We start from the raw sequence: 117,723 nt of genomic DNA on the forward strand, positions 1-117,723 counted from the left end.
TTTTGAAGAAGTCTAATTTATCAGTTTTATTATGATCTATCTATAGATCTATACATACAGACATTTCCTGATTTACAATGGTTCAACCTAACAATTTTTGACTTTACTATGGTATGAAAACCATATACATGCAGCAGAAATCATGCCAAGTACCCATAAAACCATCCTGCTTTTCACTTTCAGTACAGTATTCCATAAATTATGTGAGATATTCACCACTTTATTATAAAATAAGCTTCATGTTAGATGATGTTGCTCAACTGTAGGCTAATGTATGTGTTCTGAGCATGTGTAAAGTAGGCTAGGCTAAGCTATGATGTTTTATAGGTTGTGTATTAGATGCATTTTTAACCGGATATTTTTAGCCTACAATGGGTTTTTTGGGATGTAACCCCATCATAAGTCAAGGAGCATCTGCATATAATTTTTTGTGTGTGCGTATATTTTTAAAGTCTAGCTGACAGGATTTGGTAATGAATTAGATTTCAGGTAGAGAAGAATTAAGAATGATTCCAGTGGTTTTGGTCAAGCAAATGTCTAAGATGGGGGAAGCCTACAAAAGCAGGAAGTTGGGGATGGGGGATCAGGAGCTCTGTTCTGGGTGCACGGAGTTTCAGCTTGTCTGTTAGAAATCCACGCAGAGATGCTGAGAGGCAGGTGGCATCTGGAGTTCGGAGTCATTGGATAGATTAGGTGGCTGAGTGAGGTTGCAGAAGACCAACAGGGGTGAGAGGGTGGATTGAAAGGAGGAGAGAATCGAGGCCTGCCCAGGGCCTCTGCACTTAGAAGTTAGACAACGAGGTAAACCCAGCAGGAAGATGAGAAGGAGTGGCCAGTGAGGTGCAGTTAATCTTCCTGAACGTCAGTTTCCTTGTAATAACTAGGCAGCAGTCATTAATAGTATTTCCCTCATAGCATGATGGTGAGGTTCCTGGAATGTGTGCTAAAAGTGCTTAGAGCAGTGCCTTGCTCATAGGAGCTGCTCAGCGCATGTTAGCTAAAAATGAGAATCTTCTCTCTAAACCTTCTAAAGAATTGTCAAACCTTGCCTGCTGGCCGTAGCTATCAGGAGAGAAAATCTACAGAGAAACTTGGAGCCCACCTCAGCCAGGTGGCCTGGGCACTGTAGGATGCCAGCTGCTCAAGGGGAGGACTGGGCACTGCACTGAGTCTGCTGCCCAGAGCCTGGCACCATTGGGCTGGCTGAGGCACATTGCCAAGCCAGCAGGTTTGTGCAACAGACTTGGCTCCCAAAAGGGAGGCCCAGAAGGCCCAGACACCCCCGGGAATAGGGCCTGGCTGAAGACTGTGATTAAGGAGGTGAGAGTTTCAAGTCTGGTAATTTTGCTATTAAACAGAAATGTGACTTCATTTACATTCCTGAGCCTTGAAGCCTGGACTTAAAGATTAATCCCCAGTGGGTGAGGCTGGGTACCAGAACTGGCTACATAATTTGCAGAGCCCACTGAAAATGGAAATGTGGATCTCTTGGTCATGTGTCATGAGGGATGTCAAGGCAGTTATAGCAGAGCATTAAACCAAGTGTGGGGCCCTTAGCACCAGGGCCCTCTGTGATTACACAGGTCGTAGGCCCATGCAGCTGACCCTGTCTTGCCCTGCCTGATTTCCATCCACAACGATGAAGGAGGAGAGAGTCTGGAAGGTTGAAGAGGGAGGCACTAGACACTCGTGGGTAGAGAGACCGCTGTGGCTACAGTGTGGAGAATGGGTCACTGTGAGCAGGAGTGGTTGCAGCTGTTGGAGCTTTATGCTGAGATGGGATGAGGTCTGCCCAGATGGGTGGGGAGGGGACAGGAGAGGAGTGGGACCCTCTCTCTGGGGAGGTTGCCTGCAGCTTCCTGTTTCTCCCTGTTTCCTGCTCATTGGGCCTTTTCTGCCTTCTCCTCAGGAATTCTCCTGGGACTGCCATTCTGGGATGTGCATATTCTTTTATTCTACTCCCTTTTGTAGAGAGGGAAGCTTCCCCACTGGTGTGGGGCTGAGAGCAGATTCTCCCCCATTGACAGAAACGAAGACACCACAACCCCTCCCTCACGGCACCATTGCTATCCCTTCAGGAACTGTGGCTTGAGATGTCCTGTTGAGTCACTTCACACCAGCCTCTCACTGGCAACCTTTGAATGTCTATGACATTCAAAGACAGAAAAAGTAGGCCAGGCGCGGTGGCTCACGCCTCTAATCCCAGCCCTTTGGGAGGTCCAGGTGGGCAGATCACCTGAGATCAGGAGTTCGAGACCAGCCTGGCCAACATGGTGAAAACCTGTCTCTACTAAAAATACAAAAAAAATTAGGCAGGCATGGTGGTGGGTGGCTGTAATCCCAGCTACTTGGGAGGCTGAGGCAAGAGAATCACTTGAATCCAGGAGGCGTAGGTTGCAGTGAGCTGAGATCATGCCACTGCACTCCAGCCTTGGCAACACAGTGAAACACCATCTCAAAAATAAATTAATAAAAGGGAGGTTCTCTAAAAAAATTCTTTATAAGTTGCGTTATTCAATTCTGTCTTTGTGAAAATTAAATCAAACTTAAAAAGTTATATTGTACTTCTTCTGTCTGGTTTGTTTTTTGTTTTTTTGTTTGTTTGTTTGTTTGTTTTGTTTTGAGACGGAGTTTTGTTCTTGTTGCCAAGGCTGGAATGCAATGGCATTGTCTCAGCTCACTGCAACCTCCACCTCCTGGGTTCAAGCAATTCTCCTCCCTCAGCCTCCCAAATAGCTGGGATTACCGGAGTACACCACCAAGCCCAGCTAATTTGTGTATTTTTAGTAGAGTCCAGGTTTCACCATGTTGGCCAGGCTGGTTTCAAACTCCTGACCTCAAGTGATCTGCCCACCTGGGCCTCCCAAAGTGCTGGGATTACAGGCGTGGGCCACCACATCAACTTTTTTTTTTTTTTTTTAAGAAATGCTAGAAGTGTGGAATTTTATGTGAAATCTCCCAATTTTCAGAAGTTGGCTTACATTTTTAAAACAGTTTATAGGACAAACAAAACAAGTTTGCAGACTGGAATTGGCTGCAGGCCACCAAGTTGCAGGTTCTGACAGCTCCACTGTCACTGGGAGGCATCTGGAGCTGATTCCAAGCTGCTACCCCCAGCATCAGGAAGCATCAACTGCATGTTCACCCTCCAGCTTTTGGCTGCCACACGCCGTGTGCTCTAGTTACATGCTCTGACCCACCATAGATGACGGTGGCTCTCCCCAAGGCCCAGAGTCCATGATGGGAGCGTGACATGGTGTCAGTGAGCTTCAGCAGAAAGGGGTCTCCCTCAACAGTGCAGCGAAAAGCAACAAGAGTTGGGGTGGGGACGTGGGGAACAACATGCTCACATGCAGGGCTCTGAGCTCTGTCCGCTCTGCCTAATTGTTCTTCTCTTGGTCATTGGACAGCCCCAGCCCCTGCAGTTCCTGCTCTCCTCAACAGGGCTGCCCAGGTGAGAACCGGACCCTGTCTGCTAGAACACTTTACCTTCCCAGATGCAGGATTAAATACCCTGGCATCACACAGTGAGGATGTTATTTTCAAGTGTCTTTCAACCCTTCTGATGACCTCGAGAAGAAAGGCCAGGCCAGGTGTGGTGGCTCAAGCCTGTAATCTCAGCACTTTGGGACACTGAGTTTGCAGGATCGCTTGAGCCCAGGAGTTTGAGACCAGCCTGCGCAACATAGTGTGACCCTGTATCTAAAATAAATAAATGAATAAATAATTTTTTTAAAAGAGAAAGGCTCAGGTTGGTGCCAGTAACTCCTCTCTACCGGTGTTGATTGCATTTTTTTTTTTTTTTTTGAGACGGAGTCTTGCATTGTTGCCCTGGCTGGAATGCAGTGACTCACTGCAACCTCTGCCTCCTGTGTTTAAGCGATTCTCCTACCTCAGCCTCCCAAGTAGATAGGATTACAGGTGCCTGCCACCATGTCTGGCTAATTTTTGTATTTTTAGTAGAGACGGGGTTTCACTATGTTAGCCAGGCTGGTCTTGAACTCCCGACCTCATGATCCACCTGCCTCAGCCTCCCAAAGTGCTGGGATTACAGGTGTGAACCACCGCATCTGGCCGCATTTTTTTTTAAGAGATGCGGGTCTCTTTTTGTCACCCAGACTGGACTGCAGTGGCTATTCACAGACACAATCATAGCATGCTACTGTGTGGAACTCCTGAGCTCAAGCAATCCTCCTGCCTCAGCCTCCCAAGCAGCTGGGACTACAAGTGCACACCACCACCCCTGGGTCTGATCTCACTTTTAACACAAAGAGGGCAGGCTTCAGACTCAGAACTTTGGGTTGACCACATTATCCCATCTGGAATATAATAGCAGTTGAGAGGGAAGCAGGCTCAATTCAATCAGGCTGAGCACCTGCATTCTTTTAATTATGTACATTGCAGGGACAGAGCAGGTGTGTGGATTCTGGAGCAAAACAATGGGAGACTGTAAGTGAGTATTTTAGCTTTTTCTTCCTGATACCTTTATATACACCTGCAGAGGTACCACAGCAACCTAGCAGTGATTGCCTTCCTCCCCCCACCTTTTTATATGGTAAAGTATACAGAATATAAAAGTTATCATTTAAACCATTTGGAAATGTACAAATTACTAGCATTAAGTACATTCACACTGTTATGCAACCGTCACCACCATCCATCTCCAGAACCTTTTCATCTCCAAATGAAACTCCCATTAAACACTAACTCCCCTTTCACCAGTCCCCTGAGTCCATGGGGGACACCAAGTCAGCCCTCAGCCCCGCTACAGGTTCCTGCACCTCCTGGAACCTCCGTCTCCTTGTTGATAAGGGAAGTGGGATCTTGCTACTTGGCAGGCTTGTGGTGATGACCAAATCAATGAAGCGTGTGAAGCACTTAGCACATCAAGTTAATGTTCAAAGCCTGATGGCTGCCCTCATCCGGCCAGGATCTGCACCTCCCTTCCAGGATCACTAAGTCCATTCCCAGAAGGGAAGGCTGTGCATTGATTGCAGTGACCCGGTGATGCCTTCTTGCCAGCCCACATGAGCTCTGTCTGGCAAAGCATCACATTCAATGCTCGCAGCATGTGGACGGCCTGTGACAACACTCTAGTTTCCAGTGTGAATGTAGATTTCCACCTCCCGCCCACATCCCACCTTTAAAATTGTTGGTTGTTATTTCAGTCAGTTTCTAGGCTGGGAGGCAGAGCCTCATTGAAGAAGTAGACACACCCTTCTCAGTCACCTTCTCATCACCAAGTAGGAACTGAGCATCTACTATCTTTCTCCCTTGAGCAAATGGCTGGACAATACCCCTCAGGAATAGAGCTCATCAGAGGGAGGGTGCGGGAGGCCTGGGTTCTGAATCTTACCCATCTCTCCTTTGTTGGGGTATTGAGCAAGCCTTTAGTGTGGAAGGAAACAGGTCCCGAGGTGTGGATGAAGTGGCCTGGGATTTTCCATATTTCTGTAACAGCACAACGGTCACTGCAGCCAGGTCATTTATGATGGCTGCTGGGAAGACACTGAGAAGCAGCTGCTACCTGTGGAAAGAACTGTAGGATTTTAGTTGATGAGAACCACTGAGGGATATGGCTGCCAAAATAATAAAATAATCTTAGGTCACATCACTAGTGGTAGAGTGTGTAGAAACAAGGGAGGTGAAAGCCCACACTGCAGTGTGTTGGTCAGATTCCTTGGGGGACAGGGTCTAGGTCTGGGCACATGCCAGGAGGCCTGGCCAAAGGGAGAGATGGTCACTGACTGCCTACTACGTGGCAGGATCATGCTAGGTGCTTTACATGTGTTCTCTTATTTCACATCAGGGAAGTCGTGAGAAAATATCACCCCCACGTACAGAAGGGAAAACTGGGGGTTACTGCAGTGAAGTAGCCTGCACAGGATCATCCTGCCTGGAAGTGAAGGAGCTTGGAATTACGGCCAGGCCTGGCTGACTCCCAAAGTGTGTGCCCTTGGTGGACACTGGGGCTCCCCTAGAAGCTGGCGTTCCACTCTTTCATACCATGTTACATTCTTCTCTGGGGATCCCCAGATACAAAAGAGAATGGACTCAGTGTTCCTTCCTGTCAGCAGAGCAGCCCCCACCCCTCATTCCCTGCCACCACTCTGGAATCGGCCCTGGGTGAGAGTCAGTTGATAGGACTAGGAGCTGAGCTGTGCCATTCTGGGCTTCCCACCCCCCCAGGCACAGAAAACAGTGATCAAAATGAAACCACTTGGCAGAACCCTCCTCACTCCCTAGGGACAGAGTGCAGTCACCCAGGCCCATGTTCCCTGCAAAGACGTTGAGGTCCGTGAAAGTAGGTCCATCCCATGATGGGGCATCTGAGAAGAGAGGTGGGGTGATGCCATGGTGAGCAGCACAGACTCCATTGCGGGACTGCCTGGGCTGAGTCCTGGCTCTGGCACTTTGCCGCTGTGAGACTGTGGGCAAGTTGCTTCACCTCTCTGTGCCTTTGTTTCTTCCCAGGTAGAATGGGGATTATTATTTGTACCTGCTTTATAAAACTGACATAAAGTTAAATGTAAGACACCTAGAATGCTGTCCAGCACATAACCAACTATACTAACAACTTTAACAAAAAATCTTGGCCAGGCACGGTGGCTCACACCTGTAATCCCAGCATTTTGGGAGGCCGAGGCGGGCGGATCACCTGAGGTCAGAAGTTCGAGATCAACGTGGCCAATATGGTGAAACCTTGTCTGTACTAAAAATACAAAAAATTAGCCGGGCGTGGTGGTGGGTGCCTGTAATCCCAGCTACTCAGGAGGCTGAGGCAGGAGAATCACTTGAACCCTGGAAGTTGATCTTGCAGTGAGCTGAGATGGCGCCATTGCACTCCAGCCTGGGCGACAGAGCGAGACTCTGTCTCAAAAAAAAAAAAAAAAAATCTCTATGCACTTCCTCCTTGAAGCCATGTAGCCCAGCTGTATATCCATCTTACCCTTTGGAATATGAGCTGCTTAAGGCTGGGACTGCGTCCAATTCTCTCTGTACCCCAGTGCCCAGAGGAGTCCAGCACTTACTTATTGTCTGTGGCAGGCACTGAATTTTCCAAATATTTCTGGTCCCAGGTGTTCTTTCAACCTCTTGCTGCCTCCTGTCTAGAGGTGAGGTCTCTTTCCCCTCCCCTTGAGCCTGGGTGGTGCTCATGTGATTGCCTCAACAAATAGAATGTGGTGGAAATGGCACTGGATGACTTCTGAGGTGAGGTTATAAAAGGGATGTAAGTTCCACCTGGCTCTCGTTGGGAATGCTCACCCTTGGACTCCAGCCACCATATTGTGGGGAAGCCCAAGCCATGTGGAAAAGCCACTTGCGGGTGTTCTAGTCAATGGCCTCAGCTAAGATCTTAGCCAAGAGCCAATATTAAGTGGTAGACCTGTGAGTTAAGAAGCCTTCAGATATTCCAGCCCCAGCCTCCGGGCCACCTGACCGCATGCCAAGTGGAGCAGGGGCTGCTGGGTATGGGGGAGCCAAAAAACTTGGGAGCCAGGCTGCTATTATCGCCCTTAGCCTGGTTCCACTGCTTCACACATGCATGGCCCTGGGCATGTCTCTGATTCTTAGATGTGTCCATTATTCAACCCAGCAAGGGCTGTTGGGAGCTTGATCAGAGGTGCCAGGCAGAGAGCGATCTGGTATCTGGTAAACACTGGTTTCTTTCCTGGGGAGGGTTTACAGTGAATGAAGGGAGCTTTGTTCTCTGAATGCACAGTGTGAAGGATGAAAGAAGAGCACCAGGGTGGGCCAGCGACAAGAATAACATGGGCTGGGGCCAGAGGCTGCAACCAGGCCAGGTGCGACCTCCATGAGGCAAACATCGCTACCTGCCAGCTCATCATTTGTCCTTCCCAGCTGGTCTAGGAGCTGAACCCAGAGGCAGGTTCATCGAGGAGCTAATACAGCTTGAGCTTCAGGGCCCTTCTCTGCGTGGGCAATGTGTTCACATGCTCACAGACTTCTCTATTATTTGCAAAAGTTAAAATGTTTTCAATGGACTGATGCTACCGTCTTCTTCCACTCCAACTTCCCCTCCAGCACACTTCCTCTTCAGTCAAGCGGTGGTGGAGAGGCCATGTACATTTTGGGGATCTTGCTAAGGAGTTGAGTTGGGCAACATTTATTGTAGGTTTAGCAGGACACGTCTATGTGGTTCACAGCCACTTCCATGAATGATTCAGTTATTCCCAGCTGTTAGGAACGGCTTCTAGAACACTTCTCTGCCAAGTGCGCCAACCCACCTGGATCCAGATGCAAAGATGCAGGGCCGGAGGGTCCAAGGAGCACCATGAAGGAACGTGTCCTGTGGTGCCTGGCACCCAAAGTACGTGGGCAATGGAGAATAAACAGATCAATGGAAAGACAGAATGGTCATTCTATTTTCTTTATAGAAAATATGTTAAACCCTGGCCAGGCACGGTGGCTCATGCCTGTAATCCCAGCACTTTGGGAGGCTGAGGTGGACAGATCACTTGAGGCCAGGAGTTCAATACCACACTGGCCAACATGGTGAAAACCTGTCTCTATTAAAAATACAAAAATTAGGGCCAGGCGCGGTGGCTCACTCCTGTAATCCCAGCACTTTGGGAGGCTGAGGGGAGCAGATCACCTGAGGTCAGGAGTTTGAGACCAGCCTGGTCAACATGGTGAAACCCCATCTCTACTAAAAATACAAAAGTTAGCGGGCCATGATGGTAGGCACATGTAGTCCCAGCTACTTGGGAGGCTGAGGCAGGAGAATTGCTTGCACCCAGGAGGCAGATGTTGCAGTGAGCCAAGATCTGGTCTGGGTGACAGGACAGAGCAAGACTCCATCTCAAAATAAATAAATTAATTAATAAAATTAAAATAAAAAAATTAGCTAGGCATGGTGGTGTGTGCCTGTAACCCCAGCTATTTGGGAGGCTGAGGCAGGTGAATTGCTTGAATCTGGGAAGCAGATGTTGCAATGAGCCGAGATCATGCCACTGCACGCCCACTGCCTGGGTGACAAAGTGAGACTCTGTCAAAAAAAAAAAAAAAAAGTTAAATCTTCATCATTTGAAGGAGCAATCAAAGAGTATGCTGAAGAAGTAGGACAGTTTTAAAATAGTAGGCAATTTTTTTTTTTTTTTTTTTTTTTTTTGAGATGGAGTTTTGCTCTTGTTGCCCAGGCTGGAGTGCAATGATGCAATCTCGGCTCACTGCAACTTCCGCCTCCCAGGTTCAAGTGATTCTCCTGCCTCAGCCTCCCAAGTAGCTGGGATTACAGGTGCCTGCCACCACGCCCAGCTAATTTTTGTATTTTTAGTAGAGATAGGGTTTCATCATGTTGGCCAGGCTGGTCTCAAACTCCTGACCTCAGGTGATCCACCCGCCTTGGCCTCCCAAAGTGCTGAGATCACAGGCGTGAGCCAGCACGCCCGGCCACCTTTCTGGATTTTAAGATGTTTGAGGTGTTTGTCAAATTTTTAAAAATCTGTAATCTGTTTTGATTTCTTTGTTTCTTCTAAATAAATATTTACTTCAGTACCTGGCTTTGTATTCACAAATTTGTACATTTTCTTGTTTCCTTTTTCTTTTCTTTTTTTTTTTTTTTGAGACAGTGTCTTGCTCTGTCGCCCAGGCTGGAGTGCAGTGGCACGATCTCGGCTCACTGCAAGCTCTGCCTCCCAGGTTCATGACATTCTCCTGCCTCAGCCTCCCAAGTAGCTGGGACTACAGGTGCCCGCCACCATGCCCAGCTAATTTTTTGTATTTTTTTAGTAGAGATGGGGTTTCACGGTGTTGGCCAGGATGGTCTCGATCTCCTGACCTCATGATCCGCCCACCTCGGCCTCCCAAAGTGCTGGGATAACAGGTGTGAGCCACTGCGCCAGGCCAATTTTGTACATTTTCTTAAAGAGAAATTGCAAAGGCTTCCGGACCCACGAAACCTGGATATGCCCCTAACAGAACCCCAATTTTGTTTAGGGTGACAATATCCCTAATAAGACTGCTTTTCAGTTTCCCTTGCAGTTATGAGTAGCCACGTGAATAAGATCTGGAAATGAGGTGAAGTTGAATTGCATGGGACCTCCAGGAAGGCTTCTTAGAGGGAGCCAGCTAACTTGCCTGAGAGGAGGAGTGCCCTTTGCCCCTCCCCCTTGTTCTCCTTCATGTTGCCTGGAATACGGATGTGATGGCTGAGGCTCCAGCAGCCATTTTAGTTCATGGAGTAACAAACTAAGGGTGACTCAGGAGAAAATATAAGGAGCTGAGTCCCCAGGAAGAGTGGGGCTGCCACCCCAGGCCTGAATGGCTGACCACCAGCCTTTTTCATATGAGAGAAAAACAAACCCTTCTATCTTGTTCAAGCCTCTGCATTTGGGGATTTTCTGTTCAATGCTCCCAAAAGTAATCCTCAACTGTACAATGATCCCTTGAGAAAGTCACTTCCCCTCTCTGTGCCTCAGAATCGCCATCTAAAAACTGAAATGAGGCTGAATGACTACACTGGTGCTTCTAATATTTCAGCCAACCACATGCCACATTTCTGAATGTTCCTGTGTCCATGTGCCATCAACACTAACTATTTAATTAACATTCTTCTTTAAATTGATCTGTACTTCAAATTTTTTATTAATACCTTTTACTAACCCCAGATTGCTGTTCTAACATTTCTGCAAAGATATGTCTTCAAATCTTGATTTTAAAAAATAACATTTATTTTTCAAAGAGGCATGGGATTTGTTCTCTTTTTGTTTTTTGTGTTTTTTTTTTGAAACAGGGTCTTGCTCGCTGCCCAAGCTACACGATCTCAGCTCACTGCAGTCTCGACTTTCCACGTTCAAGCAATCCTCCTACCTCAGGCTCTGGATTCGCTGGGACTGTAGGCATGCACTACCATGCCCAGCTTATTTTTTATTTTTTATAGAGACACGGTTTCACCATGTTACCCAGGCTGTTCTTGAACTCCTGGGCTCAAATGATCCTCTTGCCTCCTAAAGTGCTGGGATTGCAGGTGTGAGTCACAGCACCCAGTGGGATTTGTTTTTTTATGGTCATTTCAGTAAGCAACATGTTGACATGAGCAATTTGGATGACTTTCTCTGAATTACGTTACTGTTTTATACACACGGTATTTTTGGAAGTTGGACACTGGGGAAAGTCCTGGTGGATTTATAATTTGTGTAACTCCACAGGAAGTTTCACAGGGCTCTTATTTCACTATGAGTCCATTCTAATGTTGACCCTATCACAGGCCTTATTTTATATAAATGATGCTTCCCTCAGAAGATTGGGACTCACTGTTCTGGTTCACCCACTCCAGTCAAAACTTGAGGGTCTGAAGTTTAGGCTGTACCTCTGGAATTTGTCTTTGTTCACGAAGACAAAAAATGCTTAAATCACTTTGATCTGAGTAGCTCCATGGGGTCTGATTAACTCCACATGGGTGCCAACTGGACTGTCCCACACTCACTCCCACTCCCATCACAGTGTTTTATTTTTTATTTTTGTATTTTTTGTAGAGACGGGGTTTTGCCATGTTGCCCAGGCTGGCCTTAAACTCCTGAGCTCAACTGATCCCCCCACCTCGGCTTCCCAAAGTGCTGGGATTATAGGCATGAGTCACTGTGCCTGGCCCCATCACAGTGTTGTATATTGGGTATTTCAGAACCTCTTGCCCACAGAGAAATGGGCAGATGGGACCACACTATAAGAACTGATTGTATGTGCTCAGAAATGGGATCATGGGCAGGGTGCGGTGGCTCACACCTGTAATCCCAGCACTCTGGGAGCCCAAGGTGGGTGGATCGCCTGAGGACAGGAGTTCAAGACCAGCCTAACCAACATGGTGAAACCTTGCCTCTATTAAAAACACAAAAATTAGCCGGGTGCAGTGGCAGGCACCTGCAATCCCAGCTACTTGGGAGGCTGAGGCAGGAGAATTGCTTGAACCTGGGAGGCAGAGGTTGCAGTGAGCTGAGACTGGGCCATTGCACTCCAGCCTGGGCAACAAGAGTGAAACTCTGTCTTAAAAAAAAAAATGAAATGGGATTATGGTGCACACATGGTTGCCAAAGAGACTAGGTGTCTGCCAGGGAGTGGTTTCACATCAGATGACCTGCTGTCTCTGTGAAGTTAATATTGTACCATGGCCTTATCCAGGCCTGCTGCAGTTCTTTACTGTGGGTAATAGGAAGATGTGAAACAGCACTTTTCATAACACAAATGGCCAGTTACTTGGCCTGTCTGTCCTACTGCCACTGCCCAGGCTCAGGGCTGAGTGTGAGTCTCAGCTGGGTGTCTGCACTGCCTCCCAGACAGCCTTCTGCGGTTTGTCTTACCTCCTCCAATTCCTCCTCCTCTTTACCACCTGAGTATTTTTATAACACAAAAAACCTGCTTTCTTATTCCTCCGCTTACAGCCCTTCAGTGACGCTTCGCACTGCTCAGGAGAAAGTCTGAGCTCCTTTGCTGGAACACGAGGGCCTCCAGATCAGTCGCCTGCCCGCTTCTCCAGACCAGGCCCCTGCTGCTTCTCCAGCACCCGGTGTCTAAGCTCCTTGGCCTGCAACACGAGGCCTCCAGACTGGGACCCTGCTGCTTCTCCAGCACCTGATGTCTAAGTGCCTCTTTCTTGATGTCTGCTCTTCAGTCACAAGGAGCTGCTCATCTCTCCCTGAGGACACACGTGCACAAACACACACACACACCACACACATGCACACACAAGTGCGCACACACAGAGGAGCGTGCTCTTCTCCTTCTCCCTGCGGTCCCTGGAATGCACCATCTGTCCTAAACCAAAGGCCCACTCCCTCTCTGAAGTCCACCCTGGCCTCACCAATCACAGGTCCGATATGCAAAAACACAGAAATAACTTATAGAGTGCTCACTCTGCGCGGGGCACAGACTTAAGTGCCTCACAAGCATTAGCTCTTTTAATCCTCACAACAACCTTATGAAATAGGTTCTGTGATGAGCTCCATTTTATAGATGAGGAAACTGAGGCTTGGAGATTTAAAGTAACTTGCCTGGTTTCACTCAGCTGCCATCCCCCGTTTCTCCCCTCAGAACATTGACTACATTTCCTTCATAGCGTGTTAGTGCATTTAATAATTTTCATAACCACCAACTCTAATGACGTATGGTGGGAAAGGTCAATGCCCTCTTGGTCTGTGGTCCCCACAGCCAAGCTCAGGGCCTGGCACCGAGAAGGTGCTCAGTAAATGCTGTGACTAAAGCACTGGTCTGTGTTTCTTCAAGGAAGCTCTTTTTCTTGCATTAAAATCCTCTTGGCTCAGAAGTGGACTCATGGGAAGGGCTATGAGGCTTGGGCCGCAGGGTCCTTCCCTTGTGTGGGGCCCCTCTAGCAATGCACACAGATGCTCATCTAGTTTTGTAAAGTAAAATATTATTTTTTGGCCAGGCACGGTGGCTCACGCCTGTAATCAAGCCTTTGGCAGGCCAAAGTGAGAGGATCGTTTGAGCCCAGGAGTTCGAGACCAGCCTGGACAACATGAGGAAACCCTGTCTCTACAAAAAATATAAAAATTAGTCGGGCGTGGTGGTTCGCACCTGTAGTACCAGCTATTCGGGAGGCTGAGGTGGGAGTCCTGGAGGTGGAGGTTGCAGTAAGCAGAGATCATGCCACTGCTCTCCAGCCTGGGTGACAGAGCGAGACTCTGTTTCAAAAACAAAAACAAAAACACAAAAAAGAAAAGAAATTATTTTTCTTGAAGATGCCCCCTATATTTGTAATCTTTAGGGCCCACAAAACCAACATCTGTGTGAGAAGTTGTTGAAAATGCAGATTTCAGCTGGACATGGTGGCTAACACTTATAATCCCAGCACTTTGAGAGGCCAAGGCAGGAGGATCACTTGATCCCAGGAGTTTAAGACCAGCCTGAGCAACACAGCAAGACTCTGTCTCTACAAAAAAGTAAAAAATTAGCCGGGCGTGATGCATGTCACTGGTCCAAGCTACTTGGGAGGCCGAGGTGGGAGGATCTCTTGAGCCTGGGAGGTCGAGGCTGCAGTGAGCCGTGACTGAGCCACTGCACTCCAGCCTGGGCAACAGACCGAGACCCTGTCTCAAAAAAAGAAAAAGAGAATGCACGTTTCTAACCCTACTCCCAAGCACCCAAATCTTGGAAGATTCTTGTCTTACCAAAGTCTGAGCACCACTATGCTAAATGTTTCTTCCCTACCCCAGTGATTTTTCTATTTGCTTTAGGGCTCAAAAGAGAGTCACTGCAGTGGTGGAGTCAGCTATTAACCTCTCTCTTTTCCTGAAAACCAGCTGATGCCTGTAAGAGGGGTTTCCTGAGCTCTCTGAATAACTTCAATTTGTTCTTTTTGGGCCAAGCCCTGTGCTGCCTGGTCCTGCTGATGAGAGTTCGGCTAGAGGGAGGGGTGTGGAGGGGCCTGGGCTGGGGGACCAACTGGGGGGCAGCCTGCAGCCCTGAACCCTAATCCTCATCACTGTCCCTTCTCTGCCTCATAAAGGTGTTCTTGCTCTTTTTTTTTTTTTTGTCTCTTTTGTAATTTTAATTGAAGCAATCCTATTTTTTTTAACTCTCTCTTATAAGCACCAAATTTTAATATCTAAGTCAATTTTTGGGGAAAGAAACACCATCAAGATCTTCCCTCCAGCGAAACAACGATGTTCACTCCTCCAAATATCCAAATTGAAGATCTACCAAAACAAAAACAAAAACAAAAGCCCACAGAGAAATAAAAGTGAACAAAAATCACATTCTAATGTTCTTGCTCTTTCTCCTTTCTAGCCAAGCCTCCTCCCTCCACATACGTGTTCTCATCCAGATCAGTTTCGATTCCCGCTAGTAGAAAGCAGGCTCAGGCAGAGCCACTGCGCAGGAAGAGCCGGCCTGAGTGCAGGCGGGGCTCCGGGAGTCACCCCCAGACGCCGGCTGCCCTTCATTGTCCTCCCCATGACGCCGGTGCCAGAGCCCACGTGAGCCTTTGCCAAGGAGAGATTCAGAGACGTGAGCAGAAGAGCTGGAAGAGGGACTTCTTCAATAAGGCAGCAGGAGGGTTTGGCTGATGGAAGATGTTTCCCGGAAACCTGTTCACGCTCCACCCTGAAAGCCCCAGGGCCGTGAGAGTCAGCCAGGCCGCCGAGGCCGTCCCCTCCAGGCTGCAGGATGATCCGAGAACTTGTTCTCCTCAGCACTGTGTAGGTTTCAGCTTATGAGTTCTGTCCATGTTTTGTGAGATTTATAGCTAAGTATTTAATTTTTCGAGTGATTATAAACAACATAGCAGTTTTAATTTTAGTGTCTACTTGTTTTTTATTACTATATAGAAATACAATCGGTTTTCATATATTTATGTTGCATCCTGTGCGCTTCTAAACTCACTAGTTTTGGAAGCTGTTTTTTGTTTTTAGATTCCTTAAAATTTTATATAGGGGCAATCATGTCATTTAAAATAGGAACAGTTTGATAATAATCAACCTGTATGCATTTTATTGTAAGAAAATCCCTAAATGCTGGGATTACAGGTGGTGAGCCACCGTACCCAACCAGAAACTTTTCTTTTGGTGATTTCAGATGAACTTGACTTTTACTGTAATTATACCTAAAGTGTTTGTAAACAATTGTTTAGAACTTCTATTTATCATAGACTTTTGAGTTTATTCTTTGGATCACATAGTAAGACTTTTTTTGTCTTTAAAGTTATAAATCTCTGTATGCACTTTGCTTTTCTTAATTAAACATAATCCAAAGTAAGCTGTGACTTATTTATTTATTTGAGACAGGGTCTCGCTTTGTCACCCAGGCTGTGGCTGGATCTTGGCTCACTGCAGCCTCAACCTCCCAGGCTCAAGCAATCTTCCCACCCACCTAGGCCTCCTGAGTAGCTGGGACTACAGGCATGCACCACCGGGCCTAGCTAATTTTTGTATTTTTTGTAGAGACATGGTTTCTCCATTTTGCCCAGGCTGGTCTCAAACTCCTGGACTCAATCAGTCCTCCTGCATCGGCCTCTCACAGTGTTGGGATTATAGGCGTGACTTTGCCACCATCCCCGATTTATTTTTTTCAACAGGCAGAGTTTAACTGTCTTGGAAGCCTCCTGCCTCAGCCTCCCAAAGTGCTTGGAATACAGGTGGAAGCCACTGCACCCATCCAGCTATGGTTCTTTGGTAGTGTACAAGATTGTACGCTACCAATGTATCTGATTTTCAATTTTGCTTGAGATGTGATGCAAGTGATGTCAGCCTGCTGATAAGTTAATGTTGTCAGGATGAATCTTCTACAGAAATAATTGCTTTTTCCCCAGTATTTAGTACTGAAAGATATGAATGGTAATATGTTTCTGGCTTAATATAAATTAAGCATGTTTTCTAGTTGTGCATGAATGCTGGCTGGCAACTTAGTAAGTTTTGACAGTTGTTTAAATATGTAATGTTAAGCTTAGGTTTTAAAAAAGTAAAACTTATAAAGGAAAATAAAAAGAATCTCAGGATCCCCAAACTCCTTATGCCAAAGAGAAAGTTAAGCCTGGAGGTTGTGCCACACAACACTGCCATGCTTTTGCCAAGTGCAAAGCTGCTACTTCACAACCTTTTGTGAAAGCATGAAGCATTAGCCAGACCTCCACAGGATGCAAAAGGCCTCAGGCGGCTCCAGATGTTTGCCGCACAAATCAGTCACACTTAAATATTTTGCTGCCTCAAAAACTTTCAAGATGTATATCCGCCCATAAAATGAGGGCATGTTGATTGTAACTTTAGGTCTGCAGTCTAAATCTAGCTCCTAAAACCAACGTTGTTCCTTTCTACACAGATAATGTTGATTCCAAGCTTATCTTTCCAGGTGCAGAACAAAGCGAAGATGAGATTAATCATTCTTCCACCTACCCGGAGACACCTGCACAATTAATTCTTCCTTTACTCCCTTTCTTCCTTCAGAAGTTCACCTTATCTTATGTAAAATGCAGATCTCCTGGGCACTAACTAAAGTCTCACAAGAATATAACTATTCCCTGTCTCACTACCTACCTGCCCCTCATCCTACATGCCTTCCCCACAACCCCTTTTGTTTTTGAGATAGAGTTTTGCTCTTGTTGGCCAGGCTGGAGTGCAATGGCATGATCTTGCCTTACTGCAACTTCCGCCTCCCGGGTTCAAGTGATTCTCCTGCCTCAGCCTCCCAAGTAGCTGGGATTATAGGCATGCACCACCACACCCGTCTAATTTTGTATTTTTAGTAGAGATGCGGTTTCTTCATGTTGGTCAGGCTGGTCTCCAACTCCAGACCTCAGGTGATCTGCCTGCCTCAGCCTCCCAAAATGCTGGGATTACAGGCTTGAGCCACCGCTCCTGGCCATGCCTTCCCCTTTTTAAAGATATGTATAAATACTAAATCTCTTTAAAACCTCTTCAGAGAATCCATGCCACAGACTCTTTCTGTGCCTTGTGTATTTCCTGGGCACTTCCTCAAGCTTGGACTCAATAAACTTTGGCTGATGGAGACTTACCTCAGCCTGTCATTTTTTTTGTTTAACAAACTGATAAACTGCTGTTTATTATTTACTTTAAAAAAAATATGAATGTGTTTGGCACATTCAAAAAAATTTAAGGACTGTTTTTGAAAGGCACTGTTGAAAAAATGAAAAGATAGTCACAGGCTGAGAGAAAATATTTGAAAATCAGATTTCTGATAAAATGCTTGCCTCTGTCAAGTCTTGTTAAATACCAACAAAAAAAAGAAAAAAAGAAAAGTACTCTCATCCAAAATACGTAAATTACTCTCAAAACTAAATAATGAGAAAACCATCTCAGTTTATAAATGGGAAACATGTTGAAACAGACAATGCAAAAAAAGAAGAGACCCAGGCATAAATAACCAACTGAATAGATGTTCAACATCATCACTCTTTAAGGAAATACAAATTAAAACCATTAATGAGACACCACTACACAGCTATTAGAATGTCTAAAATGAAAACATTTCACTCAGGCTTGAGAGGCTGATAATGAGGTTCTGCCTAAGTCCTGTCACCCAGAGTTATCCGATATACCTTAGGAATGCACCCTGAGACTGGGTAATTTACAAAGAAAAGAGATTTATTTTGGTTCACAGTTCTAGAGGCTGGGAAGTCCAAGATTGGGCAGCTCATCTGGTCAGCTTCTGGTGAGGGCCTTTGACCTGTGTCCTAACATAGCAGAGAAGCAGAAGGGCAAGCAAGCATGTGCCAGAGAGAGAGAACAAAATAGGCTGACCTGCTTTATAACAACCTGCTCTCAGGAGAGCTAATCCATTCTCTTGATAACTCACCCAGAGGAAGTCATTCATCCATCCTGATAACCCAGTCACCTCTTAAAGACCCTGCCTCCAAACACCATCATGTTGGCAAATAAATTTCAACATGAGTTTTGGTTGGCACAAACCACATTCAAATCATAGCACCTGTCAAGCAGAGAGACCAGCCTGTCCTGAACACCCTGAAGGAAGTGCCTAGGGTAAGGCCCTGTGGGGGACAGGGAACAGAATAAACCTGGCAGTGGTAGATTCTCAGTCTGGTTCATAGAGACCATCATACTTACATTTAAAAAAAACTTTTTTTTTTTGAGACGAAGTCTCGCTCTTGTTGCCCAGGCTGGAGTGCAATGGCATGATCTCGGCTCACTGCAACCTCTGCCTCCTGGGTTCAAACAATTCTCTTGCCTCAGCCTCCTGAGTAGCTGGGATTACACGTACCTACTACCACGCCCGGCTAATTTTTGTTCTTTTAGTAGAGACTGGGTTTCACCATGTTGGCCAGGCTGGTCTCGAACTCCTGACCTCAGGTGATCCTCCCACCTCCGCCTCCCAAAGTGCTGGAATTACAGGCATGAGCCACCGTGCCCGGCCACATTTTTAAAAATTTTAATTGCAGGCAGGTGCAGTGGTTCATGCCTGTAAATCCCAGCATTTTGGGATGCCAAGGTGGGCAGATTCACTTGAGCTCAGGAGTTTGAGATGAACTTGGGCAAGAGGGCGAAACCCTGTCTCCACCAAAAGTACCAAACATTAGCCGAACATGGTGGCATAAGCCTGTGGTGGGAGGATGGTTTGAGCCCGAGGGTGGTGAGAAGGTGTGGGGGTGGCACAGAGGTTGCAGTGAGCTGAGATCACACCACTACACTCCAGCCTGGGTGACAGAGTTAGACCCCATCTAAAAAAAAAATTTAATTGTGGTAAAACACATAATATAAAATGTACCATATTAACCAGTTTTAGGTATACAGTTCAGTGGTATTAAGAACATTCATGCTGTTACACAATTATCACTTCCATCCATCCGCAAAACTCTTTTCATCTTGTAAAACCAGAACTCTATGCCTATTAAATTGATAAGTCTTCATTCCCCCCTCTTACCAGCCCCTAACCACCATTCTACTTTCTTTTGTTGATTCTGGCCACTCTAGGTATCTCAGACAAGTGAAATCATACAGTGCTTTTTCTTTTTTTTTTTTTTTTTTTGAGACAGAGTCTCACTTTGTTGCCTAGGCTGGAGTGCAGTGGTGTAACCTCAGCTCACTGCAACCTCCGCCTCCCAGGTTCAAGCGGTTCTCCTGCCTCAGCCTCCCGAGTAGCTGGGACTATAGGCACTCATCACCACGCCCGGCAACTTTTTGTATTTTTAATAGAGACAGGGTTTCACCATGTTGGCCAGGCTGGTCTTGAACTCCTGACCTCAGGTGATTTTCCCACCTTGGCCTCCCAAAGTGCTGGGATTACAGGTGTGAGCCACCGCACCCAGCCCACAGTGCTTGTTCTTTTATGACTGTTTTATTTCACTTAACGTTCTCAAGGACCATCCATGTTGTGGCATGTGCCAGAATTTCCTTCCTTTTTAGGGCTGAATTGTATGTCTGGCCTACATTTTGTTGACCACTCATCCGTTGATGGACACATGTCGCTTTCACCTCTTGGCTTTTGTGAATGATGCTGCTACAAACATGGGTGTTCGCATGTCTCTTTGAGTTCCTGCTTTTGGTTATTTGGGGGATATACCCAGAAGTGGAATTGCTGGATCATATAGTAATTCTATGATGATGTTTTTGAGGAACAGCCACGCTGTTTTCACAGGGTTCCAGTTTACTCACATTCTAGCCAACAGTTGTTATTTTCTGGATTTTTTTTTAATCATGGGCATCCTAATGAGTGTGAGGTGGCAGACTCCCTCAGTCTATAGGGCAGAGAACAGAGAGCCTCTGAGAAGGGTCTGCGACTTTGAATACTAGAGCTCTGAGCAGGAACATTCCCGAGGGCTGCTTCTAGTCTCCTGAAGACCAGAGCTAACCACTGGGAATGGATTGTGGTGACTGAAGGGTGCTGAAGTTAGAACTCTCAGTGGCCTGGCACTGTGCCTCAAAGTGCCTCCCTACTGTGTTGATTAGTCTAAAAACATGTCAGCCTTTGGGTATGACTGGGGTCCCTCCAGACAGAGTGTGGAGCAGAGGGCCCTCCTTTATGGGCTGGACTCACCAGTGAAGCTGCTTACCTGTAACTCACCTCCAAGGCTCAAGGTGATGCTAAGGTGCTAAATTGCTGGAACTCTTAGCTGTGCCTGTGTCTCCTTGGGCTCTGGGAGATTTTTTCTTTTAGCAGTGTTTTATGGAGATATTGTCTAGGTAGAGTAAAATGTACAGATCCTGGTTTTCTGTTTGAGTTTTGTTTTGTTTTGTTTTGAGACAGGGTCTTGCTCTGTCACTCAACTTGCAGTGCAGCGGCGCAATCATAGCTCATTGTGGCCTCAGACTCCCAGGCTCAAGCAATCCTCCTGCCTCAGCCTCCCTGTAGCTGGGACTACAGGCATGCACCACCATGCCTCACTAATTTTTTTGATTTTTAGTACACAGAAGGTCTTGCTATACTGCCCAGGCTGGTCTAAAACTCCCGGACTCAAGCAATCCTCCTGCCTCAGTCTCCCAAAGTGCTGAATTACAGGTGTCAGATGCTGCACCCAGCCTCAGCCTGTTGTTAATGGATGTAAACACCTGTGGGACCACCACCCAGAACCAGATCCAGAACATTTCCAGCCTCTCGAAGACTCCTTCGTGCCCCTCCCAGTCAGTGACTCCCAAGGGTAACGCCATTCTGGCCTGTTGTTCAACTTGACTCGAATGGAATTCTCACAGCATGTGTCTGGATCTGGCTTCTTCTGCTCCGTTGCAAGGCTCATTGACGTTTCCTGTGGCCTAGCTCCTTTTTATTGCTGAGGGCCACTCTGTAGTGTGAAAACCACAATTCATTTCTCCGTTCTCCTGTTGGTGACCATTTGCATTGTTACCAGCCTGGGGCTAGGACGAGTAAAGCTTTTAAAAACAGACAAATATGTTTTCCTTTCTCTTGGGTAATTTTTTAGAAGTAGAAAAGCCAGAACATAGAAGTAGATATTTGACTGTATTACAACTCACCAAGCAGTTTTTCTTTCTTTTTATTTTTTTTTTATTTTTTGAGACAGAGTCTTGCTCTATTACCTAGGCTGGAGTGCAGTGGCGTGATGAGGGTTCACTGCAGCCTTGGCCTCCTGGGCTCAAGTAAGCCTCCCACCTCAGCCTCCCACATAGCTGGGATCACAGGTGTGCACCACCACACCTGGCTAATTTGCCTTTTAAATTATATGTAGAGACAGGGTCTTCCTGTCTTAGCCAGGCTGGTCTCAACCTCTTGGACTCAAGTGATCCTCCCACTTCAGCCTCCCAAAGGGCTGGGATTACAGGCATGAGCCACCACGCCCTGCCCATTTTTCTAAGTTGGATTATTTTACACTCAAGTCTGCTATGAATGATAGTTCCAGTTGTTCCATATCCCAATCAATTGGTGATTGCCTACAAATGATGTGACGTAATGAAAATGTTCCTGGTGTTCGAGAGGATTGCAAAGAATTTCCCTTCCTTTCTCTCCTTTCTGCCTCCCCTGTACTATCTACTCCTTAACTTGGTCAAATTCTACTTGACCCAGAACATAATGGGATAGAGAGTGCAGACGACACACACAGCCTCAGTCTATGGGAGCATCGCAAAGGAATTCGTCTGCAAATTCTAGCGCATCTAGGCAGAGCACAGGAAGGAAGAGAGGTGCAGACTCACGTATGGCCCTGGGGCACCTGCCATCCCCTCGAGCCTGTATGGTCCTTACCCACCCATCCCCAGCTTGAGTTCTGGGCCTTCTCACCAGCACATAGTTGGGACCTGGTCAACTTCAGGTAAGTTTAGTTCATGGCTCCCTCTCCCCTCTGCAGCCTATCCTGTTGTTCTCTGTTTCAGCCAATTATTTCCCCTAACTAGGTGCTGAAGCCAATTAAAGGCAGTTCATGCCATATGTTCCTTCCCACCCCCATGTCACTTGAAATGTTCTATTAATGTCCAAGACTTCTCTCCCCATCCTAAAGCTCAGAAAATAAGGCTAGAGAAGAGAAGGAGAAGAGAAGAAAGAGAGATTCACTGAGAGGGAGGATCAGAAACTCCTGGGCACCCCATACTCTAGAATAAAAATCTTCATTATGGTGTTTTTCATGCAAAATATTCTCTTCTACATAATCATGTTTTTACATGAACAGTAGAAATTTAAAGAGGAGAAATACTTTTTGACGAGTCTGAGAATCTTCATATAGCTCAGGCTGCCACGAATTAGCTGTGTGACCTGGGGCATGTCCCTTAGACTCTGAGCCTCAGCTTCTCTATATGTAAAATGGGTTGAAGCCACCCTTCCCCACAAGCACCCTGTGCACAGGCAATGCCCAGCCCCATTATTTTCCAGAACCCACGGCCAAGCATGCTTGGGACACACAGCCACATACTTCTGGGCAGTGTCATCTGGCAACTCACTGTCATGTCAGTGTGGTCAAGCACTGTAGACCTCTATGAACCAAATATGCTTCAGGCTCGGGTTGAGCACAGGAAAGGGAGGAGGGAAAGGTCACTGGGGCTGGGAGTGCCTATTTCCCTCTATGAGTGTCACCCCAGTTCACCCAGCACCCTACCTTTCTCTCTCTGGACCCACTTCCTCTTGCTGCCGGCTCCTCCCCATTGAATAACAACCAAGTTGCTTTGGTTTCTATTTCTTTGTTAAGTCATTCCTTCCGCAAAGGACTGCCTGGCAGGTGTGAGAGGCTGCGGTGGCCCCAGAGGTGGTGGAGAGATGGCCTTCAGCGGTTCCCAGGCTCCCTATCTGAGTCCAGTGAGTTCTGGGACCGTGGGCACAAGGCTGCCTCAGCCAGGGGACACAGTTCTGGGGCTCTGAGGAAGCAACTCCTGGGTGGCAGGAGATAGGGGTGGGGGCATCCCAAAGAGAACACAAACAGGGCAGAAATGTCAGTAAGGGTCATCCTGGCACACCTGTGCCATGCTGAGCTCACTCATGCCTGGAGGGATGCTCCTCCCACAAGTCATGGGTTTGACAGTGTTGGCTGAGCTGTCCTGTCCTGTCCTGTGCACTCAGGGGAAGAGGTGTAGAGTGGGATGGTTTGTGTAAAGAGGAAGCAAGCACGCTTCTGGGACAGTAAGGATGCTACCCGACATGGTAATTAAGGGTGCGTACTGTGGAGATGGCCTCCCTGGGTCCAGCTGTTTACTGGCTGGTGGTCTCTGGGCCTCAGTTTCCATATCTGTGAAGTGGGAATAATACTTGAGCCCCCCCACTCCCAGGGTTGGGACATGGATTAAGGAAGTAGTGTATCTAGTGTATTTGAACAGTGCCTGACACACTGTAGGTGCTTTGGGAGTGTTTCATGTTATTGGGAGTTTGGGTGCAGCAGGGAAGGCCTCCCAAGGAGGTGTCTGTGCTCTGAAGGGTGAGGCAGAGTTAACCAGGCATAGGCATGTCAGGGCATCTGCAGAGGGACAGTCTCAGAGGTGACAGGGGGCAGGGACAGTCCCTGCAGTGTGGGGTCAGAGGGCTGCAGGTGCCTTGCTGAAACTCTGTGAGGTTTATGAGTCCCCTTCATTCACGGAAAATCCAAGGCTCAGGGAGGCGAAGGGCCAGTTGCCAAATGTCCCCAGATGGGAGTATCAGCCCCAGTAGCCCAGGAGCCCTCAGGGGTGACTGTGTCCTGGGCTGGGTCCTGTCACAGGATCTCACCCCGCCTTGGCAAAGAGCTTCCCGAGAGGCTGGAGAGGGTGGGCTGATGGGCCCTTCCTGAGTGGGGAGGCAGAATGGGGAGGGTGGGCAGAGGCAGGGTGCTGAGGGCAGGGAAGCTGCCAGGGCCCATCTCAGCAGAGGCCAGGGTCGGGCTTGGGTGCCCTCTGGTGATACTGAGCCCAGAATGAGGCTGCCTATGTTCTGGTCTGCAGAGCTCAGCCCTGCTTTCTAGACTCCAGAGAGGAAGAATGGAGAAAGGAGGCCTGTTTCCTCCTGGCTGTCACCAATGACCCCTCAGCCACCCTATGGAGGTCCCCAAGGTAGAACCTGCATGGAGGGAGTGGGGGAAGCTGGAACGGGCTGCCGGTGTTGGGTGAGCCTTAGGGTAAGCATGTGCCACCTTGAGCATGTCACCCCCTTTCTGGTTTTCTGTCAGAGAGGGGATCCCAGAGCTTCTTCCAGGTTCTGACATATTATTATTCTGGTAACTGGTTTTTACTTTCTAATCTTTGGATTCAGAAGGAAAATCCTCCTATGGACATCAGAGAGTTTGAGAGAGTTAAAGCATGGCCTTGGAGCCCAGACAAGAAAGACGATCAGTGCAGCCCCCATGGGTGTCCAGAGCTCCCCTCTACTCCACGGGGGCTCCCCTGGGTTGGGACACTTGAGCCTCACTCGGTGACCCATCTGGCTGTCAGGGCCACGCTTTCTCCACATGCAGACAGTGGGGCAAGATCACGCGGTTCGCTGTCCTGCTGAGGAGGGCTGAGTGCCATGAGGGCCTGGCTTGGAATCCTCACTCCCACTTCTTGTCCGGCCTCATGTAGCCCAGCCTCTTTGGAGGGCCGGGGGGAAGCTGGAACCACCTGCTGTGTGGCCCAGGAAGCACTGGGAGAGCCAGGAATAAGGACGTTCTCAGCTTCCTCATGAGAGGAAGCCTGTGTGATGGTTAGAAGCGTGGGTGCTGGGGTTCAAATCCCAGCTCTGTTGCTGACCAGCTGTGTAGCTTTGGGCAAGTGACTGAACTGTTCTGTGCCTCAGTTTTCTCATCTGTAAAAGTGGCCGGGGTTGCTGTGAGGATATATGTTCCTGGTCATGCCCAGAGCCCTCACGGACACACATGGATCCAAATGCCACAGCAGCCTTAGCTGGCCAACTGAAAACAACACATTTGTGCTTACAGTGTTGGAGGTCAGAAGGCTAAAATCAAAGTGTCATGGAAGGTGGCCAGCAGGACCGTGGAACCTCTGAGGCAGCAGGGCACTTTGGCTAAGAGCCACGTACTAGCTCCGGCTGGCAGGCAGTCTCAGCCAGCCAGGCTGAGCTCCCTACTATTGGGGCCAGGCCTGGGTGTCCTCTGGTGATGCTGAGTCCAGAATGAGGCTGCCCACATTCTGGTCCACAGGGCTCAGCTCTGCTTTCTAGACTTCCAGGTAGGAAGAAGAGGGAAAGTCCCCGGTCTCTGGGCACAACCAGGAACAGAGAACAAGTTCTGACTCAGCAGAGGGATTGATTCATTCCATGCAAAGACCTGCACTGTCAAGGCCGACACGGGCCAGAGGCTCAGCACATGGCATCGCACCCAGTCCTCTCAGAACACTGCCAGCCAGGGGCTCAGCACATGGCATTCCACTCAGTCCTCTCCAGAATGCTGCCAGCCAGGGGCTCAGCACACAGCATTGCACCCAGTCCTCTAAAGAACACTGTCGGGTGGTGTTACTGTCCTGCCGTTCAGAGGAGGGAAGTGGGGCACAGGCAGGTCAAGTGACTTGGCCAATGTTAGAATTGCTAGTGTACAGAGCTGGGAGGCGAGCCCAGGCCCATGGGACCACAAATCCAACACAAAAATCCATCCTCCTGCACCCTACGGAGCAAAAGTAGGTCCAGTTGTTTTCCTGGGTTTCCGGGACACACAGATCTGAATACCACAGCAGCCTTGGCTGGCCAATCTTAAAACAACAAATTTGCTCTCTTCATGACTGTGGAGGTCAGTTGTTAAAATCAACGTGTCAGCAAGGTTGTTTCCTTCTGGAGGCTCCAGGGGAGAATCTGTTTCTTTTGCTTTTCCAGCTTCTAGAGGCTGCCTGCCTGCCTTGGCTTATGACCCCTCCTGCCATCTTTAAAACCAGCAGCTTTGTCTGGGTGCAGTGGCTCATGCCTGTAATCCCAGCACTTTGGGAAGCTGAGGCAGGAGGATCTCTTTAGCCCAGGAGTTGGAGACCAGCCTGGGCAACAAAGTGAGACTGTGTCTCTCCAAAGAATAGATAAAAATTAGCCAGGCATGGTGGTGCATGCCTGTAGTCCCAGCTACCTGGGAGGCTGAGGTGGGAGGATCTCGTGAGCCTGGGGAAGTGGAGGCTGCAGTGAGCTGAGATCATGCCACTGCACTCCAGCCTGGGTAACAGAATGAGATCCTGTCTCAAAAAAAAAAAAAAACACAAAACAAACAAACAAACAAAAAACCCCAAAACCAGCTTCTTGCTTCTGTTGTCACATCTCCTACCTCTGACTTTGATCCTCCTGCTCCCTTTTATAGGACCTTTGTGATTACATTGGGACCACCTGTATAATCCAAGACAATCTCCCCATGCCAAAATTATTAATTTAATCACATCTGCAAAGTCCCTTCTACAACATATTCACAGTTTCCGGGGACTCGAATGTGGATGTTTTTCGGGGGTCACCCACTGATAACCAGTGTTATAAGTTTCTTGTAAATCCTTCCAGAGATATTTTATCCATAAATAAATAAATGCAAGCCCATAGCCTTCCCCTACCCACTTTTTATGCAAATGGCATTATTCCATATCGGTGCTCAGAGTTGTCCTCATTTTCTTTTTCTTTTCCGTCTTCTTTTTCTTTTCTTTTGAAAGCAACACAGAACCTATTCTATTATATGGAAATACCCTAATTTATTTCACCTTTTCCCTGCTGGAAGACTTTTAGGCTCTTTCCAATGCTTTGCTTTATAATCCTTTGTGTTATAATGCTGCAGTGAATAACCTTGTTTGTAGGATGATATTCAATTTAAAATATCACTTTTCAGGACAGGCATAGTGGTTCATGCCTGAAATCCCGGCCCTTTGGGAGGCCAAGACAGAAGGATCACTTGAGCCCAGGTGTTCAAGACCAGCCCTGGCAACATAGCGAGACCTGGTCTTTTCAAAAAAATTTGCAAATTAGTGGGGCATGGCTTGGTGGCATGCACTTATTTGGTCTCAGCTGCTCGGGAGGCTGAGGTGGGAGGATTACTTGAGCACAGGAGGTGGAGGCTGCAGTGAATCATGATCACACGCCTCACTACACTCCAGCCTGGGCAACAGAGTGAGAACCCGTCTCAAAATAAATTACAATAAAATAAAATAATCTTGTTTTTCAGAATTTGGGGGTGCCATTTAAGACATTTTGAAACCTCACAGAACTTTTTTGGGGAACTTGTTGCCTTGGAAATTAGCCTGCCCTGTCCTGCCCCCGTGACCTGTACTTGCGCTTTCTCCCCCCTGGCTTCCTTAGCTAAGCCTTGTGTGTACTTGCGAGCCCACGTCCATCGCTCTCTGCCTTCAATTCTAGATGCTGTGGTGTGAATATGCTCGAGTGGAGGCTGCATGCTTCCCAGGAGGGTGTGTATTTTCAGTGTTGTCTCTCATGATAGAATGAAAGGCTCTGGAGGGAATCACAGGCTTCCACAAACAGGCAAGGGGAAAAATCTTCCACAGATGTATTTCAGGGACAGCAGGCTTCCCAATCCCAGGCCATGCTGGCCCATAACTGCATCAGGCTGACTCTCCTTCCCCCACACTGCTGGTGTAGACAGGGACAAGAAAGAGAAGTCAGAGACAGAGAAGCTGTGATTTGCTTGAGGTCACTGAAGTATTTAATGGCAGAGTTCAGACCTGACCTGAGGGGCAACAAAAGACACCCACTCAAATCCATGGGGAGCAGAGCCTATCTGAATCAGATCTCAGACTGCCTGGGGCTTTCACGGTGCCGGGTGTGTACACTGAGCTAGGATGGGTTTCCCAGGGTGCTGTGTGGTCACACAACTCAACGATACAGACCAGAAAGCAGTGACCAGTAGGCTGAATTTGGCCAGTGGGTGTTTTCTGTTTGGCCTGCACAGTGTTTATTTTAACTTGTTATTATAGGAAATTCAAACATGCAGAGAGAATTGTACCATCAACAACACACACCCATCACTCTGCTCCAACAATGATCAACTCAGGCCTATCTTGCTTCATCCTATATCCTCCCTAGTTTGCTTCTCTTCCCACCTTCAGATATGTGGAAGCAAGTCCAGAGATTTCATTCCATTGTAAATATTTCATTGCGTATCTCTGTAATATGGGAATTTGGGGAGTTTCGTTTGAGACAGGGTCTCGCTTTGTTGCCCAGCCTGGAGTGCAGTGGTGCAATCGTGGCTCACTACAGCCTCGACCTCCCAGGCTCAAGTGATCCTCCCACCTCAGCCTCCCAAGTAACTGGGGTTAAAGGTGTGCACCACCACATCTGGCCAATTTTTTTATTTTTTGTAGAGATGGGGGTCCCACTATGTTGCCCAGGCTGGCCTAAAACTCCTGGGCTCAAGTGATTGTTTTACCTCGGCCTCCCAAAATGCTGGGATTATAGATGTAAGCCACTGTGCCCAGTCAGGAACTTTTACATAATCCTTTTTGACAAAAGATTTCCCCCAAGAAATTAGAAAGTTTTACCAAAAAAAAAAAAAAAATTCAGGTTTCTGTCTCATCTTAAAAATTTGGAAGCTCTGCCAATACTGGGCCCAGATGATAATCACTGGTTAGTGCTCAGTAGATGTTGACTCTTCAGATGCGGGGTGTGACGTCTACTTTGCCACAGTCCCCACCACTCCCTACCTGGCCATCTGACTCATACACATCACCTGCCGGCTTCTTTAGGCATTTAATTTGTGTAGGAAATTGACCTAAAGGAGATATTAGAGAAGACATTAAAACCTTGAAGAATGTGAAAATCAGCCATGAGACAGAACTGTGCTTTAGTGCAGGTTATAGAACCACACCAGATATGAGGCATTTTGGAATAAACTTTGAAAACTGGAAGTACCAGTTTGTGAATTTTGCTCAGAGACCAAGATGGCGGGTGGGTGACAGTAGTGAAGCATCTCCTATGTGCCAGTCTCTTCTACCACAGGCTTTTTCTCACAAAATCATCAATCATACGCAGTAGGAGAAACACCTTCCTATTTTACAGAAGAGGAAACTGAGGCAAAGAGAGGTGAAATAGGCTTCCCAAGGCCACTCAGGTCAGGAGCAGCAGAGTTAGGATTCACACCTGGAGTCGGCCTGACTCCAAAATGATGCATGCCTCACCATGGCCCCTAGCTCCTTTAAAGAGGCCCGGAAGAGAGAATTTGACAAAGTGGTTGCCCATGGGGCCTGGGATGGGTGGGGAAACTACGCTAGGGCTCGGGGCTGCAGAGGGCATCTGGGAAGAGGCTCTGCTGAAGGTGGTCAGGAGGGCAAAGGTCACGGTGGCCATTGTTATATGGTGGTGGTGGGGAGAGGGGCATGCCTTCTTCTTGACCCTCTCTGGTGACCCTCTCGGTGGAACCTGCAGACCCTTGATGGGTCCCTTTGTTCCCTTGGGCCTCCTGAGTCCCCAGCCAGGGCCCTGGGCACTTTGCTGGGAGCTTGGCATGGGGTCCAGCAGCCCCCATTGCTACCTAGTTCCTTACCAGCCCAGGGCGTCTGCCTGCTACTTCCCTGCCTGGAAGGAAGGCCTTCCATCTCCGCCTGGAGCTTTCCTGATGCAGCTTCCACTGCCTCTCAGACTCTTACACAAGCTCAGCTCCCTGTTGCGTCCTGTCGGGGCCAGGCTTCTCCTTATCACAAGCTTAGACTGTCTGAGTAACTAATTGGATTTGTGTCTGCCTCCACACAGGACCCTAAGACCCGTGGGGCTGCGACTCCGTCTGTCCTGGTCACAGCTGCACCCTAGCCCCTCGCATGGTGCTGTCACACCCAGGCTGGCCACTGACTAGCCCTGGAGGGGAGCAAACGGGAGGCTGGCCACCGGACTGACGGCCCCACATCTTTTCCCTGCAGGCCGTCCCCTTTTCTGGGACTATCCAAGGGGGTCTCCAGGACGGATTTCAGATCACTGTCAATGGGGCCGTTCTCAGCTCCAGTGGAACCAGGTGTGTGTGCATATGGATGGAAACGTTTCACTCCAACCTCGTCCCTTAGTAAAGCCACTGTGCCTGTGAGCCTGAGTTACTTCAAACAACAACATCCAAGCTCACGTGCCTGGCTCAGGGGAGACCCAATGCGTCCCTAACCCATTCCACAGGACAGCACTCCACAGGCACAACCTGCGCCCAGGGATGCCATTAACCTGGACTCCAGGATGAATGGGGCCCTAGGAGCTGATGGTCTAAGGAGGGAGTGGGATGGTCAGAGTTGGACGATTATGTTCTGGGTTGAACCTTGCACACTGTGACTAGGAGTTTCAAAAATCAAACTTCCTCTATTTCCCTAACTGCTCTCATCCACTCTGAAGCTCTCCTTCTGCTGACATGAAAATATTGAAAATTGACATCCAAAGTAATTTGGTCTCTTTTGGTTTCAAGGCCTTTTCTGGAAACTACTAAGTCAATTCAAAATACTAACATTGTATCAGGGCTGTTTCGCACCCCCTCCTCCCTCCCAAGGTGGGCTGTCTGGGAACAGAGAGGAGCTCACGTGGCTTGTCAGTGGCAGGGAGGGCCCCCGACCCTCACGCAGGCCTGGCTGACCCCTGCCGAGGCACCCTGACTGGTGGCACAGAGGTGAGCAGCTCTCTCCTGGTTTAGTGAGGGACTACGGGTGGCTGCCTGCTGAAGTCTGCGGGGCCCACAGAAGAGCCTCTGGACTCACGGCTCTCTCTCGGAAGCCTCTCTGCCTCAGTCCCAGCGAACCTCTCTCAAGACCTTCTGGGCCTCGTAGATCCCAGCTCAACCTCAGCTCGGCCACCTAGATTCTTGATGACCTCCTCCGCCATTGCCATCCTGCTGTGGAACTTCTCTGAGAGCCTGCAGTGCCCCCAGGAGATGCCAAGGGCAGGGAGGCCCTGATCCCCCTGAACCCTCCAACCAGGGGAATCAGGACCATGCCTCTCATCTTCCACCCCTTCCTCTCTCCCTCTCCCTCCGCTTCCCCCACCTCCCAGCACCAGGAGGGCTTCCCACTCCCATCCTGTTGCATAGAGACAGATCCTACCTCAGAGGGCCCTCTCCTCTCAGGAGCTTTCTGTCTCTCCCTTCCTTGGGGCAGGAATTTCCAAAGGACCACAGGAATGAAGCTGAAGGACTCCAAAGGAAAAAATACATGCAGTGATATTTCAAATGCAATCTTCTCCGTTTATTCATTTAACTAATTTATTTTTTTCTTTAGAGACAGGGACTTTTTTCTTTCACCCAGGCTGGAGTGCAGTGGTACTATCATAGCTCACTGCAGCCTCGACTTCCTGGGCTCAAGGGATCCTCCCATCTTATCCCCCAGAGCAGCTGGGACTATACACATGCATCATGATGTCTAGCTAATTAAATATATATATATATATATATATTTTTTTTTTTTAAGTAGAGATGAGATCTCACTCTGTTGCTCAGGCTGGTCTTCAACTCCTGGGCTCAAGTGATCCACCCACCTTGGTGTCCCAAAATGCTGTTATTACAGGCGTGAGGCACTGTGCCCGGCCCCGATTTCACATGCTCTTTACATTTGTTCTCTTTTTTCCCACTTAATCAGGCATGTGCTGGCCTCCAACAAGTGTCCACTGGCACAGAAGGCTCTCTCTTCTAGGTGTGCTTAACAACTTCCATCTTTGGTACCGACTGGTAATCACTTTCCAAGACCTTTGCTTCTTGTTTGCTAATGCCAGCACTTTCCCTTAGCCATTTTCTACTTATTTTTAGAAAATCATGCTGTAAAGGCAAAATGCAATAATTGCACAAAAACACATTAGATCCAAATTAGAGAAACAAAAAGGATGCCAACCAAGCAGTCTCTGCCACGCAGGTTGTATGCAAGATCCCAGACAAACACAGGGCAGAGGCGCCGAGGCCCTCCTGTGTCTGTCACTGGCAATAATCCATGCCACAGAAGACTATTTGCTTTCCCTGGACCTAGGTTTGCTGTGGACTTTCAGACCGGCTTCAGTGGAAATGACATTGCCTTCCACTTCAACCCTCGGTTTGAAGACGGAGGGTATGTGGTGTGCAACACGAGGCAGAAAGGAAGATGGGGGCCCGAGGAGAGGAAGATGCACATGCCCTTCCAGACGGGGATGCCCTTTGACCTCTGCTTCCTGGTGCAGAGCTCAGATTTCAAGGTGAGCAGGAATCCCCTCCCCACCTTTCGCCCACAGGACTCCCAGCCCTATCAGGTGAATGTGAATGGCCTTTTAAGTAATCACTTTAATTGACATTCAGCCAGAGTGACACCACCATACAGATAACATGACCATTTCCTTGTAAGGGTGTTACCCATGGCTGTATGGTCTCCTTACGCACCTTCACCTGAATCTACAGGTGTGCCTCCTGCTTCTTTTACTCTGAAAATAAGAACTAGAGGAGTCATCACGTTGCTGTTAGGTGTTGTGTGTCTTTGAATTTCAAGCTCATTCCATTCCTCTGCTATCACCATACCTCCTCTCCAGGTCCCTGGTAACATTTATTTTTCAGCGACATTGTTTCAGCCTTTATCCAGAGTCTATTACGGTTATAGTTCTGTAAGCACATTGCAAATTACCTTTGCAAGCACAGTAGGTATCTGGGCTTGAGAAGCCGGTGGGTAAGTCAGTCTGAGTATGCTTATCTGAGATAAGAACGTTCCCATCCACTCAGTATGCAACCCGAGGTCACCTCTCCTCTGCTCCCCGTGAGCATTTTATGCATATTTAAATAATACCCCTGCAGTCATAAAAAGGAATGAGATCATGTCCTTTGCAGGAACATGGATGGAACTGGAAGCTGTTGCAGGAGTAGAAAACCAAACACCGCATGTTCTCACTTATAAGTAGGAGCTGAACGATGAGAACACATGGACACAAGGGGGGGGGACACAACACACACTGGGGCCTGGTCAGGGAGGGAGAGCATCAGGAAGATCAGCTAATGGATGCTGGGCTTGATACCAAGGTGAAGGGTTGGTCTGTGCAGCAAAACACCGTGGCCCACGTTTACCTAGTTAACAAACCTGCACATCCTATACTCATACCCTGGAACTTAAAATAAAAGTTGAAGGGGCTGGGCATGGCAGCTCACCCCTATAATCCAAGCACTTTGGGAGGCTGAGGAGGACGGATCGCTTGAGGTCAGGAGTTCAAGACCTGCCTGACCAACATGGCGAAATCCTGTCTCTACTAAAATTACAAAAATTAGCTGGGTGTGGTGGTGGGTGCCTGTAATCCCAGCTACTCTGGAGGCTGAGGCAGGAGAATCGCTTGAACCACTGCACTCCAGCCTGGGTGACAGAGTGACACTCTATCTCAAAAAAAAAAAAAAAAAAAGTTGAAGGAAAAATAAATAATAAATAAATGAAACCCCAGGAAATTCAGTTTGGTTCCTGAGCCGGGCTCTTTCTGGAACAATATGGCCTCCTAACCAGGGCGGAAATCGAGGAGTGAGAAGAAAGGGGCAGGAAACAACCAGAAGAACGGAAAGCCCGACTGGAGCCCAGTAGAGACTCGGGTTGATGCACTTCGGGCCCCACACACGTCCCTGTAACTGGCCCCACACTGAAGACCAGACTCAGGTCTTCATTTTCTAGAAGGAGGGACCAGGAGCTCAGGGGTGGTCCCCATCCCAGCCTGGGGTGCCTCCCCCGGAACACGTGCTCTCCTCTGGCAGGTGATGGTGAACGGGAGCCTCTTCTTGCAGTACTTCCATCGCGTGCCCTTCCACCGTGTGGACACCATCTCCATCAATGGCTCTGTGCAGCTGTCCTACATCAGCTTCCAGGTCAGACTGTCCACCTGGCACCGGTCCCAGGGGCTGGGATGCAGGGCTCCGTGTAGCTGTGCCTAGGCCCTGCTGGGTGGATCCAAGCCAATCTCCTACCCAGGTCACTCTGGAGATAACCTGCTTCCCTGTCCCAGTACCTGCCCGCCCCTTCTCCTCTGTCACTCTGCCCCTCCTCTGTGTCACTGTCTCTGTCCGGAACACCTGCCTTGGTCTCCCAGACTCCTCAGCTGCCCCTTTCTCTTCATCCCTCAATTTCCATCCTGGTAAGGAGGGCATATTGTTCTAGAAAGAGCCCAGGCTCAAGAACCAAACTGAATCCAGTTCAAATTCCCAGCTCTGCCATTCATCATCTGTGGGATCTTAGACAAGCAACTTCGCCTCTCTCAGCCTTGGTTTCCTCATCTGTAGAATGAGCATGGTCACTTCCTGCCCCCCATGGGTGGCTGTGTGGTTCAGTGAGGAGACAGATATCAGAGGTCACACAATGGTGCCCCTGGGCCCACACCAGGGTCTGTTTGACCTCTGTGTTTTAAAAACTTTGAATGCGTTGCCAACATCTAAAAGGTCAGGAGACCCAGGTATGGTGGTGGAGGTCTACAGTCCTGGCTACTCAAGAGGCTGGGGCGGGAGAATCGCTTGAGCCCAGGAATTAGAGTTCTGCCTGGGCAACATAGCAAGACCCTATCTCTAAAATCTTTCTGTTTGAATAATCAAATAAAATAAATAAAACTAAAGAAGGTCAGGAGATACCAATACCACGTGAAAAATGGGAAGATTAGGGTATGCTGGGCCCACATTCCCACAGGGCACGGGCAGCTGGATGGGAGCTGCTGTTACCCTTTTGGCATTCGAGGGAGCTCCCTGAGATGAGCGAAGCGCACAGTAGGCCCTCAGCAAATCTGGGCTCCTCACCCTTTGGTCCTCATCTCTCATTCCCTCCTTCCCTGACTCTCTCCCCTGCGGGTGGAAGGGGAGGGAAGAGCTGGAAGGAGACTGTCCCCCTGTGCTGCTCACCGAAGCCTGGCCCTTCCCGCTCCCGCCTCTGTATGGCCATAACCCCCTTGCTGCATCCCCCTGCCTGCCTGGTCTCTGCCTCCTGCCCCTGCATCTGCCTTTCGGCTTCTCCTTGGCTCTATTAATGCTTCTCCTCACTGGCCGGTGCCTTTTGTTTTAACAGAACCCCCGCGCAGTCCCCGTTCAGCCTGCCTTCTCCACGGTGCCATTCTCCCAGCCTGTCTGTTTCCCACCCAGGCCCAGGGGGCGCAGACAAAAAGTGAGTTCAACGCAGAGGCCCTGGGTGGCTGAGCAGACAGCAGGAAGGACTGAGGGTTTGAGAGGCTGGCCCCAGCCAGCAGGCCACCAGGGCCTACAGGCCACATCTTGCCAGCTCAAGAGTTCCCTGTCTCTATCTGCTGGGCACCCAGAGCTGGGGACCTGGGAGTTGCCCTGGATTCTTCACTCCCCCTTCTTTATGTCTCTCCAAGGCACCAACATATCTCCCTCCCAAAGCCACCGATGTGGCCCAGGCCTCTGGGATTCCTCACCATGACTACAGGGGTCCAGTTCCCCATCCCCCACACCCAACCACTGCCACAGTGACCTTCTTATAAGCAAATCTGATCACACCCTCTCCCTGCTTAAAAATCGTAAAAGTCCCCAGCCCTTCAAATAAAGCCCAAATTCCCCAGCAGCGCATATGAATTCCTCCCCAGTCTGGCCCCAGTCCACCTCCCTGCCTCACCCCCAACCCACGAAGCTCACGCAGCCTCCACAGCTCACTCAAGGCCCTCTCAGGCCATTATGCTTTTGCATATGCTGTCCCTGGTCCCGGAAGCACCCTCTGCCAGCCTGCCCCCAGCACACGCCTAATTGCCCTTCCATGCTCCTCTGGGAGTCCTCCCTGCCCAGAATATTGTTGGATGCTCCCCCCATGCCCCCACGGAGTCTGTACATATCTGTGCCATGCCAGTTCACAGCACTCCATTGTAACTGTTTGCATGTCTGTCCCTGTCACTCCACCCCCGTCTCCCTATGCCCATGAGGTCCCAGAGGGCTGGGACTGTGGCTTGTTCATTTGCGTCGTGCCTGGCACTCACTAGGGACTTGATGAATGAATGAATGTGGAATGTGGTTCGCACAGCCAGGGAGAATGGGATACAAGCCAGGGCAAGAACAGTCTACTGGGTGGGGCAGGATCCACGACAAGGAGGTGAGCAGCCCTTCCTCTGGCCACTCAAGCAGTGGGGACTGGGAGGAGGGGCGCTTTGTCTACATAGCCTTTTTATGGCCCATCATGGTACAGACAGCGCACCTGCCTCCTGCCACGCTGACTTCAGGACTGGTGGAGCCCCAGGGAACATTTGCAGGGCAGCCAAACTTTGGCCCTGGCCCTGGCGCTGGCCCTGTCCCTGAGGATGACAGAAAGTGTGCTGGATACAGTCAGACAGAACTGGCTGCCATTTTGGATTTGATCCCTTCCACCTGGGCGAGCTTGGGCAAGTTGCTTAATCTTTCTGAGCCTCATTGCCTCACCAGGGACACAGGAGCTGAGGCTGCTTCCCTCTTTGGAAAGCACTGAAGCCCAGGACTCGGCCCACAGTAGGCCTTCAACAAATACCACTTCTCACCCTACGGGTGAAATATGGCACTGGAAGTAATGCTTTTGGCTGTGGGAGCTACAGAAAGCAATGAGGTCTCTATCAAACCCAGCCTCCTCTCTCTCGAGAGGAACCAGTGGGGATACCCTACCCCTCAACCCCAAAGCCCTGTGCACCTGAGGGTAAAAATCTGGGTGCCACAGGCTCAGGAAGGCTTGCTTGGGAGCAAGAGGGAGGTGGGTGTGTCTGGGGAGGCATTTCTGAGCACAAGAGCCTCCCCGGAGTTCTGCCATTGTCTCTCCCCATTCTTTGGTGCCCGCGATAACCACCGTTCTGACTCTCCTCACCAATCCAGCCTCCCAGCGTGCGGCCTGCCAACTCGGCTCCCATTGTAAGTCTCTTGCTTTCTTTTTGGATCCTCTTGATTTTGGCTCTTCTTCTGGGCTCATGGAGGATTCAGGGTCAGGAATTGGGCCTCTCCCATCGGGAGTGGGGAGGGCAGAGGCCAGGCCCTTGATCGTCTACCCGGCCTGGTGAGGTTGGTGGGTAAATGTGGTTGGCTGGCTGTGATGGAACAACCTGAGTTGCCACTCCATGGTCAGCCACGGAAGACCATACCCCACATTCACTTCTCTCACCTGCAAAGGGAGGCTAGGCTGAGAGACGTTTCCCCGAGAGGAAAGATGGGCCAGAGCCACCAGTGTCCCCATCTGTCTTCTCCAGGGTTCTAACCTTTGCCCCTCCCTCATCCCCTGGACCCGCCCTCCGTGGGGTCTGTGGGGCCACTGGGCTGGTTATGCCCCCTGGAGGGTGCCTGCCGTGTGGCACCCTCTGGTGGGAACTGGGAACCCAGGAGAGCCTGGGTGAGACCTGGTTTCTTTCTTCCAGACCCAGACAGTCATCTACAAGGTGCAGAGTGCCTCTGGACAGATGTTCTCTGTAAGTCTTCAAGTTCTGGTCAGTTCACAGGTGCACAGTGCCCTTTTTCCCCAAGAACTAAACTCCCTAGAGCCCTAGAGTTGGGAAGAAAGCGGTTTAGCAAGGAGGGTGGGGACATCTGGGGCTGAGTCCTTGGCTCAGGTGACATGTGGTTAAAACTATCCTTGGGACAGCAGAGATTCTGGAAGAAGCAGGATTTATCCAGTGGTAGAAGAGGCAGGTTCCCTAGAGACCGGGAGGGAAACTGGTCCTTCTGTCACCAAGTGGGGAGTGCAGGCTCCAGCACCCGGATGTGAGGTTCCTGGCCCTGCCTCCTGGGTCCCCGGGATGTCACTACTGATCACAGGCTTAAGCTCTTCTCCTGCTGGTGCAAATCAGGTCGGGAGCTCAGCATTAGTGGGGCTGCCTGCGGAGGGGCTGAGGGGCAGGTGACCATGGTGGGGTCCGGGAACACGGCAGGAAGTTCCTGGAAGGCTAACGTGAAAAGGGAGGTGGACGGGAGAGTCCAAGGGCCAAAGGCTCATGAGGTCAGCCTCACAGTGGAGCCCCCTCTAGAATGCGTGGGTGCGTGTGGGGGAGTGCTGGCGCACACATGCGCTCTCCCACTGAATTTCCTGGTTTCTTTTCAGCAGACTCCCGCCATCCCACCTATGATGTACCCCCACCCTGCCTATGTAAGTGGTTTCTCAGGGAGGGCAGAGGTTCTGTTTGTGGTGGGCAGGCTGGGGGTGAAGGGCCACTGCGGGGGGATCCGCTGGCCTTGAAAAATTAAAAGCGAAGAGCTTTCAAAATGGTAAGCTGAAGGGCTTCAAAGCGTCCCAGCGAATTAGAAGACTGTGGAGAGGAGCTTTCAACCTTAAAACTGTCGTGTCAACGTGAGCACATTGCATGGCCCTCCCTTTTCACCCCACGAGTCTTTCTGTGTTTGGCCAAATTTCCTTTCATGACACTAATCTAAGCCCATTAATTTGAGGAGCACTGGAAAGTTTTCCTTTGGCTTTTATGGAACCAAGTAAAGATATCGTGGGCTTCTTCTCAGCTGGCAGCCTAAATTCATGGGAACTGGTACAATCTTCCCCTTCCGGGTGGCAGCTGCCCTGGCTGCCTCTGGCTGACCTGTCCCCTCCTTCTGACAGCTGATGCCTTTCATCACCACCATTCCAGGAGGGTTGTACCCATCCAAGTCCATCATCCTGTCAGGCACTGTCCTGCCCAGTGCTCAGAGGTAAGCCAAGGGCTCCAGTGACCTCCGGGAAGAGAGAGCCCTTCAAGGTCATTCCAACCATTCCCCTGGCTTTTGGCAGGCTGGGGATGATGGGGAGGAAATGGGGCTCAGAACTCAGTGGACAAAGGTCCAAGTAGGCTGCCCACCCCAGGTTCCACATCAACCTGTGCTCTGGGAGCCACATCGCCTTCCACATGAACCCCCGTTTTGATGAGAACGCTGTGGTCCGTAACACCCAGATCAACAACTCTTGGGGGTCTGAGGAGCGAAGTCTGCCCCGAAAAATGCCCTTCGTCCGAGGCCAGAGCTTCTCGGTAAGGCGCCGCAGTCTGGAGCTTGAAGAGGCTCCTATGGGTACACAGGGGGAGGGGGTAAAGGAGGTCTGGGGTACCTTGAACAGGATGGGAGCTGATGCCTCTGGGATGAGGGCCCAGAAGAAGAGAAGGTGGCCAAAAAATTATCATCATTATTATTAATAATTCTTACCATCCCGCATGAAGGAAGTGTTGGGATCTGCTTTTTCAGATGAGGAAAGAAACTCACGAGTGCAGGTTACTTGCTTGCGGTCACACAGTCAGTAAGTGTCAAATCAGACCCAAGAAGGAGGTGTTATTCATTTCTTCACTTACTCATTCAACGATTTCACTGTCGCCCGCTTTGTGCAGGAAGCACTCCACATTCTGGGAGCGCAGTTATGAAGCAGACAGATAGGGTCCTGCCTCCAGAGAGTTTACAATTTAGGTGGGGGAAGGAACAAGGAAACTAAAGCATGAACAGATTGTTGCAGATAAAGACAGTGCCACGCAGAAAGCAAAACAGAGCGATGAGATAGAGCGAGCCTGGGAGGGGCAGCTAGGGCCAACGTGCAGAGGCACGGGTGTGGCCTCTCCAGGAATAGCAGGCAGGCGTGCTCCGCCCTGACTACACATTCAAATCACCCAGAGAGCTCACAAAGAAAATATAGGTGCTGGGACCCCAGCCCAGGCCAATGAGGTGGTCAGCCTGGGCATTTGTATTTTTAAAATATGCCTTAAGTGATTACAGTCTGCAATCAGAGTTGAAAATGACTGATGTAGGGCTTTGAAGCCATGGAGCCAGGGAGCAACATTCTTCGATTTGTGGACAGCTGTGTGACCTCGGGCAAGTGACTTAGCTACTCTGTGCTTCAGTTTCCTCATCTACAAAATGGAGCTAATAATCATATGAATCTCCTAGAGTTGTAAGAATGGAATGAGACAGTCTCTGTAGCATGCTTAGGACAGTGCCTGGCACATGGCATGTGTGACAGGACTGTTAGCTATTGTGAAGGGAAGGAGGTTTTAACATGTGTACCCTGACTGCCTGATGGAGAAGGCATTGGGGTGGAACAGACAAGTTAGGAGGCTGATGCTGCAGGAGCCCAGGTCTGGAGCAATTCTGTGTGCTGGGTCCGAGGGATACAGACGGCACAGGCCAGCGCTCCTGTCCCTGATGGGGCGGGAACAGTATTCTGGGCCAGAGAACAGTACGGGGAAGGAGCACGCACAGCCTGTTAAGTGAAGAGCCGGTCGCTCGGTGGGGATAGAGTGCTGGTGAGGGGCTTATTAACAACTGAGGAGGGAGGGAGGGAGAGAGGAGGCTGCAGTGAGGGTGGAGGACTTCCCAAGTGTAGTGCAAACGGCATGATCTCTGCACAGGTGTGGATCTTGTGTGAAGCTCACTGCCTCAAGGTGGCCGTGGATGGTCAGCACGTGTTTGAATACTACCATCGCCTGAGGAACCTGCCCACCATCAACAAACTGGAAGTGGGTGGCGACGTCCAGCTGACCCACGTGCAGACATAGGCGGCTCCCTGGCCCTGGAGCCAGGGGTTGGGGTGTGGGGCAGTCTGGGTCTTATCATCATCCCCACTTCCCAGGCCCAGCCTTTCCACCCGTGCCTAGGATCTGGGCTTTAATGCAGAGGCCATGTCCTTGTCTGGTCCTGCTTCTGGCTACAGCCACCCTGGAACCGAGAAGGCAGCTGACCGGGATTGCCTTCCTCAGCCGCAGCAGCACCTGGGGCTCCAGCTGCTGGAATCCTACCATCCCAGAAGGCGGGCAGTCAGGGAGAGGGGAGAAGCGGGCAGTGAAGATGACGCCCCGTGCTCAGTCCCCTCCCATCTCCCACGCAGCTCCACCCCAGTCTCAAGCCACCAGCTATCTGCTCCTGGTGGGAGATGGCCTCCTCAGCCCCTCCTCTCTGACCTTTAACCTCACTCTCATCTTGCACCCTGCACCAACCCTTCACCCCTCCTGGAAAGCAGGCCTGATGGCTTCCCACTGGCCTCCACCAACTGACCAGAGTGTTCTCTTCAGGGTACTGGCTCCTTTCCCAGTGTCCTTAAAATAAAGAAATGAAAATGCTTGTTGGCTCATTCATGTGGGTTGACCGTGGCTTCTTTAATTCATTTGGAGACATTTTGGAATCTGCGGAATCGGGTGGAGGGGCTGCTGAGAGGAGTGGGACGGGAGAGCATGGACTCCCTTTGGGCAGGGGGTCCTGACCTCACACCTCCTAATTAAAAAAGGATTAATGGCCGGGTATGCTGGCTCACGCCTGTAATCCCAGCACTTTGGGAGGCTGAGGCAGGCGGATTACCTGAGGTTGGGAGCTCGTGACTCGCCTGACCAACATGAAGAAACCCCATATCTACTAAAAATACAAATTTAGCCAGGCATGGTGGTGCATGCCTGTAATCCCATCTACCTGGGAGGCTGAGGCAGGAGAATCCCTTGAACCTGGGAGGTGGAGGTTGCGGTGAGCTGAGATTGTGCCATTGCACTCCAGCCTGGGCAACAAGAGTGAAACTCCATCTCAAAAAAAAACAAAAAACAAAAAACAAAAAACAAAAAAAAATGAAAAATGAGCTGGGCATGGTGGTGGCGGCAGTGGGTACCTGTAGTCCCAGTTACTTGGGAGGCTGAGACACAAGAATCACTTTAACCCGGGAGGCAGAGGTTGCAGTGAGCCGAGACTGCCCCACTGCACTCCAGCCTGGGTGACAGAGCAAGGCTCTGTCAAAAAAAAAAACAAAAACAAAAAACAAAAAAGGAAGCCAATGCCTGGGCTCCTCTGGTGGCCACAGGGTCCAGAATTATCAGGTCTCAGGGATGACTTCACCAGGGCAGTGTGGAAGGGAAATGTGGGGTTGAAGCCCCCACACAGAGCTCCCACTGGGGCATGTCTGGGGGAGCTATGAGAAGAGAGCCACTGTCCCACGAGGGTGTTGGAGAAAGCAGGCTGGGGCTCTAGCCTTTTGGGCAGGAGTCTCGGACACAGGAAAGGTGGTAATGGGGGACCCCAGGAAACAGCCCCATGCCTCCGAGATGGGACGGGCTGGGGCAGAGCCTGTGAGGGCCACAGCAGGGCCAGAGCTGGCTCCTCGGACCTGGCATCCTAGTGAGAGGAGGTGGCTTGGGGAAGGGGTGTCAGGAGAAGCCGACCCAAAGCACCGTCTGGGTGTGTGTTCCATTGTGGGTCTCCCTGGCAATAGGGGTTAGGGCTTGCACGGGAAAAGTGGATCAGCATCCATGTGTGGGGTTCTGCCAGCCACTGAGCCACCGCCAGACAGCCCAGCTCCACGTCAACGTGATGCCAACACATCCTGCTTGGCCCAGCAAGAATCCAGTTCCTCAAGCCCCCGTGTAGTCCTCGGAGCGGCGGCACCAGCAGCGACTGAGAGCTTGTTGGAAACGCAGCATCCTGCACCCCACCCAACCTGCGAGATGAGAGTCTCTGTTTTCACAGGACCCCAGACGAGGCCCACACATTAAAGCTGGGAAGCCCTGGTCCGGAGTGGACTCCTGGCCATGTTGCTGAGATGCATGGCTGTCGCGCAGGGCACGTCTGGAGCCTGAAGTTGGCACTGCACCTTCTCCTGCCACCTGAGACGCTGCTGCTAGAAGGAGGAGGGGAGAGGGAGGGTCCTGGGCCTGACCTAGGAGGCACGGGCCAAACCCCAGCTGGGAGCCATGTGTTGCCAGGACCCCAGAGGCCGCCACTGAACTCCTTCCTTGGTTCTGACCAGGAGAAGGATATGGGCCGAGTCTCTTAAGAAGCCTTCCCTGGCTATCTCCAAACCCAGGAGGGTCTTCAGTCCCTTGGGTGAGAATGCTGGGGCCCACACTGGCCTTGACATGCTGCATTCCCAGAGGCCACATCTGTGCTGGCCAAATTCGCACGAGACAGGTGGCCCCAGAGCAAAACCTTTCTAAGACAGTGTCCAACAAGAAGCTCAAGACGTTCCCTGAAGCTCTGGCCTCATACGAGAATCCCACTCTCGCCAGACCCCGTGTCAGATCCTTTGTGTGGGAGGCAGGCCTGCGCCACCTGCCCTACCACAGGTCTTTGGACCAGCATGAAGCTCCATCTGCTGCTGTCACACCTGGCAGCCATTTCAGAGGAGCCATGACCTGCCTGGGGTGTCCCTCTGTGGGGGATCTGTCCAGGCTGTGACACCCACCAGCTCCCCACTCTGTATAACTGAGGGCCACATTCCCTAAGAAACATCCCCCACCCCACCCCACACACATACAGTGTGATTAAAGTAAAATTCAATTCATGTAAATGTCTCCATCAAGGAATCATACAGAGAAGACCCAAGTGGCCGTTGGGAACAGAATAGGGTGCTCGTTTTTTAAACAGAGGCATAAATAATTTGCCGAAGGCAGTTAAATACACAGCACCTCCTGGTGGTCACTTGAAGTGGTGCACTCAGCAGCGGGTTCCATCTTTCACCCACTTGCCAGGCCTGGCATTGAAGATTTCATCTCCAAGGGACCAGGGAGGCCCCAGCTTGAGAGAGGAGGCTCCGATCAATCCAGGGTGCTACTTGGTAGGCAGTCAAGTAAAGGGCTTGATGGGGAACGAGGTGAGAAATAAGACCTGAGGCTGGGGGATATCACTTTCCTCCAACTCCCCAGGCCCTGTGACCTCGGATAATGCAGAGCTGGCTGCATCGTTAAGTTCTGTGCTGGCAGCTTTAACCCCTCCTGTGGGCCCTCCGAGCGCTGACATCTCCAGGCTGCTGGGCTGCACCGCCGCCCCCTCCTTCTTCGCCTCGTAGGGAAATACAGCACCAAAGATATCGTCATGAAAGTGCTTCTGGCTCTTTTAGGTAAAAACAGAGACCAACGTGTCAAGTCCAGGCTGGAATGAGCCCCTGGGGTTGCCCAACTTCCCTATGACATGGAGCTTCATGAGCCATCTGTCTTCCCAACTGTTATACTTAGATTGCGCTTGAATCTGGTTTAGACCCTAACCCTGTTCAGCACCTGCTCTGGAGCAGGCCCTCTAACCATTTCCAAAGCTTTACTTGGCATTCCCATTTCCTGTCCTGTGCTCATCCCCCACCCAAGACGCTCCAGGAAGTGTGAGCTCTGACATAAACACATTTGGGAAATGCTACTTCCTTTCTTTCCTCCCAGCCTTGAAGGGTCCCGATGCACAGCAGCACGTTGAAGGCTCCCAGAAGTCTTGTAGTAAAGCAATGTGCTTGCCTTGGCTTAACTAAGCATGTCCCAGGCTATTTGACCTTGTAACGTTTTGGATGCCAAACATCTACTGACTCATTTAACACATTTGGGGAAATGCCTGTTATCTCCTCACTGTTCTTCAAACACTCCAGCTTAACTCCCACCCCCGGGCCTTTGTATCTGCTGCCCTCTCCACAACAGCCCAGAGTGTTTCCCTCAGTATCCACGGGGCTCCTCCTCACCATCTCAGGTTTATTCTCAGACGCCGCCTTCCAGCTCCGCTTTCGCTGGCCACCCTATTTAAAATTACACTCCCCAGCGTTCCCTGGGCTGTTTCCTGCTGTTTTTCTCCGAAGCACTACACCTCTTCCTTGTTTGGGTTTGTCAGCCCCAGTGGAATGTAAATAATTTTTGCCTGATTCATTTACTGTTCTGTCCCTAGCACACAGTAGGTGCTCAATAAATATTCAGTTGAATGTATGAATGTGTCTTAGGGAGAGTATGGAAGTGACAATCACAGGCTTTGGAATCAGAGAGAGGCAGACTGAACTCTAGGCTCTCACTGCTGTAGACCCCATAGCCCCCTTCCCTCTGTAAAACGGGGTGCTTCCCTCATAAAGTCCTCGGCAGGACTGAAAGAAAAGTCACATGAGAATCCTTGGCAAGCACTTGGCCCAGTGTAAGCCCTTGATAAATATCACTATTACCTTCATCAATAAAATGCAAGCCCTTCCTGCTGGGGGGGTGAGGGTGAGCAGACGCCAGCCTCTCACAGGAGGTTCACAGGAGGTTCACAGGAGGCTGATGGGGGCAGCCTCACTCTCCCCTGTGTTCACAGCCTTGCTTTGGCCACACAGATACTTTCTGAAAGGGGGGTTTGGGGAGAGACCATGTAGACTTTCTTGCTCCCATTCCACAGATGGAAAAATGGGACACATTCACCCGACTTCTCAAAGCTGCCAACCAGTCCAGGATGTGCAGTGGGGCCTTCTGACAGCCCACCCAGCTCAGATCTCAGCCACTGCTAAGATTCCCTTGGGGTCCAGAACTTTTCTGGGCCTGACTCCCCTGGGTCTACCTGCCACCCCTGGTCCTGGCTCCAATGGCCTGTGCCCTTGGCCAGGACCCTCAGCCCATACACCCACTATTATACCTGGAGCTGAAAGAAATAGTCCTCGACCTGCTCCTCATTCAGGTTCAGCTTGGCAGCCACCAGCTGCTTCAGGGTGTGGGCCACATCCCAGGCCACGCACATAGCCCTGCAAACATAGAGGTGGCCCGGCTCCTTGTGGAGCACACAGAGCACCTTGCTGGCCAGCTGCTGCTGCAGGATGTCCTGAACATAGACCTAAAACCAGAGGAAACGGTGGGTCCAGTTCCTGGAGACAAGGTGGGCCACTAGAGACAAGGATTGCAGGCAGGCCTGCTGGCCTCAGGGAGGTGGGGAGAGGGCACTAAGGGCTGTGGAGTGAGTCCCCTCCCAGCCAGGACCTTACACGGGTCCAGACTCAGGATGAGGAGGAGCACAGATGCTCTGGGGGCTGGGCTGGGAGTAGAGAGATAAATGCTGGACACAGTCCTACCCTCAAGGGGCTCCCAGACTGTCTCTGAATTTGCCATGCTTCAACGAGGCATCAATGAAGGCAGTCCCCCTGCCCAGGGCTCTGCCTACACCCCTGAAAAGGTACCCTCTCAATGCAGACTGTCCATTGGGTCTCTGCAGGGTATGGATCCCGGGCTCCCCAGTTAGAAGGTCCAGGAGTCAGTCGGGAACTCTCTGCTCCTGCTCCACACAGGATGCCCAGTGGCCCCAGCACTGGGCACAGAGCACTGGGCCCGAGAGGTGCCCTGATGCGACAAATGTGTGAGAGCTGAGAGTCTATTCTGACACCTCAGGCTCAGAGGGCAACGCGGCCCTGGGGGCAGCTGAGCCCGTCTGAGGGCCACGGTGGAAGCATCGGCTGCCCTCCAGCCTTGCTGGGTTTGAGCGTAGCCAGCCTGGACCACCTCTCCCCCGGGAGTCACCTGTCCCAGGGGGCCTGCTAATGACCTTCAGCAGGCTGGGCTCTGGGCTCAACCTGCGTGTCACCTAGGTTAGTCCTGAACCTCTCCGGGCTTGTCACTTCTCTTGGAAGAGAGGGCGTAATGCTCTTCACAGCGCCACTCTGATGGTTGTGAATTACCTGCATTTTAGAGCTCAGGAGCTGCAGGCTCAGGGAGGCGAGGGGCCTGTGGGGACCCAGGGCTCACACTGGAGCCTGTGTGTGTAATGCTTCACCTGCTTTGAGGCTGCATTTACCTTGGGCTTGCCAGGCAGGCAGGAATAGGCTGTGGGCGCCGCAGGCAGCACCCCTTCTGGGCCATCTCCAGCATCTCCTCCTGCTAGATGGGGTCCTCATTTGGGCTGTGGCACTCGAACACCGGGGTCATGGGGCCTCCCCGCACTCCTGCAGGAGTCCCGGGCTGTTGTTACCACGTTGGCCAGCAGGGCGCTAGGGCTCAAAGCCGAACTGGAATTCTCACTTCACTCCCACAAGTATCCTGCTAGTTAATAGCATTATCCCCACTTTACAGGTGAGGAAACTGAGGCCCAGGGCATTCCAATCACTCATCCATAGTCACACAACTGAAAGTGCAGATGCAGGATTCCCTCAGCCCATCGGAGGTCAAAAGCAGGGACTTTCCCGTTACCTCCACTCCAGGGAGAGAGAGCCCCAGTTCCAATGCCGGAGACGGGAAGGCGGCCGTTCTCACCCACAGAGGCCCACACAGGGAGGCAAATTTGGGAGGTCTTCCCTCCAGAGAGGTCCAGGAATGGTTTGTGGGGCTACGGTTCTGCTCCTGGGCAGGCACTGGCCCCTGGTACCCTCCCACCTGGGAAGCCTTCAGCCATACCCTTGTGCTGGGAGTCAGGGAGCCACTGCTGCCAGAAACTGAGGGAGAGGGTGATGCCTGTGCCAGGCCCGACGAGGATGCAAGGATGGCAGGGGTCCTCGGGGAGCTAGCTGGAAGCCGTTGGCACTGAAGAGGACAGGAGAAGAGGGGGCCAGTCCTCAGACACCCTGGGCCCACGCACACACAGGATGGCTGGGGAGCTGGGCCTGTGGGGGACGGTTGTAGGGGGTGGAGAGGACAAGCGGCTCCTATTTGATTTCCCACGTCCTGCAGGCTGCTTCACTTCTGTCCAGCCACCAGCACCTCCCCCAGGTCCTTCTGAAAAAGGGCCAAGCTCACTGGACTCTGGGCCCTTCCAGCACTGCTGTCATCGCTGTCTCTGCTAGAGACAGCCATACCAGTGTGACCCCAGTGCCTTCTTTGTGGGCCAAGGGGCCCCGAGCGGCACCTAAACCCCAGATCCCTCCCTTTCCTCCCGGAACCCCCAGGGGTTGGTGGTCCCCCAGGGGACAGAGTGGAAGGGGTGTTTACTTCCGCACAAAGCAGGACACTGGGTCTTGGGGCTTCAGTTGTTGAGCCATGTGCTGCAGAGGCCCTGGTGCAGGGGACCCTGGCCTTCTGCAACGATACCACAAAGTGACCAACGTCCCCCCACTGCCCATGTGCAAACTGTACCAGCTGCTCCACCCACACCACGGCCTCCTTGGACGCCCCCACTCAGGCACTCTCAGGACTCAATGAGCAGCTGTTTGTCCTCCTGGTTCTGAGATCCACCCGCTGTGAGCCCAGAGCTGAGGAAGGTTGAAAGGGACTTAGAGAGGCTGAAAGTTGCTCCATCTTCCAATGCAGAAAGTGAGTCCCGGAGAGGAACAGTGACTTGGACAAGGTCACTCTGGTCATGGTGAAATCAGGACAGCTCAGCTTCCCTGACTCCTACTCCAGTGCTCCTTCCAAAGAGTTTCTCCAGGAACACTCCCAGCTCACTACTGAGCTCCACTGACAGCAACATGAAGTGACCCCTCAGGGTGGCTACTGCTGTGGGTGCTCATGAGCATGGCCCTTGCTGGTTGCAACCCTGGGTGGTAGATGAGCTCTGCACATTTCAGCCTGCTCTGACACCTCGCTTTCCTCCTCAGTGGCCCCTCCTGGGCTTGTAGAAACCCAGGAGGTTTCTCTGGGTTGCATTTCTTTTACAATGGCCCAGCACTTGAAGGAGGCCTCCAACCAATTGCAGAGGTCCCCCTGGTTTTCCTCGGGATTAAATTTTGCTCTCACAGGACATGTCTGCCTCTCCTCTCCTGGTCTGGGTGGGTGTTCTCTAGCAGGACAAACAGAGCCTCTGGCCAGTTTTTAGAAACGGTGTTTTTGCTTCCTAGAGGACAGAGGGCTCGGAAGTATAGGCAGCTCCCAGCTTTGCCAAATCAGGCAACACTCAGTTACAGAGGGCAGGGCAGGGGGCAGAGGCCAGTGGTGGAGCCAAGACCACCTGAAAGATGTTGGCCTCCCATTCTATGGCAGCGTCACCCCCTCTTCACTGCCCTCAGTGACCCTGACCTTTCCTTCTTGGCTTCTGCACAATGAGAATCATCTAATTATTTCTACACTCATCTCTCCACTGCTGCCTCTAGATGCTCCCTGAGGGCAGGGCTGATGTCTGTTGTATTTCCACACCTGCCCCAGTGCTGAGCACGGACAGATGTGAAATAAACCGTCACTGAGTGAGCTCAGTGAGTGAGTGAACAACCAATGCAGAATCTCCCCTGCGTTCAGGCTGCACAATCAGGAAGACTAAGGACCACTGGGCTCTCACCAGGGTTGGGTGCTCTCCACGTCTGATCTCATTAAATTGTCCCAAGAGTAGTGGGATAGTGGAGTGGTGGAGGACTTGGACTCAGCAGTTAGACCACCCAGGTCCAAATCTCAGCTCTCCACTTACTAACAGTGTGACTTTCTGTGCCACCTGTAAAATGCACACAGTACCTACCCTACATGGTAACTGATCATATACATACAGAAGGCTTGGTTTAGTGCCTGGTTCGTAGAGATCTCTCCCACATGCCTCCTATTACCGTTAACAACTCTGGGCTGTGGGTGTTCCCTCCCTCCTTGAACTGATGAGGGAGCTGAAGCTGAGTTGATGAACAGATGTCCAATAAGGGGCGGAGCGCGGCTGCTCCACAGCCTCTGCCCCAGGCTCACCTCGGGTGTGGTACATGAGCACAGCCACAGTCAGGTGGATCTCCGTGGGCGTGTGATCCTGGGAGGAGCTGATGGAGTAAAACCTGGGCTTCAGAATGGGGAGAAGGGAGAGCAGGAAGCCAGCAGACACCTGCAGGGACAGGAACTCCTCCAGCACCTCCAGGAACGTGGGGCTGTTGGTGAACTTCCACTTGCTGTGTTCTGAGGACTGAAAGCCAAGGGTGATGTGAGCGACTCAGGGCGCCTGCCCCGCTTTGGGGAAAAGGCTGTCACAACTCAGTATTCATTCATTCCTTCACTCACCCAACAAACAAGTCCATGTGCCAGGCATTGTCCAGGGTGCTGAGACTACCAAGCTTGAGAAGAAATAGTTCCTGTCCTGGAGGAACTCAGTCCAGTACATTTATCTAACTTATGTGACCTCCACTGTCAGCAGCTCATGGGCAGGGGTCAAATCTTTGTTGAATGGCACTTTCCCCAGCTGTCGTATCCTAGGCAGTTTGGGTGGTAGGTGGGCAAATCATTAAAAACAAATCAAAATCTCTAGTGAGAAAATCTTTTTCATTGTCTTTCAATCTTCCCTAATCCTTTGAGGGGTCTGTTGCTAGGCTAGGCTTACTCTCAAACCCTTGTAAATCTGTCCCTCCTGCCTGAAAACGCTCTTCCTCAGCCCTTGCTTTTATCAAACAGAGCAAAAGCAGCTCTCAAGCTCAGAAGTTTTACCACTCTAGAATTTAATGATATAGTTTTGTTTTATTGCATTTATTTTTGTGATTACTTTCCATTAATGGCAAGTGACATTATTTTTCTATTTAGAGTGATTTAAAATTTTTCTTAAAACACAGGTAATCAAATTTTAAAAACTGAGTTGATTTCTATGAAAATATTAAGTAATGGTGTAGGTTCTACACAGATATGACACTATGGAACAGATGGTTCCTGGAATTTGGGAAATGTTGATGGGCGGCGTTCCCTAACCTGGCTCTGCTTAGAACGTTAATGGGTGGCGTTCCCTAACCTGGCACTGCTTTGATAGGGGAGACACCTCTGAACGCACTAGTGTTTGTTGTGCCATTTAGATCTACTGGGTTCTGATAACTCATGGGTCTTTTTTTTTTCTTTTTAAATAAATAATTACCTTTTCTTGATCACTATTGTACAAAATTTGGAAATACAGAAGGACATGTAGAATAAAAGAAAATATAGAAAAATATACAGAATAGAATGAAAAATCACTCATCATCTCGCCACTCAGAAATAACCACTCCTAATATATTGGTAAATGTTTTTCTCTCTGTGCACCAACATAGCTGTTATTATAGTACATATATTTTATTTTCATAGCCTGTTTTATTTCCTTAACCTCATAGTATAAGCATGTTCCATATCATTCAAAATTCTTTATAAACATGGTTCTAAATGGCTGTAAGGTATTTAATGTAGAGAAGCCTCATAATGGATTTAATCATTCCCTAGCTGTTGGACATTTAACTATTCTCCAAATGTTGGGTTGTTTCTGGTTCTGCCTATTATCATGTTGTGATGAATATATTTTTGTTTGTGTGTTTGTTTAATAGACAGGTCTCACTCTGTTGCCCAGCTGAAATGCAGTCATGTGATCATAGCCCACTGTAGCCTCAAATTCCTGGGCTCAAGCAATCTTCTTCCCTCATCCTCCCAAAGCACTGGAATTACAGGTGTGAGCCACGGCACCTGGCCTGAATATTTTTATGCACAGCTCTTTGTCTTTATTTTAGATTGTTTCCTTACAGTAATTTCAGAAGTGGCATTCCCAAATGGGAAGATTTTGTAAGGCTTTTGGGATACATATTGCTGGACTTTTTTTTAGAAGGATGAAACATGAAGGTATTCAGATCCCCTGGACCTACATGATGAGACATACCCTAATTTGTGTGTGGGGTGGTGTTGTCACTAAAAAGAGCTCAGATTCTGCTACATTGGGCAAGTTACCCAACTTCACCAACTCCTGTTGGTGCAGGTCTAAGTAGTCACTTCCCAGAAATCCAAGAGTGACTGTTCTTCATAGCTAGGCTCATGAGTGCTCATATTTTAGCTTTAAAATTACAGATGTGGGCTGGGCATGGTGGCTCACGACTGTAATCCCTGCACTTTGGGAGGCCGAGGTGGGTGGATCACTTGAGGTAAGGAATTCAAGACCAGCCTGGCCAACATGGTAAAAACCCATCTCTACTAAGAAAACATAAAAGTTAACTGGGCATGGTGATGCGTGCCTGCAGTCTCAGCTACTTGGGAGGCTGAGTCAGGAGAATCACTTGAACCTGGGAGGCAGTGCTTTCAGTGAGCCGAGATCGTGCCACTGCACTCCAGCCTGGGCGACAGAGCGAGGCTCCAAAGTACAGATGTCATTAACTTCAGTTTGTGTTATTTCCCTTTCACGAGAAGGGCTCAACAAAAATATTTGGGAAAATTACTCGTCTCAACAGCCTAAAATGCTTTTTTTGTAGCAGAAGTAGGAAAGGTTTGACCAAACATACCTGACATTAGGAAGAAATGCAACGGGGGCTCACGCTTCCTGGTGTCCACGATGCATGTGCCAGGAGCCGAGCAGAGGGCCTGGTGTTGAGCATTTCTAATCTTCCCAAGCAGCTTTCCCCACCATGGATTACACAAAACATTGATTCTGCAGGATGCTAACAGGTATTCCTTGCAAAAAGGATTCTGTTGTTTAGAAAAACTGAGTTAATGAAAGTGGAACCCATTCTTTTGTTATTTGAGAATTCCCAAGATGAAGATATGTTATTGAGCATTTGCCAAACTCAAAAAAATCATTTGCCAAAACCCTTTTCCATCTCATGGGATTGATGTTCCAAAGACCAAACTTTGAGAATCACTGCTGACAACAAGCTTACAATATAATATTTCTCTTTGTATCTCACAAATAGGAAAGCTGAGGTCAGGTAAATTGACCAAGATAGCAAAGCCTAGTGATTCAAGGACTCAGTGTTGGAACCCAGAGCCACCTGACTTCAAACTCATGTTCTGTTCCACTCTCTCCCTGAGAGCGGCTCAGACTGTAGGGTGTCCCTGATCCAAGTGAGTGCCTGAAGTTAGAGGGCGAATATGAAATCAATATCAGAGCTTGAATGGAGAATCCCAAACTGACTGTGTTGATCCTGGAGACTGGACCACACTAGAAACTGATGCAGGGTGAATAAGCCAAGGAAATGAGCAGCCTGGAAGCTGAGCATGAGGAAGGCAGTTGGGATAAATTTCGGGGACTGCATGGACAGCTGTGTCATGGCATCAGCTGGCTTATGGAGGAACAGGATTCATCTCTTGTACCTGGGGTAAGGTGGAGAGAGGAGGAGGAATAATATTCTATTTGAGGGCTGCCCAAGACTCTCCTCTTATTGCCTCGCAGCTCTTGATTACGTTAATTCTCCATGCTTCCCACTATGAAATCATCAAGTATTCTTTTGTCTCCTGTTGTCCCCAAAGCCTCAGCCTGGGCTGTTTGCTTCTAGGGCTCTGCTTTTCCACAGCTTTAAAACCTCTCCGTGTGCATTATTCTGGCTTCAGAGGTGTGGAAGAAATGGATTCTGATAACACAATAGCATAATATCTAAAGCACTGCTGGTCCATGCACTAGACGAAGATTCATGTCCCAGGCGCTGGTCTAGGCACCACAGATACATTAGTGAGCCAGCCGGACACAAATTCCCGGCCTCATGGCATAGCCCTTCACCGAGGGAGAGACGGTAAGCCAGATATAGAAGTCAAATTCTAGACAGTGATCCGCAATAAGGAGAAAAGGGGGAGGGGCCTGGCATTTCAGATTGGGTGTCCAGAGGGCCTTACTGAGAAGGGGCTTTTTAATTTCCATCACAGCCTTTTGAGCAGAGAAGGGATTTAACATTTGTTGCACTTCTGGCAGCTGACAGGCATTGCACACTTATATATCCCATATTTTCTTTTCCTCTATAACTTAACAGATGAAGAAAGTGAGGCTCCGAGTAGGCAAGTCATTTTTCCTCATTAGAAACTGGTTCTGACACCAGAAAGCCCACGCTCTCTCTGCAATCTCACATTCTCTTCTTGAAATAACCGGGCCAGCCACTATGTTACCCCACTTTATAGGAAAAGAAACAGAGGCCAGAAAACCCTGGGGGCCTGCAGAGCTGGGACTGGAGTTCATGTCACCTAACACCCAGTCCAGTTTTCTTTCTGCTTTAGTAGACTGGGAGCAATGAGTATAGGATCGGTTTTTTGTTTTTTGTTTTTTTGCCTTTGGTTGTCTTTTGTTGTTGTTGTTGTTGAGATGGAGTCTCGCTCTGTCACCCAGACTGGAGTGCAGTGGTGCGATCTCGGCTCACTGCACCGCCACTTCCTGGGTTCAAGCGACTCTCCCACCTCAGTGTCCCGAGTAACTGGGACTACAGGTGCCCGCCACCACATCCAGCTAATTTTTTGTCTTTTTAGTAGAGACGGGGTTTCACTGTGTTAGCCAGGATGGTCTCGATCTCCTGACCTCGTGATCTGCTTGCCTCAGCCTCCCAAAGTGCTGGGATTACAGGCATGAGCCACCGCGCCTGGCCTGTTCTTTCTTTTTTACCGGCATACAGAAAGAAACAAAAGACTCAGGGCTTGTCAAAACTTCTATGCCTGTGAAATGATAGAAGTTGACTTAACAAGAAGCAGCAGTGACCAAATGACTCCGCACCCGATTTGCACCGCACAGGTCTCTTGAACAGCTGCGAGGAGACTAAAGCCTTCTAAACACTTCCGGTGGAAGGATGGGCCACAGGCCAGCAGCATGGGCAGGACCTGGGAGTGTGTTAGATGTGCAGAATCTCAGGCCCCATCCCAGACCTACTGGATCAGAATCTGCATGCTAACCAGGTGATCGTATACATGTTAAAGTGTAAGAAGCCCTGCTCTGACTGCCCCATCCCGTGGTGCAATGAGGCTGGGTGTCCCCACAGAGCAATCAGCAAGCCTAGGTATAGTTATGGGAAGACTCATGCCAGGTAGGACTGCGGAGCTGGGGTGACATGGGCAGAGGCCTCTGCAGAAGCTTAGCTCTGGTTCCCCTAGCAGTGGCAGCTCATTTTAGAGGGACCGAAGGGGAGGGTATGGGATGGTGGTGTTTCTGTTTCATTTACTGTCCCATTGAGACTAGGACTGATGGAAGAGATATTCTCTACGACCTGCTGAAACCTGAGAAGGAATCTGCAGGAATAACCAGAGCCTTTAGAGCTTACTAATTCTGATATTTGGAGCCCTTTGCAAGGTTTAATTCAATGTATTATTTACTGATGACCTACTGTGTGCCAGACATTGCACTAGGTACTGGGAATACAAAGGGAATAAAATGTCCTAGTGTTGTATTGGGACAGGAGGGTCACATTCTTGCACGTGTCTGTGTTTGGGGATGAGATGAGTGAGGGGCGGGCCTGCAGGGATAGAGCAATTGCATACTCGGTGTCACCTGGGTCCCGAGGGGTAGGATGAAGGACAGGTTAAGGAAGGCTTCCTGGAGGAGGTGGCTCCTAAGCTGTCAAGTAGGCTAAGAAATGCTCTATGCATGGGCTACCCCCTTCCATACACTCGCCACACACACTCACTCACATGCACTCACACACAGACTCCCACCGACACTCACACATCCGCATCCACACACACACTCACAGGCATGTATACCTACTCCATCCACACACACACTCACATGCACTCACAATCTCCCACCCACACTCACAATGCACATCCACACACACACTCACAGCATGTATACCTACTCCATCCACACACACTCACATGCACTCACAATCTCCCACCCATACTCACACATCCGCATCCACACGCACACTCACAGCATGTATACTACTCCATCCACACACACACACATAGGCACATTCACATACACCCACATATGTGCACATGCACACACCACATATTGTAGTATTTTTCTGGGGAAACAGAGAAACAGTCACTCTTTTGAAGAACCTCAGAAACTGCACAAGAAGAGCTCTTGATTTATCATCAAAATTCAGATAAAGTTGAAGGTCTAACTTCCAAGAAGATCTAGACTGTTTTCCAGATCGTTATAAATGCATCTTCAGACATGAAAGAGCACCTCACGGTTGCATTCAGATACCTCCTGGGATGTGATTTAGTCTTGATGATTATCATTACATGTCAGTGAATACAGTTTGATGGAAACTTTTAGGGAAACAAAAATTTTCAGAAACTGTCCCCAGATTTACTGTAGTAGTAGTCAACTGTGAGGATGCATTTTTTGACCAGGCAACTATTGTTGAGGGTCTTATACCTGACTTGGAGAGGTGTGTTTGTGCCTTTTAGGTAAGATGAGGAATAGAGGGCCCTCAGACTTAAGAGCTACATGTGATATTTGAGATAAATTGATCCTGAACATTTTTCCCAAGTCAGAGTTCTCATTATTTGTCTCCTTGATACCAATAGAGTAAAATGTAAAATGGCTCACCACATGGTCAAAGCCCCTCCCTTCCAACTGGCCACATCCTGGCTTTCCCGGGCTCTTTCTACTAAACCCAAGCTCTGTGTTCCAAAAAATCATCCTGTCCTCAAATCTCTGTACCTCGTTCTCTGCCGAAGCCATGCCCAAGCAGTTCCCTTTGCCTGGTATGTTTCCCTCTCCCATTTACCTGCAACACTGCCCGTCAATGTCTTCAATGTGAGGTTCCAGCCCCACCTTCTAGAAGCTTCCAGAAGCCAGTATTGGGCTATGGCATTAAACAGCCTGTGTTCAAACTCCAGCTCTGTCATTGACAGGGTGACTCAGAGTATGTGGGTCCTTTTGAGCCCATGTTTTCTAATCTTTAAAAAAGAGGGAGGGGAAAATATTTACTTCACACTTTTATTTAGTTTGTCAAAGATTAAATGAGACAATGTGAGTGAAACTGACCAGCATATAGGAGATAGTCAAGAAATATTTCAGTGGATAATAGCATTTCTCTCCTGAAGAAGTTGGATTAACCCTCTCTTCTACAGTCCGGAACGATCTGTACCTTATACAGCTGCCTTGAATCTGAGGTTTCTGGGTTTGTGAGGTGGGCTCATCTTGGTCTCTTGCCTGGTGACTTTAGCATAATCCTTGCTCAAAAAATTAAATTAAATGAAATAGACTCTTTGGGTTTCGCTTTCTTTTTTTCTGCCACATTCCTTCTAACAGCCACTGAGCCTGAAGACAGCAAAGCTGCCCAGACTTTTCTCCTAGGCTCCAGCCCCTCCTGTCTGACTGCTCAAAAGAATCTCAGCAAGCAGGTCTCACAGGCACCTCAAATCCAGGCTGTGTAAACCTGAACTGCCTGTGTCCACACTCCTATATCCTAGAACCATGGCTCTCAAATGTGGGTGTTTTTGCCTTCCAGGTGACATCTGGCAGGGTCTGGGGATGTTTTTCTTTGTCACAACTAGGACAGAGGGTACTTCCTGGTGTCTTGTAGGCAGAGGTCAGTGGTGCTGCTGAACATCCCACACTGCATAGGACAGTCTCCGTAACAAGGACTGATCCTGCCCCAAGTGTCACTAGTGCCAGTTTGAGAAATCCTGCTCTAGAGGGAGCCTTTACCTGGTAGGTCAGGCCATTGCACCGCTCTGCTCACAATCCCCCGGGACTGGTGTTGTGGAAGACAATTTTTCCACGGACTGGGGGGATGGGGGGAATGGTTTCAGGATAAAACTGTTCCACCTCAAATCATCAGGCATTAGATTCTCATAAGGAGCGCACAACCTAGATTGCTAGCACGCGCAGTTCACAATAGGGTTCGTTCTCCTGTGAGAATGGCATGCCGCTGCTGATCTAACAGGAGGCAGAGTTCAGGCAGTAATGGGAGCAAGGGGGAGTGACTCTAAATACAGCTCACCGCTCACCTCCTGCTGTGCAGCCCGGTTCCTAACAGGCCATGGACGGTACTGGTCTGTAGCCCAGGAGTTGGGGAATCCTGCTCTACAGAGTTTCCAACTTCAGAGATGAAGCATCCCCTCTTTAAGTCAGGAAGAAATTATTCAAGTAGGAGAATTAAAACAGGATCACAGAGAGGGAGGCTGAAGAATTTGACTTTCTGTGTTTACTTGTATGAGGAAAAACAGCACATAGAGGCATCCACAGTATTTAATTTGTTTGGATAATAGTTACAGATAAACAGGTACACCCCATATACAATTACCAATGCTTTTTATACAGTTCATATTTCAGTACATCAACATTATTTTATTCACACTCTATTTATGTACATTAACATCTTTCTAAAGTCAGTGCATTAACAAGTTTTATACAGTAATTTACAAGGTGAATGTAGTTAATAGTTAATTTAATAAATGTTCCGCTAGTTCATGAATTAAAAAAATTAATTACAACCAGTATAACAAACATAGATCAAACAACATTAGTAGATTGTGCTACCTGCTTAAGTAAAACATCTGTAAAGAAACTATTTAAAATCTTCCACTTTTTAATGGGACATGTCCAGGTATAAAAGGACAGATTTTATATACTGAAAATCTTGAAACTATAAAGTATGCATTTTGTCCGACTTTATTACATTGACAATTTAGGCCACTCCTACCTACTTGCAATTAAATTTTTTCTGAAAAGGATTTCAATTTAGGTAGCCATTTAAGATAACCTTTCCAAATGCTCTGAGAACTAGATATTCATAGTTACTGGCCTCAGATATCAGAACACAAATGCTTAGTTACACTGGTAATTACTACGTATGAGGAAGAAAGGGTAGTGGAATCTGACAATTAATGAGAATCAACTTGCAGGGTCTAAATGAATAAACAAAGACCAAAAATAAGGTGAAACATTTCCTTCAAGTATATATTAAAAAACTACACGAAAAAAATTCTACCTGAAATAAATAATATTTATACTTTTGTTCCAGTCTTGAATAATTAGAGGAAAAAATGAAATAAACAAAGAGACATAACTTTCAATGACTACTGTAAAATTAAAAAAGGCAAATATCAAAATAAAAAAATTAGTGAACATGCAAACAAAGCAAAACTAAAGTTGACTTCCTAAAACCACCAATTTCATTAAATATACTTATGAACTCCTAATGACTGGGATGTGTTTTGTTGGTAATTTATAGCTCTTAGAGCCATCAAATACACACAAGCAAGTTCATTTGCATGTGTTCTCTTTTTCAAAGTGCAAAATAAACACGGAAAAGAACAACCACTAATTGTGAAACATGATCTAGCTCCGATGCCGCTTACCTTCCCAGAAGCTCTTGTTGCAACATGTGCACGTGAAGATGGTGCAAATATTGGCAACTGCTCCCCTTCCCTCAGCATGGGCGGGGCCGGGGGTGCAGAATACATTTCTGAGGATACTTGAAGTATCCTAAATGTAAGATGCCTCCACTGGGAGGGCCATGGTAGCTGGATTTCCCAGGATGTTTTTCTTTCTACTGGGTCTCCCTCTGGGTGGAAGGCACATAGCTCTTAAGAGAGCCTCCCTTTCAGACTGACCACTCTATGCCCCTGCCACCAATGACTGGTTGTGTCTCAAACATAAACACAACGGCAAAGACAAAAAGCAAGAAAGACAAAGAAAGGGTATGGAAACTTTAAAAAATAAATTGAAAAATCCTCGCCCATGCCGTAAGAATCATTTGCACACCTTCATGATCTGGCTTTCTCCATCTTGTCAATATAATGGAATAAACTTCAGGAAGAAGGAGGTAGCATATCATGTCATCCCTAGACAACATTACAATTTTTTGTTTTTTACTTTGACTCCAAGGAAATCTTTAATATTTGTTATGATTATTGGTAAACTCTATACTCACTACATATTTGTTCATATCTGGACAAGCACAATTGAATTCTTATTTGGTCCCAGGTGACTGGTGCCAAATCTTTTGTTTACAGGCTAATGGTGGGATCTGCCTGAAAGTTCTCTATCGGACAACTTGTATGAGACTTCAAAATAAAATTATTACTACTCTTAAAGTTAACTATTTTAATTAGAATTTGTATTCTAACAGGATAAAATAACTACATTTAGCTTGCCTTTCAGTGACGCTTTTGCCAAGTATCACCTACAAGGAGTCATCTCCCTCACCACCAAGCTGTCTAGCAGCCAGAGTGGTAGCTTTATTATAACATACAGTACTTTTTGTAATCAGACTCAAAGTCTTCATCCATACTGCTTGTGTCTGCCATCTTTTTGCCATCAATCTTTGGCAGAAATTGTGCATAGTCTATCCCCTGCTGCTCATAGAAAAGAATGTAGGCAGAGTCGGTGTCAATTTCATCAGGGTGACATTCCTGAAAGGGCAAGAAAAACCTTTAACAAAAAGCCATCGCTATTATGGCTCTAAATCCTTGCCAGGAAAGGGAAGACCAACCCTCTGTAATTACTAAACCTGATTGCTTCCAATAAGCTCACTAGTTTGGCTGTCTCACATCTGCCCCTTTAAAATGAGCCCCATTATTTCCAATGTTTGCTTTGGGGAAAATATTTTGACCATAGATAAGTCAGAACAGAATGACCTAAAACCCCATCAAATTCTATTTATTTATTTTGTATTTATTTATTTATTTTTTTGAGATGGAGTCTCACTCTGTCACCAGGCTGGTGTGTACTGGTGTGATCTCAGCTCACTGCAACCTCTGCCTCCTGGGTTCAAGTGATTCTCCTGCCTCAGCCTCCCGAGTAGCTGGGACTACAGGCATGTGCCACCACGCCTGGCTAATTTTTTGTATTTTTAGTAGAGACGGGGTTTCACCATATTAGCCAGGATGGTCTCGATCTCCTGACTTCATCATCTGCCCACCTTGGCCTCCCAAAGTGCTGGGATTACAGGCGTGAGCCACGGCGCTTGGCCCAACCCCATCGAATTCTAACAGTCTAGAGGATAGGAGCTTTTTGCATTAACTAACTCCTTTTTTTTTTTTTTTTTGAGACAGATCTTGCTCTGTTGCCCAGGCTGGAGTGCAGTGGTGCAGTCTTGGCTCACTGCAACCTCCACCTCCCAGGTTCAAGCCATTCTGCCTTAGCCTCCCGAGTAGCTGGGATTACAGGCATGCGCCAACATGCCCAACTAATTTTTGTATTTTTAGTAGAGATGGGGTTTCACCATCTTGGCCAGTCTGGTCTCGAACTCCTGACATCAAGTGATCCACCTCCTAAGCCTGCCTCAGCCTCCCAAAGTGCTGGGATTACAGGCATGAGCCACTGCGCCCGGTCAACTAAATCTTTATTTTTCCTCACTACTCATGTTTTCATTCCCTACTCTGCATATCACTTTTGTTCCTTTAATACTGACAGCATCTATATATTGATTCTAGCAGAAATATCTACTTCCTATTCAAGAGATAGTCCATTATTTCAACAAATGTTCCCCAGTTCTGTTGATATTCTGTTTCTAACTTTCATTCAAAGATTGATAATGTTTACCTCACAGATGCTGTCATTGTAGCAGTACCACTTGCAGTTTGGATTTTTGGCATAAGTGACGTAATGGCCCCCACTCAGAATTCCTGAATGGCACTGTAAGAGATAAGAGAGTGGAGGTATGTTAGTAGTTAACTGTACTATGGCCAGGATATAGCACTAGGATCTGAGCAGAAGAACACTGGTCATGTAAATGATCAGTAGGTGAGAAAATATTTTAGAACCCTCTAACTTTCTCTAAAACCAAAATAAGCAAAAAGCAAACTACAAAAGTCATAAGCTCCAAGTCTTGTGTGGATAAACAATCATTTTATAATGTAATTACTATTATTATTATTATTATTTTGAGACAGGGGCTTGCTCTATCACCCAGGCTGGGGTGCAGTTGAGTGATCACAACTCTCTAAAGACTTGACCTCCTGGGCTCAGGTGATCCTCCTGCCTCAGCCTTCCAAGTAGCTGGGACCACAGACACATGCCACCATACCTTGCTCCATTTTAAAATTATTTGTAGAGATGGGGCCCAGGCTGGTCTCAAACTCCTGGGCTCAAGGGATCCTCCTGCCTCAGCCTCTAAAGTGCTGGGATTACAGGTGTGAGCCACCACACCTGGGCAGGCCCAGATTTCTATGTTAACTTTGTCTGTCACTAAGCTCAATGCTAGGAAATAAGCAGGACCTGAAAAATACTTGTTCATGAATACATGAAGACAAGTGAACAAAACACAGACCACTCTCTGAAAACCATACAATAAACCACATACTGAAATTGCATATAGATTATAAATAGGCTTAATATGAGTGTCTTCTCTTTGGTCATCAGTGCTGTCTTCTTCACTGTGGTTTCCAAGCTGACCATTGCTGTAGCCATTACCACAGCCATTGCCACATGCTTCATACTCATAAAGGAACCCATTGGCCAAAGCTACCTCATGGTTCTGAGGAGTGACCAGCTCTGGTTGACTGTCCCCCCGCATATGCCCTCAGCTCAAGGTGTCAGCCAGCTCACAGGTCTGCCCAGCCCCATTCTCTTGGCTGGCATCCAAGTTCTTCTTACTACTTGACAGTTTATTTTTGCTGCCAATCTGGGGCAGCTGGAGCCTCCCTTTGCTCCTCCCTAAAGTCTGTGGGCTGCTATTAGGGCTGCTGTTTTTGCTGGAGGGACAGCTGGTTCCACTTTTTCTTGATGAAGAAGGAGAATCTGTGAACAGGACAGAAGATTCACAAATCCAAATGCCACAGAGTAAGCCAGCCCCAAATGCTAACTCTGAGGTTAGCTTCGCAACTGTACACACAAAGGTAAAGACAGGGGAGTCGTGACTGGCTACCCTTTAGTTCCTATTATGTAGCCAGTAAGTTACATTTTTGTCTTCTTCAATGCTGAGTCCCTATAAGCAACAATGTCCTGAAAATGTAAAGTACATTATAGGGACTCAGAAAACAGCAGAAAGATGATTTATGTCAGATTCAGTTGAAAAAAATCTAACTATTAGAATAAGGAGTTTTCCAAATACATATTCCTCTCCTTTGTAAAATTAGACAAAAAATGTGACCACCATTTACTGAGAACTTCCTGTTGTTAGGCATGGTACTGGGAATTTCTTGCTGTCCATTGTTACCTCTATGACTCACAAAAATCCTGTAAGGCTTTAAACTTTTTGGTTATAGCCTCTTACCCCTACCCTCTTTTATACCTTTAAAAATTACTGAGAACCTTTAGAACTTTTATGTGAATTTTATCTATCAATATTTCCTGCATTAGAAACTAAAACTGAGGCATGAAAAAGTACAATACATTAGCACAGACTTCACTGTCAAAGTGACGGTATTATTCCATGTCATGTTGTCTCTTACACCATTGTACATCTGTGAGAGAATAAAAGTGAAAAGGCACATGTTGTCTTAGTATTTTTATGAAAATAGTTTTGGGCCAGGCACAGTGGGTCACACCTGTAATCCCAGCACTTTAGGAGGCTGAAGCAGGAGGTTCACTTGGGCGCAGGAGTTCGAGCCCAGCCTGGGAAACATGGCAAAGCACCATCTCTACAAAAAATACAAAAATTAGCCAGGTGCAGTGGTGCATGCCTGTAGTCCCAGCTACTCAGGAGGCTGAGGTAGGAGGATTGATTGACCCCAGGAGGTCGAGGCTGCAGTGAGCTGTGATCTGTGTTGCACCACTGCACTCAAGCCTGGATGACAGAATGAGACCCTGTCTCAAAAAATAAAAAATAAAATAAATAAATAAATAAAGAGCTTTGATCTTCTAGACCCCCTGAAAGATGGGGAACCTCAGAACTTTCACTATAAGGGGACAAGACAGCAGCTACCATTCCTGTTTACCATACATCAGGCACTGTGTGAAGTGCTTTACTTTCCATGTGTCAAACTCTCAACTCTGTAAACCTGGCATTATCTCCATTTTACAGATGAGAAAATAGATTCAGGGGGGCTGAATCTCTTGTTAAAACTTACATAGCTCAAATACAGATAGGTCTGATTCCAGATAGGTTCCTTCCACCCAACCAACCTGATGTTCCAGAACAGAAGACAGAGAAACATATGTAGCCTACAGGAGTCCCAAGAAAGCAACTGCATAAGGCCCCCAGGCCTCACCTTTTGGGCTGCTGCTGATGTTAGCGCTGAGTGAGGATGGGCTTTTGCTCAGGAGCATGTCCTCTTCCCCAGCCAAACTCTGCGCATCCACTTTCTTCACCTCTCTTGCCAGAATCCTGGGCTTGGAGAGCTCATCCCCCTGGGGTGTGAGTGGTTTATGCTGGCAGAGACCTGGGTCTTGTGGTACCAAAAAAGCACTTGGATCAAAACTTTCCCGAGGAAATTTGACAATTTTCTGTGATTTTATCCACTGATCGTTTACAAATTGAAATCGCTTAAGGTGAATAATCTGGAGAAGTAAAGGTAGAAAACATCGCATTAAAGCGTTCTGAAGATACAAAATTTACATGGAAAAAACAAGTCAAATACATGTGAATGTTTGGGAATATATAACAGAACATTTACTCTTCATTATTTTTTAAAGACTTCAAAAATATGGTTTCATAAAGGCCTCTACAGAGGCCCCAGTGCACTGGTGTGCTTGTGCACACACACTAAACTCAGCAGTGTGGCACAGCCACATGACTGCGCAGTGGGTATTGCCTCCAGGCTCAGTTGCTCTTCTAGAGTCCACAAAGGGCTAGCCTAAGCTTCCACTCTCCACAGAGCCAGAAGTTCACCCTCTCCTGAAGTTCAAATTCAACACGTTGTACCCCTTGTGGCAGTTCTCACATCGCACTGAGCAATTACTGGGCTACATGACTGCTCTGCTTGTTTTATTTGATGATTATATGAAAATATACACTTGTTAAAATTCATCAAACTGGATATTAAAAATCTATGCTTTTAATTGTATGTTAATTATACCTCAGTTTTTTAAAAAGGTCTCCCCCTCGGCCAGGCATGGTGGCTCACAACTGTAATCCCCACACTTTGGAAGGCCGAGGCGGGCGGATCATGAGGTCAGGAAATTGAGACCATCCTGGCTAACAGAGTGAATCCTTGTCTCTACTAAAAAAAAAAAAAAAAACCCACAAAAAATTAGCCAGGCATGGTGGTAGGTGCCTGTAGTCCCAGCTACTCTGGAGGCTAAGGCAGGAGAATGGTGTGAACCCGGGAGGTGGGGCTTGCAGTGAACTGAGATCTCACCACTGCACTCCAGCCTGGGCGACAGAGCGAGACTCCATCTCAAAAAAAAAAAAAAGTCTCCCCCTTCTCCCCAGCCACCTTGTCCCCAAGCCTGCCCCTTCCTTCTAGTTCCTATCTGTGGAGCTAGCTGACAACCAGTGTTATTAATTTCTTGTGCATCATTCCCTGGGAAGCTGTTCTGGTCTAAGAAAAACCTACGTTCAGCTTCACAGAGTAGTGTGACAGAGACATGAATAGAACAAGAAAATACGGCTGGGCAGGGTGGCTCATGCCTGTAATTCCAGCACTTTGGGAGGCCAAGGTGGACAGATCACCTGAGGTCAGGAATTCGAGACCAGCCTGGCCAACATGGTGAAACCCCATCTCTACTAAAAGTACAAAAATTAGCCGGGTGGTAGTGGTGCGCGCCTGTAATCTCAGCTACTCAGGAGACTGAGGCAAGAGAATCACTTGAGCCTGAGAGGTGAAGGTTGCGGTAAGCTGAGATTACAACACTGCACTACAGCCTGGGGGACACAGTGAGACCCTGTCTCAAAAAAAAAAAAAAAAGAAAATACATATAAATATCTGATTAAAATATGCCAGTACCTTACAGTTACACTGATCTTAATGAATAGGAGGATTTGTCACTTCAAACTCTCCTGACAAACAAAAGGACAGTCTCCTAATCCATGAAGGGAGAAGGCAGAAGTAAATTAAATCTAAAAGAACACACAGGCCCTAGTGCACTGGTGTGCTTGTGCACACACACTCAACTCAGCAGCATGCCACAGCCACATGACTATGTGCAGTGGGTGTTGGGGACTCCGGGCTCAGTTGCTCTTCTAGAGTCCACAAAGGGCTAGCCTAACCTTCCTCTCTCCATAGAGCCAGAAGTTCAACCTCTCCTGAAGTTCAAATTCACCACATTGTAACCCTTGTGGCAGTTCTCACATCGCACTGAATTGCAGTTACTGGTCTACATGATTGATCTCTTCTTCTAGGTTATAAGCTCTTTAGGAAAAGGAACTACCAAATATTTGTAGAAGGATTCATCTCTGTATTCAACATAAAAACCTTGTACAGAAAGTATTTTAAACACTGCTGCAGGAAAAGTCTTATTCTCAAAAATAACAAAACCTCCTTGTTCATGTCTTCTTTCTTTTATGCTAGATTCCTGCTCTCTCAGAGGCAGGACTGTAACATACCAGAAAGGGTGGAAGACTCCAGAGATCCAGCTTCTTTGTTGCTAAGCAGTGGGTCTTACACTTGGAACAGTAGTACATCTCATTTTCCCCTAGCTCTTCGTCACTGGTGAAAGAACGGAGACAGCTGTCCAGGTTGATGGGCTCAGCTTGCGCTCGCCGACTCTGCTCCACACTCTCATGCTCATCTACAACCTGTAGGTAGAGGGAACAGGAGGAAAGGGGCATGTGGGAAGGCATTTAAACTGGTGATCTAGCTATGCATCAACCTCTCGGTCACTCACCCTTATTTTATTCTATATAAGGAAAAAGAAAATACAACTGGCTGGGTATGGTGGCTCAGGCCTGTAATCCCAGCACTTTAGGAGGCCGAGGTGGGGGGAATTGCTTGAGTCCAGGAGTTGGAAACCAGCCTGGCCAACAGAGAGAGACCCTGTCTCTGTAAAAGAAAAATCTAAAAATTAGCTGGGCATTGTGGCACATGTCTGTAGTCCCAGCTACTCAGGAGGATTGCTTGAGCCTGGGAGTAGAGGTTGCAGTGAGCTGTGATTATGCCACTGCACTCCAGCCCAGATGACAGAGAGAGACCCTGTTTCAAAAAAAAAAAAGGGAAAAGAAAACACAACCCAAACTAGAGTCTGAGCAAATACAGCACCTACACATTTATTCACAAATGTTACATCGTAACATTCTGGATAAAATTTTTATTTATATGACCATAGCTTTTCTTGAAAAATTTTTGAATGCTTCAAAATGACAAAAACGAAAAGAATTGCATTTATTTAACAACTTTGGAATCCTATAAGGGATTACATGTGAGCTGGCCCTCAAGCCAGGGGTGCTGATAGTAAGCCATTTATTTTTAATCAGAATGCCAGAGCATTATTATTATGCTGCAGAGTTTACAGAGGCTAGGAGAAATAACATGAAACACAGAAACCAGAGCTGGATGAAATAAGGGCACAGAAATCTCACCATGAGAAGACAACACAGCAGAGCATGAAACACCACAGGGTACAACTCATTTGCATCTGATCCCATGTATCACAGAGTTATCAGAATACCAAGTCTATAATTATCTGTCTCCTCCCTCATGGGACTTTTTTTAATCTGAGATGGCAACAAAAGGAAGAACAAGCTCAAGAGTGTGCTGCTTTTGTTGAGAAGGCCCCTAATACCCACCCAAACCTTTGGGGTCCTGTTAATCAGCATGTTAGGCTGTGGAGCAAGAAGGAGTTAAGTGTAAGAAAGGAGAGAGAGCAAAGAATGGGTGGGGTGCAGGGATGTATGTTGGGGGTGGTGTAGAATGAAGAAGAAGGAGAGAAGGAAGGATCTAGAGTGCAGCAGAGAAGAAAGAATTTTTCCCTCTCCATGCCTGGCTGCTACCTGACAAACAATCAAGAACCACAGAGCTGGGATCCTTCTGTTTGTCCCTCTAATGTATGGGAAGGTGGGTGAAGCATCAGGGTTATGAATGCTACCATAAGACTTCACACAGTATATATTTGTGTCCCAAAGCAGAGCCGGACCACAAGGCCCACACTGACTGCCTCTCTGTGGCAAACGTCACATATGTCCTTCACCCACCCTATTTATTGCTCCTCCCTTCCAGAGGTGAACTTCCTCCATGAATTTCCCTTCCTGAAACTCATGATGGGAACCTCAGGCTGCCTGGAATACAAATTGGCACAGCTCAAGACATTCAGCTTAGCATGGGTTTTTCAGGTGAGACTTTTTCCCTATATGAGAGTCACGAGGCTGTCAAATGCTGTTACAAACTAGCAAGGTTGGGTTTGATCATGCAGTTAAGGTTCTAGCACTGCATAACTATCCAGGCTAAAGAGCTCATTTAAAAAGGGGAACTTAGAGGAAAATTCTTTTTTTAGAAAAGGAAATCTGGCTTGGATTTGGGTTATAGACTTCTTTTTTGAGTACAAATTCTGTAGTAACAAGATATTAACTGTCATCATCTTTTGAACTGGTCACTCAAGGAAAAAACTGACGTGCTTCAAAAGGAAACATGCTGTATCATAGTTGTTGGAATGAGTAGAAAAAGGAGTGTCTCATATACGATAGTGTTTCCTTTCTCATAGCCAGTTAAATATTATCTCTATTATCTCTACCAGGAATACTTTATGGCCAACCACAAATTAGAGTAAGCTAGTAAAGAATGTTGATTTTTATTGACTATATTTTCTGTGGAACACAGGCTACAGTGCTAGATGAAGACAGGGAGGAAAGAAGGCTGATAAAAAACATATTTGTGGACTGTACTGACAATAATTTCTATTTATCAGTAAAATTTCCCAAAGTGATAAAGATTCCATTTACCTCTTGGGGTCCATGCTTAGATCCTCTACTATTGTTTAAACAGTCTATAAATTACTTATAGGCACCCTCTTCTTTTTCAGAGTTGCTTTAAAGCTCGTCTTAACACAAAACACAGGAAATGAGGTATTAGTTTTCATATAAGACTATTAAAAAAAAGAGAGAGGCCTAAGAATTTGTCTAGTTTAATTTTCTTTTTTTCTTTCTTTCTTTCTTTCTTTTTTTTTGAGACAGAGTCTTGCTTTGTTACCCAGGCTGGAGTGCACTGGTGAGATCACAGCTCACTGCAGCCTTGATCTCTTGGGCTCAAACAATCCTCCAACCTCAGCCTCCCAAGCAGCTGGGACTATAGGTGCACACCACCACACCTGGCTAATTTGTGCATTTTTTGTAAAGACAGGGTGACATCATGTTGCCCAGGCTGGCATCTAGTTTAATTTTCTGCTGAGGAATCTGAGGTCCAAACAGGAGAGAAATGTAAAGGATAAGAGTGATTGTCCCTCTATTTTTTTATGATTACTAGGTATAATATTCATGTGGAAATTTTGGAAAGCAGAGAAAAATGTAAAAAGGCAGGGAATCCTTTTATATTCTTAATACAAAGGCAACCACTGTCAAAATATTGGCAGATTTTCTTCTGTCCTTTTTCCTAAATAGTATTTTTTTCAATATTGAAGGTATTATTTCCAGTATATGCAACTTTATGTCTTGTTTTTAAAAAAATGTTCACATATCATAAGCATGTTCCCATAAATGTTAGCAAAAACTCCTGGTAATCATTTTCAACAACTGCATTATATTTTATCCAATGAATTCACCATGCTTTATTTAACCATTCCTCTAATGTGAGACAAATATAAGTTGTCAATAACTTTTTACTCTCCTAAAAAATGCTATGATGATATTTGCCTGCAAATTATGGAGTAATTACAGAGTATTCTCCCCTCAGATAAATTCCTAAAAGGGAAATCACTGGAATAAAAAATATAAAGCATATGGGCAATAATCCCAATTTAAACCACGGTATCTCTTTCGTCTACATGACTTTCTAAGCACATGCAGAAACTCTACATGTAGTGGAGCCCAGATTAGGCATATGGCCCCACTCCTTAGCAAGGCATCAATAGCCCTTCATTTCCATGGTGTCCTAAGAACATCACTGAAAGTGGAAGTAGGGTGAGATTTAACAGGTCACGTAGGCCGTTTCCTATAAGCAGGATGTCCTAAAGAGCTTTTCAGATTGCACACTGGATTTGTTAAAAAGGGGAAGAGATTTATAGAGCTGAATAATTTATCATCATTGACAGTAATGTCTTGTCAGAAAAATGCCCTGTCAGATTTTGTGCTGACAAAGATTTATGAATCTATCAACTGGTAAAATTTTCCCTCCTTGCTAGTGAGCATGATCTAGAACATTAGTTTCTCTTCAGCTTTCTTTAGCTTTAGCCCAGTGATCTTTCATTTGACAAGTATCCACAAATTATACTTATTCCTGGCAAGAAAGGGCTCCCAGGAGCCTTGGTGTGTGGGGCATATTTTGGGATCTAAATAGGAAGCTAGGTCTAGAATTTGTAATTTCCCCAGTCCTCCATAGAATAACAAGACAGAAAAGTCAGTTACCATTACTAACTTATCCAAAGGGAATGCTTTAAAAAATAGTAAAGGAAATTTCTGCCTATCAAGAGCCATAAAAATGCAAAAACCACTACAATTCCTCATGTGACTTAAGGAACTCCTTTGACTCTGTGGCTTTTACCTCTCTATCAGATTCTTAATGTCTTTACCTTTCAAATAATATTTGGTTGATTAAAAACGGCCTGAGGCAAACATTTTTAGGTATGGAGTTAAAATTATTTCTGAAGCAACATTTTCAAAATTTAAAAATTGCTCTGGCCAGACAGTGACAATAGAAGAATGTGAAGTGTGAAGAGTGGCCATTGAGATGTGCTCTTAGGTACCCAAAATTGAAACATTTCAATCCTTTCTGTAACTTTTCTGATCACTATGCCTATTAAAGGTAGCAGCTATAGCCCTGGGACACATTTGAACTAAGTAACGGTGGTTACCAAATGCTGCAACTTCAATAATATTTAACAGAGAGATACTTATTGATATGTCATGGCCAGACACAGTTTTGTTTCAAGGTTCACTTATTAATATTTTTGAAATTTAATGCCTGCCATAGTTTGCATATGGTTTATTTGTCTCCACCAAAATGCATGTTGAAATTTGATTCCCAATGTGGCGCTGTTAGAGAGCGGGCTGTTAGAAAGCGAGGATCTTCCTCCTGTTTGGTCCTCCCTCTTGCCTGTGTCTGTTCTCCTTTGATCTTCTCTGCCATGTTATGATGCAGCACAGAAGCCTTTGCCAGAAGCCAGGACCATGTCCTTGAACCTCCCAGGCTGCGGAACAGTAAGCTAAATAAACCTCCTTTCTTTATAAGTTACCAGCCTCATGTACTCTGTTATAGCAACACAAAATGGACAAAGACAATGCCCCAACACAACGAACTCCAGAAGCTGGAAAATGAAAAAGCTCAAGCAAACATGTCAATATATTGGGTGCCATAGAGGATGCCAATGAAGGTTTTTCTGCTTGTTTTTAAATTGTCTAAAACAGAAATGGCATAAGAGTTACACTGGGGGAAATTTCCCATATAAAATCCACCATTTTATGGTAGCCCTAAATACTTACCCTTTCCTGGGACATTTGATAGCGAAGGTGAAGGGCTGTGGGGTCCCAATCCACAGCTATATAGGCATTTCCAGTGAAAACTCTGTCTTCCCCACAATCAATTTTACAGCCTCTGCAAAATCTAAAAAGGGGGGAAAGATCCACAGAGGAAGAAATAATTATGAAGGAATTTAAATTTTCTTAATAAAAAATATTCTCCCTTCCTACTTTTCTGCTTTCCTCTTGGGCCTCACAATTTGTCATGGGCTTCTAACTTCAGACTCTGATAAATGTAGGGATACTTATTAATAATTATTATCATTTCAGAGAATCATGCTTTTCACTTTTCACATCTTTATTTTTACAAAGTACTTGGTAACCATCTGTTAATCACAGGAAGATGTGAACTTTATGGCAAATAAATGACATGGGAATTGACTGTTTGAGATACTACAGCACTCAAGAAATTCCAAATTCAGTTATTTAATGCTCTGAAGTAGGACAATTTATCTGGTATAACACCTAGCTCCTTGTTTGTAAAATGGCAGATTAAATAAATGCATATAAAAGTTTACAGAGGCCAGGCATGGTGGCTCATGCCTGTAATCCCAGCACTTTGGGAGGCTGAGGTGGGTGGATCACCTGAGGTCAGGAGCTCGAGACCAGTCTGACCAACATGGTGGATCTCTGTCTCTACTAAAACTACAAAAATTAGCCAGGCACGGTGGTGGGCACCTATAATCCCAGCTACTTGGGAGGCTGAGGCAGGAGAATTGCTTGAACCTGGCAGGTGGAGGTTGCAGTGAGCCAAGGTCACACTACTGCACTCCAGCCTGGGTGACAGAGTGACACTATGTTTCAAAAAAAAAAAGTTTATAGAGTTGCAGGGGTCGGGTGGGAGATGGGGTAGGGGAGGAGGATATAATAAAGTCATGGTTCCAATGCCTACTTTATTAATATTATTATTATTTTTCTTGAGATAGAGCCTCACTCTGTCACCTGGGCTGGAGTGCAGTGGCGCAATCTGGGCTCACTGCAAGCTCCGCCTCCCGGGTTCAAGCAATTCTCCAGCCTCAGCCTTCCAAGTAGCTGGGACTACAGGTGCCCGCCACCATGCCTGGCTAATTTTTTGTATTTTTAGTAGAGATGGGGTTTCACTGTGTTAGCCAGGATGGTCTCGATCTCCTGACCTCGTGATCTGCCCGCCTCCACCTCCCAAAGTGCTGGGATTACACGCGTGAGCCACCACATCTGACCAATGCCTACTTTCGACTCAGTTTGCTAAGTCTATTGTAGTTCTCTAAAGGTGGACTTTAGTATCATTAGGCACTTTCCCTGCTGTAATGGCAATGACCCATCAATCTCTGTAACTCTTTAAAAACCAAGAACAGACTTCCAGCAATGTCTAGTAAAGACTATGGTCTACTGTGCTCAGAACTGGCAAACTTCTTTATATTTAAGGAGAGGCTTGGCGTGGTGGCTCACACCTATAATCCCAGCACTTTGGGAGGCTGAGGTGGGTGGATCACCTGAGGTCAGGAGTTCGAGACCAGTCTAACATGGTGAAACCCCATTTCTACTAAAAATGCAAAAATTAGCTGGGTACGGTGGTGTGCACCTGTAGTCCCAGCTACTCGGGAGGCTGAGGCAGGAGAATTGCTTGAACCTGGGAGGCAGAGGTTGCAGTGAGCCAAGATTGAGCCACTGCACCCCAGCCTGGGCGACAGAGTGAGACTCCATCTCAGAACAAAACAAAACAAAAAAGGAGAGTTGAAGTTATGGAGTAATAAATGTTTATCACAAGCTATGAATTTGGTATGGACTGTAGTTTATAAAACCAGCTAAGTCTCAAAAGCAAAACTTATCTATTGACCTCAAAAGGAAGTGAAAAACTTTTTTTGAGACAGAGTTTCACTCTTGTTGCCCAGGTTGGAGTGCAATGGCGCAACCTTGGCTCACTGCAATCTCCACATCCTGGGTTCAAGTGATTCTCCTGCCTCAGTCTCCCAAGTAGCTGGGATTAGAGGCACCCACCACCACATCCTGCTAATTTTTGTATTTTTAGTAGAGATGGGGTTTTACCAGGTTAGGCTGGTCTCAAACTCCTGACCTCAGGTGATCCACCTGCCTCAGCTTCCCAAAGTGATGGGATTACAGGCGTGAGCCACCGTGCCCAGCCACAATTCTTAAGTTCCTCATTATTCACTATTTACTTCTCAAAATTGGAACTCTTAGGAAAATTGTATAATATCTAAAGCTGAAATTCTGCTAAAGTAATTCTTTTGCAGGTCACTTTACCTATACTGTGGGCACCAAGCACAGGAGTTCCCATCTTTCTGCACAACTCGTAGAGTGAATGGATATTGATAGCCGATACTGTCATCAGGGAAAGAGAAGAGAACAAAAAGAGTGTAAGAAGCATTTCTGGTTTGAGGTCCAACTCCTTTTCATCTTCTCTTGAAGTAATCCTAGGAAGGGGCATTTGCTACAGCAGTATGCTCATGTTGACAGCTCAATGTTACTTACCCTAATCCATTAGCTGCAGCCCAGTACCAAATACACTCTGGCTTCCCATCCTCTATCTGGGCTTACAGAAGGGTAGACATATGACTGCCAGATGTCTCTAAGGGAGCCATGTGGCCCATGAAAATTTTACAAGATAAGCTAATCATGAAATCAAATACCAATTATCCTTCAGCCTTAATTCTATCAGAGGATTTAATTCACATTAAACTAAAATAATTAGATCTTTCCATGACAAAACACTGACACATTGCAGAAAGCTGTATATTTAGAAGTCTTCTTGAATCAGAATTGCTGATGTGGTACATGCTAAGTACTGCCTTAACTATTCAGAGTTATAAGCTACATACCATTTTTGGAGTAACTTCTTTTTTTTTTATTATACTGTAAGTTTTAGGGTACATGTGCACAATGTGCAGGTTAGTTACATATGTATACATGTGCCATGTTGGTGTGCTGCACCCATCTCACACCAGTTAGAATGGCAATCATTAAAAAGTCAGGAAACAACAGGTGCTGGAGAGGATGTGGAGAAATAGGAACACTTTTACACTGTTGGTGGGACTGTAAACTAGTTCAACCATTGTGGAAGTCAGTGTGGCGATTCCTCGGGGATCTAGAACTAGAAATACCATTTGACCCAGCAATCCCATTACTGGGTATATAACCACAGGATTATAAATCATGCTGGTATAAAGACACATGCACACGTATGTTTATCACGGCACTATTCACAATAGCAAAGACTTGGAACCAAGCCAAATGTCCAACAATGATAGACTGGATTAAGAAAATGTGGCACATATACACCATGGAGTAACTTCTTTTAACTGCCAATGATTATGTCAAGATGGCCCTGTGAATTTTCCAACTTTTAAAAAAATTTACTCATCCTTGCCCTAACAAGGAGCAGTGCAACAATTTATACATATTATTGAAACATAAGCTGTACACCTTAGAAGTATATACAATTCCTACTTGTCAATTATAGTTCAATAAAGCTGGGGGTGGGGGAGAAGGAAGCAATGCAAGGAATATAACATAAGAGTGGCATACTTTACAGCTCATCTGGCAACTGATAGAGGTTATTACATGGGCTATTGAAGGTAATGAAACCATGATAAAGAGTCACTGTAAGGGCAAAAGTGAGAATCACATCTGGCATAGGAGTTCCCATCTTTCTGCATAACTCATCCAGTGAATGATTACTGATAGCCTGTACTGTCTAGTACCATGTCCAACTCAGGCCAGCAATAAGTGAGGAATCAAAAGAAAGATAATGGGATAAAATAATCAAGTAGCACTCTCACAGAAAGCTGTGCAGCACTTCTCTTCTGAAAATTTCTTTTACCTTTTTGCTCTAACTGAATGAAGCCTGGCTTTCTTGAGAATCCTGCTCCCCCTGTAGACTTTTGCCATTTTTTTTTTTTTTTGAGACAGGGTATCACTCTGTTGCCCAGGCTGGAGTGCAACGGCATGATTATGGCTCACAGCAGCCTCCACCTTTCTGGGCTCAGGTGATCCTCCCACATCAGCCTCCCAAGTAGCTAGGATTACAGGCATGCACCACCATACCTGGTTAATGTTTACATTTTTTGTAAAGACAGCATTTTGCCATGTTGTCCAGCCTGGTCTTGAACTCCTGGGCTCAAGTGATCCTCCTGCCTCAGCCTCCTAAAGTGCTGGGATTACAGGTGTGAGTCACCACACCCTACCCTCTGCACTTTTTATTCTAATACATTCCAGAACCTGGAGGTAAAATAGATCTCTTCCTTATTCCTATGCCACTTGTACATGATCTCTTCTTCCTTCCTTTTCTAAAACATTCCAGCTTCTTTGTAGCATGTGCTACTGAATTATGCCACCTGCTATTCCTCCTTGGAAGGTACATATCTTCTTTACTCACTAAAGATTGTAGCACCCAGTTCACTGTGTTTTTTCTCCACCACTTCTCCTGTTATTATTCTTGGTGACATCAACATCAATGCAATTAATACAACAGTAACTTGGTCTTCTCTCTTCCAACAATAACTTCCCCCACCCCATATGTAAACCCTCTCCAAATGTCATATTCTAGACCTTGTGAATACAAACTTTTCTACCTCCAAAATCTCAATTCCAAGTATCCTACTTTGCAACCACAACCTCCTATCTTTTTGGGTTACTTACTTATTCAAACATCCCTATTCTAATGATTCTTTCACCCAAGAGAAACCTCCAATCGCTGCCCTGAAATCCTCACTTGCCTCTTTACCCACTGTCCCTGAAAATAATCACTCTTCTACATAGACCCTTAATTCCAGGATTTTGTCCATTTCATCTAAAATTTCCAATTTATTGACATAAACACTTAAGAAGTCGAGAACTATACAGTGAACACCCCATGTATTCATTACCCAACTCTAAAAATCATCAACTCCAGGCCACTCTTATTTCATCCATAACTTTACCAAGTACCACTAAAATCAAGTGAGAGCTACCATGCCTGGCTATCTTCTTTAATGTCCGAAGGACCATTCTCTCTTTAAACCACTCCAATCTCTACTCCTTTATCTATACTAAAATAGCTTTCACAAAGATCACCAAAGACCATTTTATCAAATCCAGTGGGCAATTCCCAGTCCTCTGTAGCATTTGAAACAACTATCACTCCTTTCTTGAAATACTTCCTTCACTTAACTCCTGGTTTTCTTCTTACATTACGGGCTGCTCCTTTTCAATCTCTCTCTCTCTCTCTCTCTCTCTCAACAGAGTCTTGCTCTGTCACCCAGGCTGGAGTACAATGGTGTGATCTCAGCTCACTGCAACTTCCACCTCCAGGGTTGAAGTGACTCTTGTGCCTCAGCCACCCAAGTAGCTGGGATTACAGGCATGTACCACCATGCCTGGATAATTTTTTGCATTTTTAGTAGAGACGGGGTTTTGCCATGTTGGGCAGCTTGGTCTTGAACTCCTGGCCTCAACTGATCCTCCCACCTCGGCCTCCCGAAGTGCTGGGATTACAGGCATGAGCCACTGCACCCAGCCTCAATCTCTTTTGATGCTTTTTTTTTCCCTTTTCAATCTCTAAATGTCAGAATGCATATGAACTCAGTTCAGAGTTCATGTATAGATCATGGGAATCTTCTCTATTTAAATCTCACTCTCTAAATGTCAATCATCTGGTCTCAGGGCTTTAAATACCACCTATTTGTTGATGACATTTATATTTATATCTCCAGCAGAGGACATTCAAGTGAATTTCCCTCTTGAATATATAGTAGACTTCTTGAATTTAACTTCATTCCTGTCTTTTCTTGCCAAAATCTGCTCCTTCCCCAGTTTTCCTTTTTCCATTAAATGGTACCACCATTCACAAACAATTGTTCAGGTAAAAAGGCAGCCTGGGCGGGGTGCAGTGGCTCAGGCCTGTAATCCCACCACTTTGGGAGGCTGAGGTGGGATCATGAGGTCAGGAGATTGAAACCATCCTGGACAACATGGTGAAACCCTGTCTCTACTAAAATTACAAAAATTAGCCGAGTGTGGTGGCATGCACCTGTACTTCCAGCTACTCGGGAGGCTGAGGCAGAAGAATTGCTTGAACCTGGGAGGCAGAGGTGCAGTGAGCCGAGATCATGCCACTGCACTCCAGCCTGGCAACAGAGCAAGACTCCATCCCCCCACCCCCCAAAAAAAGAAGTCAGCCTGGATTCCTCTTTCCCTATAATCCACATCCAATTCATTAGCAAGTCCTGGGAAAAGCCCTCGTCTAGAAGCTCTTTCATTCAATTACTTGACTTCAAATTTAATCTTGTCGGACTTTCATCTTTACTAAAAACAACATTCATTAACTAAACTGCTTATCTATTATTTGCAGTTTTCCTTTAGGATTTATTTAAATCTTAAAATAAATACTTTAAATAATTATTTATTTAAATCTTAAAATAAATACTTTAAATAATTATTTATTTAAATCTTAAATACTTTAAATATTTATTTAAATCTTAAAATAAATACTTTAAATAATTATTTAGTTAAATCTTAAAATAAATACTTTAAATAATTATTTATTTAAATCTTAAAATAAATACTTTAATTATTTATTTAAATAACTTATTTTGGCCGGGCACGATGGCTGATGCCTGTAATCCCAGCACTTTGGGAGGCTGAGGTGGGCAGATCACTGGAGGTCAGGAGTTTGAGACCAGCCTGGCCAACCTGGTGAAACCCTGCCTGTACTAAAAATACAAAAATTAGCCAGGCGTGGTGGTGGGCACCTGTAATCCCAGCGACTCGGGAGGCTGAGGCAGGAGAATCACTTGAAGCCAGGAGGTGGAGGTTGCATTGAACCAAGATCATGCCACTGCACTCCAGCCTGGGTGATAGAGCGAGACTCCGTCTCAAAAAAATACAAAATAAAAATAAATAAATAATTTATTTAAGTAAAGATTTATTTAAATCTTTAAATTTAAATCTGGCCAGGTGTGGTGGCTCACACCTATAATACCAGCACTTTGGGAGGCCAAGGTAGGTGGATCACTTGAGGCCAGGAGTTTGAGATCAGCCTGGCCAACATGGTGAAACCCTGTCTCTACTAAAAATACAAAAATTAGCTGGGTGTGGTTGTGAGCATCTGTAATCCCAGCTACTCAGGTGTCTGAGGCATGAGAATCACTTGAACCTGGAGGCGGAGTTTACAGTGAACCAAAATCACACCACTGCATTCCAGCCTGGGTGACATATTAAGAATCTGTCTTAACAAAAAAAAAAAAAAAAAAAAAAAGATGTATTTATACTAAGCCCTACCCTAATCATCAAAAGACCCCATATCATAACAAATAAGTAAAGAATTTCTTTTAGTTACCATAAAACAGAACTCTCATTTGTACCATGATGGTAAGAAAATGATCTACAGGCTGCGTGCGGTGGCTCACGCCTGTAATCCCAGCACTCTGGGAGGCTGAGGCAGGCGGATCACCTGGGGTTGGGAATTTGAGACCAGCCTGACCAACATGGAGAAACTCCATCTCTACCAAGAAAACAAAATTAGCCGGGCATGGTGGTGCATGCCTGTAATCCCAGCTACTCAGGAGGCTGAGGCAGGAGAATTGTTTGAACCTGAGAGGTGGAGGTTGCAGTGAGCCAGGATCATGCCATTGCCCTCCAACCTGGGCAACAAGAGCAAAACTCTGTCGTAAAGAAAAGAAAAAAAAAAGAAGAAAAAATGATCTACAATTTGATTGAGATAAAAATAAGACATCATCACAGTCCCAAAAATTATTCAGAGTAAATGCATTTACTAATCAAATAGAACAGTGGCAGGAAAAAGAGAAAGAAAACAGAAAATGTTAATTATTTTTATCTAGATTTATGAAATTACTTCACGTTAAAATGACGTGGTAAGGGATAAAGAAAAAAGAATGACATGGTATGGAAATAATCCAACAATTATTTTTTGTATCATGAGACTTTTCAGAGTTCATGTATGTAGTCACTCTCATCCTGAATTTCAGAGGACTGAGATTATACAAATTTCCTGGTGAATTCATACTCTACTTTTGCAACACAGAAGACAAGGATATTACTTGAAGCATTAGCAGGATGAATCCAGGCAAAAGATTAGAGAATGGAAGGATTATTAGACACTAGAATGTTTGTCAAAAGGAAGCTGTATCCTCTCTCCTATTCCAAATATCAAACCAAATGGTTGAATTGTATGCTCTCTGAGTGGTTCTTCCAAGACTGATTAACTTGACATAGGCTGGGTTCTATCAGTCATGTAGAATTCATATAAATTATTTTTCTAGAGTTTGGAAACCACAGGTTTAGATGGATCCCCTGAACTCACCAATCCTGGGCAAGATTACTAGCTTCCTGAGGTGGGAGTGGGCTCACTAACCAGGATACTTGCATCCAAACCGCATCATATAGGTCTTTCTTCCGGGTATGCACAGTACATGGAACAATCAATGGCATTCCAAAGAGGCTGGGGCTATTCTCCTGATGTGACAGAAAATACAGTTCTGTCCTCATCTGTATGTATAAACAAGAATAGAGAGTTGAGAAGACAGGCCTGTGATTCCTCCTTTTAGTTCTTCTAACCCTGCCAATGACAGGCATTATCACCATTTCAGATTAGTCACTATCACATTCTTCTCTATGTTTATAAAACCATCTTTATCGACACAAAGACAACGGTTACAGTGGAGTCATTAAAAGCACTGAGGTATTGCCAGTTTTAGAATTGTTGTCTATTCTAACAAACTTGGGTTTCAGCAATTAATATATTCAAACCACAGTTTTCCCTGATAAACATTTCTCACATACACTGAATCACATGTAAAAACTAGTAATAGCTTCATAGCTAAAGGCTTTTAAACAATTAAGACTCTTTCTTTCTCCAGAAAATATGACAGTAAACTGGGTGTGGTGGCTCATGCCTGTAATCCCAGCACTTTGGGAGGCTGAGGCAAGAGGATCTCTTGAGCCCAGGAGTTTGAGATCAGAATGGGCAATGTAGGGAGACCCCATGTCTATAAAGAAATAAATACAATTAGCTGGGCATGGTGGCATGTGTCTGTAGTCTCAGCTCTACGGGAGGCTGAGGTGAGAGGATTGCTTGAGTCTGGCAAGTTGAGGGTACAGTGAGCTGTGATCATGCCACTACACTCCAGCCTGGAAGGTAGAGTGAGACCTGTCTCAAAAAAGAAAAAGAAATGAAAAGATGCCAGTGGGAAAATAAAAAGAAGACTCTCTCAACTATAATTTTCTAGGGATAAGCTGTTGATAGTGGTTGTTGCAGTGGCAATTCCCAAAGTTTTGGAGATTTGTGAAACTTAGTAATTCTATTTTGTAGCACGCTTATCCACCTTCCTAAAAGCAGTTAAGTGATTTTAATCTTTTTTTGTTTTTGTTTTTTAAATACAGGATAGGATAAAAGTAAGGTAAAGATTTTAAAAATTTGCTTTGAGTATGTTAAAGAGTTATTTATGATATTCCTTAATACAGAGATACTGCACAGAATTATCCTGGAAATGGCTGTTTAATAAACATTTAGTATAATGGAATGGTTGGTGGGAGTTGCAGGTTATCCAAAGCTGCTGAACCTTTGAACATTTAATTCCCTAAGAAGTTTGGTATTTATTGAGTAGTTAGAAAAGCTAAATCAACAACTTATCAACTCACTAGGGGTTAAGTTAGCTAGTTTCTAAGAAAAAAACCCTTCTTTATTCAGATTATTAAGCATTTTATTTTGTCATTTTCATTTAAGCTTAAATACATAATTTTAAGACCCTATTTCATATGTTACTATTATTATAAGACCCAGAGAAATCCAGACAGAGTTCAGTACAAATATTTTATAAAATTTTAAAACATAGCTAAACCCACACAATTTTCATCCTCTCATTAAGGAACTTCTCCTAGTGCCCTAGGGCCCATAGTTTCTCAGTTACTACTGAGATAAATTCTACTCCCAGTTATTAACATGGTTAGAAACTTCCAGCCAGGGCCAGGTGCAGTGGCTCACGCCTGTAATTCCAGCACTTCAGGAGGCCGAGGCAGGCAGATCATGAGGTCAGGAGTTCGAGACCAGCCTGGTCAATATGGTGAAACCCTGTCTCTACTAAAAATACAAAAATTATCTGGGCATGGTGTAAGGTGCCTGCAGTCCCAGCTACTTGGGAGGCTGAGGCAGGAGAATCACTTGAACCCAGGAGGCAGAGAGTACAGGGAGCTGAGATCATGCCATTGCACTCCAGCCTGGACTGGGTGACAACAGCAAGACTCTCCCCGCCTCAAAAAAAAAAAGAAAAGAAAAAAAGAAACCTTAAACCAAGGGCTACTAATTCAGAGAAAAATAAAAATCAGAGGTAAAAGCGTACATTTCTGGCTGGATGCGGTGGCTCATGCCTGTAATTTCAGCACTTTGGGAGGCCAAGGTGGGTGGATCACCTGAGGTCGGGAGTTCGAGACCAGCCTAACCAACATAGAGAGACCCTGTCTCTACTAAAAATACAAAATTAGCCGGGTGTGGTGGCGCATGCCTCTAATCCCAGCTACTCGGGAGGCTGAGGCAGGAGAATCACTTGAACACAGGAGGTGGAGGTTGCGGTGAGTTGAGATCGTGTCACTGCACTCAGCCTGGGCAACAAGAGTGAAACTCCATTGCAAAAAAAAAAAAAAAGTATATTTCAAATAATTATCACAAAGCAACTAGCTTTCCATTATCACTGAGTTTAAGAAACAGAATATAGTGAGCACTCAAAAGCCTCCCATTTGCTTCCTCCAAATCACAAATTCTCCCTTCCTCACAAAGGTAACTATTATTCTAAATGTTACAGTAATCACTTTCTTGCTTTTCTTTACAGTTTTATATCCTTTGCAGAAGTCAATAAACACTAGATTTCATTTTCCCTGTTTTAAAAGTTTTTATATTTATAAATAGAATTACTTAATTCATTTTTTTTGTTTGTTTGTTTTTTGAAACAGGGTCTAGCTCTGTCATCCAGGCTGGAGCACAGTGGTGTGATCTCAGCTTGCTGCAACCTCCTCTTTCTGGGCTTGAGAGATTCTCTTGCCTCAGCCTCCCAAGTAGCTGGGACTACAGGTGTGTGGCACCATGCTGGCTAATTTCTGTATTTTCTGTAGAGATGGGGTTTCACCATGTTGCCCAGGCTGGTCTTAAATTCCTGGGCTCAAGCAATCAGCCCACCTCAGCCTCCCAAAATGCTGAGATTACAGGTGTGAGCCACTGTGCCTAGCCTAATTCTTTTTTGTCTGGCTTCTTTCCATCAACACTAGGTTTATGAGATTCATTTGTACTGGATATAACTACAAATCCATTCCTTTTCATTCCTTTATAATGTTCTATTATCTTAATATATCTCAACTTCCCAATCCCTTTTACAACTAATGGACATGTAATGTGTTCATTTTGGGGCTACTATAGATAACGCTGCTATGAATATTCTTGTACATATCTGCTGGTACACATATCTTTTGGGTGGATACCTACAGGTAGAACTGTTTATCTTTAACCAGAAAATTGTATTCCAAAGTAGTTGTATTAATTTATATTCTCATCAGCATGGTATGAGAGTTCCTGTTGCTCTACTTAGCAACCCTGCCAGTCTGTTTAATTTCACCTGTTCAGGTGAGTGCACTGATATCATAATATTGTTTTAATTTACATTTCACTGATTACTAGTGTTGTTGATCACTTTCTTTTTTTTTTTTTTGAGATGGAGTCTCGCTGTGTTGCCCAGCCTGGAATGCAATGGCATAATCTCAGCCCACTGCAACCTCTACCTCTGGGGTTCAAGTGATTCTCCTGCCTCAGCCTCCCGAATAGCTGGGACTATATTCACCCACCACCACACCCAGTTAATTTTTGTATTTTTAGTAGAGACAGAGTTTCTCTAAACTGTCTTGGCCAGGCTGGTCTTGAACTCCTGACCTTGTGACCCATCCATCTCGGCCTCTCAAAGTGCTGGGATTATAGGCCTGAGCCACCGCACCTGGCCAGGTTATCAATTTTAATGAAGTCCAATTTAATCTTTTCTTTTATATGAGTAGTGTCAGGAATGTATTCACCATTATTATCTTCCAAGGGCTGTTTCATTGTTTTGCTTTCAAATTTAGCTCTATAGACCACCTGGAATTGTGGTGAAAGGTAGGTGCCAAGTTTCATATGGATATCTAATTGTCCCAGCACCACCTGCTGAGAAAACTGTCTTTCTCTCACCACCCTGCAATGTTATCTTTGTTATAAATCAGGTGTTCATACATTTGTGAACTGGTTTCTGGGCTCTCTATTCTATCCCAATGGTCTATTTGTGTTTTCTTGTACCAATATGACATTATTTTAAGTATCATATCTTTGTGAAATAAATCTTGATATCTGGATGATATCCAATCTTGATGATATCCTCATACCTTATTCTTTTTCAAGAGTATCTTGGTTATTCCTGATGCTTTGTATTTCCACATGTGAGAATCAGCTTATCAACTCACACACCACACACACACACACACACACACACACACAGACCCACGAACACATGCAGACTTTGCATTTTTATTGGGATTGTGCAATAAGTCATCTGTAGGTTAGTTGGTAGAGAATTGATATCTTAAAATATTGAGTCTTCTAATCCATGAACATGGTTTACTCCTTCCAATATTTAAGTCTTCTTTAATTTCTATCAATATTTTATTTTCTATATAGATGTCTTATGTGTCATTTTTAAAGTTTATTCCTAGGTACTTAATTTTTCTCAGCATTTAATTTTTTTGATACTAAGATAAATAATATCTGTAGTTGAGTTGAATGGTGGCCTCTAAAACAGTATATCCATGTTCTAACCCCTGGAACCAGTAAATGTGACCTAGTTTGGTAAAAGGATGTTTGTAGATATAATTAAGTTGAGGATGTCAAGATGAGATCATCCTGGATTATCTGGGTGGGCCCTAAATTCAATGATAAGTATCCTTATCAGAGAAAGACAGAGAGAAGGCCATATGAAGAGGCAGGGATTGCAGTTATGCAATCACAAGCCAAAGAATGCCTGGAGCCACCAGAGGTTAGAAGAGACAAGAAAGCATTCTCTCCTAGAACATTTGGAGGAAGCCCCCACTACTGAAACCTTGGTTTCAGACTTCTGGCCTCCAGAAAGTGAAAGAATAAATTTCTGGGCCAGGTGCAGTGGCTCACACCTGTAAACCCAGCACTTTGGGAGGGCGAGGCAGGCAGATCACGAGGTCAGGTCAGGACCATCCTGGCCAAAATGGTGAAACCCCATCTCCACTAAAAATACAAAAATTAGCCAGGCATGGTGGCATGCACCTGTAGTCCCAGCTACTCGGGAAGCTGAGGGAGGAGAATTGCTTGAACCCAGGAGGCAGAGGCTGCAGTGAGCAGAGATCGTACCACTGCACTCCAGCCTGGGTGACAGAGCGAGACTCCATCAAAAACAAAACAAAACAAAACAAAACAAAACAAAAAAAGAATATATTTCTGTTGTTTAAAGCCACCAAATTTATGGTAATTTGCTATAACAGTCCTAGGAAACAAATACAGTACCTTTTTTACAATTTCGTTTTCTCTTGTTGCTGCTATACAATCTATTCACTTGATCTAGAAAGCCTGCTTTCCTTTCCTTTATTTTATTTATTTATTTATTTATTTTTTTAGACAGAGTTTCACTCTTATCACCCAGGGTGGAGTGCAATGGCACAATCTCGGCTCACAGCAACCTCCACCTCCCAGGTTCAAGCAATTCTCCTGCCTCAGCCTCCTGAGTAGCTGGGACTACAGGTGTGTGCCACCATGCCTGGCTGATTGTTTTATTTTTAATAGAGATGGAGTTTTGCAATATTGGCCATTCTGGTCTCTAACTCCTGACCTCATGATCCACCCGCCTCGGCCTCCCAAAGTGCTGGGATCACAGGTATGAGCCACTTTGCCTGGCCTTTCCTTTCCTTTACAAAATTAGGACACTAAAGTCCAAAGAGCTCAATCAGCTATCTAGTGGCAGAATTAGAACTAAAACCTAGGTGGCTAAATTCCTAGTTCAGCGCCCTTTCTACTCTACCAAGTTGCCACTATACCCGAAGACTACCTCTTTAACAATTATCCACTGACCACAGTTTTCAAACCTTCCTTTTTCTTTTTTACCAAAGAGTGAACCTTTAATGCAACAGTTATATATTAGACTATCAAGAGAGGAATTATGCACAACTTGATTTTGCCCAAGAACATTCTTGTGTCCTCTAAGGAAAAAAAAAACCCAAAACAAAAAACTTTTCCAAAGCCATCTGCATTTATGTGGCAGTGAAGATGTACATACCTACATAAACACACAGGAAACATAAATTTTGTGTGTGTTGGGTTTTTTTTCTAATTTTTTAGAGACAAGGTCTCACTTAGTGCCCAGGTTGGAGTGGAGTGGTTATTTACAGGTGTGAGCATTGTAGCATATTATAGCTTCAAAATCCTGCCCTCAAGGGAGCCTCCTAAACATATCTGGCTTAGGAGATACTTTTTTTTTTTTGAGACAAAGTCTCACTTTACCACCCAGGCTGGAGTGCTGTGGCCCAACCTCTGCTCACTGCAACCTTTGCCTCCTGGGTTCAAGAAATTCCACTGCCTCAGCCTCTCAAGTAGCTGAAACTATAGGCACATGCCACCATGCCCAGCTAATTTTTGTATTTTTAGTAGAGATAGGGTTTCACCACATTGGCCAGGCTGTTCTTGAACTCCTGACCTCAGGTGATCTACCTGCTTCAGCCTCCCAAAGTGCTGGGATTACAGGTGTGAGCCACCGCACCCAGCCATTTTCTTTCTTTCTTTTCTTTCTTATTCTTTTTTTGAGACAGGGTCTTGCCCAGGCTGGAATGCAGTGGTGCAAGCAAGCATGGCTCACTGCAGCTTTGACCTCCTAGTCTCAAGTGATCCTCCTGCCTCAACCTCCAGAGTTGTTGAGACTATAGGCCCACACCATCATGGCAGCTTAGTTTAAAATTTTTCTTTTTTTTTTTGGTAGAAATGGGGTCTCACTATGTTGCCCAGGCTAGGCTTGAACTCCTGAGCTAAGGTGATCCCCCTGCTTCAGCCTCCCAAAGTGTTGGGATTACAGGTGTGAGCCACTGCACCTGGCCAGGAGACAAAAATTTTTCAAGAAAGTAGTACTCAGATGCACTGACTATCCTGTTGCCTCTTAATATATGGATGAGGAATGTCATTTCATACATTAGCCATCATGAATAATACTAAATCCTGGCTCTGATCACTTATATTAACATATATAATACATTGAAAATGCATTCATAGCAACAGATTTTGAGGACAGGATAAAAAAGTAAAAAAGTAAAATTTGTAGAAGTATTAAATTTTAAAAAATTAAAGAAAAAAAGAGAAGAAAATGTTTTCAATGATGTTGCAAAGACAGAAAATGGCTATTTCACAAATGACACTAGCAAGACTGGCAGTGAGTTGCCTAACATTTAACTAACCATTTTTCGGTGGACTGCAATGAGGTAACCTGTAAAGGGGCTGTCAGGAAGAGATGGCATGTGACCATTAACCATTCCATTTGTGAAGTTCTTCTCAGTTCCACATGGCACAACAGTGTTTGGCATTCCATTGGGGATGAATATTGGTTGGGGTAGGTCCCCACTGGTAGTTAGGGTGAACATTCCATTTGTAGATGGCGAAGAGGAGAAATCTACAAATTCAAAGATAAGTACAGCATCATAAGCTTGTGGTATTTTCATCTTTGCTCTTTTCTCAAGTATCCTGAGGACCAGAGACAGTGTAGTCTCTTAACACAGGGCAGGGAGAAATCATAGTATAAATAACTCCAGATTTATTGGAAGATTTTAATTTCCAATTTTACTTCCCTAACTCACACTTTTGACCAAATGAAAAGGAAAGAGTAACTGCTGGAAACTCTTAAGCAGAATTTTTGAAGACATCTGTATCAGCACCATATTGTAGCACACAAACAGTTCTACCACTTGTTTTCTTTTCCTTCTCTTCGCCTTTGAAGACACTGTCCAATACAGTAACTTCTACCAAGATTTTGCATTTAAAATTTAAATTAGGCTGGATGAGGCAGCTCACATTTGTAATCTTGGCACTTTAGGAGGCTGAAGTAGCAGATCCCTTGAGCCCAGGAACTAGTGACCAGCCTAGGCAACATGGTGAAAACCCATCTCTACAAAAGATACACCACAGCTGGGCATGGTGGTACACATTTGTAGTTCCAGCTTCTTGGGAGGCTGAGGTGGGAGGATTGCTCCAGCCCATAAGGCAGAGGCACAGTGAGCCAAGATGATGCCACTGCACTCCAGGCTGGGTGACAGTGAGACCCTTTCTCAAAATAAATAAATAAAATAAAATAAAAATTACAAATGCATTATTCTCAGTCACACTAGCCACATCTCGAGTGCTTAACAGTCCATGTGACTGGTGGATACTGTATTGGATGGCAAAGATCACAGAAGTTCCCAGCACTGCAGAATTCTATTGGACAATGATGCTCTAAATTAAAACTAAAATTAGATCATCCACCAACTCACCGTCAGGACTATCTACCTACTACACATCAATGAGGGGAGCCTCATAAAGCCCTTCATAGTTGGGGAATTAGCCTAATTGACCTAACTGTAAATAATATAAGGAATAGACAAAGCATACTAGTGGCTAAAAGGACTCAGTGAGTGACCGCATTAAATTACATATAATATTGGATTTCTTTCTAGCTATATCTATTGTTTATATTTTCTGGTAGTATGTTCCTCTCATACTAGCTGTTGCCATGTTAGTATTAGATAAAAGTTCAAAGAGATCTGAATTCCAAGAGTATATTAGCTAACAGCTACCTATCTAACTGAAGTCACTTGGATTCTCTAAATTTTAGGTTTCTCATCTAAAAAATATGGAATAATCAGTAAGGTTTCCCTTGGGTTCCAAAACTCTTCTGCTATAATATCCTCAGCATGGACAAATATGAAAAAGATGACAACTCTTAGACAAATATTTAAAGGTGCAATCATGAGAAGGAGTTCTAGTTCTATCTTACCTGTCTGTGTTGGACTAGAAGCTGAAATTGGAGATGCAGGGACAGGAATTTCAAATGCACACAAAAATCTGCTCACTGAGAGTTGTACTTTTTGGTTGTCCTGAGGAAAGTTCTACAGAAACAGCAGCAAGATGAGAAGAGGGAGATGTTTCAGATAAAAAGAAAAAGTTCTCTCTCTAACGTATTTCAAAAGAATGTCTTAGGTGCTTTCATCCGTAAAACCAACGAGATGATTGAATAATTTTTCAACTACATAAAGGATGAATGCTTGATAAAAACAACTGAAAACTAACCTCAATTGTTGAACTATTATCTCTTTTCACAGGAAGAAGTGTGTTGTATATGACTGACTTCTTTAGTTTTGTCCTTCATTTCAGGGATCTAAATTCCAACCCTCAGACACCCCACTTTTGCATTTCATATTAAGAAAATGTCAATGAGGTGAGAGTGTGTTCAGAAATCCCAGAGATGAATATAAATAATACCAGTTGCAGGAGCTTAATTTAGAGTAGGCAATATATTTATTAGATTATTTGTTTCCCCAGCTGGTTTGTAGAAAGACATGATTGGTGTCAATTTGTCTTTACTCTTAATTTCTTAGTGTGTTAAAAGACCAAGTATATATATACATAAATACATAAAATGCTTTAACCTAGGAAGAATTCTAGTAACAGTGGTAATATAGAAGAGCTGTGAAGTGTAATAGCAGTAGTCTTTGGTAATAGCAGCAGTCTTTGGAGGAAACCTATACTATAGTGACACAGCTAGAACACTCCATACAGGCAGCCTTACATATTTCCCTTCTTCAAAAATACCACCATCAGTATTATCCTTTTATTCTAGTAGAAAACTCTTTTAAGTTTCTGGGTTGGAAAACTTGGCATTTTTTGTTGTTGTTGTTCAGTTTTCACTATGTTTTAGTATCTCTCTTGGTCACATAACCTAACAACTGATCATAATAATCGAGAAAAATGTCATTTTTGAAGGATAGAATCAAAAGTTTCTTAGAGTAGTTAACATTACCTTTATGTTGGAATCATGTACTTCTGCTAGAAGGATTTGTTCTGAATTAAGTCCACAGAGATCTCTCAGCTGTTTTTTTAAACCTGTGTACTTTTCATCAGTATTCAGTCTTAGTCCATACCATACAGGGGTAGTACCATCTAACTTAATCACTAGTAAAGAGAAAAGATCTTTTATCGGTAAAATGTAGGTTTCATTGAAAGTCTTAAATGCTGTGTACAGATATATCTGACCTGTAAATATAATAGCAAATATTTCAGCCTAGAATTTTTATTTTATGTGTAAACACTAAAACAGATGGTACTTAGGGATAATATTAAGTGAAATCAGTATTTTTTTGGTGTTCATCTGACATAAAAGTATGAGTGGCTTTGCAGGGTTTTAAAGAGAGTTGCTGGCATATTTGGAACCAAAAAAAAAAAAATGCCCCAATCTACATCTTTCAAACCTCAAGTCATGCCTAAAATTAGGTTGCTCAGTTATAATATACTGACTACCAGTCTTTATTTGTAAACAAATAACTATGCTTACAAATTCAGGCTATTTAAATAAAGTAAATTTAATGGAATCAAGTAATTTTTCAGAACTTTGTGACCTACCTGTTATTTCTAAGTGCATATCACTGTCCATTGGTAGTGGCAAAGACAAAAAATTGAAAGGGTCAAATCGGACACTTATATGCCCACATGTCTTGCATTTGACTTGAGATCTTAGCTGCCCATGGAACAAATCCACAACAATTGATCTATTTCTTCTTAGATGGTTGTCCCAGGCCTAGCAATAAAAAAGATGAGAATTTTCTCTCAAAATCCAAAAGAGAGGCATTTCTATATAAATTCACAGAAACTGGTTAAATATATTGGATTTAAAAGTAAAGAATATAATCCCTACTCTTCATTTAACATAAAATATTAAATTGAGATGGAAAATCCTATTTTTCATTTGTTCTTATCAATGTAACAATGGTAAATATTAAAGTTACTGGTCCATTAACAAGTATAAAGCATGCCTACAGGTCACTGTATGCATTACTTTAGCAATTATGGGGACTCTTTAAATTCCACTGGATAATTATTCCTACATCCAGTCCCATAAAGTTTACCATGTGAAATGGCAACAGTTTTCTATATTCATTAAAGGTATTTTTGTTTTGGCATTATTGCATAACAATTAAGCATAGAAATAGAAACAGAAATTCCTTCTAAGCATAGAAATAGAAATTCCTTCATTTTCACAGTAAAATTCCGATCTCAGAATAGTTTAGTTTGCATTTAAGTTGTGCTACATGTATTTGTGGCCAGAACATTTTGTCTATTGCTTACATTAGAAACTCAAAACTGACAAACCTCTGCAGCTACTTCCCAGTCTGGTCAGCCATCACTGTCCTTCAGTTCCACATATGGCTTTTCATGGACTCGGTTGAGATCTTAATGAAGACCATCCAAGAGAAAAGCCAGAAGTTCTTGGGAGTCTTGTTGCTGAAACCCATTAAACCTGGGAGCATATTTTGCTATGGTCCACTATAAATATAAGAGAAGTCACAGTCATTATTTCTTACCCAGAAAATTTGGAATGAACATGTCCTATAATCCAATCAGACCCATTGTAAGAAAATAAATAGTATAGTACTTAGTCTGCCTCAATTTCAACAAATGTATTTTGGATAATCATGAAATCTTTTGAATCTTAATGTCAAATGACCAAAAAAAAAAAAAAGAGAGAAGCATTTTGGCCAATACCATGTCCTCAGTTCAGTATCATGTAAGCAAACTGTTCTTCAGGCACATAGATGTTATTTAAGACAGAAATACTAAAACAGCATTTGCTCACATTGAAAGACATCCTGTTCTATAATGTTTTACACATTTTTATATGCATATAAAATATGTATATTTTATAGGTACATAATATATACACAACATATGCATAAAATAATGTGTATATAATAATACATAGCATGTTTAAAATAATATGTGTATATATTATTTTATATAATGTAATGTTGTCTTCAACAATTACATTTTCTGGTCTTGTTGCATCCTAACTTTTATTAACTGCATTAGAATTATTTAGAAGGTATAAATTAATTAGAATAGTGCCTGGCAAGAGGTAAGTAGTCAAATGTGTAGCTGTTATAGTTAATAATTTGTAATATAAAAAGCTTTTGCTTTGTATTTAAATAAAAATAATGAATAATCCTAACTTCACTAAAATCTACATCTGATATTAATATAAAACTTATATTCATTAGTTTCATTTATTCATTCTTCTACTTTTTTTTTTCTTTTTGGAGACAGAGTCTTACTCTGTTGCCCAGGCTGGAGTGCAGTGGTGCGATCTTGGCTCATTGCAAACACCACCTCCCAGGTTCAAGCGTTTCTCATGCCTCAGCCTCCCAAGTAGCTGGGATTACAAGCATGCACCACTACACCTGGCTAATTTTTTTTAGTAGAGACAGGGTTTTGCCGTGTTGCCCAGGCTTATCTTGAACTCCTGGCCTCAAGTGATCCACCCACCTCAGCCTCCCAAAGTGCTGAGATTACAAGCGTGAGCCCCTGCTCCCAGCCTACTTCTTTGTATTCTACCGATAGAACTATCTTAGTTATGTTGGAAATGGATTGGATTGGATGTAATTAATCCACCTTGCAGTTAGAACACTGCTAATAGTGAAGTATTACCAAAAAAGGTTTACTCTTCATATAAGATGTTTGACAAATTAGTAAAATGAATGACATCCTGAATTTAAAGTGTACCTTTGGTCTTTATCCTACCCACTACATATACAGTAGTATTTTGCAAATATTTAAACAAGCAAAAAGAATTTGGCGTCTTGTTTATACCAAGTGAAGGATCCAAAAACTTTCATTAAGCTAAAAGGCTAAACACAAAAAACAAGTAGAGAAAAATGATTAAACAACTATTTAGGAATTAAATACTTTTATATTATTTTAACCTGCTTACCTGAAGCTTCAATGGGGCAACACTCTTCTGAGTTCCACTCCAAAGTTCCTGTACTAAATCACCATAGCATTTAGCCATATGCCCCTTCATACCAATGGGATTTGTCCTAGAAGTTTGAGAGGAAAATTTGTTGCCAAAGATTCTCATAAATTACAATCATGTGGGCACAAAAATGCCTAGCATCTCACATCAAAATATATTTTATTTTTGAAACAAGGATGTATTCCTTGGCCTATTTCATATTAAATAGGGCAAATAAGATAAAATCTGTCTCCCGCAGAGTGAAAAAAGGAAATTTAGGTGATACTGGGTTTATATCAAAGTCACAGGTTAAGAGGCCAGTGATTGAAGAAAGATTACCTGTTGAGTTCATAAAGATGTCTCCCTGAGATAAAGTACTGTGTCAGTGGCTGTGTGTTACTAACGCACTGGATGCTTGAGTTCATGAAGCATGTGTTTCCCAGGTTGCTTAGACCTGTGGCTCCCTTTTCTATGGGAACTGGAACAAACAATATGAGAACCAAAGCTTAGCTGTAGTAATGTGCCATGGCACAAACAGTTACTTATATTCAATCAAAAGATTTTTTATAACTCTCATAATCAGCTAAATGGTGCTAATAATTCTCTAGCAGGTCTTTGAAATTCTAGAGAAGGCTTTTCATAGAGTGTCTGGCAACAGTGCTGATCCATGCTCATCTGTAACCCAGAAGCAGCAATTATTCTTTTTAATTGCTATGATTTTTCAAAATAATTCAAACAATTCTTCTTCTAGTATGTCTTTTAAAACATATAAATTATTTAATTGCAGAGTTAGAAAGAAATTTAGAAAATAATTTGATGGTGGGTTTGCCAACATCAAATACTGCTTCAGGAAAAAAGAAAAAGAAGGGCCCTAATTACTTTTGAACTAGAAAACCAAAAGTTGTTAGCACTTTAATAGTTGAGAGAAGAAAAAAACATTTAAAATAATCTCTTTAAAAGATAATACTGGAGACCTACCCTTGTGTCTATCTATTTTACTACTATTTGCTATAAAAGACATCTCCTTAGGCCAACTCATATCTTTGTTGAGAACTGGAAGGACAGATAGGAATGTGTTAATTTCTTATCTATCTAATTTACACCCACTCGATTGCTTCTGCTTTTTTTTTTTAAAGACATCTTATACCTAAATCAGAAGTTTTAAAATCTAGTTAATTTTAGTGCATGCATTGCTTAACGATGAGGTTACATTCTGAGAAATGCATCATTAGGTGATTTTGTCTTTGTGTGAACATCACAGAGTGTACCTACACAAACCTAGGCTATGTATGATATAGGCTGTTGCTCCTTGGCTACAAACCTGTACAGTATGTTACTGTATTGAACACTGTAGGCAACTGTAACACAATGTGTATCTAAACATCTAAACATGTTAGAACATAGAAAAGGTACAACTAAAAATACAGTATTATAATCTTATGGGACCACTGCTATATACAGGTCTTTTGTTGACAAACATCTTTATGCAGCACATGCCTGTAATTGGCTCTAAAACCATTCCTATTCTTCATATTGAGGACTTTAAAGTCACTTGGTTTGAATAATCTTTTCCCTCAATTACCTACTTGAAGTAAAATTATACTTAACCATCTACAGAAGTAGCTAAAGTTCAGAAACAATGGAATTTCTTATACTTAAAACATTAGAAATATTACAATTTTTTCTTAAATTGTAACAACTGTCAGAGTAATTTATTCCGTTTTTTTTTTTTTTTTTGAGACAGTCTAGCTTTGTCCCCCAGGTTGGAGTGCAGTGACGTGATCTTGAGTCACTGCAACCTCCACCTCCTGGGCTTGACTGATTCTCATGCCTCAGCTTCCTGAGTAGCTGGGACTACAGGCACGTGCCACCACACCCAGCTAATTTTTGTATTTTTAGCAGAGACAGATTTCATCATGTTGGCCAGGCTGCTCTTGAACTCCTGACCTCAAGTGATCCACCCGTCTTGACCTCCCAAAGTGCTGGGATTACAGGTGTGAGTCACTGCGCCCGGCCTATTCATTTTAATACAAAGGCAGCTAACAACGTTGCCACAAAACTTGATGGGAAAAGATACACTTAAAAAGTTTTTAATGGCATGTGTATGCCAGTGTGTAAATCTATGAATATACAAGTAGCTCTGTCAGTGAGTAGCCAGTGTTGATGACTAATGAAAGCCTGTGCTACTAGTTATGCAAGAAAGTTGCTCTCTTTACTCAAACTCAAAGCAGCAACTTGAAAATTTTAAGGAACTATAAATTTGTAAACTGAATTCACTTGTTTTTATCTACCATTCCCATCCTTTGTCAATGACTAAAAACAGAATATTTTCCCTTTAAAGCAATCTAAATCGTATGGTAGGATTACATAAGAGTTCAAAGGGTTTTCTTTTTCTTTTTTTTCCAAAGGGTTTGTCATAAAAACATAATGATCAAATAATAGTTGTCTTGGAGAAAATTATAAAATGGGTTATTAGTAACTCTTTAAATTCTTCCCCTTGAAAATGTAATATAGATGCATGCTTCCATCTTGTACCTTCAATTAACAGGTGTTGTTCATCCTGGATTTTCAAATATTCCAATCTATGATCCTCATCATCCAGAAGAGTAAGGCAGTTCTGTGTAAGGAGGAGGAAATGTTTTTGTTATTTGGTTAGTAAACTTCAAACAAATACAGAGATAAAAATGAGTAACAATTAAAAAAAACTTCTTTGTAGTTACATAACTTATATCACAAATATCTGGCCTACTGTAGTTGTTCATACATATTTATAACTTAGGTGGCAGTATGAGAGAAAGACAATGTGTACTTCACAAGCATTATCTTTCTCTTTTTAAAATTTCAATAGGTTTTTGGGGAACAGGTGGTGTTTGGTAACATGAATAAGTTTTGTTTGTTTGTTTGTTTTAAGATGGAGTCTGGCTCTGTTGCCCAGGCTGGAGTGTAGTGGTGCAATCATGGCTCACTGCTTCCTGGAACTCATGGGCTCCAGCAATCCTCCTGCCTCAGCCTCCTGACTAGGTGGGACTATAGGCACATGCCACGATGTCTGGCTAATTTCTTTGACTTTTCTCTAGAGACAGAGTCCACCTGTGTTTCCCAGGCTGGTCTCAGACTTCTAGACTCAATTGAACCTGAATCTCCCACCTCGACCTCTCAAATTGCTGGGATTACAGTTGTGAGCCACCACACCCGGACTAAATTTCTTATGTGCCATGCTACTACAAGACATCATTATTAGGGGCAGCTGGATGGAAGGTGTAGGAGGACACTATAGTGCCTTTTCAATATTTCTGTATATCTAAAATAATTTCAACAGGAAGAAACATTTATTTTAAAACATGAAGGTGGTTACCGTTCCATGAGTTTCAAGTACAAAGGCAGGCTCATGGTGTCATTAGAATTCAGAATGCTGGTCGCAGGGCTGGGGGTGCTGGGAGGGGCTGGGCATGGTTGGCTTTGTGATCTGGGGGCTGGTGTGTTCCATCTGTGCGTGTGTTCTGAGCTGCACACATTCTTAATAAATTTTCATAAGTTTAACAAAAAATAAAATGAGGATGCGAAGCCTGCTTGGGTTGTTAAGCCTCGGGAAATTATCCAGCCATGAGCCCTGGCCCAGATGCTTCTAGAAGCCTGGAGGGAACTGAACACTTTCCAAGTAGAGGTGGCAGAGGCAAGGCCCTGAGGTGGGAGCGCATGGCTGTTTGTCCCTAGCTCTGAAGGGGGTGTCCTGGTTGGAATCAGTGCTGGGTGCACTGCAGGGCCCGGAAGTGCATGTCCACATTGTGGCTCAGCGCAGTGAAAGCCAATCTCACCCCCTCCGCAGAGTGCTCAGCCTGCCAGCAGGTGGCCAGCTGGTCCTCCTGGGATATGGCACGGACCCAGCAGCTCTGTTCGAAATCATAATGGGGGAACCAAGGACTCCCTACATCCAGGTCCGTTGGGAGGTGGGGCATCAAGTTCCACTCCAGGAATCTCCAGGAACCCTGAGGTCCTCCCTGAGCCAGGGCCGGGCTGGGCACACCCTGAGTGCCCACAGTGTAGATGTCTTCCCAGACAGCGTCACCAAGACAGGGTGTGGAAGAACGAGGTGCCCATGGCGGGAAAGCTGGCCAAATGGGCCTCTGGAACCGGGCTGGTGGGCCTTGAGGGGCCTGCCTGTCCCCCTTGCAGAGGGTCTTCCTGCCACGTGAAGCTGGCACAGGACCGGGTAGTGAGGACCCTTGCTTGGGTTTGGCTGAAAGGAAAACAGATGTGGTCAGCATCTCCAGTGAGCCCATGCAGGCCTTTCCGGGCTGGACCCCACCTGCCTGCATCTCTGGAGTCCTTGGGGTCTCTGTGTGGCCCCCTGCTCTGACAGTGAGGACATGCCTGTAGTCTGCTGATCCCAGAGGGAGGGGTGTGTGCTGCCTGGCATGGGGATGCCATTGGGGCATGGCGGGTGGCTCCTGGGACTGCCCCCAGGGTTCAGACTGGCTGGGGGCTTCCTTCCACACACCTTCATCCCAGGGCTGTTGGGCCTGGGATACGGCCCCCAGTCAGAACTCAGGTGGGAGGGGCCTTGGATGTCACCCAGCCCTTTGCCACCTCACATGGGGACCCATCTCTGCAGTGGGTGATTGGGCCCGGATGTGGGTCACCCTCTGCCCTCCTGGGTTGCCCAGTCCATGCCAGGACTGACGGTTCCCACATCTGGCTGAACTCTTGGCTCTGGCTCTGGTCTGGTCCGGGGTCCCGCCTGTGCCCTCTCCCTGAATGTGCTGTGGGTCAGGGACACCCGATTCCCTTGTCTCCCTGGCTCAAGGCTTGTTGTCCTGGCAACCCTGGAGGAGCGTGCAGGAGTGAGGGGCCTCTGCTGCTCTCTGAGGCTGTGGGTGCTTGCAGGGAGGGGCAGGGTCTCCCACAAATGGGTCTGGCTCCTCTAGTAACTTTGAGGGCCCTGTGAGGGGGAGAGCAAGACACCATGGAAAGTGGGAGGGGGCTTGTTGGAGGGTCTTGCCCACATCCCCCTCCTGCGTGCACAACAAGTCCAGTACACACGCACTGAGCGCCTGCCCTGAGGACCGGTGGGCCTCGTGTACTTTCTTACAAGGAGGAAGGGGAGGAAGAAAAGGTGAAGAGGAAGGCCCAGGCAAGTAGGGTTGCTGGTCCGGGGCACTTGCCCACTATTGACTGCCCCAGAGGGTGACATGGGAGGGGACATGGCACTGGAGCCCACCTGGGGGTGGCAGGTCACCTTGCTTCCTTGTTAGTCTCTTCGTAGAGGCCCTAAGATGCTTGAGCACAGTGTCATTGTCCATGGCCCAGGTATCGAAGAACTGGTTCCAAAAACGTGCCCACCGGCCAGACCTGGATGTCTTCATGAGGCGCTCTAGGGACAGGGTGGATATCAGGCCAAGAGAGTTACCTGGGAATGGTCACAGCTCATACCCTGTGGCCACTTCAGTCTCCCACTGGGCGGTGCCGGATCCTTTTGTGGCCACCCCAGGCGTCCACATGTACACAGGAGACTGTGGCTGGGGGGTGATCTGGGCAGGGAAGTGTTCACCACACTTCCGACTTCCATCTGGGTCATGTGGGGGATGGGCTCGGCGTCACAGTGCCCTGCCCAGCCCACCTGGCCAGACCTCCCTCTGGGCCAGAACAGAGGATCATGAGGACAGGGTGAGGAAGCTGCCCTCGGGCCAGTCGGGGTCTGACCGCAGGGCTCCCCAGGCCCCACTGGGCACACGTAGACTTACTCTTCTGAACCTTAAAGGCAATGCTTGTTATCGGCATCAACACCTGTCCTCCTTCCAGCAAATACACGTCCCACAGGTGCAGGGTGAGCCCGAGAGAGATCTGTGGGGACAGCAGGTGTGAGAGAACCTGGCCCTTCCAGGCTGGGGCTGGTGGCTCGAGCTGCGCACATTGGGGCTTCAGTCTCCGGAGTCAGTGACCTTCCCCATGAGGGCCGCCTGAGCCATCCAGAATGCTGGGTCAGACAAGGTCTTGCAGCTCCTCATAGGGGGCACTCATTTGAGTGGGGATGTGGCTCCTGGAGAGAGGGGCTTGCCCAGGGCTTGAGGCTTCCCTGAGCCCTCTCAAGTTGGGTCCTGGCCCAGTCTGCCTATGAGGCTGGGCCTGAGCCCCAGCCATTGCCCTGGGATGACCCCTCTTGGGCAGAGGGTTTTGCTTGTGTGTCCTTCGGGGACTCGCCTGAGCCTCCTGTGGGCTGGGAGTGAGCCAGACCCCCGGACTGGGGAAGCAGGGCACTGCAGGGCAAGGAGTGTCCCTGAGCCAGGGTCTCCATATGCCTCCTTACCCCTTGAATCAACATCCGGAGAAGGCAGCCTAACGAGGAACACTGCCCGCATAGACCTTCCTTGTCCTGATGGGAGGAACGGAGGTGCTCAGGACCCCCTGGGCTGCCCTAAAAACCTCCATCTTCCAGGGCCTCTGAAGACCCTTCCCCTAGTGCAGAACACTGGGCAGTGTCCAGAGCTCCCCACAACACTGTCCCCTTCCCACACTCCCGGTGGACACACTGCCCTTTGCCCTGCTCTGCAGGAGCTGGGCCCCCATCCCTGTGCCTCTGTCTCCTCCAGGGCAGGAAAGGAAACCAACTCCCAGCCCACGGAGAACCCAGCGTCCCAGGTCAGGCCCTGGCTGAGACTCCGCCAGTCACCAGTCCCACGAGGGGCTCCAGTCCCCCTGCTCCTACAGCCCCACGGGAGGCAGGGCCTCTGAGAAGAGCCGAGGGGACCATAAACTCACCTGATGCCACATGGTCTTGGGTTGTGACTTGGGTACCACATGCTCCTCTTGGTCTTAGAGCCCCTGGACTGTCCCGCCATTTGGGCTGTGGAATCCTGAGAAGCCCCCAGCCCATCATGAAATCAGAGCCTTCCCCCAAGATGTGGAGCCATCAGCTGGAAGAGCTGGGCAGCTGCAGAGGCCCCCAAACCCGAAGGCCTCCCACCCTCCCATCTGGTGACCCCACCATTTGGCCTTTGCCCTGGGGAGGTGGGACAGGAACACCCCCTGGAGCCTGGCTGGAGGTTCCCCTGGAGGCCTCCCGGGCTAGGGTGCAAAAAGGGCAAGCCTGACTTTGAGGCCACAACAGAGCAGCCAGAATAGGGTGGGGGCTGGGCTTCCTGGTCATCTCCTGGAAGTGCGGTCATGCCAGGGGACACGGGATGGGGAGATGCTGCCACCTGGGCCTGGTCGGCCCATTCGTGGGCACCAAGGGCAGCAGGAGCCCGGGCAGCTGGAGGGCAGGAGGACTCTCAGGGAGGGGAGAGTCAGCTGCACAGAATCAGAGCTGGAGGGCATGGCTCCAGGACACAGAGGGTGGCCACGGGGAGGATGAGATGCCCTCTGCTGATGGGGATGAAAGGCATCTGACTTGGGCTGTGGGGGTCAGCTGCAGACTCCTGTGGGACCCTCAGCAGAGATGTCCTAAAGGCTCCCAACAAGCTGGTGACACAAGGATGGTGCCTTGGCTGAAAGCCAAGATCACCTGGCCATGGTGGCCATCCCCGGGTCTGGCTGCCTGAGGCCCCACAGGCAGCTGTTCACCTACCCGGCAGGGAGTGCCTCTCACTGGCCAGCAGCTGCACCAGTGCCCAGAATGCATCCTCCTCAGGCAGGTAAAGGAGGAACAAGGCGGCGATGTGGCTCAGGTCCCTGCAGTAGCCCACTTCCTGCAAGAGCCAGAGTCACCATGGAAGGACATCACCTGGGAGGGCTGAGGTCACCTGGGAGGACTCATGTCATTGGAGAGGGCAGAGGTGACTGGGGAGGCTTCCTATGAAGAAGAGGCTTCCTCAGGATGCAAATTCATTTCATGACAAGAGCCAAGTCCATCAGGCACTTCAGCACCTTGTCCAAATGTCTCCTGAGAGCACTGTCCTGCATGTGACACTGCCAAGCTTCTGGGCTTTGGGGCAGCCCCAGGAGGAGGGTGTCATTTCTTGTTCTGAGAAGTGGTGGTCAGGCCCAGGTGACACCAGGAGTCCAGGCCCCAACTCCTTTGTGTCTCAGCTTGACCCCTTGAGACCACCCCCTTGCTTGGAGGTTTATGCCAGCAGTGAGCTGGACTCCTACCTCCTATATCCTGGTGGGTCACAAATACTAACTTTAAAAGAAGCAACGACACCCCCACCAGACACCCACTCCTGTGAATATGGAAATACGGCCCGGGAACCTCACTGCCGGGAATACTCACCGGGTTATACTTCGAATATGCCAGGAGGATGTAGAATAGTTCCCGCTGCCTAGGAAACAAAGAAAGGGGGCTATGGTTTGGTTTGTGCAGATGCTGTTAGTTTCACTTTGTCTACAAATCCTAACAACAAATCCCATTTCAGGTTCAGATGATTCACCAGATAAGCAGTGAGCTCTTCAGGGCCTGAGACTGTTGAAGAAATGTTTCAGTAAAATCCATATCTGTGACATGCAAATAGCCCAGTTCTACAGTGAGTTGACCGATCCTTTTCATGCTGAATGATTATTTTTTTTTTCAGTTTGCATACACGCCGGTTCAGTCTTTGGGTGTACAGTTCCTCCATGGTTCCAAACCAATGTGCAGTCTCCTGGCCACTGCTCCAGCCCCTTCTGGAAAGACTCCTTCATCTTCCAAATCTCCAGGGTTTCCCCTATGCTCCCAGCCTCTCCCCGATCCGTCAGTCCCTGGCCACCCAGACTGCTTCTCAGTCCCTATGATTTGGCCTTTTCCAGAATGGCCTAGGAATGGGAATCCTACTGTGGTAGCTTATTGGGCCTGGCTTCTTTCCCTTAACAAAATGCATCTAGGATCCACCCACCTTTGTGCAGGCATCACTGGCTTGTTCCCTTTTCTCACTGGGTCTTCTGTTTGAAGGGAGGACCAGCCTGTCTCTCCCCATTCCCGTGTTGAAGGCCATCCCCGAAGGCTCCGTGTGTGAGTGACAATGAATCAAGCAGTGAACATGGCATGCAGGTTTCATGTGGATGTCAGTTTTCAAATCAGTGGGTTCAATATCTGTGACACCTTGGGGACACGTGGTTCAAGTCCATTGAGCTTTGTGAGCCACTGCCCAACTGGCTGTCAATGTGGCTGTGCCATGTCATGTTCCCAGCAGACCTGGATGAGAGTTTCCAGGACCCCTAATTCTCCCAGCATTTGGTGCTGTCAGTGTTGCCTGGGGAGGCTCATGGGCCCTCCATCCCGCCACCCTCCCGTGGGTCCTACCATGGGTCCCCGTGGGTCAGGGAGAGCACCTTTCACCATTGTGCATGATTTTCTTTGCTCTCTTCTGTCTCCTCAGGATCCTCCTGGGTTCTGGCCCCACATGTTCCAGCCTGGCCCAGGGCTTGGAACCAGGGAGGTGTTCAGTTCATGGTGCCAGCTGCTCCCTGGGCCAGGAGAGCTCTTGGCAGCTCTGTCATCCCTGCTGGGTGACCCTGGCTTCTGCTCCAGGGAAGTCCCCTTCCCTCTCATTCACTCCATCTCTCCTGGGACCCTGTGGCTCCCATAGGCTTACTTGGCTCCATATCGATCCCTGAAAAAGACATGGTTCCGGAGAGTCCTGCTCACGTCCAGGTTGATCTGGTGGATGTGTTCAGATGACCTCTTGCCCTTCTCCTTCATGATCTGCAGGGCAGGGCCAAGAGGAGGAAGCAGCCTCAGAACAGATGGAAGCCTCCCTGCCCCAAATGGCAGTCAGCCCACAGTCAGCACTTCGGGAAGGAAGGAAAGAAGGAAGGTTTCCTTCTGCAGAAAGCTGCTTTTTGGCTTGTTACTGAAGCCAGGGAGGGTCACCAGAGCTGAGTTTGTCTGTGGTGACTATGCCACCGTCCATGCCCAGGATGTGCATCTGTCCATCCCTCCTCACCCCCAACAGGGTGGGCTTGACGTTCCCTCCAGCTGGAGACCTGGGTCCCTGACACGGCCTGTCCTGTTTGTTGTGCTTTGGCTGACAGTACCTTATATTTTCTGGGATTTTTCGACTTGATTTCCTGAATGTTCAGGAGGACTGACCACACTGGGCCCCGGATGTTCATGGGAATGCCCTTATAGATGCAATCTATGAGCTGTGGGCAGAAAACAATCTGATGTCACAGGCCACGGGGTGACCCCAGTGAGGACCAGAGCCCAGGGATTCTGGAAAATGTCGGTTTTGGCGCCATGATTCCTCAGTAGAGGTGAGATCAAGCTGGGACAGGGTCTGCCTTCCCAGGACTGAAAGATGGATGGACACTCAGAGTCAAAACTCTGATCTGAACCTTTTTCTTCCTTCAGGTCACCAGGGCATCCCTAGCCTTGAACTCCAGGTGGTCCCAGCCCTAGATTCAGATTCCCTCCCAGCAAGGTGACGCTTGCACGAATAGGCAGGCAATCTGGCGACCAGGACTGCAGTCCTCTGGGTGAGGACAGTGTGCCACCCCCCCTCTGAGAGGCTGACGGTGCCAGGCCACAGCCATGGGTGCCTGTCCCCTGTCTCTGCAGAGAGTACTTCTGGGGCCCTCTCCCTCCACACATTACCTTTTTGCTGTTTTTATATGTCTCCCATTCACCCAGCATTTCCAGCCACTTGCTCTTTCTTTTTCTCTCCTGCCGAATTTGCTGCCAAATGAGGAATGTTGGAGTTAGCGGAGCTGCCAGGCTTCTCACAGCCGCCCATGGATGCTGGGTCTTGGGCTCTGGATCCCTGGTGGGACCCAGCTGGAAGGAGCCAGGGAAGGGCAGACCCTAAGGGCTGAGAGCCTTTGAGCAAATGAGCACCAGTGGGCTGGCTTTGGGACCCCAGGATGTGCCATCCTCAGGCCACAGACACAGCAGTCTTAGGTCCCAGCCTCTAGATGGGTTCCTGACACAAGCGGGCAGCCACCCCCAAGCCAGGACTGTGGTTCTCACTTTGGAATCTTATCAAACTGCCAAAGTTACAGCAACTTGGGGTCAGGTCTCTGCTGCCCCTCCCGGTGACAGCGTGTTGCCCTCACCCGCCACCGCCCAGGCCAGCTGCTTCCTCTGCCTCACTGACCACCCGCCCAGTCCCTATGTCCCTGGACCAGCCCCTCCATGCATCAAGCTCTTACCTTCGCCTCCCAGGCAGTCACAGGAGGCAGCTCCATCTCACTGTAAGGCAACCCAGGTAGAGCTGAGGACCTGCACAGGGCCTGGAGCTGCCCAAGCCTGGAAGCCGACCCCCAGAAAGGACTGGCTCTGTCCCTATCCAGCTCAGGGCTCAGCCCGGGAGAAGGCACAGGGAAGGGAGGACAAGGGCCTTCCTGTGAGGCTGGTTCCCAGGAGGGGCAGGACCTGGGAGAAGAAGGAGTGCAGGGACAGCCTGGCTGGGGTTACTGGGGCCCTGGCATGGGGAGTGGTCAGGCTGCACAATGGGACAGCCCGTCCTGGACTCGAGGTGGTGCTTTCTGCTGCAGCTGAGAAAGGTTAGCCCTGAGATGGGATGGGGGCCACCCAGGGTGGGCAACCGGGCCCTGACAGGAGTCCCTCAGGGAGTGACCACATCACCCCACCAGGGTCAAGGGAGCCTGCCCTGAGACCTGCCCGGTGTACTCTGGGTGCACCAGGGACCCATCCCACTTGACAGCCCCAAGGCTCTTGCAGGTTCTGACCTCCCAGCATCCACCTGCCTCTCCCTGCATCTGAGCCCCACACCCTGCATTTCAGAAGTGGCACGGCTCATCAGCTCCTTCCCACCCTACCTCCCCCGGGATCCTCTCTCTCTCCATCCTATGATCCCCAAGGGATGGGCTCCTGGCTGGACTCCTCTTACCTGGCCCCAGATCCCTTCCCAGCACCAGACCCAGGGTCTTTAGCCACAAGCCCTGCTGCTTCCCTGGTCTCACCGTGAGATGCCCAGAGCGGGGCCCTTCCCGTCTTCTCCCCCATTCTCTTCGGGCCAAAGCCCCCACTGTCCCCACACCTTCCCCCCTTCCCCATGGGGACAGTGAGGGCTGTAGTTCTAGGGAAATGGGGGAGGACAGGGGCAGGTGGGCTCTGAGAGACCTGCTGGACAACAGCCCTGAGGCTGGGCCAGGTGTCTCCTCACCCTGTGGCCACAACCCTTGGATCTCACCGGGGTTGTCTCCTGGTACACAGGGCCAGAACCTCAGGCTGCCCCGCTCCTCTTGTGCTAACTTGCCGACAGAACTGCTGAGAGCCCAGGGGCCTGGCCTAGCCCAGTCTCCATTCCCACCGGCTCCCTACATGGGCCTTGCACCTCTGGCCCAAAAACAACCTCAGGCTGGACCTGGCAGGGGAGCCAGGGAGGAGTTCTGACCCTGGAAAAGAGGTTGGCCTGACCTGGCGAGACATGTCCTGCATCAGAAAGGCCTTTCTAAAAGCAAACCCATCCCTGAGCTGAGACAGCTGCTTTAGGGGTGAGGGGAGCACAGAGGACTCACTGCAGAATCCCAAAGCGATCAATGCTGCTGTAGATTCCAACAGGCTCAGGCCCCTTGTCCTCTGGCAGCCCAGCTCGGTGTCCCTGTAACCCAGAGGGAGCCTTGGTGAGGGGTCCAAGGTAAAGGGTGCAAGGGCCTGGGGGTATTGGCCACCCATCCCTGCCCTGTGCTCCTAGGGAACCCAGGACCCTTTGACCAGGGCGCACTGGAAGAGGCCTCCCTCCAAGGAGCAGACCGAACTGTACCTTCTGATACTTCATAATTATGTCCTCCCACTCCTGTGCCTGCAAACTCTCCATGTCCTTTACCATGTCCATCCTGTGAGACAAAATTGTCTAAAGGTTACACTGTACCCGACAGCTTTGGAGAACCCCTGAACCACTCCCACCGGGCTCCCAGATGCTGGCTGGTTGTGTAACCTTCATTCCACCACTGCACTCTGGTAAAAATGGGCCAAACCCCGTGGCCCACACCTCCATGGGTCTCTGCAGTCTGAAGCCCCAAGCAGGGGTGAGCATCTTCCCAAGAACTTGAGAAGAGTGGGACCTGGACAGAGAATCCCATTGTCCCCATATGCCAGGAAATGGGCACACCCCTGCCCCAGCAGGGTGAATGGTGTCCACCTGCCAAGGGTGAAGAGCCTGTAATGGGCTATTCCAGGGATGTGGATGTGAACTGTGGTCAGGCACCAGAGGTCTCTGTACGATCGGCCACCTGGATGCTCAGGGCCACAGAGATGCCCAGTTTCCTACGGGGAACAAGATCTCTCCTGACTGCTCTGTTCTACCCCGCTCATCACTTGGGCTACCGTGGCCCTTCAGTCTAACCAGTGAAGCTGCTTTAGGAATAACGCCATTTGAGCAGTAGTGTGTTTGTTTTTGGGGATGAAAATGATCTACTGCCTCCAAAGCAGCCACTGTGCTCATGGAAACCACCTCTCTCAGGGAGGGACTGTGGACTCCACCATTCTGAGCTGTCCCTACATGAGGGGGCTTCATTTTCCTGGGTCACTGATGAAGAACAGTGGGTCCTTGCCCCTGGAGAACATCTAGATGGACCATCCCTCTTGAGAATACTCAGGGCAAAAGGAAAGCGAGGCCAGACAGAATAAGAAATACTTGGGGAGAACCCCAGTGCCTGGACCCCTTTGAACACAAGGGAAGATAGTCTCCCCTCAGCCAGCCCTCCAGGGTTCCTTCACTTTCCACAACTGCCCAAGGGCAGAAGGCTCCCCATGCCACTTGCAGACAAAGGACTGTGTGTGTCCAGTGGGTCCCACAGTGACCATCAGGACCGAGCTTAGGCCCCAGGTGTGTTCTGAGGACCCTTCCCTCCTCCCCACCCACAGTGGATCCATCCCAGTGTCTCTGTCACGGCCAGGCTCTGCCCCATCAGGATCAGTAATCTGGGCAGATTTGGGATCTAGAGCAGGGAGGTCTCAGGGTTGAGGCCTGAATTCTAGCACGGCACACAGCAGGGCTGAGAGCAAAACCCAGAGTCGTGTCTGGATTCTCAGGCCGGTTACCGCCTCTCTGACCCCAGATGTCTCACCTGTCGAATGGGTACATTCGGGAACAGCACCCACTCTACGAAGCCACCATGAGGACGAAAGAGAAAATCGTCTACACAGGCAGTGTAGAACGGGCGCCCGGTGACTGCTCAGGGATGACCCTCCTCTGTAGCTGCCCAGAGGCCAACACCACCCATACCATAGCCACTGTCCCCAAGTCAGCCTGGAGGGAAGAGAGCAGGTCACACTCACCGATTCTGATGAATCAGCTGGCCTGGGTTATGCCTCTCAGGGAGAAAACCTTTGAGTTCACAAAACTGCTCACCAACACCTCAGCGTGTGTGTAACTGCTGTAGAACACAGACACAGGCTACAGAGCGGATAGGTGCTAAGCACGAGTGACATTCTGAGGTCATGGCACGCATCACAATGGGGCCTTGCCCGAGTCAGCAGGGCCCAGAGTCAGGGTCCTCCACCACCTGAGGCGTCAACATGCCTGCCTGCATTGTGTTTGTGCACATGCATGCACATGTGTAAGTGGGTAAACATGTCTGTGCACGTGCGTGTTGCTTCTCTGGCCAGGCCTGGCTCCCTGACTCATGTGTGCACCCAGTTCCTCATCACTGTCACCCCTGGAGCCCAGGACCAGCATCAGATCTCCCTGACCTCAGCCCTCCCCACCCAGGGTGGTCCTGGGATACACGTAGGGGTGGAGGGAAGTGACTGCTGCTATTGAATCTCAGAATACAAAAGCTAATACTATTACCTAATGGTCTTTTTAGCATCTCTAATGGTCTTTTTAGTGTCTCTAATGGTATCGCTTCTTCATTTCTGATATTTTAACTGGGTATTTCTCTCCATGACCTTTGGATATTCTAGCTAGAGGAGCCTGTGAGAAAAGTGCCAGGCACACAGTAGGGGCTCACTCTTCTAGACATGTTATCTAAAACCTGGCTCAGCTGTCCTTCCACCCAGGGCCTAGGGGATGCCAGATTCCAGGGTCCAGAAAGAGCTTGGGATAAAATGAACATCCAAGGGGAGCGTTTTAACCTGGGCTCAGTATGCCTGTGCCATCAAAATGGAGTCTCAAGTCCTGAGACAGGGCATCCAGATGCCCCAGTGCAGGGCCCTCCTGATCAACACCTGCTCCCCTGTACTCATTAGCAACCTCACCCACCCTACTCTCAAAGCACTTTTGGCCCTCGTACCTAGGAGCTCCGTATCTGTGGATTCAGCCAACAGCAGATGGAAAATATTCAGAAAATAAATTGGATGATTGTGTCTCTACTGAACATGTGCAGACTTTGTTCTTCTCATCATTCTGTAAACAATACAGTATCACAACCGTTTATATAGCATCTGCATTGTATTACACATCATGAATAATCTAGAGATGGTCTAATGTATATGGGAGGATGTGCATAGCTTATATGTAAATGCTAAGCCATGTTATGTCAGAGACTTGAGTATTCATGGATTTTGGCATCCCCGGGGACCCTACAACTAATCCTCCATGGATACCAAGGGATGACTGTATAAACTCACTTAGGAAGGCTTCTCACTGGAGGAAGAGCCCAGTTCAGGACACACAAGGACATCTCCCTGGACTACTATCCATTCATCCATCCATTCATCCATTGTCTCCCCCCACTCCCCATCTCGGACTGTCCCAATGACAGCCTTAGCAAGAAGAGACAAGAAACAAGACAAGTTCACGTTGTCCAGTTTTGAGGTCTTGGAAGAAGTTGCACCAGTATGAGAACAGTGGGTCAGTTTTCTCCAGGATCCAGAAAGCATATCAGGCAGCCTCGGGGTGAGGAAAGGAGCCCAGCCTCTCTAGCAGCCACACGGGCCTGCAGTAGGATGGGGCTGGGGCTGGCCATGTGGATCACTTGGGCCTCATGAGGGGAAAGGAAATACCAGGGGGCAGAGGAGGAGCATGGAGGCAGCTGGTTGCCTAAGGAGAAGGCACCTCAGGGAAGGGGACTGTATTCATTTGTTTTCACACTGCTATAAAGAAATACCTGAGATTGGGTAATTTATAAAGGAAACAGGCTTAATTGACTTGCAGTTCAGGAAACTTGCAATCATGGCAGAAGGTGAAGGGGAAGCAGGTACCTTCTTCACAAGATGGCAGAAGGGAGTGAGTGGAGAACCAGTAAGTGCCACACTTTGAAACCATCAGCTCTCCTGAGAACTACCTCACTATCCGGGGAGCAGCACGGGGGAAACTGTCCCCAAATCCAATCCCCTCCCACCAGGTTCCTCCCTTGACACAGGAGAATTACAATTCCAGATGAGATTTGGGTGGGGACACAGAGCCAAACCTGTGAGGGTATCAGTCTATCTTGCAGCTCCCCTGGGGCTGAAGCTGAGTACAGATCTGCTGGCCTTGCCCTATAGCACACGAGGTCTCTGCCAGTGCACCCCCATCTGCTGCTTCCTAGGGATGGTGGTGACTTCCTCAAGAGGAGGGTGGATTTGCTCTCCTGCTGCCCCTGCAGGGCCTTGTGGAGCCCCGGCCAAGTTCTCCCAGGGTAAGGGCAGGAAACAGGGCTCCTTGCCCTTCTTGCTACTTGAGTGACAACCCTGGAGTCATCCCTAGGCCCCGTCACTGCCCCTGCTTCTAAACTGAGAACATTTTGGCAAATCTTCCTGGCAGAGGCTGGGGACTCATCCCTGCTATCTGTTCTAGCTTGGTAAAGCCGGGTTAAGACATCTGGGCAAGCAGACAGTAGAGTGGACCCGAGGAAGGGTGGGTGGAGGGCGCTGGCCTTTGGGCTTCCCTGGACCAGGGTGGGAAGGGGGAAGTTTACCAGGAAATAGAGCTCTCAGGACTATGTTTAGGAGGAGGTGGTAATGCTGGTGGGGGGATGTCCATTCATCCATCCATTCGTCCATTTTCTCCCGCCACCCCCCATCTCGTACTGTCCCAACGACAGTCCTAGCAAGAAGAGGCAAGAAACAAGACAAGTTCATGTTGTCCAGTTTTGAGGTCTTGGAAGAAGTTGCACCAGTATGAGAATAGTGGGTCAATTTTCTCCAGGATCCAGAAAGCTTATCAGGCAGCCTCGGGGTGAGGAAAGGATCCCGGCTTCTCCAGCAGACTCACAGGCCTGCAGTAGGATGGGGCTGAGGCTGGTTTGGGGTGGAGGATAAGTGACAGCCAAGGTTTGTCAGCATGCAGAGGGGTGGCTGACTCATGGACTAGGGGCTGCAGAGCCCAGTGTTTGCCCTTAGTTCTTAGATCCTGGGAGACTTCTGGAGCCTGGATCTGGACAGCCTAGGGGTGGAGGTGGTGAGGGGCAGGGGTGGGGCAGGAGGAGAGGCCTTGCATGACAGGGTGCAGGGCAGGAAGCCAGCCAGGGACTGCTTTGCAGTGGCTGTTCCCATCTCCATTCCCACCCCCAAACCCACCCCTCCCCCAACCTTGGTGCGGGGTCGGTTGTGGGCAGGTGTCTTCTGCTTTGGCCTCAGCAGATCCCAAGATGGAAGCTGGCAGCCACGTGGGCATGTCACTTGTGCCAGCTTTGTCCTGCAGTTTCTGCTTCCTGGAGCATGGGGCGCCCACCCAGGAGAGCACGGGCACACCCCACACCTCTCATTTTGAGGGTGCTGGGAGGTGGGGGACCTAGGTCCTGCAGCCCTGTGCTTGTCCCGTGAAAATTAGCCTAGGAGTCCCGTGTCCGCCCATCCACGTGGAGCCCCGGGAGCCTGAACAGTAGCATGCAGCGAGATGAGGAGGGAGAGAGAACTGGAAAAGGAGAAAGAAAGATGAGGAGAAGGGAACGAAAGAGAGGAAGAGAGATTGGGAGAGAGACAGAGGAGGCTGACAGGATAAGGAGGGCAAGAGATCCGGAGAGAGACACAAAATGCAAAGAGACAGAGAGAGACGTGCATGAGTAGGAGGTCGAGTTACTCTGGATCCCAGTTCCCAGTGAAAACTGTAGGTCGCCATCACCTAACCACACATGCAATAAAGTCTTCTGCCTGCTGCTTAAAGCCCTGAGAACCCCTTCTCATGGAGCATAGAACCTTTGACTACTGCCCTTCCTCACTGCATTTTTGTTTTCTCTTCCAGTGAACCGTGATGTCTTGTCTATTGCCTTCCTGGGCTCAAGGATCCATCAAAAACTGACGCCGCTTTTGGGGAGGATCTGCAGTGCCTTCCACTCACCAGGCTCCCCAGGAAACTTGTGTACTTGGCTTGGGCCCTAAGCAGCTGGGTACATGCTGCGGCTCTGCTTCTCTCTTTCAGTAAGAAGGAGAACTAAGAAAGAGACTGAAGCATGGTCTGCGGAGAAGGCACTTGTGCAAACACCAGGAGAATGAGGGGCCTGAGTTGTCTTCGTTTCTCCTAAAAGCATGCATTCCCGGCTGGGCGCGGTGACTCACGCCTGTAATCCCGGCACTTTAGAAGGCTGAGGTGGGCGGATCACCTGAGATCAGGAGTTCGAGACCAGCCTGACCAACATGGAGAAACCCCATCTCTACTAAAAATACAAAATTACCGAGGCATGGTGGCACATGCCTGTAATCCCAGCTACTCGGGAGGCTGAGGCAGGAGAATTGCTTGAACCCAGGAGGCAGAAGTTGCAGAGAGCCGAGATTGCACCATTGCACTCCAGCCTGGGCAACAGGAGTGAAACTCCAACTCAAAAAAAAAAAAAAAAAAAACTCGCATTCCCTCCCAGGCCACCCTAGTGAGGGCATGAAGCACAGAGTGTGTGTGTGTGTGTGTGTGTGTACGCGTGTGTGTGTGTTTGTGTGTTTCAGGGGTTACAGTGGACAGGATGTGGGAGGGCAGCTGCAGCTCCAAGCTGCAAGTCTTTCTGATAGAATGCTTAAGATTCCTTGGACCACAGCAAGAGAGTGTTTTCATTTGCACCCATTTTTATTAGCATTTAAACCTGTATTTTTTGTAGCATGTAAACCTTAAGCTGCTTAACTATTCCTTGAAGCATTTACACCAGTGGTTCCCAACCTTTTTGCTACCTGAGACCAGTTTTCTTAAAGACAACTCTTCCACGGACCTGGGAGAAGGGGAAGGGATGATGCGGAGATGATTCAAGCCCATTACATTTATTGTGTGCTTTATTTCTATTATTATTTCACTGTAATATATAATGAAATAATTACACAACTCACCATAATGTAGAATCAATTGAATCAGTGGGAGCCCTGAACTTGTTTTCCTGCAACTACATGGTTCCATCCGGGGGTGATGGGAGACAGTCACAGATCATCAGGCATTAGGTTCTCATAAGGAGCAGGCAATCTAGATCCCTGGCATGCGTAGTTCACAGTAGGGTTCGTGCTTCTATGAGACTCTAACTGCACCGCTCATCTCACAGGAGGCAGAGCTCATGCGGTAATGCGAGGGATGGGAAGTGGCTGTTTCTACAGATGAAGCTTTGCTCAATGGCTGGCTGCTTACCTCCTGCTGTGTAGCCTGCAGTTGGGGATCCCTCATTTACCCAGCAAGATAAATACATTGTTATGTCAATTGAAATTATTCACCTTGAACCACCCAAAATTACCCTGCGTACCTACACCCACCCAAGGGTCCCATAGCACACTTTAGGAGCTGCAGACAGTGAGCCTGGAGCTCCATGGAGCATTCCATCCCTTCACCATCTGTGGGCTAACAGCCTGTGTTCGTTTCCTAGGGCTGTTTTACAGTACCACAGACTGCGCACCTTCAACAACAGAATGTTACTGTCTCACACTACTGGAGGCCGTGAGTCCAAGATCAAGGTGTCAGCAGGGTGGGTCCCTTCTGAGGCTGTGCAGGAAGGCTCTGTTCCAGGCCTGTCTCCTGATGCATGGGTGGACATCTTCTCCCTGTGACTCTTCATTAAGGGTGATTCTGGTGAGGGCTCAGAAGAGGAGACTTGGACAGAATGTTGGTAGATAAATGTGCCAGTGGAAATCAGAGGGTAGATGGGACTCCATCCATGCCCAGGGCTTTCTGGGGACAGACCTGTCCAAGTAGCTGCCATTCCCAACTGAGTTCTGTTTCTGGAAAGCCAGGCAACAGCTGGGGCTGGGCCCGCTGGGATTTGTTTAGTGACCAGATTATGTGGGAGGCCTGGAGTGGGTGGTTGGGTGGCGGGTGGTACTGCCCAACCTCATTGCATCACTCACTTCCCAGGCCCTGCCCTCAACCCCTCCTGACCAGGCCCTGTCCTGGTTCTCAGTCACCGTGTCCCAGTGGGTGCTTCAGTGAGGGACTGACTCGAGGTTACAGGGTGCTGTGTTTATGTGACCTGAGAATATGTGTGCACAGACTGTGCCTGCAGTGTCCTCGTACAATTGAGCATGTCCATGTCCTTCCCGTGTGTAGACAGCCTGTCCCCACATGCCTAGGAGTGTGACTCTGCGTCCTGGTAGATGGGGAAGGAGAGAGGGAGTTGTGCTCAAGGTCCCCTGATTACTTCTATGGGTGCATGTTTGTGTGTCTTGTTAGGGGTCCTTGGGGATATGGAAGATTCTGCCCTGGGTGCCCTTGATCACGTGTGTGTGTGTGTGTGCGCGCGCGTGCGCGTGCATTGGGGGGTGTACTGTGTTACAGCATCCTCAACCAACTCTGTATGTGTGCATATGTTTGTGTGTGTGTGTCCTACAGGTGTGAGCGAGTGGATGTTTCCACTACGTGTCTGCACACGTGTGCGTGCACTTGCGTTGTCCTTGCACACCTGCGTGTGTCCCTTGAGAGCGAACGGAGCCCAGCATGTGCTGGCACCTGCAGGAACGTGTGAGTGAGTGTGCATTCTGCGGGTCCCTGTCCTGCTGGCTGCCCGCTTGTCCCCAGGCAGTGCGCGCACGGGGTCCCAAGCCGGAGTGCCCGCCGGTGTGAGTGCGAGTGAGTGTGGCCCCACGCAGCTCTCTCCGCTCTGCACTGCCTGGGCAGCCCGCACACTCACCCTGCCTGGTTGCTGCTGAGTGACGTGGGCTGGGCCGGCCCCCTGCCTGCCCGCCCCTGGCACTCACTCGCGCTGGCCTTCGCGGAGGCCCCGCCGCGCCACGACGGGCCTGCTGAGCCGCCCACGGCCGGGGTCACTCCGGGCCAGGCCGTGGCCCGGCGGGGAGGCGCTGCCTGTACCATTCCCCGGCGGTGCGGGGAAAAGGCGAAGATTTGCATCCAGGAGCATGTGGCCATCCACGTGTGCCCCGGCCCCATCCGCCCCATCTGGCAGATCTCTGGCTACTTCCCCGACTTCCCGCCGGACCTGCCCCATGACGCCCCGGCGGGCCCAGCCACCGCCAGCGCCGGCCGCCGCCGCCCCTCTGATGGCGCCCGCGACGACGACAAGGATGGGGACCATCTCTTCGGAGCCTAAGGATCCAGCCGAGGTCCCAGCCCTGCGCAGCCGCCCGCCGAGTCGCCAGAGGACGAGCCGGACGCCGAAGGCTACCAGTGGACGATTGCAGTAAGTTTCCAACTCGCCGACTTCGCGCCCCTCCACTGGCTCCGGCTTGGCGGTCCCCGGCTTCGGGGTGTCCTCGGTCCCTCTCAAGCTGAAGGTGGGGATGACCAGTGCCCCCCCGGAGCGAAGACCCCCACATCTCTCCAGGATGGGGGGTCTGCTTGGGGGTCCACTTAGGGGTGTATCCCTCAGGCATTGGAAGTGGGGATGGGAGGCCCTGAGCCATGGTGGCTCCCCTAGTCCCCAGTTCTTTCTCTGTGTAAATCCAGCTTTGCAGGGAAGGGGATGTGGTGCATTTCCTGGAAGAGCTGGGGTCCTGGGGTGTGGGAAGCTGGGGCTGGGGTGTGGGGAGGGGCCCAGGGTGGGCAAGCTGAAGCAGGACTGGCACAGGCCTCTGGAGGGCCTGAGGGAGGCTGGACGCCCTGGGATGCACCCTTGCTTGTCCGCTCTTGTAAGGGTCGGTCTCAACTTGCCCATCTGTAAATAGGGTTGATTGTCCCTGCCTACGTGGCTGTTGTGAGCATTCAATGAGCACTGCCAGTCCTGGGGACTCTTGTTTTTTTTTTTTTTATTGTGCTAAATACACAAATATAAATTTCCCATTTCAACCATTGCTTTTTACTCTTTCACTCCCCACCCACCCACCCACCCATTTTTAGTGTACAGTTCAGTCGTGCGCAGTCCCTTCTACCTTCACACTGTGTGCAAGCCATCTCCAGAAGCCTCTTCATCCTGCAGAATTGAGACTGGACCCATTAAACAACAGCTCCCCATTCCTCCTCCCCCTGCCCCTGGCAACCGCCATTCTTCTCTAGGGATGTGACTATTCTAGGAACCTCATGTAAGTGCAGTCACCTGGTATCTGTCCTTTTGTGTCTACCTTCTTTCACTCAGCAGAATGTCTTCAGGCTTCATCCATATTGCAGCCCATGTCAAAACTTCCTTTTTCAGGCTGAATGATACTCGAGAATCAAAATCTCCTCTTCTGAACACTTTGCCAGCAACGGCATCTGAGAGGCCCAGGGAGGGGCAGGGCTGGGGTTTTGGGGAGAGGCTCTGCTCTCAAAGCCAGACCCCCCATCTATCCCCTCAGGGCCAGCACCAGCCAGGGCCTCGTCTCATGGCTTACTCCACCTGTCCCTCCCATGGGACCCGCCCCTAAACCATGGGGTCAGTTTCTGTCTCTTGCCAACTCACTAGGTGGGGAGGGTCTATCCAAGAGCCCCCTAACAGCTCTCTGACCTGGAATCAGCCTCCTGCCCTCCCGCTTCTGTGGACAGTGGTCAGACTCCGTGGGAAGGCAGTCCCACAGAGGGCTGGGTGGAGGCACTGGTGGGAACCCCGGGGTCAGGGCCAAGGAAGCCACCTGTTTGGCAGCACAGTGACATGGCCTCAGGCAGTGCCCACTGGTCTTTTTACCTCTGGCCAAATGTGTGGCTGTTCAGGGTGCTCAGAGACCTGCCGGGCGAAGGAGTGGAGAGGCGGCAGCAGAGGGCAGCAGAGGGCCCATCACAGTCCGGGGGTCTGAAGGATAGAGCAGGCATCACTCCGTCCCAGTGTGGCAGCGCCCCCAGCGTAGCCCCCACGGGTGTCTTAGGGTACAGAGGTGGGACAACCAGAGCCACTGGATGGACATGCCAAAACTTCTGGTGGCCCAAAGATATGCAAGTGAAACGTATCAAGAAACAGGACCCAGTGAAAACATTTTGAGCTACAACAAACAAATGTATATGAATTGTAAGAATACGACACAGTGGTCAGGCACCCTCTGCACAGGGTGGGCCACCAGATTCCCAGAACTCTGCACTCCAGGCATGTGGTAGGAAAGCCAAGAGGCCAAGAGGCCAGGGTGAGGGAGTTGGGTTTGGAAGAGCAGCCATGTCACCGTGGGCACACGTGGGGCCAATGAGCCAGGCCCTGTCCGAGGCAGCCCCACAGTGCAGGGCACAGCTCAGATACGTCCACCTGACCACCTGACCTCAGCCACTTCTCTGGCGTCTCACAGGGGCCTGGCATGCAGGCAAGGGGAGGAAACGCTCTGCCTGCCAGGCCCTGTGTCCACATCGTCTCCCTCCCTCTCACTCCGGCCCTGGGAAGATGGAACTGTTACATCCTTGAGGTTGCTACTATCATGTTTCCGGATAATGCCCCCACACTTGCCCTAGCTGGTTTGCTATGATGTTGGGCTAGAGGAGGAATATCTCAAAGTTGGAAGGGATTATAAAATGTTGCATGAGAATAGCTATTTATGCAGGTGCGTGTGTGTGTGTGTGTGTGTGTGTGTGTGTGTAGAGAGAGAGAGAGAGTCAAAATGTACTCTTTGGAGCTAGACAGGACATGTTTTTTGCCTTGATCTCTTGATACAATGGGTAACATAAGAGCTGCGAACCTTCCTGAAGTTCTCTGAACTAGACTGAAATCTGCAAAGCTCGTCCCCTCAACGAGGGACCCAGAGCAAGTGGTTCAAGAGAACTAAGAGAGAACCAGTTTTTAATGCAAGGCCCCAGCTTCTCAAATCTTGGTTTTTGAATTAAAAATCGTATACTCATACTTATGAAAATCAAAGCACAAAGAATGGAAAATGAAAAGTGGAGATCCTCATTTCTTAAAAATCATGGTTGCCAGGGAAATCACATTTAATAGATTGGGATATAGCACATCAAATGTCCTTCTTATGTTTATGTAAATATATATAGCTTTTACCAAAACAAATATTATTATACATATAGTTATATAATAAATATGTGGTAATGTAGAGATTGGCATAGAGATACACATATGGAATGTATATTTTATATACATAGTTTTACATTAATATCATAGATACCTTTCATTTCAGTACGTATATCTACTTTATTCTTTTCAGTAATTTCATGTTTATTATGTGGCTATAGCATCATGGTTTAAACTATTCATATTTTAAAGAATTTATTTCTATTGGTTGTTTTTACAAACAGAGCTGCAAACAACAGCAATGTACCAAAACTTTGTGTCTTTTTTTTTTTTTTTTTTTTGAGACAGAGTCTCACTCTGTCACCCAGGCTGGAGTGCAGTGGCGCGATCTCGGCTCACTGCTACCCTGCCTCCCAGGTTCAAGCAATTCTCTTGCCTCAGCCTCCCAGGTAGCTGGGATTACAGGCACCTGCCACCATGCCCGGCTAATTTTTGTAATTTAGTAAAGATGAGGTTTCATCGTGTTGGCCAGGCTGGTCTCCAACTCCTGACCTCAAGCTATCCACCTGCCTTGGCCTCCCAAAGTGCAGGGGTTACAGGAGTGAACCACTGTGCTTGACCCTCCTTTGTTTCTTTAGATAGTGTTTCTTGAAATAGATTCCTAGAAATAAGATAGATTGAAGAGTATGTAAATTTTAAATTTTTCTACAGACTGTGTCATTGCTCTTCAAAAATGTTGATTACCAAAATGTCACTTTTTCATACTAAAAAATAGATTGTTTAAAACACACAAAGCAGGGCTTATGAAAAAGAAAGCTAATATATTTTGCATTTCTCACAGGTATGTTGAATTCCTCCCCCTTGCATTGTACAGCAGGAATCCTGATTCAGTCTAACTTTCTTATACTTAAAAAAGTGTATACTAAAACATAGGCCAGGAGTTAGCAAATGTTTTCTATGAAAGACCAGATAGTAAATATTGTTGTCTTTGTGGGCTATATAGTCTCTGTTGCAACAATGTGACTCCACCTTTGTCTTGGAAAGCTGGGATAGATAATATGTAAAAGAGTGGGAGTGGCTGTGTTTCAACAAAACTTTGTTTACAAAACAGGGATAATACTAGGTTTGTTCTGAGGACCATAGTTTCTTAACCTCAGTCTAGGCAATCTGTCAAATAATTCTGCATTCACAATAGAAGTCTTGTTGTATATACTGGCTGACTGTCTTTCCTTTATCTAATGTTAACCACTGATTTTGTGGAGCATGGATTCTAGGGAAATAATACCTAGGTAAGATGTCTATTACCATGTGCATCTTATTTTTAAGAGTGGTTAAATTCTTATTGAGGCTGGGTGCAGTGGCTTATACCTATAATCCCAGCACTTTGGGAGGTCGAGGCAGGAAGATCTCTCAAGTTCAGGAGTTCAAGACCAGCCTGGCTAACATGGTGAAGCCCCATCTCTACTAAAAATACAAAAATTGGCTGGGTGTGTTCGTATGCACCTGTGATCCCAGCTACCTGGGAGGCTGAGGCAGGAAGATCACTTGAACCCAGGAGGCGGAGGTTGCAGTGAGTCGAGATGGCACCACTACACTCCAGCCTGGGCGACAGAGCAAGACTCCATCTCAAAACAAGTCAAAACAAAACAAACAAACAAACAAACAAAAAACTGGGAGACCGAGGTGGTCAAATTACAAAGTCAGAAGTTTGAGACCAGCCTGACCAACATGGTGAAACTCCATCTCTACTAAAAATACAAAAATTAGCCGGGTGTGGTGGCGGGCGCCTCAGCTACTCAGGAGGCTGAGGCAGGAGAATCGCTTGAACCCGGGAGGTGGAGGTTGCAGTGAGCCGAGATCATGCCACTGCAATCCAGCCTGGGCGACAGAGCAAGACTCAG

General features: G+C 47.3%; 2 protein-coding genes and 1 pseudogene across 2 annotated transcripts; 1 reads left to right on the top strand and 2 right to left on the bottom strand.

The window, feature by feature from the left end:
* Positions 1-30,155: 30,155 nt before the first annotated feature.
* LGALS9C (galectin 9C) lies at positions 30,156-41,269 on the top strand. The gene is made up of 10 exons (XM_002834198.4): positions 30,156-30,247; positions 32,220-32,421; positions 33,941-34,051; positions 35,232-35,327; positions 37,007-37,042; positions 37,540-37,590; positions 38,220-38,264; positions 38,727-38,815; positions 38,967-39,129; positions 40,492-41,269. Exons 2-10 carry the CDS (start codon positions 32,353-32,355, stop codon positions 40,636-40,638), a joined length of 807 nt encoding a protein of 268 aa, XP_002834244.3. The 5' UTR covers positions 30,156-30,247; positions 32,220-32,352; the 3' UTR covers positions 40,639-41,269.
* Positions 41,270-43,451: 2,182 nt separating this feature from the next.
* On the bottom strand, positions 43,452-55,240 carry LOC103889574 (nitric oxide synthase, inducible-like). The gene is made up of 8 exons (XM_063719049.1): positions 55,201-55,240; positions 54,792-54,874; positions 49,405-49,612; positions 47,002-47,411; positions 46,610-46,692; positions 45,999-46,158; positions 45,464-45,658; positions 43,452-43,945 (listed from the first exon to the last, which is right to left on the bottom strand). Exons 1-8 carry the CDS (start codon positions 55,238-55,240, stop codon positions 43,679-43,681), a joined length of 1,446 nt encoding a protein of 481 aa, XP_063575119.1. The 3' UTR covers positions 43,452-43,678.
* A 2,280-nt stretch (positions 55,241-57,520) lies between these two features.
* LOC129051229 (ubiquitin carboxyl-terminal hydrolase 6-like) lies at positions 57,521-106,085 on the bottom strand (annotated as a pseudogene).
* Positions 106,086-117,723: the final 11,638 nt, after the last annotated feature.

This window comes from Pongo abelii, chromosome 19, assembly GCF_028885655.2.
Source record: "Pongo abelii isolate AG06213 chromosome 19, NHGRI_mPonAbe1-v2.0_pri, whole genome shotgun sequence".
Lineage (NCBI taxonomy): Eukaryota > Metazoa > Chordata > Mammalia > Primates > Hominidae > Pongo > Pongo abelii.

What these genes read in the sequence shown, in the direction of transcription:
- LGALS9C (XM_002834198.4), top strand. Translation starts at nt 32,353, where the DNA reads ATGCACATGCCCTTCCAGACGGGGATGCCCTTTGACCTCTGCTTCCTG. An exon ending in TGCAGAGCTCAGATTTCAAG is followed by an intron (nt 32,422 to 33,940) that starts GTGAGCAGGAAT and finishes CTCCTCTGGCAG; the next exon opens with GTGATGGTGAACGGGAGCCT. An exon ending in CTGCCAACTCGGCTCCCATT is followed by an intron (nt 37,043 to 37,539) that starts GTAAGTCTCTTG and finishes TCTTTCTTCCAG; the next exon opens with ACCCAGACAGTCATCTACAA.
- LOC103889574 (XM_063719049.1), bottom strand. Translation starts at nt 55,240, where the DNA reads ATGCGGATGTGTGAGTATGGGTGGGAGATTGTGAGTGCAT. An exon ending in GTGGGAGATTGTGAGTGCAT is followed by an intron (nt 54,875 to 55,200) that starts GTGAGTGTGTGT and finishes CTCGGGACCCAG; the next exon opens with GTGACACCGAGTATGCAATT. An exon ending in ACACAGACACGTGCAAGAAT is followed by an intron (nt 49,613 to 54,791) that starts GTGACCCTCCTG and finishes CTTGGCTTTCAG; the next exon opens with TCCTCAGAACACAGCAAGTG.